At 39.0% G+C, this 139580-nt stretch overlaps 3 protein-coding genes across 5 annotated transcripts in view; all 3 read left to right on the top strand.

Moving 5' to 3' along the window:
- The first annotated feature begins 32522 nt into the window (after positions 1 to 32522).
- On the top strand, positions 32523 to 89431 carry rmp24 (ribonuclease MRP subunit p24). Its single transcript, XM_030147526.1, has 5 exons — positions 32523 to 32790; positions 44488 to 44510; positions 45978 to 46198; positions 87765 to 87958; positions 88266 to 89431. Exons 1-5 carry the CDS (start codon positions 32696 to 32698, stop codon positions 88438 to 88440), a joined length of 708 nt encoding a protein of 235 aa, XP_030003386.1. The 5' UTR covers positions 32523 to 32695; the 3' UTR covers positions 88441 to 89431.
- A 1975-nt stretch (positions 89432 to 91406) lies between these two features.
- On the top strand, positions 91407 to 112217 carry rp9 (RP9 pre-mRNA splicing factor). Its single transcript, XM_030147527.1, has 6 exons — positions 91407 to 91713; positions 91866 to 91896; positions 91998 to 92127; positions 97389 to 97480; positions 97959 to 98020; positions 111283 to 112217. Exons 1-6 carry the CDS (start codon positions 91568 to 91570, stop codon positions 111497 to 111499), a joined length of 678 nt encoding a protein of 225 aa, XP_030003387.1. The 5' UTR covers positions 91407 to 91567; the 3' UTR covers positions 111500 to 112217.
- A 22810-nt stretch (positions 112218 to 135027) lies between these two features.
- The window catches only part of elmo1 (engulfment and cell motility 1 (ced-12 homolog, C. elegans)), a 226214-nt gene continuing 221661 nt past the window's right edge, over positions 135028 to 139580 (top strand). For all 3 annotated transcript variants that reach the window (XM_030147280.1, XM_030147281.1, XM_030147277.1), the window contains exon 1: positions 135028 to 135148. The gene's annotated coding sequence lies outside the window, so the exon portion shown is untranslated. The remainder of the gene's footprint in view (positions 135149 to 139580) is intronic.

Here is a 139580-nt window from a genome sequence, read left to right as displayed (position 1 = left end):
CCCATTAAGGTTCTCATAATTTATGCATGAAAGGGTTAATGCAAGATCACTTCTAGTTTTATAGAATGAAACACTTGACATCATAAAAACTATATATGGTTTTCACATTTTAAAGATTTCATAATTAGTGATTTCTAGTGAGGTTCAGTTGAAGTTGGGGAGTTTTTGACACGTTTGAAAGACTCCAGGTTTCTTAAATCCTGCTCACAAGGAAGCTGAAAGCATTTATTTGTGCACTTGCATGAATAGACAATGTGCCATACACACAAACAGCCCTTCCCTCTGTGTGTTTGCCATTATATGCTTGGGTTATTTTCCCATAGTCCCTCAGTCCTGCTCAGGCCGGACCGCACTTGCCTAGGGTATGCAGTGCGTTAGTGCAGCCTGTTGTCAGGCAGACACCTGCACCACTTGGGAACTTGCCAATGCCTTTTATTCCTCCCTCTTCTTTCCCTCTCCTTTCCTCCTCCTTTTCTTCTCCCCAGTTGAAACCAATTGACACCTCTCTCTGTGCTAGGCTGATGTGCCCCCATCCGGAACTGAAAAGGGTCCCATTTCCGTGATAGGGATCTGGGGCTTTCACATCTACAAGGAGGGCTCTTGTACAGGTCTTGCGTTTCAACCTTTCCCCCTATTCAAAGTCTTAATTAGTTTACAAATTCAACATGCATCATTTGCTGCGTCATCACTAAAAAAGCTGCAAAATCAATGACATCAATTTCTAAAATTAGATTTTTTCTTTGGAGAAAAAAAAAAAAGCAATTCAAGCTTTAACCTAGTAGGATTATTAAAAGAAGGCTCTAGGTTAAATGAAATGAGAGTCACGTAAATCTAAACAGGTTTTGTTGAAATCTAGCGCAATTCCAGAGTTTTTATCCCTGTTAAATAGGTCTGTACAGCTTCTTGATTTGTTATTGAGAGGCTAAGCCCTTCTCTGTCTTTTATGTTTATCTTTACCTGGACTCAGCCCAGCAGCTGTAGAGCTTATGATTGAAATCTTTCTCATTTGATGGATTTGAAGAACATGAGGCCAGCGGATTTGAGGAACACCATCAGTCACTGTTTGACCCCATGCCATGTAGGAAGAAGGATTAGGTGAAGACAGTTCAGGTAAAGAGCACCATCTAGTGACAGCACAGAATATGTCTTGTCTAATTAACGCTCATCAACATATAGTAGGATCTCTGTAGAGGATTTAACAGTCTTCTCAGAAATAGATGCAGAACTGAACAAATACAAAGGAAAGGAAAAAACTTGGTGGCTGGAACCAATTTGACCCCCCCCCCCCCCCCAATCCCTTAGTCACTCCTACACAGCTTCTATTGTGAATTATATTCAGTATTAAATAATAAATGAAATACCAAAGATAAATGAAACTTCTTTTTACTTTACAATATAAGACAAAAATAGTCAAGGTCTTTCAGTTATCTGGATAAAATACTCAAATCCTGCACCAAACAGCACATAAAATGGATTCATCACTTTGCGAGAATCTGTTTTTCTTTCCCATGAATGAGTGCCAGTTTGAAGAAAATTGTTTAACCTCTAAAATTAGATTCGTAAGGCTGACATGCATGCTGAGTTTCTTAGTGAACTTATAACTGCTAGACCAACACAACAGTGATGGAAGGAGTGTGATTCAGGTTTGTTTAGACCTCCACAACTCTTCAATTACAGCTCTATTCACATCTGAACTAACTGTTGAACCAGGGATTTCATTAGGCGAGTGTCTCGTTGTACTTAATGTTCATTTGCTCTCTCGGTGCAATAAATCACAGTGAATAGAGGTCACATTGTAGGACCAGTCTGCTTTAATTTAATGGAGATGGATTCTGGCCCACACTCTCCTTTAGCTTATTAGCTCCCGTAGAGGAGACACAATGACCTTTAGCCATAAGGAGTGAATATGGTTATCAATTAGTGATTCTGATAGTGAAGGTTAGGCCTTTTTTATAACCTTGGCCATGATATGAGTGAATGGTCTGTTATTAAATGGACCTGACAGATCTCAGTCATTGTGAAGGGCAATAGCTATCAGAAATGCCACATACTGTCCATGAAACTAGTTAATATTTTAGACAAAGGTGCAGTCTCTTTTGGAAACGAGTGAATAATTCAGAAACACATTTACAAAGCCCATTTCCAGAAAAGCCGGGACTTTTTCTAATATGCAGTAAAAATCTAAATCTATGATGTTAATTCTCTTGAACCTTTATTTGATTAAATACAGTAGAACAATTCTCAGTGTTTAAACTGACCGATTTTACTGTCTTTCATAAATATAAATACATTTAAATTTTGTAATTTCTGCAATACTGAAAAATTAATTGTTAATCTGTTCTGTCAGATTCTACAATCATCAGGTTCATTGGTAACAGGAGAAGGGATCACATCTGGACATAAGTGGATCAACCACAGGCTTAGTTTTAACAAGGATGGGTCATGACTCAATACTTTGTACCAAAATATGAGAGAATTCTCAGACACCTCAAAAAGATTATTTTTCAAAGCAAGTCTTTCTTCACCCACAGTACATAATATTGTGCAAGGGTTCAGGGAGTCCAGTGGAATCCGAATTGGTAAAAGCCAAGAGTGGAAACTACTGCTGAACTTGTGTGACCTTCAAGCCCTCAGGTGACACTGCAAAATTGTGGGAAAATGCTGTCACTTCACACTTAGATTAGGAGCTAGAAATATAGGAGAAGTGATCAAATCTGTGTATGAATGCCACTGAGCTTTCTAGACCCAACTTCATCTAAAAAAGACAATGATTAGACATTTCAGCCTGTCTTCAGGAAAAAACAATGTCAGAGTGTTAGCAGAGAAAGGTGCAAAAGCTAGCATCTGTGATGGACTGGGGGTGCATCAGTGAACACAGTGTGGCCGCCCTGCATATATGTGAAAGAACCACTTACACAATACACGCCCATAAAACTGAAATAAAATATTTTTACTTCTTCTTGTGAAATGATTGACAGAGTGATTTATTCTTGATATATAAGCAGTGGTCTAATGATCCCTGGAGAAGTGGGTATACTCTCAATTTTTGCCCTTTTTTTTTTTTTTTTTTTTTTTAAAGAAGTCCAGAAAAACAGCGTTTTAGAAACAGTGACATGTCAGACTACTCTATTTAGTTTACCCAAAAATCCATCAGTAGTATTTGCTCACTGTTCAAAAATTATCATGACCTCTGGAGCAGTTTGTAGGTATTACTGGTCACACAAGAAGCTGCATGAATGTAAATGTGTTCAATGTGAGACAAACACAGGATAACATTAGCTTTTCATAACGTTAGCCTTTCATAACGTTAGCCTACTCACATATGCCGCGTTCCCACTATGTGGAACCAGCTCGACTCCACTCGGCTCAGCTCAACTCGACCCAGTATTCCTGGAGACCGTTTCCATTACAGGATACTACTGAGTTTACAGTACCTGGATGTCATAGCGATGCAGCACGTTATTTCCATGTCGTCTGCTCAGAGAGTTGCTGAAAACTCACTCGTTGCATGTTCTCTCGTCTGAATTTTTACGTCGGCCACCAAAGACTGAACCTCCTCGACTGGCCATGGAGTACTTTTGCAGGCTGTTATCATGTGGACTAATGTACCGCTGTATTTACTGTTCACTTCCGCATCTGTTTTTTGTAAAAGGGCTGGTCCCAGAGAAAACTGTCTGACCAATCAGTGGTCTGCAGTGTTATACATCACAGTTTAGTATCACTTGGAATCTCGGCGGACGTGATACCAAAAAACTAGTACCGGGTGCCAGATTCCAGGTCATTTTTCGTAATGGAAATGCAAAAAGGCTGAGCCAAGCCGATTCAAGTCGAGTCGAGCCAGTACCATGCAGTGGAAATGCAGCAATAGTTGAACTATTGGCGACAAAATCTCTTCTCCTCTAGATGTGCAGTCATATGTCCAGTAGTTTAAAACGGTGACTCATTCTAAAACCACCTTAAAACTTACCTCAGAATTATGTATTCCATGGAAGTAGGTTCTCTCGATATGTGTCACTCATTTGAAGGATGTTTTTTCTGTCTTTCTTGTTCACAATTCAAATAATTGCGTATCTTTCAACGAGATGTGCAGTGACCTGTCAATCAAATGGGGCGGCACTGGCACCTGAGGTGTCCAATCAGGTTCTGGAGGTGGCCAGGGCTAAGCAGAGCCCTGGCACTAAGTTAGCAATGTTTTCTTCAGTTAGACCCACCCTACTCTGCCTCTGATTGGCTCATCAGTTCTCATGCCTAAAGTTAACCAATCTAATCAGTGAAGGTACAGCGTACTAGCCACTTAGAGGCAGAGTAGGGCGGGTCATAGCTTCACCATCCTAGGAGAAAACATGGGGAATTTGGCTCAGATACTACTGAATGGTGCACATCAGGGGGATTTAGAAGTGGGTATACACAATGATGACTGAAAAATAAGTAGGTATACTCCGTATACTGCCGTATACCCTGGACTACACCACTGTATATAAGGCATGACTTTGCACCTAGTCGAAGGTGATTACTGATGTGTATAAAAAGAGGACATTATTCCAACTCTGTGGGTAACAGTATATCATGGCTTCAAACAAATTAACAAAATAATGATTTTTGGTTTTTATTGTACATATGAAAATTCCAAACATTTCTAGGAATGGAGTTTGTACATAAGGTTTCCCTACAAAAATAGTATCATAAAAACATCCATTTCATTAATATTCTGTTGTCTGTTAAATGCCTCTCACCTTGTAAAAAGAGCGCTCAGCTTTTACAGTGTGGTACACAGTCAGTGACAGGACAGTTGGCTCCGGTCTTTTGATTCTGTGCCAAAGACTGCTGCTGTCACTGCTGCTGTGGATGTGTGTGTGTGTGTGGTGCAGTGAGACATCTAAATCAGTCTGAGATTGGACCGCTTTGCACAGTATGTCCAGTATGTAATAATTCTGCCCATTATAGGAGATACAGCCCAGTTTTGCAGCACTGTTTGCAAATATGATGACTTTGCATTAATTTTGTGAATAGAGTTTAGCAGGGTGGTTGTTCCTGAAGCAGAAAATGGAGGGGGGGCATGCTGCTTTATCCAAAACATATAAACTTTTCTCCTTTGGGCTTGAGTTCAAATAATGGTTGTAAGGTCAGTGTGCTGAACTGCAGTCTCCCTGCATGCTAATTCATATTGGAGAGTCTTAAATGGAGGACAAGTGTCTCATTCTCTTAAGTGGTTGCAATCCAAGGCAGACTCTGTGTGTGCTGGTGTCTTTGCTGTAGTTGTGTGTTTGTTGGACGACCAAACCAAGGTTGCAGGACAAAGCAGCATCCACTTGTTTATGCAGCTGAAGTAGAACCACAGCAGAACGTATCATCAGCATTACAGAGTGAGGGAGGGGAAAGACGAGAGGGGAGATGAGCAGGAAAGGAGAGAGAGAGAGAGAGAGAGAGAGAGAGAGGGAGGGTTGTTGGGGGGGGGGGATTTGTCTATATGCCAATCAGCCCACTCAGCAGTCAGTCCTCGCCAGCTAGGGGGCCCCAGTGGGAGTGTCTAAAAGACACACACACACACACACACACACACACATAAATACACACACATCCACCTCCTCACTTTTCTCCATTCTCTCATCCAGCACCAGACTCCCCAGGCCTGTCCTACTGTCGTCCAGGCAACGCATCACATTCAGTCCTGTGAGCTTCTAAGTTGTGTGTTTCACTTCTGATTCACAATCGGAGAAAAACTGAGTGGCAAGAAAGAGAGAGGGGCAGAAAAGGGTGAGGGAAAGCGAGAGAAAAGGGAGGAGTGAGAGGAGGGTGGCATGCAAACGAAGCTGCTCAGCCAGAACAGGCACAAAGTCCTGAGTACCAGGCAGAACGCCAGGTCTGCTCCTTTGAAACAGGATCTTTATAGAAATGAGCACAACTGTCAAATTGCTATAATTGGTTGCCTCTTAGATGAGTGTGACAGCTGCTGATGCTTTGCTCCAGGAGAATTTCAAGATAAAGAATTTGTTACTTTTTTTCTGGTGGGACATCATGTGGGTACACCCGTAGGATTGGTGGACTGGAAGAGTAAGCTGTTCATCAGCTTCATTTGTAGGGAGACAGTGTAATATTTGTAATTAGAAGCAAGGCAGATAATCATCATAGGGAATTATCGCACAGCTGCCAAAGATAAAAGTGCATGTCTAGACTTTAAATAATGTCGGCATTTGCTTAGTCTTCAAAGTCACACTCCTATCAGGCAAAAAAAAGCCCTTCTCTCATCGTGTGATGGCTTTTATCTCAATTTAAAATATTTTATAAATAGATTTAGCTGTGAAATGCAATGTGATGAAGGTTGTTTTCTTCTGTTAAAACAAATGGACTGTGTTGGCAAGGTCAAACCAATCAGCAGTTAAGTACTGTGGAAGAGAGATTTTCAATCATGGAGTAAACACAGAAGCGCAATTCCCTCCATCCCAGCTGTGAGCACAAACACCGACAGTACACACAAAGAAATGCGCACATGCACAAGTATGTACAACATGGAAACAGAAGCATAACTGTATGAATCACAGCCAGGCAGTGCGAGGACCCACTGATGGGGGGGCCCCTGCTGAGCTCTGGGGCCCCTTGTCTCCCTCTGTTTGCTTCTGATAACACTGCTGGAATTGTTCCTCAGTCGGCCCTCACATTAATCAAAAGCCCTGGGACAATACAATTGTTCAGTGGCCATTCACACAGTGGTGCTTTCACAGCCGCCGGCCTCATAAAAACATCCTCACCTCAACGGCAAATAATGTATATGATCAGCAGCTGCAGCACTGAAGTCCTGTTCCCAAATGAGCGACTGGCAACTGCCGCCGCATAACTGAGGATTTTTAATATCTTCTTTTCCACTGCAGTTCCAACATCATATCAGGGTTAGATTGTAGAGGTTCCCAAAGATACCTTTTTGACTTATTACACATATCTCGTCCTAATTTACTGCCTTCGGTGTCACTCTTTTTATAAGTATTTTTGAACATTGTCCTTAGAGATGAGTTTGAATGTTTTTTCTCGATTGACAGTCATTTGGCTGGTGATAAACTAAAATGTGCTGCTAAAAGAATAGAGAATAGTGTCATGAGAGTAAATTAAAATAAAAACCTAATTTTCGCCCTCCAGATCTTTTCAAACCTGTTCACATTAAATTCACATTTCACTGATATATTACAATCGTTATCTCTTTCAATAGGAAAGCGGGTTCCGTTGAAAATACATTATCCCAGGCAGTCAGGAAACGCAGCAATTTGTCATCTTAGTCTTCGTAACCTGTCGTAAAGCTCCTTGTCCCTGTAAGGAACACCCTCATAATTGGCCTCACATCATTTTTGAATGGATCTGACAGGGAGTCAACATGCATGGTTTTCATCTCACATCTGGTGTGATTTTCCTCATCGAGGCTGCATTGTAGTCCTTTCACAACCAAACAGGCATTACTGTATGTGAAAGAGTGCTTGATTCATGTCGGGCCCTCCAGGGGACCTCTGTACCCTTTAAAGTTTAGTGTGGATTCAAAATGAATGAATAAACCATAATGACAGCATGCCGGTGGGAACTAGGAACTGAAAGTGAACACCTGTCACTGTCAGCAGTCTGCAGTCTCTGCCACCGAGCGGCTGATTCACAGAAGGTCACCTTGTGTCTGTGGGACCCGGGCACAGGCCTGGCAGATGATAACTCAGCACTGGACTATACTCCCACTGAGGATAGAGAGGGGGACACTTATCATAACTGACCCCTATCTGCTGTCAACTGGAGATTCATTTCTCATCTTTTGACACTTCTATCACCCTCTCTGTCCTCCCTCCACCCTCTGTCTTCCCCTCTCTCTACACTGTAAACCCAGACTTTGTATTTACTAAAATGCTTTAATTACAATGTACTTCAATGACTTCAGTTTTATTCCATTACTAGAAAATGTTCAGTATATTCTACTAATTTATAGACATAGTCAAAAGTATGAAAAAGTTTAAGCTGAATGGATTTAAATCACTCAGTTTTAGTCATGACCACACCTTTTTATCTGTGCATTGCATTGTGGGTATCGGGCATGCTGTTGAACATGTGTTCTTTTTCTGTGCAGTGGTTCAGCAGGGTTGTGGTGTTAGTGTTAATTTGGACTGAATGTGTGTATGTCAGTGTTTATTGGCCTTTTTGTGTTTGTTTTTGTATTTTTGTAGAGCTGCACCATGAGTGAGAGCCATAGGAAGAACTATAGGTTTCCTGTTCATGTGATGTTGATTTCAAACAATAATCATTGGACTCTTAGGTCTTTGAGGGAAGCCATACAATCAGGAGCTGTTCACTGAAAATAGATATTCAAAAGACTGGTTCCATAAATAGGCTACATGTGATGACTGTCATTACATTTAAAGGTGTTTAATTAGCAGGGCAGTAAATATTATCTTACCGTAAAAAAGAATAGTTAGTTCAAATGTGTGGGCTAAATACATGACATGAGAGATGACATTAGACAAATGCTGGAATTGGACCAAAAAATATCACAGTACATTATGTGGACTAGTCTGTAGCCTAAAAATGAAGAAGAAAATAAAACATTTTCTTATGAAATAACATTTTATTCTCCTCAAAACAAGAAGAATAAATGTGTGTAAAGATACGGAAAAAAATGCACAAAACACAACAGTGATTAATCACTGCAGTTACTTAAATACCTGAACTATAGTGCAATTCTCAAGTTGCATACCCATCTTTTCTTTCTGGAAAGTGCATCCAAATACTCCTCCTTTTTCTTTGGCTCATTACTCACAGGTGGTCACTCACTCTCAAACTTTTCTCCGGTTTCGACCAGTCTTCCAGCTCCGCCTCCTCCAGTATGCTCACCTCACGCTTCAAACTGTTGTTTTTTTGCTAACTTCTTGCCATGAGACATGCGCAGTGCACAATCACTCTGTTTTTTTCTGCTCAAACATTCTCCTCCTGCCCAATGCCTCCCCAGTGACGCTAAATTGACAGGAAATCGGACACTCCCTCCTTAAAAAAAAAACAAAAAAGAACTCGGATCCCATCGTTCATTTCAAAGAGCCGTTCAAAAGATTCGATTCGTTCGTGAACGTCACATCACCATTGAACATTGGAAATCTTAATGCTTAGCCAAATTAAAAGCACTTCCAGTACTGGTAAATTACAATGAGCTAACTTCCTGCCCAACTTTCAGCTGTGCTACAATATATTAAGTTGAATAATTATACAAAGTAATTTATATTGCAAAAGATTTTAATTTAAAACAACTTGGAATTGAGTCCAATGAACTGATGATATTAAGTCTAATGATTATACAAAGCAAATGACATTGCAACAAATTTTAAGTTAAATTAACTTGGTGTGTTGTACTTAAAATAGCAATTCCATTCAAATCAAGCATTTAAGTTTAATACACTCAAGTTTTCATTACTCATTACTTAAATTTTTTAAGGCAAAGAGTTACCTGAGATGTTTTTTTAAGTAAACTCAACTATCCGGTCTTACAGTGTGTCCTGTCTCACTCCTTCTGGCTTTCTCACATTTACTACTATATACCTCAGAAACTTTTACATTCTTTTTTCACTTCATCTGCTGTTGAAACTGACTCTCTAGAGCTGTCTTGAGTATTTGCCTCAAACTTTCTTGCTCTGTTTCATTTTGCCTTCCTCTTTCCTGTTTTTCAGTTTTTTAAAATTGCTTTTGTCTGCATCTCTCTAACATACAGGCTCTCTTCTCGTTTTGATCTCTACCAGTTCTTCTTCCTCCCTGTGTGTCTCTAGATGATAGGTTTTGCCTTTGTGTGTTTCTGTGAGTTTAACTCCTTTTTACTTCCCTGACTTGTATAAACTGTGTTACTCTCCCCATTTGCCTCATTATGTGCATTTCTTTTTTTTCCCGCTCATGTCTTTATGCATACACCGAGCCTTTTGGGTTTGAGACTCTTGGGAGAGGTACTGGTTATCCAATTCAATACATGGGACACGACAATAACGTTATCTCCTCATCCAGTTTCTTCCCATCATTTGGCTGCTTTTCTGCTGTAAATGTGACAGTCAAAAGACACGCATAGAAGTCAGTTTACTTTAGAAAATTACCACAATCTGAGAGAATTGAAGTCACTTTATTTTCTCTGCAAATACACATCGCCTGAAATGTGATTTTTTAAAAACCATCCATAAACCAAAGGAAGCAGGACAGAATTGATTTCACCCCAGGTGTCAACACAGCAATGAAATACAAGATTTCATTCAAATCAGAGGCAAAGTCCCTCCAAACTACAGGCCATCAGCCCAGTGAGGCTTAGTGTATGTTTGCATTTGCATTATCAAAGTCACACTCCAACAGCTTAACATGCTTCCAGGGGGTATCACAAAATGTCTGACTGCCTGTCCCTACGCCACAGCTCGGTGGATTTACAGGAAATCTGTGATCCGAATCTCTCCATCAACTCATTGAACCTTTCAAGGGCATCCACCAGCACAAACACCCAAACACACAAGCATCCAACCATGGACAAGCAAAGGTCCACATGCATCCACAATTATATCATATCTAATTTGTCTCTGAACAAACTGGATCATCTCACATTTGCATCTGACATTCACCTTTATTCTGTTGTACTTACTTGAGCAGGGATCCTCAAATGCTTCCACCTCAATATCAAGAAGAGAAAACATGCGAGTGCCTCACGGGGATTCTAAACTTACAAAAACATACCATGAATTACACAACATCTACATGTTTTTACTGACAGTGTTGAATAAATGCAGCTGTCTGTACCGGATCAGTACTGGAAACCTGTTTCATTGTACTATATGTGCAAAAATGGTGCTTCTAGTCACCTTTATTTCAATGTAATTTATGGGATGATTTCTATTAAAACGTATAAAAGTGTTTTTTAAGTTTACCTCAACTCAACTAACATTAGCAACCCATTTACTTGATAACAAAGTTTAGCTTGAGGCTAAATAAAAAATGAATAAATTTTTTAAATAATGCTATTTTAAAGGTTAAGATCCTTTTTTGTCAGTATACAGTACAATTTACCACACACTGAAATTCAACTTCTGCTTTTAACCCATCTCTAGAACATGCAGGAACACATCACACACTGCAAACTAGGACAGGGATTAAAGCAAAAATTTTTCATCTGACTTAAAATTTTCTTCTGGTCAAAATCATTGGCCACTATTAAAAATGATGCAATACAATACTACTATAGCGTACAAGTTTATATAGTCAAATTTGGCAATACTGTAAAACACACTGAATGGGAGAGTGTACAGGTGTAGAAGATTAGTAACATGGAGAGAAAAAATGTCATGAGTGGTATTGGTGGGGGGTCTGGGGGTCCTCCCCCAGAAAATTTTTAAAGCTTCAGGTCAGTTTTGGTGCTCTCTGGTTAATTTTGAAGGGTATGAAAACCTTTGAAGCAAGTGAAAATAATAACTAGAAGAAAACCTTACTGCAAAAAATGAGTGAAAAACTTTTTATTTAACAATTTAGGAACTCCTAAAACATAACTCCAACTCCAACGGCACATGAATTTTGGGGAAAATGTCTGTGTAAATGTAACCCTAACCAGCTAATCTTTTATTTTTTCTGCTTTTTGGCACTGAAACCAAATATTATAAATACATCTATTTTTCACACATCTCTCAATAGTTACCACTTCAGCACCTTCCTCTACAAATGTGTCCATGACGTCGTATATGCTAGCCAAAATAATCTGTACGTCGTCAAACCTGCGTCCACAACCCCCTCCCACCAATATCATGTTCTCTTTTGATTGGAAGAAATTACGTCAAATGAAACAGAAATTATATTCCGTTACAGATACTCTCTGAGGGTATTTAAAATACAGTGGCTTTGCAAATACCAAGAGTGTTACTCATTCATTCAATTTTATCTTCGTACTGTACCACACAGATAGAAATAAGATGCTAAACGGGTCAAAATAAAGCACTTTTGCAGTCGGGCGCATAACCACGTAAAGGCAGCCTTACACTGTGCGAGTTTAGAGATGATTTCTCACTCATGCGACTCTTTCTGGGATCGGGCCCGATGTGCCTCTAATCGTGTGTCGTGCGTCGTGCAGTGTACATGGGGTAAAGAGAAGCGATTAGCACCTCACGACCAGCAATCGTGTGTTCGCAAGGAAAACGGAGCTGTTTGAAATCCTGCTCGCTCCTCGTGAGTGTATCATACTGTCAAAGCAGTGCCACGAGCCCATGGGCTTCAAATTCTCACACTGTGCATGCGCGAACACAGACGCGTACAGTAGCGTACAAGCTAACAGTAGCTGGCTGTTGTCCTAGTGCAGTTTAGCTGTTACAGTTTACCTCTAGTTCCCGTTGTAGGATGACAGCCCATACTGTCCACGTCTGGCCAACCAATGCCTGCACCAAACACATCGTTGTCTTTTCTTCTTTTTTGATTCCTCACAGATAATGGCACATATTACCAAAGCAGCTCGTTGGTTTTTGTTTAGCACTACCATTTCGTGGCTCACGCCAATACACAATCGTCTATGCACTTTTACAGATTCCTTGGTATTTTAACGTTGTATTTCCTGATACAACACTCCAACGTGTGGTGCGTCCTGTGGTGTATGGTCCTACAGTGTGAGCAGTCAGGTCGCATACGAGCGTCGGTCCGTGCAGTGTGAGAACATGAATCGTGAGCCTGACTGTACGACTGATTCACACAGTTTGAGATGGAGCTTAAGGTCGCGGCGCGCACAGCCGCATGCACGGGAAGGGCACATACACACAAACACACACAAACACACACACACACACTAGTCATACACCGGCAAGAGGAGATAAGCTATTAACCCAAACATGAAGGTACAGAGATCAATTCTGTCTTCTTCCCTTTTCGCTGTGGTTCTTTCATAATGAAAGCTACTTGTTAGCACTAAACTAAAGTTAGCGTCTGGAGGCTGAACTTCGGTAAAGCTGAACTTGTCCATGTGTTTCTGAGGCACAGAATGAGCAGCGTTTCCTTCCAAAGATAAATAGTCATCAATCTCTCCTCCCGACATAAAAATAAAGAAGTCATCTTATTATCATCACTGTTAAACCTATCAGCCCCCTGTGCCTGTGCCTGTGTTAAACACCTGCAGACCCAGGACAGCAGATCCAGGACAGGATCGCGGTGCCGACTGGACTCCATGAAACACGTGGGGAAGTTACTTCAATATGACTTTTTCCCCCCTCAATTTTTCCATTTGATCGGAAATCCGTCGTGGTGACGGAGAACTTTAATCCCTGAACTAGGAGCAGCGGGCTTGCCATGGCAGGCACCCAGGGAGCAAATGGGGGGTTAAGTGCCTTGCTCAAGGGCACACCAACCAACAACTTTTTCTGCCAGTCTATGGAATCAAATTGGTGACCCTTCAGTCACAAGCTGATGCTCCAGCTGACTCTCCAGCCCTCTTGGTCATGCCCCCCCCCCAAAAAAAACCTAAACCTAAATGTTCCAGTGATTTTGAGAAAGTATTTCAGTCTCAAAAAGTAGCTAATCTTTTATCCATCAGTACTATATATCAGACTCCATAAAAGAAAGAAAAAACAGAAAAGAAAAAATATTTTATTTATAAGAAATAATTTGAATCATCTGGTTCATTCCAAGGAAACCAAAGGTAACATTAATACGGTTAAATCTACAACATATTTTCGTTCAAACATACTGGTGATTGAAGGTGGTATTTTTGCACAACAGTAAAACAAATCCCGTTTCAGGTACAGACTGGGAAGGTAACATTAGCAATTGCTGTAATGCTAGCTAGCAAACAACACATTACAGTTCCAATGCAAATGTACAAAAACAACATTTTTGTTTTGTCTCTTCCCATGGTTCCTGGGAAGATGATCTACAGGGTGTATAAAAAAAACCTATACATTTTGAAAAAGTACCCCCAGTTCTGCATTTGATAATTTTTGGAATTTTCTTTTAAGGACGTTGGTAGGTAGGGGATTGGTGGATATTTGCCCAAATTTACAGACCCAGGTTTTCATGCATGAGTGAGCAGGGGCAAATTGTGCAATCCAAGTTAAAGCTGGTTTGCGCAAAGTAGCGGTGACATTTAAATCCAGTCAAAGGTCATGGGAGGGGACAATGGGCATCCATCTTGTTTTCCACAAAATTGCCAGGTTACAGCATTAACACTTTGGCCACCATGTCAGTTTCATTTCTTTACATATGGCAGCTGTTCCTGCCTTTCAAAGTTAATTCAACTTATTTAGGCCTGAAAATGTCACTGAAGACAGGCGGGTTAGGGTTAGGGTTAACCCTAAACCCATGGTCCCCTCCCATGACCTCTGATTGGATTTAAATCCCACCGCTACTTTGGGCAAACCAGTTTTAACTTGTATTGTGCAGTTTGCCCCTCACTCATACATGAAAACCTGGGTCTGTAAATTTGGGCAAATATCCACCAATCCCCTACCTACCGACGTCCATAGAATAAAATTCCAAAAATTACCAAATGCGAAACTCGGGGTAATTTTTCAAAATGTATAGTTTTTTTTGGTACACCCTGTATACTGTTCTCACCCTGTGGCGGTTTTGTACACTAAGTCTGCAAACCTAGAAAATGTCTCTTTGTTGTACCACTAAAGCATATAGACCTCCAGTCTTTCTATATTCTGTATGTCTCTATGTCAGGCAAACATTAAATGATGTTATAAACTGACAGTACAGTCGACATGATGAGGGGAGACAAACAGCATCCCCTCTACTGCAGTGGAAACAGCGGGGAACACCTGAACACAATTCATTTTCTTCATGATAACCTCAGTGACCTCTGCTGCTGATGGGAAACAATGTGCTGAACTTTTTCGGCGAGATTTTGTTACTGACTGATGTGCTACTGTCACTCGGCCTGTCTGTAAAAAGTGGCAGCTGTCTCTGAAGTGCCGCTCCACTCAGTTTTAATAAATCATCCCCAGTCGGTCTATTCTCTTGCCTCCCTGTCTATCCCCTGCCTCCTCTCTCTGGCTTCATCCCTTTCACTTACTTATCTATGCCTGCCTTTCCCCTCCTCGCCACTCTCTCTATCTCTCCAAATCCACCCCTCCTTTACATTCCCCATTTTGCATGTCTGTCTTTATCTCTCCCAGCTGCCAATCTCGCCGTCCCTCTCCAACCATCTCTAACCACTTTAATACTTTGCTTCCTCTTCCTTCTCTTTCACTCCATCCTGGCGCTCTTTAGAAGCTCTTATCATTGCTAAGTTGCCAAAAAAAGAGACACTTCCTCTGTCATCTCCCCTGGGAGCGCTGGTACATCAGTCTGTTCCAGAAGGCTCGGGGTCTGGCATAGTGCGGGGGCATTACATTCTGCAAAGCACCAGCAGAGGTATGGTAAAATTAACATACTCACACACTGTCATTTCTTTCCTCAGCATGCATTCTTACCTTTTATACCCCATATGCTCCCTGTGTCCTCTATCTTTCCCTGTTTAATAAGCACCAAAACACCCAACACATTTTGACCTTGTGAGTGTGAATGAATCTACAGCCGTTGGAACAGGCCAAGGAATCGATGATGCTGCTGCATACGACATCCAGCCCATGAGCCTGATGCCTATTGGCAATCCTTCATCGTACTGAGCAAAGCCTGACTTTATGAGGCCACGGTGTCCACTCTTTTGTCTGTGAATACATTTAATGTGCCATAATTGATTATGAGCATCCAACTGTACCATTATTTATTCCTTTGTCCATACCTACACTTCAGCACAAATGACTGCACATAAATAACACTCGATTATGCCAGGAATAGTGTAATCAATTACTGTGAGATGCAACTCTTTGTGAGGCATTGCCCTTTTTCTCACTTTCTGCTCTCTAATTTTAGTTTGTTTTATTCAGAGCACAACAGTAGTCACTTTTCCATTGGACATCTGCTCAAAACTTTACCGATATTTACTAAATGTTGAAAAAACAGAGGTGCGTAATGTCAGTTTTTCCATTAAACGTGCAGGAGACTTTCGTGACCAATTTTTCATCAAACCTGTAAAACCTCAGTCATAGCCCAAGTATCACGAATCTGTAAGTCTTTCTGTGATTACTCACCTGAATCTCCTGCATTGCGGTGAACAATTTCGAAGTGCCATCCGCCATAAACAAACTGTGTGTTTACAAACCGACCCGGGACGTCACTCAGGCATCTTTGGAATTTTGTCACAACGTGCATTGTGGGAAACAGAGGTTTGCACAGCCACCTGACAGCAACAGCAGCAGCGGCAGCATGACCATATGGTATTATATGGATGAAACAAACATGCAGAAACGGCTGGAGGAATATGCATAGAAGGAAGGGAGTTCCTGCCGTTTCCGATCATGTCTGGTCCAGCTGCCGCTGTCAGGTGGCTGCACGAGCCTTCGCTTCCCACAATGCATGTTGTGACAAAATTCTGAAGATGCCCGAGTGACCTCCCAGCTCATTTGTAAACACATAGACTGTTTATGGTGGATGGCACTTCGAAATTGTTCACCGTAATCCAAGAGATTCAGGTGAGTGATCACAGAAAGACTTACAGATTCATGATACTGAGGATATGACGGAGGTTTGACAGATTTGATGAAAAATTGGTCACGAAAGTCTCCAGCACCTTTAAATCACAAATGCGATGATTTGTTTAGTTATTGATGATGACACAAGAAGTCCTTCCATAAACATGGCGATGAACGTAAATATGGTGTTGATTTACAGATATATTCCTTATTTATTATTTCATTATATATTACCCCTCTATCTCGTACTAAATTAAAAGATGATTGGGTTTCCTGGTGTGTCCACACATACCACGATATGTTTTCATGTTTCTTCTTCTTCTTTGCTTGTTGTAACGTACGTCAACATCCGGTTTTTAAATTCACCTGACTCTAATTTGCCATAAAAGGTCTTTCCATTGCAGTTTTGCGTGATATAACATTTGCGCTACGCTCGAAAAACTTGCCAGCGCAAAAACTTTTAATCAAAAAATGAGACTTCTGGCAAAAATGTCGTTTTTCCATTAGGTACATTTTTATGCGTAAGTTATATTTGCGCAATTTGAGGTTCAATGGAAAAGTGACTACTGACTATATTTCAGAATGGTTATCATCAGACAAACTCCAGCCTTTTAACCTTGTGGTGTGATATTTAGTGAGGGATCCTGCCATGCCATTTGCCACAAGCATGATGTATAAGAAAGTGACAAGGCACCTGTAACAAGAGGACTTTGCTGCTCTTGGCTTCCTCACACTCTTTCTCTTGCCAAATCCTGCTTCCTGTCTTCCTCTTCATCTCCCTGTTGTGAACTAAATAAATACCTTGACTTGATATTGTTGCTGTTGTAGCATTACCATACCAACTAGGCCATCGGAAGGGGGGGGTTAAACCTCAGCAGCAAGGGGATAGTTTTCTCTCTTTCTCAATCTGTAACTGCTGATTGCAGACACAAAGTGCGCTGGCATGGAAAAGTATGCAGCACAGCAAATCCTTGTTAAGACCCAGCAATCTGTCTGATCTCAGACTGATCTGTCCTGCTCACCTCTCTGGATAGAAGACTCAAATGTTTCATTTAGCTAATTAGGTGTTTAACAGGGTTTGGCTATTGTTTATGTAGGGTTTGCGATACAGATTCTTTATTTCATTATGGGCAGCAGAGCAAAGGAGGCAAAACAGAATAAACTGTAGATTGTGGCCGGCAAAGCGCCTCTAATTAATTTAGCCATCAAACCTAAAACAACTCAAATCGTTTTCGAATCAGACTATAAAAACATCTAAAGCAATGATTCCCAACCTTTTTTGGCTTGGGACCCCATTTTCACTTCACAAATTTCTACCGACCCCAGACATTCAAAATGGAGACTTTTTTTTTTTTGCTAAAATTAATTTGTTTTTGGTCATGTAATCGTTTGCTATACTATGCTGCAAATAAACATTGATTTTAGACGACATTTATTCTATATAATGTATATTATATGGACGGAGGCAGAAAAGCCAGGTGTAGATTACTGCACAAAAGTGAGAATTTTATTTTCCTTGGTCAGGATATGTACAGTCAGTCCAGCTTGGATTTACAAGGCTGACAATTAATACTGAACAAACAAGAACTCAAACTATGAATTATGAAAGAGCTGCAGAATCTGAAACCGACCACAATGAACATTTGAAAGATCAACAGTACCACAGTGCTTCAGTTTCAGCTTCAGAGTTTGTCATGTCTTTTATGTATATTCTCTCTCAACTCACCCTATATTTTTTTATTTGTACGTTTTTTGGGTTTTTTTTTTTTTCTTTATCAATTACTTGAAATTTTAGGTGACCCAATTTGAATTTCAGGCGACCCCACATGGGGTCCCGACCCCAAGGTTGAAAAACACTGATCTAAAGTAAGAGAAACAGGCACTTTAAAATTGAAAAGATACCCCACAGTGGTTCTGATTAATTCTTCAGAGGCCACAAAAAGATACATTCCAATTATAATGTGATATTTCAAAGTGATTTCCTAATGTAAGATCATGTCATGAAACTCTCCAGGAGGTATATCGCACAAGTATTTGGCGCTCCTGGGGTTATGTGCTGGTAAATAAATATCATTGAGCTTGAGACCAAGGTGGTGTAAACAGAAGCAGCCAATATCAGCCCACAGCATTCAACACACAACCTCTCTTTTGGTCCCCTCTGTAAACAGTTTTGGTAGGGGAAGATTGAAAACAGCAAGCATCCGCACCCGGATTTACATTCCAATCAAGTGACACCCCTGTCAGAAAATGGCTTCATTTTCTTCACTCTAAAGCAAACACACACTCATGCACACACTTCATTATTACGAAGGCGCACACATACGAAACGAGCACACCCCAATGTACACAAACAGATCTACTCACCCCACCATCCTCCCACCTCCCATCTCTCCTTCACATGCTAACACACAGTGGATTCTGGCCAAGTGTGAGTTGTTGCTGTGAAGGTGAATGGTCAACTCTGTTAGTGTAAGGTACTGTGCTGCTGCTGCTGCTGCTGCTGCTGCTGCTGCATTCTCTTCACTTGTTATTGAGATGCAGACAAAGACAAGCGTTTTCTCATGTCACTCTCCAACCTCTTCATCTATGCTTTACCTCAGAACCTGTGGGAAGATGAGGAGGCATTCAAAGCGGCTTAGACAGTGTACTCCTTCCCCGCACCTTCCTGCCTCGCCCAGAGCTACATCACCATTGACCTTGTCAGAAACTATTGCTTCATGATGATATTTGCTCCCTGGGAAACTCAGAAGAGCTGCTTCATTTGATGCAAGACAAGGCTCATTAAAAAACCATTTGCCGTGAGTGTGTAGTTTTAAAAGAACAATAGTCCTAGATGGTGCTAACTTTTTCTAAATGTCACAGTGCAAATGTCACCGGGGAGTAGTTCTCTTGTGGCTGAAAGTATGTACTTACAAAAAACCTGAGACGAGTATTGAATCGGTGATGGAAAGTAGAGACATATTCATCTGTCATTTTGTCCAATACAATGTTTTACAAGCTGTCAGTACTGGCAGATGCTGCAACAATGGTGGTTGACAGCTAATATTAGATTTCTCAAGTGGAATAATAGATCAATAGTTAATATTGTTTCTGTTTATTTGTTTCATGGTTTGTATGATTCACTGTGAAGTTGGATTCAGATTCATTTATTTAGGTATTTGTTACTTTAATTCAGATGTTCAGTTCAACAGTTATCAAGTATTTAATAAAGTCAAAATTAGTTACTTTCAGGCATGCATACAAAGTTTTCAGTGTCTACTTTTTGAATTATCGATAACTTTGGCTATTTAATGGACTGGCCCCTTTTTTGTGCTCCAGACTCTCACTAGTCGCTTTTCCATTGGATATCTGTGCGAAACTTTACCAATATTTACTAAATGTTGAAAAAACAGAAGTGCGTAATGTCAGTTTTTCCATTAAATCACAAATGCAATGATTTGTTTATTTATCGCAAGATGACAGTAGAAGTCATTCCATAAACATGGCGATGAACATAAATATGGTGTTGATTTACAGATATATTCATTATTATTATATATTACCCCTCTAGCTCGCACTAAGTTAAAAAATTATTGAGTTTCCTGGTGTGTCCACACATACCGTGACATGTTTCTTCTTCTTCGCTTGTTGTAACGTACGTCAACATCTGTTTTTTTAATTCACCTGACTCTAGTTGCGAAAAAAGGTCTTTCCATTGCAGTTTTGCGTGATATACCATTTGCGCTACGCTCAAAAAACTTGCCAGCGCAAAAACTTTTAATCAAAAAATGAGACTTCTGGCAAAAATGTCGTTTTTCCACTAGGTAATTTTTTATTTTTATGTGCAAGTTGTAATTGCGCAATTTGAGGATCAGTGGAAAAGCGACTACTATTGTGTCTGCTATTGAAAATCCACTATCACTTAAGATCAAGTTGAATCCCGGTTCTGATTTCAGAAAAACAAACAAAAAACACAGGTGATATTTTTCTCAAAAATACTTTATTAACTTTAAAAACTGCTCATAAATGATAAGCTCACTGTAGAGCGATGAGTGCAGTCAGTAGAACTACAGTCGGTGGCATCCAGGTTCATCCATCTGTTCCGGGAGCTTCAGAGAAAGGCAGACAGGCAGCTCCACTGGCTGCAACACAAGACACGAGCGGGTTGGAGAGGCAGGACCCATGTCCTGTGTTGCAGCCCCTGGCTCAGCCGACAGGTCACCTTCAGCTCGGGCCGCCAACAGCTGATCCACTGTGAAGAGGAAGACAGGGAGACACACAGAGGAAGGAAATGAGAGAGGGAGGGGAGGGGGGAGAGAGAGATAAAGTCAATTACAATAGATTCTGTGTGAGAGAAAGAGGGAGCAGATGTGAGAAAATGAGAGGGAGAGAGTGACAGAGTGGTGGGACCGGAGAATGAGACGGGGAGCTGAGAGGAAAATGAACGAGAAGGGCAATAGAAAGAAAGGAAATTCTAATGGAGAGCGAAGGAGAGCAGGAGTGCCAAAAGGGCGATGCTCATCCACAGACTCCGCATTCATCACCTGACCAATGAAAAAAAGCCTTTTTCACCTTGTGATACAGGGGTTGGCTGGCTACATCTCATATCCACCCTGCTCAACACCCAGAGAAAAAACGCTGCTCTGGCCCAAATTGCCTGACTAGAAGGTTAATGACTACTCGTGCCACGGGTCCACAGAAAAAGATCTGTCTGCAGTGTCCTTATATAGAGGCCTGCGGTGGAATTGGAGCATGTCATTGGAAATAAATACAATCATTATCATAGTTGTACAAGGCACATAGAACAGGAATAAGATCTGTTTGCCATAGAAATTAGAATTGTGTCATGGTAAACTGGTGTTTATGCAGTCCGCTGGTCTCGTGGGGACGCAGTTTGTCATCAAAGATGTAGAAAGCGTGCAATCAATTCTCAAAGCAACTCCATGCCTCCGTTATCCTCTCTTGTTTTCGTCTCATCTCTCTTAGGGAGTCTGCCATGTAGCGCCATTAAAAGGTCATAGCTGAGTGAACTCTAAACTGCATGTATCACAAACAAAGGTCTGAAAATGTCATGGCTTTACAGACATGTCCTTGTATCTGTAGACAGAACATCAGCAGACAATGCAACTAAAACAATCAACACCTCTTTTCCTCTGTGACATTTACCCCATGAGGTTTTCTTTAAATATATTGTGTATCCCAGTCAAGATCCATCTCCAGTCATTTCACACATGCTTACATCACGCTGCCTGTTTTACCAGACATTTTTTGATGCGGTGCGGTTGAACAATTGCATGTACCTTTCTCTTGCTTAGCTCCTTGTATGAAATTGGGTCCAACCTAGTTTTGAGACCACAGGGATATGAACTCAGAGGACAAATGAAAGGAGCTAAAGGACAAAGCAAGAAGGGAAAAAAAAGAAAGAAAGGAGAGCCACAGGCAAAATTCATTTCTTTTAACCCCTTTTTACCAAATCTGACTAAAAAAGATACTCGGGGAAAAAAAACTCAAATAAAGTTGAGATTTTAAATAGGTTTTAGGTCAGAGTGAAGCCTTTGGAAGTTTTAAAGGTAACACGATCAGGAAGAATTGCAGTGATTTCTTGTCAAAGGAGAGAGAAACAGTCTGCCTTACACTTAGGTATGATCCTTTGAAGTGTGTTGTCAGGATTGGAGGAGCTGATGTACCGCATCAAATCCAGGACATATTACCAGGCATTTGTTACTTTTGTGATGGAAGTCAAACGTGCATCTCTGCCTTCATTTAGGACATTAAACAGTGACAGTGACTAATAATGGATGGCATACTACTGAAACTGCTCAAGGCAACTCGGCTGCAGCGAAAAAGAGGCCACCCAGATTCTACTTTAATCGTTTACGTGAATTGCCTTTCATTAGTGGAGTAACAATGGGTTTTTGACAGAACTGAAATGACTTCGCCAGGCAAAATGCTGCAGACACAGTGCACAATTAACGGGACTCATAATTGAAGTATTGATGTTGAGTAATAAGACCTACTTATTTGTGATAATCAGTGACAATGATCACATTGAATGTAATGGATATGTGCTTTGCATGCCTGTACCCAATCCTTATCATTTGAAAAGATCCCTCCCTTTTGAAAGATTCTCACAATAGAACGCTCAACAATGGTGCATTGTGTCAGCTGTAACAACGGTGTGGCTCCACTGATCGCTGTGATATAGAGACGGATTTTCGATTTGGAAGCTAATCATACCTAGATGGACCTCTGGAAGAAAAATCATGTGATTTTCTGCACTCAAGAGAAAAGAGTTTAAAGGAACAAATGGAAACAGGCCTAACAGATTTACTAGTGTCCCCATCTTCCCTCATGTCCTCCTGTAGTTTATATCATGGGTGTCTTTAGGACTTCAAAATGCCCCAGTGCCCCGAATGCCCATGTCTAATGACACCCAAGGTTCATGTGGATTAACCTACCACTGTATTTACTGTCCACTTCCGCAACTGTTTTTTGTAAAATGGCGGGTCATAGAGACAACTCTCTGACCAATCAGTGGTCTGCAGTGTTTACACGTCACGTTTTATTATCTGGTCCCCAGTCTTGGAACCTCGGCGGAGGTGATACCAAAAAAGTAGTACCGAGTACCAGATTCCAGGTCCTTTTTTCATAATGGAAACGCAAAAAGGGCGAGTCGAGTCGGGCCAGTATCACGCAGTGGAAACACGACATAAGATGTTTGGCCTCACTTTTGGTGGATCTTCAGGGCCTCATCTTTATACAGTATAGCATTTATGGTGTGAATATACATGGAAATGAATGTATGCATGTGGTCTTTTTCTGTTATGGATAGTTCCCATAGATGGGCGTGTAAGGTCATCAGTTTTTATATTAAAGCAAAGCCATCTATGGGAACTATCCATAACAGTAAAAGGACCTGGAATCTGGTACTCGGTACTACTTTTTTGGTATCACCTCCGCCGAGGTTCCAAGACTGGCGACCAGATACTAAAACGTGACGTGTAAACACTGCAGACCACTGATTGATCAGAGAGTTGTCTCTATGACCCACCGTTTTACAAAAAACAGATGTGGAAGTGGACAGTAAATATAGCGGTAGGTTAATCCACATGATGACAGCCCAAAACTACAGCATGGTCAGTCGAGGGGATTCAGATGTAAAAATCCAGCATGAGCTTGATGAGACAACACGCAACGAATGAGTTTATCGGTAACTCTCGGAGCAGACAACATGGAAGTAACGCGCCGCATTGCTATGACGTCCATGTACTCTAAAATTGGTAGTACCCAGTAATGGAAACAGTCTCCAGGAATAGGACCTGGTATCCGAGTTGAGCTGAGCCGAGTTGAGCCGATTCCATATACTGGTAACGCGGCATTAGTGTCCCCCTTGTGGCTGGATGCAATATTGCTCATCAACCACACCCTTTTTGTGTTATTCTATCAGACGTTAGTCAAACTAAAAAGATAATTTTGGATGTTTTGGGTAGATTTCATGAGACTGATTTATGTTCATCTTTCTGATCACTTTGTTTTAGAGTGAGCCCTTCCAATTACACCCCATGTGACCTGATTGTACTGTGAATTCTATTATTACAGTCGATAGCAAGAGATAAGTCAGTTTTAACCCCCCTTAAAATTATGACACCATTTACATAAATAATATCAGTTTAAAAGATCATTTGCAAGTCAAGGAAGTCACAGTTTGTGGTGAAACTTTGCGAAACCATCAGACTGTGAAAATATGTACAGAGAAAGACTCTATGCACGATCTGTTTAGAGCCACTGTAGATATCTCTGCTAGATATCTAGATATATCAGCATGACCAAACATGCTGTGATTTTTACCTCTATTAAAACTTTTTTACCTCATTTTCACAGATTAAGGTAAAGTGTACTGAAGTAACACCCCTTCTGTTGCTGTTAATGTGCAAATGTAATGAGAGACACAGTTTAAACACTAGATGTTTTACTGTCTGTGCCAAAAAAAATTCAACTTTCTTTGTTTGTAAAATTATCTTTGTAATTCATAAACATGTGTGTAAATATGGCAGAAATCAGATGGGACCAAAACATTCTGTGTCTCTCAGTATTGGCTGTCATTCATATTATTCTTGGGGCACAGTGGAAGGGGCGGGATTCCAGCTCCTTATTTTTCTTTATGAAAATGTTTGATTGACTGTAATGACCAATCCCAGTCCTGGATCTTGCAGATAAGTTCCTAATGCCAGAGGGGTAGACATCGCATCCCCATGTCACTACTGTCCACATGCACCGTGACTCAAAACTGCATCACAAAAGATACCTGGCCGCTCCTAAGACCAGAACATTTTGACTTCATATTTACACAGAGGGCACCGTTGCATCAGTCTTTATATACAGTTTATGATTCAAACATGTGCGTTAAATGTGTCTCATTTGTCCTCCCTCTCTTAGGTGTTTTGTCTTTATCTTAAAAGAGGAAAAAGAGCAGAATTTTTTTGAAAGAATCTTTCATTATAACCTTAAAATAGTCTGATATTAAACCGAACATTTACAGAAACCCAAGGTGACTTGTTTTGTATCTGTCAAACGCAGCAGTGGAACGTTGCCATCATGTTTATTCCAAAATAACACGCAAAGAGGCTTATTTTGACTTCACCGTGAAAGCTGAGTACACCTCTAAAGCTTTTCAGGCCTTTTCAGGACATGTCTTTGAACTAACTCTATCATTATTATGAAAAGCACATAATGGAAGGTTTTACTGTTCCTCGCTATCGCTCTCCTTGTTATTCTCCAGGGATACACAACCTTTTACATAGATCTGAGTTGGTTCCCTCGGCTGGGTCTCTTCCCTTGGTGCCTTGTGAAAGAGCCACTGTTCTCCATCGGGCTGTGGATGCTGGGATCATCCTGATCCAAACAAACCCTGTTTGTAAAACCAAAATCTTTGTTCTCCTTAACCTGATTATGCATGGTGTACCAGCATGTCTGTGTCCTGACAGCACACACCAGCCACTGCGTATACGTCCTGTAGGGCCACATACATGTCAAATATACTCATAGAGACACAAACAAAGAAAGAATCTGAAGAATTCAGAGATCTGCAGCACAGCAAATTTTGCAACATATTACAAAAAAAAAAACTGTTCTGGTGTCCTCTGCATACTGTGTTAAATAAAGAATAAGTAAGAAGGTCAAATAACCAGATCACCTTCCCTTGAGTTTTCATGTTCTTCAATCAAGAGGAAGGCATAGGAAGCTTTTGTTGAAAATAACGCAAAAGAAAAATGAACTCCCTCTGGCTGTACAATGTGCAGTTCTTGAAACAGCCGAGTGACTCAGCCCTCTTCACAAATACGGCACAAGGAGGGAGTAATCGCGTAATACGCTTTATAAAATCATACCTATCTACACTAGATGACTATGTTACACAGTACTTTAAAGCCATTATAGACTGCTGCCAAAGAATTAAACAAGTGAGAACTGAACAGAACACTTGATAAAGTCTTCTCACATGTAATACAAAGACATCCTTCAACCTGCACACAAACCTTTTTTTTTGGACATATGATGCTGTGACCTTGGTCTTCTTCTACTATATGTTCTTTGAACTAGACTTTTCATTCACACTGTGAATGCTGCAGAGATAAATGCCAACAGTCCATAAAGAAGGTACTGAGGTCCTACAAGAACAGTCCCACATATTTGTACTCTGTGCACAAACACGCATGTTTGTATTGAAGAGCAGACAGAAAGACTGAATCATAAGCTCCTGGAGAGCACTAAATATAAACAATTCTCAAGATAAGCCAATCAACACCGAGATGATGTTTATACAGAAAATACCCAAACAACTGAGACAAGTCATCAGGATGCAGCATAAAATCTGAGTCACTGAATGACCATATCATGATTAATTATTAATTCAAGTAGATAATCAGCCTCAATTCAGAATATAAAACTGTTAATCCCACGAGTGTTATGGCCAGAGATTTGAGGAGTCGAGGGAGTTTTTCAAAAGAATGACCTTAGATAACAGCTGCAGCCAAATGCATATGCAATTCACATCAGTATGCAGGATGAAACTGATTGAAGTGGACTCTCGAGTTGTTATTGCAGCACGATTCCAAGATGTCATCACAAAGATGTACAACACACACATGAGGGACTGTAATCACACATGCATGCGCTTAAGTACGCACATACAGCAGGCTGTACAGTACAGTGGAGCTTTCTCAGCACTATTGGAGTTGGTGTTGCGTTTCAGAAGTGATAGCTGGGCTCGATGGCTGGTGCTGGGATTGGCTTTTCCCTGCAGATGCTGACAGGACACTTTGGGATCTATCTGCACCCCTCCTGCCCCCTCCCCCCGGTGAGGTCCTGCATAGGTGAAAGAAGAAGAGCCCTGTTGGCACTAGAAGTGTCTTCGCACAGCACAAGGGAGACAGGTGTGGTGGGATATTATGAGGCTCAATGAGTAGTAGTGCATTAATACTGTCAAGCATCCAGGCTGTGGGAGCCTGAGGGTTTAGCACAGCACCAAGGTTGGGATTTTAAAGTCCCATGGATAGAACTGAGCCTACAAATTTGCACACATATGCATTTTAAAGCAGAAAAAGAACTTTATTTTTCTATTTGTGTAAATATAAAGTTTCTCAGACTTCCAGGATAAATTGAAGGTTAAAGTCATTTTAATGTTACTATAGTGTAGTAACTACACTACTTTATGCATGTATGTATCAAGGTTATTATCATTAACAAAAACTAACAAAGTGACGAAAACTAGAATTGTAACAACATTTTTGTTAACTGAAATAAATAAAAACTATAATTAAAAGAAAAAAACGATAACTAACTGAAACTGTATTGTGTGCTTACAAAACTAACTAAAACGTATAAAAATTCTGGATAAAATTCCCCTCGTTGTTGTCTTTGTCAATGTTGGATTGATATAAAATCGATTCATTTCCCTTAAGCAATTTTAGCTGCTGGCACCATATTATATTTAACAGTCCATCACTTCTTGACACTTGTCGTTTAGGCGTCTTCTCGTATCCACTCTACCTGGAAACATGGAGGCTAAAGTTGGGAGAAAGCAGCAGAGTCCTGTCTGGGATTTATTTGAATTTGACGGTGAAGAAGAGAAAAGATATAAAAAAAACTAAAACTAAACTAAAACTAAGCATTTAGAAAATAACGAAAACTAACAAAAACTAGCAAACCTGCTCTAAAAACTAATTAAAACTAACTGAATTAGAGAAAAAAAGTCAAAACTAAATAAAACTAAACTATAATGAAAAATCGAAAACTTTTATAACCTTGGTATGTATAGTAGAGCTGCACGGTATTGGAAAAAAATGGCATTGCGATTTTTTTAACCCTTCGATATATATTGCGATATGAAAAATTACTAAGGAGGATATAATAGCTGTGTGGTGCCGACGTAAATGGTGAAATCAGCTGTGTTTCCTCTCATTGTGGTGAAAGGTGCAAGGCACTGTCGACACAGAACACGTGTTTCAGTATCATCCTTCTTGTAGCTGAAATAATTCCAGATAACTGACATTACTTTCTTTTGGCACCAAGTCTTCGTTTTCAGTGATCTTCTCTTGTTCGTTGCAAATTTTTTAACGTTGTTACCAGCGACTCACTCCATGTGCAGGGGCGTGGTCTGCTTCGGTAAACTGATTAAGAACTATTGTGATTGGTGGATCGCTGTGCGTAGTGTGTGTCAGGTACTCAGTTGAAATTACATGAGAACACATTGAGTTAATTTGCCTCCTACGTTGCAGGACCTGTGATGTGACTATTGTGCACACGTACATTGCAATGAAGATGCTCAAACGATATATTGTGCAGCTCTAATGTGTAGTAATTATCATATTCTTGACATAATTTTATCCTGTGTACAATGTATCATCAGCATTGCCAATTAATGCCAAATGGGCCATAATTGTGTCATTTTGTAATTTAGTATTGATAGTTATAATCAGAATGTGTCATTTTAATTCATTTTCGAGACATAATCATGATAATCTTTAAATGAATCTCTTCTCACATGACGTCTTTCCATCAATTCCTGTTTTTTATGACGATGAATGAAACTCAAAACCGTGGCTGTCCTGATCTAATATCCTCTCTACTGATCATATTGCTGCTCATATTATATGCTAGAGGGCTGGGTGATAAAGTAATGATAATGATGATTATTGTGATCTTTTTTATATTGATAATTATCACGATAAATGTCAAATCATCATTTCGTTGCAGTTTAAGGGCTGATTTTTGGTCATGAGTAAAACAAACCAACAAACCAAAGAGTTACTTATTTTAAACTCTTCTTTATAGTCAGAACATTTTAGAATTGTAGTGGTTGAAAGTTCAAAATAATTAATTTGATAAAATGCTTGCTCAATGTCAAAATATGCAGAAGTGAAATGAGAACAGCAAAATCCTGAAAGGTGTTTTATTTGACAATAAAACAACAAAAAATTATAACATTTCATGAGGGAACAACAAAAAAACTTATAATTCTAAATCATAATAATTATCGTGATATAAACTTATATCACGATAATCATAGCCGCTGATGTCATCGTATGGTATAAAGTTAATGTGGTGAGATGATATAATATTCTAGCATGGTAACTGTCATTGCGCTAGATTATCGCAATATCATTTTATATAATATTGTGATGTAATTTTTAGATTGGATGATAAATTTCCTCATCAGAGAGGTCAGTGGCTGTGATTATCACAATCTAATTTCATATCATAATAATTAGAAGGATTTTTTTTCCTTTGGGTTTTTTTTTTTTATTTCGGCATGTTTTACTTGTTACTTGTTTCACTCATTCTTTGACATTTCAGAAACATGTCATTGTATTGAATGTTCTGACCAGAAAAACAAAAGGTTAAATATATATTACCCAGTTTCTTACACTGCCATTCAGGATGAAAAAACAGGATTTAAAGTTAAAAGAAAAAATAATTCGACATTTATTCTGTAAGATATCGGATGACATGATTTATTATTACTATTATTTTTTTTTTTTTTTTATTATTTCATCATGATGTATCGTCCAGCTCTTTTGCTGGCTACCTGTGATTCAAAGGCTTGTGGTTTGCTGTGCCTTGAGGGGATATTCATTTCCAACTGTGGAGATCACTGAAGAGGTGTTCTACAAATCTTTGATCATTCCTGATCCATTTTTGCTCATTATAGTATCAGTATTCATTCGTACTAATTTAAGGAGAGAGTTTACCTTTCAGTTCTCTCTCTCTCTCTCTCTCTCTCTCTCTCTCTCTCTCTCTCTCTCTCTCTCTCTCTCTCTCTTTTTTTATTTTTATTTTTTTGTTGTTATTTCAGGAGCATGTCAATAAGACGGGCTGAGGCTGTGGTCTCACTGGGTGCACCAGATCACCTTCTCCACCTGCCTGTGTGCATCTGTCTGTCGGACTCACACACGCAACTGCAAGTCTGTGTAGTCCTGGTAGTGGAGGGGAAAATCCGTTTATCCGGGCTACACTTAACGTGAAGCTGCAACGCTTGGCTGTTTCAGTGTGTGTGTGTGTGTGTGTGCGTGCGTGCGTGCGCGCGCGCGCGCCCGCGCCTGGCTGACAGTGTCTGATAAAGTACAGATTTACTCGCGGACAGAGTGAGGAGCAATCCCTCACACTTTAGCTTACTCCATCAGTTTGTGTAGGTCTATACTGGTCCTGTGATTTAATATCTCTTCAGTGCCTGGTGGCAGCCCCTCCTCCATCCCTCCATCCCTCCATCCCTCCATCAACTCACACACGCACGCGCACACACGCACGCATTGACACGCACGTATCACCTGTACCGGGCGGGAGGGACGCAAATTTAGACTTAGAACCTACGGATCTGCAAACAGCAAAAACGCATGAATGAGGAAAAACATCACTGAAGTGCATTTTGGTAAATATCATTATAATTTAAAAAAAAAATAAAATAAAATAAAATAAAATAAAAAAAGGTACATCAAAGTATATGACATGATTCATTTCAAAGAGCCTGTGCCCAATAGGCTGTAACTTCATATTTTTCTTAACATCTGAAACAAAATGCCTCTGTTTGGCACTGTCAAAAAATGTACTTACACCTAATTATCTTTATGACTAAAATGTCAGCACTTGTCATGAATGAAGGTGAGTATAACTTACCATCAGACTGGGTGGATGTTCCGGGAAACCATGCGCGTAACGATGCTGAACACCGGAGCTGTGCAGGTCTGGAGTCGCTGGTGCTCCCACACGTGTCCAACAACACCTCTTTGTAAGTTCTTTCTCTTCATACCACGTTTCTATTCCACCGGGCGTGTGTGTTTGCTCTGTTACTGTGATATCCACCGCACCCCCAGTGGGTTTGGGCTACCCATCAGTGCGCACTCAGGAGCTGACTCTTCCTTCCTTCCGATGCCGCTGCTGCTGCTGCTTCCAAATATCCAGTTTCAGACTGGAGCACTCTCTCTCTCTCTCTCTCTCTCTCTCTCTCTCTCTCTCTCTCTCTCTCTCTCTCTCTCTCTCTCTCCAAGCAAAATCTGTTCTCTTAACCCTGATGTAATAATTTCATTGGATCCTGGAGATACCACTACCACGAGTCTTTTAAGGCGTATATAATATGATGGGTTTTTCTTCTTCTTCTTCTTCTTCTTTTTGGAATGAAGACAGGTTTATTAGTCCTCTGATGTGCGCAGGATACAGCATTAATGATGTCAATATATCCCGCTGTCGTCTAACATTGTAATCTTTTCTGTCCAATAAGATGTAAGGTATGATGACATCAAACAGTATCTGTTTAATGGACCTGAGATGCATTTACGCTCCTGTGCCAAATTATCACCAAATTATCATCATTATCATCTTCTCACTGACATCAGAGAAATGTAGCCTTGAACAAGCTTTTCTGAAGAGAATTTGAGAATAAAACGAGAGTCTCAACAATGATTAATTAAAGATCTAACGTTTTGGTTTCAGAATGGGACTTTTAGCAGCCTACTTCTACTAACTACTAATCATTATAACATACGTAATGTATAATAACAAGCTTTTTGAAAGTTTAATTCAAACTGTAAAATAAAAAGTAACCTATTTCAGACAGTACGTTTTGTTTTGTTTTTTCTTCTTGTTAACACCTGAGTAATACAGACGATACGATACATTTAAAGCTAATACTGATATATACCGTCACTCCGCAGCGGTCGCGTTGACTTTTTTTTATGGAACAATGAACAATTGAACCGTATATATGCATAGTAGTATACATCAAAGTAGGACTGAAAAATTCCCAATACTCAATATGTTTTAGATTTCAAATAAACAGACAAATGTAAGTAGATAGATAGATAGAGAGAGAGAGAGAGAGAGAGAGAGAGAGAGAGAGAGAGAGAGAGAGAGAGAGAGAGAAATAAAGTAGAAATTATACAAATTAAATACGATTATATACTTGACAGGTTTTTTTTTAATTTTGTTTGTTTTAGAGTTTATAATGTTCTTTAAATTGTCTAAATAATTGGAAAAAAAAGTGTTTTAACCTCCTAAGACCCAGCTATGGGTTTTCTGCCCACATTTGTGGACAAGAATGTCACAACTTTATACAAAAAAAAAAAAAAGAAAAAAAAGAAAACTGTCCACCACAAAGAACATTCCATAAAAATTTTAAAAATTACATCTGAAAAAACTGTTGTATCATGATGTTTCCAATATAGGCACTTATTTAATAAAAAAAAAAAAAAAAAAAAAAAAAAAAAAAAAAAAAAAAAAGCTTGTACTTTGCTGACATTTCCTGGGTCTTGGGAGGTTAAAAACAATAATGTTTGGACGCTGATGCACAAATTTAGTGCAATGGATGTGAAGCTTGGCAAAAACTGAAAGGTTGATAATATATCTTTTTTTTCCTGGTTTTACTTTATCAATTTGTGAAAGCCCGAATAAAATATGTTGAAAGTTCAATTTACATGAGGTCGCGTTGCCTCAATCATCCATGATGCACTGCGAGTGACGTCATGACTATGCGACCAAACGTGTGTTTCTTCATCATGTTGTAGCAGCTACGGTTAACTATGTCTAAAAGAATAGACTTTATCAAACCCCTGAGTAAAAGTAGCTCCTTAATTATATGTTACTGAAGTGTGACATTTTCAGTAGAAGTTGTTTTTATCTCTTTTGGTTCTTGTAGCGCCTCGAAGTTGGTTGAAATGAAGACTATCTGTGATGGAAAATCTGCAGAGTTCCTGGTCCACGCGTCCCTGCTGTATAAAGACACCTGTCCGGAGCTGGCACGATTCCTAATGTAAGAGCAAGTTTTAGTATTTGCACCGCTTTTTACTCATCTGTTTATTGCTAGTCTGTTGTTGCTGTAATTGTGGTACGTGGACGCTAGGTGGGAGACATGGACCAGTGTTCACGGTTGAAACCACATGACAACATAATGTGGACAAGCAACATTTCTTTTTTCAAAGAATTTATTTTTCATCGATAGAACATCAAAAAAAAAATAGCATATAACAAGAATATACAAAATATCAGACGTTCCAAACCATAATAATTAAAAACTAATAATAAAAAGACAAAAAAAATACAAGAATAAATAGAATTAATCATATATAGACAAATTTAATCATATATAGACAAAATATAAATACAAAATAAATAAATTAAAGAGAATAAAAAAGATGAACTAACAATAATTAAAGGTACAGTTAGAAAAGGAAAGAAACATGATGTTACAATATGAAGTGGCAGACCAATTTACTCAAGGTAATTCTAGTAAAACTGAAGCGCTGATAAACATTTTTTGTATTAAATGTAATATGTTTTAGAGACTCAAAATAGATTTTCAGTTCTATTAAAAAATAATTGAAATGGTGGGGATGCTTTGAATATCTTAACTTTATGAATATAAAATTTACCCAGAAGAAGGAAGAGGTTGATTATGTTAAAATAATTATTATGAGAAAGTCGCCAGAAATAATATTTTTTTCATCAAGCTGATACTTAACTGTAGTTTGGATAAAAAGAAAATTTTCCAAATTTTTCCAAAAAGTGATACAAAACTGACATTTATAAAATAAGTGGTGGACAAGCAACATATACCAGAACATTGTCGATGGCCTGACATATGTATTTTAAACACAGACCTATTTATTTACACATTGCTATTTCCATTCTGAATTTATGCTGTATACATTCATTTACAACCTTTACTGTTCTTAATTTACACTGTATTCTCATATATTTGCTTATATATCCAGTTGTAATTCAGGTTCAAATTAAATAAACAGTTTTAGAAACTACAGATATATACTTTTCATGCTGAGTAATCAAAAATATTGTTTTAAAGAAAAAAGAAATTGACCCTGATGTTCACTTTCACTTGGCCAGGCCCAGAAGTAGCCTCCACCATTTGTTATGGTATAAGTTTTCAAAGACAGATGAACAGCAGATTTCACTTAAACCTTAGTTTTCACTTTAATCACCCTTCTAATGGTGCTGATGTGAGCATCTCAATGAAAAAAAACTATTTCAGTTTATTAGGACAAATGTGAAATAGGAATAAAAATCGATTAGTTTTTGAGTGAATGCAGACAGCTCCTCTGCTTAAATTTTTTTATTTTTAATGTGTAAATGAACTATTTAACTGAAGTGCAGTGCTTTTGTGATGTTTACTGCATTAATCAAGTAAAAATAGAGTTTGTTGGTGACTACTACTCTTGTTATAAAAGAGACACCTGTCTTTATGGTGTTGTACACTTAACATCTACATCACCGTTGTGGGTGATGAAGCCAAAACCTTCTGTGATGGAATTTAATGGGACAGTAATTAATGTGTGGGACAGTAATTAATGGGATGTATTCACTGGGACGGTGTGTATCACTGTATTTTGCGTACTATTGTGACACATAGACGTGGCACCTGGGGGAACTCTGCTGGAACTGACGTCTCGTAGTTCAGATCCTCTCACTGCTGTTTAATCAATAATATTTCTTTATTATTACTATCACTCAAAACATCAGGATAATGTTCTTACCTCTTCAGTGAGCAGATTGAACACATTGGTCTTTAATGTCGGGGAATCATATGAAAATCTATAGCCTGTGTGTTTTTCTTAGAAATATTAGTCACATAACATACACTGTTTTTGATCAAATACTATACCCGTGAATCCCATGACCCCAGTTGCAACCACATCTCCTGAGCCTCCTGTTTGTAAGTTTCGTTATTATATTTGTGTGGAAGAATTCACAAGGATCAAATTACAAAACAAACTAGAAAAGCACTCAGAGAGCGCAGACCTGCACCAAAGCAGATCACCCCCCCGCATCACCACCACAATTTAATCATTTGTTCCTTGTGCCAGAATCCTCATTTCCTGGAGATTTCATCAAAATCCTTCCATAACTTTTAGAGTTATCTTGCTAACAGACAGACAAAAAAACAAACAAACTAGAAAAGCACTCAGAGAGCGCAGACCTCCGCCAAGGCAGATCAGCCCCCCCCCCCCCCCAATCACCACCAAAATTTTATCATTTGTTCCTTGTGCCAGTATCAACATTTCCTGAAATTTTCATCCAAATCCCTCCATAACTTTTTGAGTTATCTTGCACATGGACAGACAGACAAACAAACCAACGCCGCCAAAACATAACCTCCTTGGCGAAGGTAACAAACAAACAAGCGAACAAACAGACAAACCCCAATGAAAACATACCCTCCTTGGCAGAGGTAAAAAGTCGTTTTTGACTTGCTGACATAAATCATGGAACATACTATGTAGTGACTGATGTTTTCCTGTCTTCACACAATACACTGTATGTCGCTATATGGCACAGTCTCTCTGAGTCATGTGAATAAGTCACCATTGTGCCTCATATTTTCACTCCTTTTGTACATTTGTCCTTAATAGACTGTGTTACAATCACCTGATGTGTGTTCATTTCATCAGCGACTGAATCATTACAGCTCACATTGTGTTAAAACCATGGCACATCGGGCTGTGAATAGGATTTACTGTTGTCAGTAATGACCCTTAATGCTTCTCATTTTGAAACATGAGTATATGCAGTTTCCTGGTGTAGTGTAGCATGCCTGCTGCTCATTCTATTTCATGAATGAGCTATTTAAGCTGGACACAAGCCAAATGTAGCCAGTGGAATGCTCAAGCACAGGTAAAAAAAAAAAAAAAAAAAAAAAAAAAACATAACAAAAGTCTAAGTTTGTGTTGTATGTATAAGTCAGAGCTGGTAAATGAATTCAGTTTAACTGTGTCATTCAGTTTTCTGCTGTTGCAGAGTTGAGCAGATTTGATCACAAGACCCACAGCACCTGCATAACAATTGCAAAAATGAAGAAAACAGACTAGTGCCAGCAAACACTGTCCCCTTTAATCACAATGCAGGAGAGCCAGACAGTCTGTAAGCCTCTTCTAGTGCCTTCTATCCCTTTCATGGTTGTTAAAAGGAACCATACAGAGCACCAAATCTTTCCCTAGGTACCGACCGCCTTCATCTAATTAGCCTCCTGTAGTCAAGTCTTTTCACTCCTGTTAAAATAGCACACACTCACAATTAATGCCAGTTCCTAATTTGTATCATCATTTACACGTCGGTGGTTTGGTGTCGTTGCTTTTGCCAAAATGGGGATTTATTGACTTTTCTTCTAATGTTTTACCCCACACAGAGATTGCCTTGTTTTGTCAGAATAGAAAGTTGAAAGTGTTTTCAGGAGAAATCCTCTTAAGCCACTGTGTTTGTGTAAAATAAAATAGCTGTGTGTGTGTGTGTATGCTGGCATGTGCAGGTACAGAGTTATATGGTTATTAATGCATCTTGTAAGCGTGTGTGTGTGTGTGTGTGTGTGTGTGTCCTCATTCGTTCTCTCTGTTCCTTTATCCTTCAGCTTTTTTTCTCTTCCACCTGAGCCAGGAATTTTGTGGGCTGAACCACAAGTGGAAACAAAAACAAAGGTTTTAATCACGAAACTCTAGTCGGGGTCATTTTACGGATGTGTGTGTGAGCCCACTGCTCCTCTAATACGTTGATCTATTCCCCATATTCCCTGGCTACGATGAGCTGTGGTTATTCTGGAGAATGTTTTTGACCACGTTTATAACTCGGACCAGCTGCCAGCAGACGAGAGACGAACCAGAATAACCGGACCACTGGCTGCGAGACCCAAATGGATCGATGCCAAAGTGTCTGGCAGAGAGAGGACGCAATTATGAGGCAGAGCCAAAATTTACACTAAGCATGATGAGCTAATTGACTGCTAAATTTGATCTTCAGCCAGAATGTTAATATGAGAGGCTTTACTGAGAGGAAATTACTGTTAAACTCGAGATAACGGAGGGGAAATTAAACCATTTTTGCCATCATGCACTCAGTTATCTAATGTACGTATGTGGTCATCGTGTGCTGGATGTTTTTAGCTTTAATGAACCCCAACCCGTGCTCTTCTAGAGGCTTCAAGTGGCTTTGCTTTCTCCCGTCATGGTCCGCTGAGCCATGCGTCACTCACTGGTGTGTTTGTGTCGTGGGTACATGCCATTACTCATACTCACTACTTTGCGTGTTTGTTGGAGATTGTGTTACTGCCTCCTGCCACTGTCCTCACCTTCTGTTAGGCTGATGATGATCGAGCGCGTCTTGGTATTTGTTTATATCTGGGTTACAATCAGTTTGATGATCATCATTACTGTTGTTGTTGCTCCCGATTACAACACAAATGTATCAACATTTTTTTTTGGTAAAAACAACTTCACAGGCCAATTTCTTCCTAATGCAAGTATAATTTTGGAGTTGTTGGGAGCAGTTTTTAGAAAGCATGACTACCTTCTCTAAATATTTGTCTGTACTTGTATGTTAACTAGGGATGTAATGATTACTGGTATAACGATAAACTGCAGTAAAATTGCAGACAGTTAGTATTACCGTTTAAATCGTAATGATCATGATAACCGTGTTTGATTACCGCAGTTTTAGGGGAAAAAACCCTATGTAAAGATCTGCTTTCAGTCAAATATTTGAGTATAGTTTTAATTTATTACAATTTTGATTTTCTATACCTAATATTTGGAACCAATATTCACTTTTAAAGTCTTTGAAAAGGTTCGTTAAGTATCTTTGTGTTATTTATGCAATAAATTATATACATTTTTCAAATCGGATTTTTTTGTGTGTGTGTGTTTTGTCCTTTTGTGTTGATATAGTAGGTTAAAGTGAAACAAATAATACACAGATGATATAGATGAAGTGCTGAAAAAAAGATACCAAACATGGGTATATTAAACATTTGTTTGTATAGTATATAAAGGCAAAATCAAAAGTACTGAAAAACGGACAAAAAAGGCTCAGACCTCTAAGGGTTAATATTTGAATGTTTCTGCCAACAGAAGGTACATTGTGCCGATTATTTATTTATTTATTTATTTAATTTTTTAATTTATTTTTTTTTTGCAAAATACAACTTGGTTAAATTATTTCTGTGTGTGTATTAGTACTTTTTGAACATTTTGAGCACAATTTTAACAATACCGCGATAATAATGATAACCGTGATAATTTTGGTCACAATAACCGCGATATAAAATTTTCATATCGTTACATCCCTACTCCCGATTACAACACAAATGTATCAATATTGATTTTCGGTAAAAAGAACTTCACAGGCCAAGTTCTTCCTAATGTAAGTGTAATTTTGGAGTTGTTGGGAGCAGTTTTTAGAAAGCATGACTACCTTCTCCAAATATTTGTCTGTACTTGTATGTTAACTGTACGTCAGTTCATTGCGGCTCACGCTGCCGGAAAAGCGATGCTAATTTCCAGTAAGCACATCCACAGTATGACTTGTGTGACGAGTAACAAAAGCCACATTGAGTGTTCTTGTTTCCAAATATGTAGGATGTCTGCAGTATAAACACTGTCATGATGATGTTCTTAAATAGCCTCAAGTGCTTTGCTGTGGAGAATGTACTGAAGGATTTTTGTCATGGTATTGTCTCCACTAATATATCAGTGATAATCCGGTGGAACTCAGCCGTTCATATGGAGCAGAGAGTCTGGCTTAGAGTTTTAATTGGAGCTCAAACATCTAGCCTATATCTTCTTTTTCCTTTTCTTACATATGATTTTATACTCATTGAGTATATGACAATGAGGCCGTTGACATGCACACCAATACTCTGATCATTATCCGATTTCTGGAGTTTTCAGAGTATTTAAGTAAGCGTGTAAACAGGCTGATCTGATATGCTTTAGGGTCAAAACACAGTAACGTCCCATCAGAGAGTGAACTTTAATTGACTGCCATTCCAACATTTATTTCAATATAAAGTAGGTCCTTCTTTTGGAAAATTATTGGGTTTCCTGGTGTGTCCACACATACTGCGATATGTTTCTTCTTTTTCTTCGTTTGTTGTAACATCCGTCAACATTCATTTTTTTAATTCATCTGACTCTAGTTGCAAAAAAAGGTCTTTCCAATGCAGTTTTGTGTGATATACCATTTACTCTACGCCTGAAAAACCACCTCTTGCCAGCGCAAAAAACTTTTAATCGAAAAATGAGACTTTTGGCGAAATTCTCATTTTTCCATTAGGTAAATTTTTATGCACAAGCTCTATTTGCACAATTTGAGGGTCAGTGGAAAAGCGACTAATGTCTTCCACCTGTTGCCACAACGAGATATAACACAACTAATTTGTTTGACCATTTACGTCAGCACCACACAGCTGTTATATCCTCCATAATATTTTTTCATATCATAATATATATCGTAAAGTTAAAAAAAAATCGCAATGTCAGTTTTTTCCAATATCGTGCAACCCTAGTAAACACAACTAATATTGTAGAAAATGGAAGTGAAGTAATCAGACATGAGCAGAAGACAATAACAGGAAGTCTGGTTCTACCATCACTATGTACGTATGTACTCCGTAATCAGATGATGGACTGGAGCAGCTAAACCAGGGTTTTTCTATTATCGCATTTCTGAAGTGCATGTAAACGCATCGGATCCATTTATTACAATTATCTGATTACTCCCAGTTATCGGATATTTGTGGTCATGTAAACAGGCTCACTGACACCACCTTTTTCAGATTCTGTACTCTCACTCCCCCCTTTGACATTTGACCTCCTGCTGTGTCGTGGCCCCTGTCAACAGGAGCCATCTGACGACTCCACTTGTACGAGTGACCCCAGACTGTGAGGCACCTGATGGGCCTCTTTCTGCGTCATGTCGGGCAGATGGATTGGACCCTGCCAATCTATTCTGTGTTGGAGCAGATTTAGCACCGAGTGGTCAATTGTGTTTTTGTTGTTACTGTGATATTCTATGGGAACACTTCAGGAATGGTATGTTATGACTTTTGTCCATGATTTACGAGACATTCCTATGTATGCTCATGCCAAGCACAGTAATGTATATAAATGCACCTGCTGTTGTTTATACTCAGTCCTCCATATTTAACCCATTAAGACCCAAACATCCACCGCTGACCAAAAGCATCTACTAATGTAAACTGTTTAATACCTGTTGATTCGCTAATCCTATCAGTACATGTAAATAATTAAAACTTTTGTCCATATAGTGTATGACTTAGGCAATGATGCTATGAGGTGAATTATATATAGATCATTTGTACACAAAATAATTTATCGCATGTGATATCATCATTGCATTATTAAACAATATTGAACCCACATAGAAGACTTATAAATGCTTTATAATTACATTATCAATTAGGCTCTATAATTAGGCATACTACATACAAGCAGTGGCTGTATACTATCGGTATACTTTACTTTCATCAATTTATTCAGTAATAATTCTGCCACGATCTACCGGAGGTAAAACACACCATGGAAAATAACAATAATCACTCAATTTGAGTTAAATAAGTGAACGCCTTTATCTGAGCTCCTTCTGAACCTCCCCCATTGTTGACTCTTTGGACCTGGAAATGACTTTAATAGCACCATTATGTCTGACCTAGAAAGTGGTTAAAGCTTTGCCCACACTGGCATACACCACTGCTACCAAACTGACTATATAACTCATATTACATATAAACTTTATTAAACACTCCCTTAACTCTTGTATAAGGTGCATTTGTTGTTATAATGTAAATATAATTGTAATTTAAGAGATCACTCATGGACAGAAAGTGTCTATTCAGCTAGTGCAGAACCCAGCAGCATATATCCAATGACTGGAATTATCTGTTGTGTCTTATCAAGGCTCATTTGGCTCATTTCAGGGATGGACACAGTGTTGTTATTTGCTAATGTGTTATATCATTACTTAGACAACATTTTATAGTATTTACAGGCACTTACTCCCCACATTATTGTGAAGTTGTATCGAACATGGTTATCTCTTATCATAGTTTCCTCATTGTGCAGGTGATCTCACAGTACAACTAGTTTTCACAGGTTCCTGATTTTCACTGTATTTCCTATTGATGGCAGTGAAATGCTCCTAATGCTCCTTGCCTCATTCAGCATATCTGTTTCCAGTTTCATTATAGCATTGTAGCCAGCACTAAACATCCCCCTACCCTCTCTCATTTAGCATCTTCTACCCTTCCAGAAAGTGTCGATAGTATCTCCCACTTGTCAACAGTGTATATGTCGGACCCATATCTTTACTGTTCATCACCGCAGCTGAATGCTCTTAAAAGGAGATGCGTGACAAGTATGTTAATAAGATAAGTGCAGTGGGAGAGGACTTTGTGGTGCATCAATTGACTCATGAATGAGAGCTGTTGAGGGGGATTCTGGGAAATCAAAATACCTCAAGAATTTGGTTTCTTGATGTTTGCATCATTAGTGCTCTCCTTTTAAAAACATTTTCATCACTGCCAAGAACCGAGGCTTTAGTGTCTCCAGTGGCAGATGCAGAAAAATGGAAGGGAGGGGGGCACAGGAGAATGGTGGAGTCCAGGATCCAGGCCTGGTGGGGGTTCAAGAGGCCGAAGGGAGCTAAATTAACATTATAAATGCTTCAAATCACATAAAACAGTGTGTGTGTGTGGGGTTTGTATCATATACAAGAGCTGCACAGTATGTCATTTGAGCATCATCATCATGATGTAAATGTGCGCAATGTAGGAGCCAAATGAACTTAACATGTTCTCATCTACTTTCAAGGGTACCTGACACACACTGTGCACAACGATCTACCAATCACAATCGTTCTTAATCAGTTTGCCAAAGCAGACCACACCAGACCACACCCCTGCACATGGAGTGAGTCATTAGTAAGAGAAAATCAACAAAAATGAAGACTTGGTGCCAAAAAAAGCAACGTCAGTTATCTGGAATTATTTCAGCTACAAGAGGGATGATACTAAAACACATATTCTGCGTTGATAGTATCTTGCACCTGTCGCCACAACGAGAGAAAACACAACTAATTAGTTTGGCCATTTACGTTGGCACCACACAGCTATTATATCCTCCTGACTATTTTTTCATATCGCAATATATATCGCAGGGTTAAAAAAAAATTGCAATGGCAGTTTTTTCCAATATCGTGCAGCTCTATCATTTGCTAATGAAATGAATCCAGTTTAAATTCACTAATGTGCCCACTTTTGGAACCAAAGCAAAGAGTTGTCTTTAATAAGGTTGGCCTCAGTTATGGCATTGAATTCCATTGTATTCCAAATAATTTTAAATTAGAAACAACAGGACACAGTAGAGGTACTGAATTACCAAATATAATAACTACAATTATTATAATATGTATTTATTATCATTCGAAATATTTAATAACGCACTTGTAGTAAACATTACTTTAATTATAACAAAAATACCAGCACATTTATCAAAACTATATTATATGTGGGAGATATTTACTTTTTCAAAGGGGGGGGGGGGCAGACTGAGGGCGCCTGGTGGTTTTTCAACTATCAGTGATGTAGAGGCAAACTTAATAACTGTGTTTGGAAAAGCAGATGTTGTGAATGTTCCAGTTATGGACAAAAATGTCTCTGTCACAATAGGGTTTTCGGGAAGTGTTCAAGGCCCATGAGTCATTATCAGTCCTCTTCAGAGTCACAATTCCAGTACCTTCTGACAGGGCTTCTTTATAATCTGACACTTGAATCCTCTCACTCGTTATTAAATTGGGGACAATCAAGGGACAGTGAGTCAGAGAGTACAATGACTGATAACAGATACTGTATAGGACAAGTCTCTCCTCTGTCCGCCACGCGTTCAGCTGCATCCAAAGGCATCACACTGCATAATGTACTTCCTCACGTATGAGATGACTGAGAATGTAAGCGGAGAGCATCAACAAACAGCCGCTGCCAGACGCCACAGCCTCAGCCAGCGGGTCAACTCCAGATTAAAGCACCCCCCACCCTGCTACCCCCACCCACACTCTTCCCTAGATACACAGCCAGCCTCGTTTCTGTCTCTCCACCCCACACGTGCTGCTGGACACACAGCGAATTTCCCAATATCGATTTTAGCCCGCGGCTAATTTTAGTGGGACTTAACAGCGGCTCAGTTAAAATGTTTGAACAAAGATCTCATTGCTAGTGATCCAAAACAGGAGGCAGCGGTTTGGAGGGTTGCCCTATATTGTTTCGGACAGACCTATTAGTTTTTCCGGTTGCATGTTTTCCACAACATGTAACGGGAAGAGCTGTCGTGTACTTTAGTAATGTTTCTTTTTTTTTCCCAGCTTTGGATTTCCGTCAAGTCAGGGCTTTATTTGTCAATCAGTCAATCAATCTTTATCTATATACCACTTTTTCATACAATGAAATGTAGCACTAAGTGCTTTACATATAAAATCAGTGCACCCCACCACCACCACACACACAGACACGCACACACATACATATACACACAAACACACACACACACACACACACACACACCCCGCCACCCATGTACCTAATGTTAATACCCATAAATAAAAACAAAAAGAAATAGATAAAGAAATGAAGGAAAGAAACAGGCTGAGCACGGGGGGACCATAAAACAACAGAGGGGAGGTGCTATCACAGGGAGCCACCCACACCAGGGGGCAGCCTCCGACCCCAGCAACCCGGCACTGCCATCATAAAGCTGCATCCTGACTGGTGAGGGAGGGCCGAAATGCCACCGCATCGCGGCGGCAGGGCCCCATACCTCACCAAGGAGCAGACCATTATATTATAAGCACTGAAATTTCTAGTAATTGATAAATATAAAAACTTAGAATAAAAAAATATATGATGAGTTGAGAGAGACAATCCCTGTCCATAAAAGACATGACAAACTGTGCAGCTGAAACTGAAGCACTGTGGTTCTGGTTGTCCGTCAAATGTTCATTGTGGTCAGTTTCAGATGCTGCAGCTCTTTCATAATTCATAGTTCGAGTTCTTGTTTGTTCAGTATTAATTGTCAGCCTTGTAAATACAAGCTGGACTGACTGTACATATTCTGACCAAGGAAAATAAAATTCTCATTTTGTGCAGTAATCTACACCTGGCTTTTCTGCCTCCGTCCATATAACATACATCATATAGACTAAATGTCATCTAAAATAAACCTTTATTTGCAACATAGTATAGCAAACGATTACATGACCACAAACAAATTAATTTTAGCAAAAAAAAAAAAAAAAAAGGTCTCCATTTTGAATGTCTGGAGTCGCCAGAAATTTGTGATGTTAAAATGGGGTCATGAGCCAAAAAAGGTTGGGAACCACTGACCTAAAGACTCTGGCAATTCTCCCTCTAAAATGAACCAAATAGCTGGTCTGGATCAACATTTACTTCTATATCTCTTATTACATGGTGTTTCATTGCTTTTTTCCATCTAACATGACATGGTTTTTTGAAGATTTCTAAATTTTCTCTGTTTTTTTAAGTGCACAAATTGAAAATGTGGATAAAAGCAGCACTTGTTATTTGCCTTGAAATTATTTACTTATCTGATATACTTCTGTGTTCACAATATCTGATCTTGTCCCCTTTTTTCTGTTGCAGGCAGCGGCCAATGAAAGTGAAGGGTAAGGTTAAAACACCTCTGCATCCTTCCTTTTCATTTCAAATTTCTTTCTCTTTTGATTTTTTCCTTGTGATGCCTGATATTGAAATCCACTTAAATCCGAATGAAGTAGTAACTAGGACCTTGTCACCAGCTTGTCAAGGTTGATAAACCTCACTAAAGCTTCAACTGAGCACATTGAGTCAGCCAGCTGTCTGTAGCCGACAGCCTGGTGCGATCAAACACACACAGAGCCATGCCTGCCAAAACTACATCAATAGATGATGGTGCCATTTAATGAGGCAGTTGAAGCTTTTCTCTTCCAAATCATAGAAGTATTGGTCTCTAAAAGAAGAGCATGCATGCACCAACAACTGATGATTTGACACGGCTGCGGGAGATTTAGCCTTTTAGATGTGAAGGAGGGCAAATTGTTGTTGGTGCATTAATGCCTGGAATATTCTTCAATCAGAGCTGAAAATACCAGAACTCATTTCACTACGAGCTTTAAGTTCCATTTTACTGACTAGACAATGAGAATCCTTTGGACAGTGTTTATGTTTGTATATTGTTTGCTGACCTTTTACCAAATCTTGTAAAATTACTGGTGACCTAAACTACATTGGACTTTAAACATTTTGTCAAATTCCTGTTATTACTTTTTGTTATTACAAAATTGTTGTTGTTTTTTTTTTTTTTTAATTTATTGTTATCACCAATCTTTAACATGTTTTTTTTTAATTATGATGTGTGCTGCTGACCTTTTGGCCAGGTTGCCCTTGTAAAAGAGATCTCAATGGGACTTTTTCTGGTAAAATAAAATAAAATAAAAACTGCACAGGAGATATTTTATGTTTTTCCCCAAAGAAGTCCACAGCAGTTGAGCTGTTTGCTAGCATAATTCATAATATGATTTTTTCCATTCTTTTCTTGCAACTCTTGGCTTTTTAGCTCATAGTTATTATCCCTCTGCCTTTTGCACTCTTTTAGTCCTCCTCTTGATATCCTGCTCCACATCTCTTAGCCCTACTTTGTGTTATTACTACATTTTACTAAATAATTGTAATCATTTTTAATTAATTGTTATCACTGGTCTTTTAACCTGTTTTTCATTATGGAATGGTGTGTGCTGCTAACCTCTTGGCCATGTTGCCCTTGTAAAAGAGATCTCGATCTCAATTGGAAGTTTAAATATAAAAAAAATATATATTGAAGGCTTGTTTTGCTGTGAATATAAAAAGTCGTGAAGGAGAAATCTCAAAGGAGGAGGAATGTGCATGCAGCTGCTGAATGTATATTTGTAACATGGTTATTTTAACGGCTTCATTTCTTTGAATGAAATCACAGTGTAAAGGTATAAAAGCCTTCATTTTCCTCCCTCAGATATACTTACATCAATGTATTATTCTTTTAGAGAGAAATATGCATGAGTGGATAGCAGAACATTTGGCAATAGGTTTTAAATAATCTGTCTCTTCCTTCTCCTCAGATACACTGAAGCATAAATCCTCCTCTCTGTGTCAGAGTACCTCAGTGTGTCCGCACTGTTTTCAGTGGTTGCCACCCGCCAATCACCGGGTCAGACTGAGGCCCAAGCAGCGTCCATCGGCCCGGGTACAGAGTGTCCTTCGCAGAAAGGCCAGGGGTAAATGGCTCAGTCTGGTGCAGAAAAACCTACTGCAGCGATTCTACAAGTCCTCCTCTGTACTGGTGAGAAAACAAAACACTGCAGCCTAGCAGGTGCCTTTGTGCTGCACTGCCCTGCAGTGTTGTCCTTGCAGGAAAAACACAAGGGGTATATATGTCTGAATCTGAAACTAAACGAGCATAAGGACATGGTTTAAAGTACAGCTTAGAGATTAAGAACCATAGACAATGAATGGGTAATAAAAATGGTTTTGTGTTGTCCACATACCATATAAGATATAGACATGGTACCTAAACCAAAAATAATCCAGAAACTAGTTAGTGTTTAAAGTGATTAACAGTTATTTTCCTAATAAATTCTTTTGGTCATTTTTTGTTTGTAAAGAAAAGTTTCCCTGATTCCAGTTTCTTTCAATATGAATATTTTCTGGTTTCTTTCCACCTCTGTGCCAGCTAATTGGATGTCTTTGGGCTCCTTGGGGTTTGGTCAAACACTGATAAATGAATCAAGACAATAGTTGACAGATTAAGGCTGTACTGTGTGATAGTTTTTGGCATCATTGGGCTCAAATTCCATAATTATGTTTCAGCACATTGTAATTCAAGTGGTCTGAGAGGAAACATGAATTCTATTTCCTTCTGTGTTTTCAGACTGTTGGAAATCTACTCTTAGACTGTGTCTAATCACAGGCATTTTCAGACAGGTGGAGAAGTTAAATACATGACTGACAGCTGTAATTACTGATTCCTGATCAGATTCTCTCAGATGTAACTCTGCTGCTCTACTCTGTAGTTCCACTCTGAAGCTTGGAAAAGTGGCTTTTCTTTTCCACAGCCATAACAAACACCATCAGGTTTGTCTTTGTCTATATTTAGTCTTTTGATTTGGGCTGAGAAGAGAGAGCTACAGAGGCAAAATATGTATTGACAAATTGTTGTTTTGTTTTTACTCCTGAAGCTTTATTCAACAATGAAAATGATAAGTTATAGCTTAAAACTAGCTCAGTGTTGCAGTTCAACTTATGTAGCGTGTTTTGTTTCTAAGCTATTCTGAGACCTCTGGTTTTTCCAAATATTTGAGCACATATATGGTAACTAGCGCACTGACCCTTGAGGATCCACGGGTTCTAGATGTGGTGGTTTTTCTGCTGTTGTGTATTCATGCATGCTATTACCACATTTGCCCAGCAGTCACCACCAAAGCATTCTGGGCGTAGCAATGTGATTGTAAAGCTATTGTATTCCAAAATGACTGATATCTCCCAAAATATTGGTCCTATCAACTTGCCATTTTCGCTACTGTCTTCTTTGACCAAAAATGCATAAGTATAACAAACTGCAGCAGTCAGTTCTTTCCAGATTTTGTGTGAATCCTTGGACACACACACACACACACACAGAGGCCACTTGGCTTTTATACTATAGATAATAAGATACAGAACTATACGCATTAAATCAAAAAACACAGGGAACCCAGTATGCACCTCAAACTTCTGAAAACATTTGGAGGCATTTTTGTCAGTTTTTAATTTGCTTTAAAAAGGAGAAAGTTGCAGGACATAACTAAATGGAGAGCAGTTACATGAGCTCACCTTCGACAATAAGAAATGTATGGACAGCAATGCTAATTTTGAAGAGGGGATTAGAAATAAAAACTCACACATGTGTGACAGATTACAGCTTTATGATGGAGAGATGAAAAGAGCAGCTCTAGCTAAAGCTGTTTTCACTGTTAACACTTGATTGTTAAGTTTTATATGAAACACCAAATTGAGGAGTGATTGTCCATTACTGGCAAAAATTATTGATACTTACCCCCAACAGAGGGTAATGTGTAGCACTACACTATATTAGGGCACTGCAGTGGATGCTGTGTGTGTGTGGGGGGGGTTCTGCTAATGATCCATGAACATCCATACAAGGCTTCCACCAAACTGCAGTGAAAATGGAGGAGTGTGTGTTTCTGCTTTGCTCTGACTCTAACTCTACTACCAACAGCTGCTTAGTTGGTAAAACAGCACAAATACAACCTCATTTGTTGACTTACCCCTTAACTTATAGCCTGCAGGGCTAACTTGAAGCTAAAGAGAATTTTACTTTTGTCTCTGTGGAAACTTGATGTTAAAAAAATATACTCCTTTTAAAGCCTTGACTCGTGTGCAGTGAGTTATTGGAGTTATTAGAGTGTGTGTCGGCTCCAGTTGATGTTAACTGCACTGTAACCAAGGACGAGGGATTTTTCTCACAGAAAATCCTGGGCTGTTTTTGGATAGAAAACATCCTAAGTACCAATATTCAGAAAGAAACAGACTGGATTTATGCAATTTTGAGTTGTTTACAGCCCTGTTTGTTTGTTTGTTTGTTTGTTTGTTTGTTTGTTTGTTTGTTTGTTTGTTTGTTTGTTTGTTTGTTTGTTTGTTTGTTTACTGCAGTGGTTCCCAACCTTTTTTGGCTCATGACTCCATTTTAACATCACAAATTTCTGGCAACCCCAGACATTCAAAATGGAGACTTTTTCTGTTTTTGCTAAAATGAATTTGTTTTTGACCACATAATAGTTTGCTATTCTATGTTGCAAATAAACATTAATTTTAGATGACATTTAGTCTATATAATATATATTATTCTGGACGGAGGCAGAAAAGCCAGGTGTAGATTACTGCACAAAGGGAGAATTTTATTTTCCTTGGTCAGGATATGTACAGTCAGTCCAGCCTGTATTTACAAGGCCGACAATTAATACTGAACAAACAAGAACTCAAACTATGAATTATGAAAGAGCTGCAGCATCTGAAACCGACCACAATGAACATTTGAAAGATAAACAGAACCACAGTGCTTCAGTTTCAGCTGCACAGTTTGCCATGTCTTTTATGGGTAGGGATTGTCTCTCTCAACTCACCATATATTTTTTATTAGTAAGTTGGGGTTTTTTTTGTTTTTGTATCAATTACTAGAAATTTCAGGCGACCCCATTTGAATTCTAGATGAGCCCACGTGGGGTTCCGACCCCAGTGTTGAAAAACACTGGTTTACTGTATCACACTGAACTGTAAGAGGCCAGTGAAATTACTCTCTTGTGTCATAATTGGATTTTTTCAAATTATTTTTGCAGTGTTGAAAGCAGTGGTCAGTTTTTGTTATTCATGCTTTGTAACTTAAGAAAAATATTTTCCAATATTTATATATTTTTGTTTCACTTGAACAACTACAGGGTGGGGAAGCAAAATTTACAATGAACATTTAGTTGTTTTTTCTCAGCAGGCACTACGTCAGTTATTTTGAAACCAAACATATATTGATGTCATAATCATACCTAACACTATTATCCATACCTTTTCAGAAACTTTTGCCCATATGAGTAATCAGGAAAGCAAACATCAAAGAGTGTGTGATTTGCTGAATGTACTCGTCACACCAAAGGAGATTTCAAAAATAGTTGGAGTTTCCATAAAGACTGTTTATAATGGAAAGAAGAGAATGACTATGAGCAAAACTATTACGAGAAAGTCTGGAAGTGGAGGAAGCAACAAAACACGTACCAAAGCTTTTATTAAAGCTCTCAAATCCAAAATCCTAAAGGATCCAACCAAATCCATGAGAAAAATGGCAATTGAACTTGAGATAGACAACAAGACCGTTAGAAATGCAGTAAAATATGATTTGAAGTTAAAATCTTACACAAGAACACCAAAACACTTGTTGACAACAGCAGCAAATCCAACTTTAGCAATTTTTGGGAATCATGTTTATGGCCGCCTTCTAGCCCAGATCTAAACCCTCTGGATTATGCTATTTGGGGCATTTTAGAACATGCTACCAATAGAACATCACACAGCAATGTGGACTTTCTTAAAGATACTATTAAAGAGGAATGAGAGAAGTTGTCACCCGAATATTTGAGGAACACTTGCGCAAGTTTCAGGAAGCGTGTGAAGGCAGTTATTGAGAAAGAAGGAGGACACGTAGAATAAAAACATTTTCTATTATGTACATTTTCTTGTGGCAAATAAATTCTCATGACTTTCAATAAACTAATTGGTCATACACTGTCTTTCAATCCCTGCCTCAAAATATTGTAAATTTTGCTTCCCCACCCTGTATAAATCCAGAAAAAAATAACCTGACAACCTGCCAGCACTGTAATAGTTTTTAGACAGTAAAATTGCGATGTTGATGCAAGCACTTATTGATTTTTGAGAATAATTTTTTGAAAATCTGCTAGAAAACAATGTCAGGACCCTGCTTTGAAAATGCATTAAGGGAAGGTTCTGAATTCAAACCCTGCGTTTAAACTAACATCAGCTCTGTTGAGGAGTCAGAGTTCAACAGCAGCTACAGAAGAAGTGAGAGGAGAATTTCCCAGCAGAGTTTGAAAACTTATCCCATCATTATTTGTTATTAACTTAACAAGCCATACGATGTCTCTCAATGTATCGTTTCTGACGGTTGTTACTATTTAGATAGATGAAGTCATTTGTATTCCATCCACAGAAAGCGCCTGCTTTCATTACGGTGCTGCACTCATCATTACACCCTTTGCTGTGGTCCCATTAAGCTAAACTGTTAAGAGTACTAATGTTGCCAGACAGTGCTTTGTCAACACTCACACTGTTCACTCTGTTTGTCTTCTTAATGGATTGCACCAGCCAGGGACGGAGAAAGCTTATTTTGGCCAGTACACACTCACTCTGGTGACAAGCCCATTTGGATGAGGAAACTAGTGGCGGAGCACATGGCAATAGGGTCATTTTCCCACTGCATTAGCGCGCAGTGATAGAAGAGAACCGGTGAAGAGGCCCTCTGGTGACGTGACATCAGTTTAATGAAGAGCACATCTAGTGGAAATGCTGCCGCCTCATTAAAATCTGGTTGGGGTCATTTAGCAAGCAGGTATTCATCAGGCAGGCCGCTCTGAACTTACTCTCCACTATATATCTGTTGACTCTGAGGGCAAAGAGAAGAGCAGAGATAGAGAAGGAGGGCAGAAATAAATAAGGCTGCAAGATGTGGAGCAGAATATCAAGAGGAGGACTATAAAAGCAAGAGTGCAAAAGGGAGATGGATAATAACCGTGAGCTAAAAAGCCAAGAGTTGTAAGAGAAGAACGGAAGAAATCACATTAGGTATTTTAGTAGTAAGCAGCTCAACTTCTGTGGATATGGGGTAAGGTTGCTGTCAAAATATTGATGTGCATAAGATAGAAATGCATGCATATTAGTCTGTATTTGTGCAAAAAATAGATATTTGTAACCTCTTGAATGAGTTCAGTCCTACATAAAATGTGTGTATTTTATGGGTCCGAAAACGAATGCATAAGTTTTGACAGCAAGAATCACAAACACGAACTGTAACTTTACAGTTGCTTCTTTTCCATCACGAATACGAATTCACCAGCTTGACTCTACTGTCAAAATTGCATCACCACTTCACAGGTATTATTTATCGAGCAGAAGATACATCGATTCCACAGATAGTGCATGTGTTGAGGTTCCTTCTCCGTGGTCAGAACAATGTACAAATGGTTTGATTTGACATGATTTCGTTCTCGGACTTCATCAGCCATCTTGCACAGTGATCCTGCCCGATCTTGCCGCGGAAAGGGAACCTGAACTCATGCGCAGTCTGTGGAATCGATGTATCTTCTGCTCGATAAATGCTGCCTGTGAAGTGGTGACGTATTTATTGACAGTCACTTTGGTGAATTTGTATTTGTAATGGAGAAAGCACAATCGTAAAGTTGCATTTCGTGTTTGTAATTATTGTTGTCGAAACTTTTTAATTCGTATTCTGACAAATAAAATACACACAACACATTTTATATACGATTGAACTCATTCAAGTACAAATTTTTATTTTTTGCACAACTATATTTATTTTTGCCCAACTATAGGCTAATATGCACGCATATCTGTCTTATGCACACAAATATTTTGACAGCTTCCCATATGTGGACTTCTCTGGGGAAAAACATCAAATATCTCTTGTATAATTTTATTTTATTGCCTCCGCCAAGGAATTGCCGAGGTTATGTTTTCATCAGGGTTTGTTTGTTTGTTTGTTTGTTGGCGAGATAACTCAAAAAGTTATGGATGGATTTTCAGGAAATTTTCAGGAAATGTTGATACTGGCACAAGGAACAAATGATTAAATTTTGTTGGTAATCGGGGGGACTGATCTGCCTTGGCAGAGGTCTGCATTCTCTGAGTGCTTTTCTAGTTTTATTCATTCATTCATTCATTCATTTTCTGAACCCGCTTTATCCTCACTAGGATCACGGGGGTTGCTGGAGCCTATCCCAGCTACTTGTAGGTGAAGGCGGGGTACACCCTGGACATGTCACCAGTTCATCACAGGGCTGACATACAGAGACAAACAATCACTCTCACATTCACACCTATAGGCAATTTAGATTAATCCATTAACGTATCAGTAAAAGGCTTGGGATGGTGGGAGGAAGCTGGAGTACCCAGAGAGAACCCACACAGACACAGGGAGAACATGTAAACTCCACATAGAAAGGTCCCACCCCCATTGACTGGTGTTGGAATCGAACCCAGGACCTTCTGGCTTTGAGGCATGAGTGCTATCCACTGCACTGTATTTTTTATTTTATTTTATTTTATTTTTTATTTCATTTCATTTTAGCAGATAAAGTCCCATTGAGATCTGTTTTACAAGGGCAACCTGGCCAAAAGGTCAACAGCACACATCATAATGAAAAACATGTTAAAAGATTGGTGATAATAATGAATAAAAAAAAAAAAAAAAACAAGCAATAATTTAGTAATAACGCAACAGCATAGCAGCATGGAGGAGGTGTCTGGGGAGAGGGAAGTCTGGGCATCCCTGATTGGACTGTTACCTCCGCGACCTGGCCCCGGATAAGTGGTGGATAATGGATGGATGGATGGACAACGGCATAGCAAGAGTTTGACGAAATTTTTGAAGTGCAGTGTAGTTAAGGTCACCAGTAATTTTGTGAGTGCAAAATTTGGTAAAAGGTCATCAAACAATTTAAAAACATAAGCACTGTCCAAAGGATTGTCACTGTCTAGTCAGTAAAACGGTACGAAAAGCTCATAGTGAACTGAGTTGTGGTGTTTTCAGCTCTGATTGAAGAATATTCCAGGCAGAGGGGGCGACAAAACTGAAGGAACACTTTCCCATTTCAGTTCAAACCTTGGGAACATTCAGATAATGAATATCACGTGTCTGTAGGGCATAATGGTTATTGGAAGAGAAGATAAATATGACGGAACCAACCCGAGAAGAGCCTTATATATCTATAAAGCCAAGACTACACAACATATGCCATAATTAATTACTTCTAAAATGTGCTCCATAATGACTTTTAAAGTAATGCCTTCAGGAAGGAAATATAAAACTCCAGCAAAATAAACAGAAGAACATTTGGCTTCATTAAAATTTAAATTAAAATGATTAAACAGTGTCCTAAAGAGAGAAAGGAAGCACACTGACTGAAAAATACACAGCCGTGTCCAGAAAACTGGGGGTCGTGCTATAAAAACTAAAATATGTGATTTGTTAATTTGCTTGAGCTTTTATTTAACTGAAAAATGAACATTTATTTTGGGTCATAGTCTCATTAGTTTTTGATCTTGTGTTGATGATGGAAGAGTCAAATCACTGTGTAAAGTCTCCATCACATCCCAAAGATTCCCAACGGGGTTCAAGTCTAGACTCTGTGGCGGAGAATCCATGTGTGAAAATGGTGCCTCATGTGTGGTGTCAGAAACCAGTATTTTAAACAAAAGTACTCAATTTGTATTCAAAAGTATTTAATCTGTATTCATTTGCATGCCAGAAGTTATTCTTATTGTAATGTGAAGATTGTACTAGAGTAACTGACTTTTTTCCTGGGAGAACCACTACAAAAAAGACACGTGTGCCCATGGAAAGTTTTCACAATGTGGTGGACAGAAAGTACACGTGCGTGGGAAATTTTGGACATTCTGGGAAATAATTTACATATTCTAGGAAAAAGTTACATATTTATTAGGGATGTCCGATAATATTGGCCCACCGATATTATCGGCCCGATATTAGCATAAAAATGTAATATTGGTGAATATCGTTATCGGTTTTTTTGCCTGTCATTAAAACCAATAAAATAATGCCTTGATTTCACCGGCATTTACTGACGCGTAAAAGAAGCATTGTTTGTAGCTGAAAGAAATGTGCAGTTTTCAAAATTGTACAGTAGAGTTGCCACACTGTAATAGACTCATGGAGAGAGGGAGAGAAAATAAATGAATATGGCATTTTTTCCACAACTTAAGTTAAAGTATGTATTCTTTGCACAGACAGTGTTTACATTTTGAAAGCCTTGTTGGATTTGAGAATGCATCCAATGGGGCATCACAGTAAAATTAGGCATGATGTGTTAATTCCATGACAGGAGATATGTGATGTTACCTAGAATTTGGCAAAAGATATTACCCGGTGGGAAAAGGATGATAAAAACTTTGATTTTGCTATTGAAAACAACAATTCAATGTTTCTTCGTGGAGTTTGTGAAAGTGAAGTGTTGGAAGTGGTCAGGAAGTTTAATTAGTTTAATATCCCACATATATCGGCAGTGGTATCGGTAGATATCGGAAATTAAGCATTGGACAATATCGGCATATTGGTTTTTGGCAAAAAAGTCAATATCGGACATCCCTAATATTTATATATGATAAATTAATACTGGGAAATAGTTGCATATCGATGGCCAAAATACAAAACCTCCTATCTGAAAAAATGACTTTTTTCAGGAAACAAAAAAAACATGGATCCTGGAGGATTCTGTTGGGTGTCTGTAAATTGGCTTAGAGTCTGGTTTTGACCAACTGTATATGTAACTTTTGTTATGATTTGGCACTATATATATAAATAAAATTTGATTGATTGATTGATGGTTTAGTTTTATCATAGTATGGTCTTTGTTGTTGTTGTCAGGTGACCTTCATGCCATAAGAAAGGGCGGGATTATCTTGCAGATAGACTGAAATGTTGAGTCATCCTTAATCTCACCATTTAATGTGAAAACTCAAAATCGTAAATATTTGCAGATAGGAGGTTTTGTTTTTTGGCCATCGATATGTATATATGCTGTCCAATCTAGATAGAGACCAGTGAAATTTGACCCTATCATGGACAAAGCCAAAAAGGTGGACTCTAACGTGACTAGAAGAATGTTCTAAATATGGTAAAAAGGGAAGGTCTATAACTAAAACCCAACCTATTTTTGGGCAAATAAAAACAGTCTCCCAGAGCGAAAAAGTCAGTTGTTTCTGCAGATTTCAACTCAGTGTTTATTTTGCATATGAATAAACACTTTATGCGGCTCCAATTCTGCTCGACCTCTGACTTTGACTTGACTCTGTGTGCATTTACATGATGAAGCTCCACTACACAGATTAGGGAGTACAGAGACATAAATTCAACATGGCAAAGTAAAGGGTGGAAGAGCGTCAAAGGAACCAAAGATGTCTCCCACCTGCGGCAGTAAATTTCACACGACACATGCTCCTGAACTATGTCTGTGTCGTTGGGGTAAAACCTGGTCATTCAGAATATTCAGGTTCAGCTGACCTCATTTTATGAACAGGTAACATTGTTGAACCCAGACCTGACCAACTGAACCAACCCCAGATCATAGAACTGCCCCCACGGTCTTGTACTGTAGGCACTAGGCATGATGGGAAATCACTTCATCCGCCTCTCCTCTCACCCTGATACATCCATCACTCTGGAACAGGCCCAATCTGGACTCATCAGACCACATGACCTTTTTCCATTAAAACACAGTCCGATCTATATGCTTTCTGTTAAACTGATGGATGTTTAAGGAAAGAGAAAGAACGTGTTAAAGAACTTGTTGCAACAGATACATGTTAATCTTCGCTGTAATTATTCAATGGAAGGATCTGAACAGTTTGCTCAGTTAAGTCCTGGTGGGGACCTGTGGGCAGCGCATAAATAAATACATTTGTGTTTTGATCCCTGCAACACACTCAGAATATTTAGTCTCCAGGCTAAGAGTTGTTATATTTATTCATGTATACAACTACTTCTCATTGTCATTCTCATGATATACTGTTCTTTGATTATGCCCTACTTAACATATTGTGTAGAAATATGAGGGAATGCAGGAAAAACTAGTATAGATACATTAGTAAAATTACAAAAAAGAGCTATTAGAATAATTAGTAAAGTAAGATATTTTGAAGTAACTAATAATTTATTTATTCAACTTAATACCCTAAAATTGCTGTCTATTGTATATTAGAGATGATTTATGAAGTAAAAAATAATATTGTTCCAAATACCACTTTAGAGTTCTTTAAATTAAGAAAGAGTAACTATAATTTAAGATGTCTTTATATTTTTGAATGTACTAAAGTGAGGACAAATGTGAAGTCCAGATGTATTTCGGTTGTGGGTGTGAAATTATGGAATGGACTTGATGATGAATTTAAGTTCTCTGACAAAGTTTAAAAAATGTCTTCAGTATAAAATCATTCACGAATATTAAGTGGAGATGGTAGATGTGTTTTTGTTGTGATTGATTCTTTTGTTATAATGTGAATCCTCGATGATGTACACATTTAATTTAGTGTAAGTGGTGTGTCAGGTGAAAAGGATAGGTTAAAAAAAAAAGTTTTTGCTTCTGGCCCATTCCTTTTTTTGGTTTTTGTGTTTATTGTGGTTCAGATTCAGATTCGCAAGTTTATTTCAAACCTGCTACCACAGTTAAAGACTTAACAGACGACAACTGGACAGCCGATAAACACATGGTTTGAAAAGGGAATGGAAGAAGCATTCCAACCCCTCACACCACACAACCCATCACAAAACATTTCACTACACCAATACAGAACATTACAGATCAATACAGAACATTACAGAACAATACAGATCAATACAGAACATTACAGAACAATACAGAACATTACAGAACAATACAGAACATTATAGAACATTAAAGATCAATACAGAACATTAAAGATCAATACAGAACATTACAGAACAATACAGAACATTACAGAACAATACAGAACATTACAGAACAATACAGAACAATATAGAACATTAAAGATCAATACAGAACATTAAAGATCAATACAGAACATTACAGAACAATACAGAGCAAAACAGAACAATACAGAACAATATAGAACATTAAAGATCAATACAGAACATTAAAGATCAATACAGAACATTACAGAACAATACAGAGCAAAACAGAACATTGCAGAACATTACAGAACAATACAGAACCTTACAGAACATTACAGAACATTATAGATCAATACAGAACATTACAGAACAATACAGAACATTACAGAACAATACAGAGCAAAACAGAACAATACAGAACATTACAGAACAATACAGAACATTACAGAACAATACAGATCAATACAGAACAGTACAGAACAATACAGATCAATACAGAACAATACAGAACATTACAGAACATTACAGAACAATATAGAACAAAACAGAACATTACAGAACAATACAGATCAATACAGAACAAAACAGAACATTACAGATCAATACAGAACAAAACAGAACATTTCAGAACAATACAGAACATTACAGAACAATACAGAACACTACAGGTTAATACAGAACATTACAGAGCAATACAGAACATTACAGAACAATACAGAACAAAACAGAACAATACAGAATAATACAGAACGTTACAGAACATTACAGAACAAAACAGAACAATACAGAACATTACAGAACAGTACAGAACAATATAGAACGTTACAGAACATTAGAGAACAAAACAGAGCAATACAGAACAATACAAAACATTACAGAACAATACAAAACATTACAGAACAATACAGAACATTACAGATCAATACAGAACATTACAGAATAATACAGAACATTACAGAATAATACAGAACGTTACAGAACATTAGAGAACAAAACAGAACATTACAGAACAATACAGAACATTACAGAACAATACAAAACATTACAGCTCAATACAGAACATTACAGATCAATACAGAACATTACAGAACAAAACAGAATAATACAGAACGTTACTGAACATTAGAGAACAAAACAGAACAATACAGAACATTACAGAACAATACAGAACATTACAGAACAATACAGAACAATACAGAATAATACAGAACGTTACAGAACATTACAGAACAATACAGAACAATATAGAATGTTACAGAACATTAGAGAACAAAACAGAACAATACAGAACATTACAGAACAATACAAAACATTACAGAACAATACAGAACATTACATATCAATACAGAACATTACAGAATAATACAGAACGTTACAGAACATTAGAGAACAAAACAGAACATTACAGAACAATACAGAACATTACAGAACAATACAGAACATTACAGAACAATACAAAACATTACAGCTCAATACAGAACATTACAGATCAATACAGAACATTACAGAACAAAACAGAATAATACAGAACGTTACTGAACATTAGAGAACAAAACGGAACATTACAGAACAAAACAGAACATTATAGAACATTATAGAACAATACAGAACCTTACAATAACACATCCTCACAGGACAGGAACACAAACAGGTTGTTGTACTGTGTGCGGTGATTAGTGTGCAAACCAAAAATGAACCATTCATTCATTCATTCTCTAAAAAAACTGCACCAACACAGATTTTGTGCGTGGCTCTCCTCAGTAACTATTCAGTCATTGACCACAAACATAACTATGTGGTGTGTCACACATAGGAATGCATTTTAAACCTACCAGTGACTGTGCATCTCTCCTGTTTCTCATTTGTCAACGGTATTTTGGTCATAAAGGTGAACGTGAACGCTCATTCGTCACGTGACTTCCTCGTAAACTAACACCCCCTTGAGTATTTTTACCCTCTGTTTTCATGGTCACTTGCCTACCACGCACCGGGGGTTTAGCGGACCTCATGTTGTATGCAAAATGGCTCACACCTGTGCTCGGCAAAAGGGTGATAGCGAGATGATACCCTTAAGATGCAGAGTGGTAGAGCGGTGAGATAAGAGGAGGAATGCTCAGCGCTTCCCTGTCCCTCTCTGGCTACATGCCGATGACCCAAGTATAACAACCCTGACAGTGACAGGAACTCAGCACGAGAGCCTGACCTAGGAGATTAGCGTCCACTCATCTCCTCTTTAAACATAGAAGCTGGGGGTCACGCTTGGGGGAAGCGAGGGGGGGGCAGGGTAATAACGTCACAAGTAATGTTTTTGTATATTTTATTCATGCAAACATTTTTTTCAGCCATACTACTTGAAAATGTGCTTAACAGGGTTAGGTCTCACAGTACCTCGAAGCCATAATATGGTTTCGTTGATTTGTCTTTCATTGTTTTTATGGCTTTATTTTAACAAAGTGGCTATTGACACAGTACTGTGGCATGAAATATCGGTTTGTCTTTTTTCCACAGAGCCAATCAGCAGCCTCATTATATCATGTCTAGACTGGTAACTCACATCCCGAAAAGTACTTAGGCAATCAGATAGCAAATAGTCCAGACCAAAACACAGCAGACATTTAGGTCACTTAGTAACGTATTGGACTGCAACTGGGACAACATTCAGAATGCTGAATGCCACAGGACCACAGCACTCAATACACAACTGACAGAACTGACACTGAACAGAGAAGTCACACAGCACACTGCCATATCCAACATGTAGCTCCGCGCACCTTCTCCAGCCTCCAGAGCAAAGACCACCACAAAACAACATATAGAGCATTTACAACAATAATTCCTATTCTATACTATATACTATCACTGATTTATCATTTCTTCCATCAATTGCCACAGTACTGTGGTAGCAAAATGCACTAAAGAATGCACTGAAGTATACTCCATATTAGAGCCTGACTGATATGGGATTTTTGGGGCCAATGCCGATACCAATATTGGGGGCTAAAAAAAGCTGATATCCATTATATTGGCTGATAACTGATATATTAGCCAATATATGAAATAAGAACATTGATCTACACAGGATATAATAATCTTATATTAGATAATTGTGGACAGGTGGATTAACAGTTGCATAAATCTTTGTTTATCTCACAAATATAATTTACACAACTTTCAAATGCTGTATAATAGTCTGATATTAGACTAGTGTGTGTGACCTGTGGGGAACCACAGGTTGTAGATGTGGTAGTTTTTATGCTGGGGAGAGCAGATTTTTGAAAAAGATGAGTCTATATTTTATAGTAGTAGTGACATAAAAATTGTTTGGTACATCATTCTTTAAAATGTAAGCGACACCTACGTTTAATGAGTCCAACTACAAAGCAAACTATGTAATCACAAAAATAATTAGAGTAAAAAATATTACTTACTACAAAATTACGTTTTCACTCACAAATTTTGATGTGTCTGCCTTACGACACTACAACTTCCCATGTGGACTAAGGGCTAAACTGAGCATGTGCAGAGTGAATTAGGTGGGCCCTAAGTTGTTCCTGATTAGAGCAATTGCAAGAGTTACAACTGACCTGTGTTACAACTGTCCCCAGTCTCCCCTACACTATTAATACCCAGGTGTGTCTGCAGAATGAAACTGTAAGGTAGACAGGAAGCGCACGGACATGGGTGTGTGTGGGGAGGTGAATAGTCTATAAGACTGGGGGGGGTTCCATGATTTAGCAGTCCATCCTTGTCGGAACGGGGGGGTGTCGGTCCATGATTCCATTATTATGTGTGTGAGTGTGAGGGGGGGTGATAGTGTAATTGTCCGAGCAGAAGTGAAACCAACAGGCTTTACCGTTCCTCTAACCCTCCAGGCAGCACACACATGCACAGGAGCAGCGAGCGACAGAATATCCGCAGCAAAAAAGTTAATAAATCGGCTACATATTGGCTGATGTTGATTAATCGGTGATAAGGCAAGGCAAGGCAAGGCAAGTTTATTTGTATAGCACATTTCAGCAACAAGGCAATTCAAGGTGCTTCACACAGGACATTGAAATAAGAAACAAAAAGAAACACATTTAAAACATTATAAAAGAAACATATAAAAGGTGATTAAAAACAGCGAGTAATAAAACAACACATAAAATTTAAAAAAAATAAAATAGAATAAAATAAAAAATAAAAACACACATATTAAAGTAAGAGTTGCAGTGCAGAGTTTCAAAGAGAATATAAAGTTTAAAAAGTCAAAAGCCTTTTAGTCAAAGGCAGCAGTGAACAGGTGAGTCTTTAACCTTGACTTAAAAGAACTCAGACTCTCAGCAGACCTGATATTTTCTGGTAGTTTGTTCCAGATATATGGAGCATAGAAACTGAACGCTGATTCTCCATGTTTAGTTCTGACTTTGGGAACACAGAGCAGACCTGCACCAGATGACCTGAGTGTGCTGGATGGTTCATACTGGACTAGAAGGTCTCTGATGTATTTGGGCCTAAACCATTCAGTGCTTTATATGCTAGTAAGAGAATTTTGAAGTCTATTCTCTGAGAGACAGGGAGCCAGTGTAGAGACCTCAGAACTGGACTGATGTGGTCCACTCTCTTGGTCTTAGTGAGGACTCGAGCAGCAGCATTCTGGATAAGTTGCAGTCGTTGAACAGACTTTTTAGGCAGACCAGAGAAGATACTGTTACAGACTTTGTAATTGTTTGTATGTGGTTTTTAAAATTCAGGTCTGAATCCATGATAAGCTTCACTCGGCCCAATTAATCTGCCGGCCGATTAATCGGTCGGGCTCTACTCCATATATCACCACAGTACTTTGACAACAAGAGGTTAATGAGTTTATGGAACAGTATCCATGATTGGCTCCAGTACAAATGCTAACATTTGATTGGTCTATGGCAATAGACAAACTGATGTGTTGTGCCACAGTACTGTGGCAGTAGCCATTGCCTTATTTTAATGTGGAAGAGTTGAGTGTTGTGACTGTGTACACAGTGTTCTGCTCTTCTTACCATTAGCCATGTGTTATGCACAGGAAAAAGTAGACGATTTATCGGAGAAATAATCCAAACACGCTGTCATAAAAAATTAATTGCCACTTTCCTCCTGTGTTATTTAAAACAAGGTGTGAGTATTTGCAGACCCAGTGTCAAAGTTATTCTGGGATGTAGTCGTGAAAAAGTGTAGTGTGATGTTTGAAAGAGCCGGTTGTTATTACAGGTTAAATACTGTGTTTGGAGTAACATAAGTAGTTTATCTAGGCCAGTTCACACTCATAAAGTGGTTTAAGAATCACATGTTTTTCTCTCTCTATTATTATACACAACAATAATTCACTAAACACAATGGAAAAGGTGGGACAGTGCCTCTTGTTTGCTTTTTCAGAAATGGAGACATTTTTTTTTTTTTTTAAATACCATGGGTTCATCATGTTTCACGAAGTGTATTTTGTAAGAGGTCAAGTCTTACGAAATGTCATGTTTAGAAAAATATGTTCTGCAAAATATGATATTAGTGGAAAATTTTGGTGAAATGTATTTCATGAAATGTCGCAATTTAATGAAATGTTGGAAATGTTTCGCGAGAGGTCGAGTAAAAGATGGAAACTTTGTGAACTGTAGTGTTATGTGAAATGTCATGTTTTGTAACATATCTTTAGCAAAATTTTAGGTGTTGCAAAACATCAAACTGCATAAAATTTTGGAGAAATGTTTACATATTTAGTAAAACCTGTGAAATGTGTTGGGTGATTGGTCAAGTTTTATGAAATATATTGAGCCATGTGAAAATGTAGTGTGAAACGTTTTGTTAAATGAAATAGCATGTTTCATGCTTTGCTCATTTAATCCGTTTTCTGTTTTGACCCTCAAGGCCACTGTAGTATTGCTGTTTGCATCCAAGTTTTACGAGATGTGTCATCCACGTTTACTAAAATACAAGCATCAACACCTCAGACAGGCAGTAACATGTGATCAGTAGGCACACATTCACACTCACACATGGATGTTGTGCAGTATTTGTACTCAGGGGTGTAAATCCCCTTTCATTTAACACCATATTACTCACCTCTTAGAACGTACCATGTGCTTTCCTGATCTCTGAAGCGGCATCCTAGCGGTAATATAAATCAGGTGTGTTTGTACTTGCGGGGCAGGTTATCTCACACTGGGTCTGGGAACAAGATGAATCGTAGCCCAGTGAGAGAGACAGAGACCCTAAATGGAGAGAAGCATGTTCAGCTCCTCCATTATTCTCTTCTCCCCGGTGTTCTCCTTCAGCTTAGATTTATATTTCCCAGCAGAGTTGTTTGTTCAAGAGAGAGTTTATGGTCGGGTCTGAAATACATGTGTAGTTGATTTGTGCCGCAATCATTTACATTGAAAGCAGCAAGTGATTTTGCTTTGAGGTTGTCGAGTAGAAGACCTGTTCATGATTGGGCGTGATTGCTTGTTGCTGTTCAATGAAAGTAATACTTATTGCCACAGAAAGATGACCATGGCACAAAAGAACAAGTGGTGTGATTGAAGATAAGAGGGAGAAAAATGATGCCCTTTTTCCAGAAGGGCCATTTCTTTCTGACATGAGTCCTTCCACTCTTTGTAATTTATTTCCCCACCATTTCTTGACCTTAATGACCACCTCTCATCTCATCCTATTCTTTCATTTCGCCTGCACTCTGCAAATCCCCTCATTCCTTTTTTTCTCTTGGGTTTTTACCTCAACTCACCCATTACCTGACCCCCACCCCCGGTCCTCTTGCATTATCCTGCTCTCTTCCTTCCATTCTTGGCCATCTCTTCACCACATCGCTCTCGGTCATACTTATCTTGACTGGAGTGGACTTGTTGGGGAATGTTTCTCTTGAGGAGGTGACAGGAAACAGGAGACTGTGATGTGCTGTTTCTGGCACTTGGCTCTGAGGGCACAGGAAAAGCTTCGACACCGTTGAGGGTGGGTGGCAAATGACAGGATGACAAAAGGGGAATATGAGGAGAAGAATGGTTAAGGGGGAATCTGGGACAGCAACAACAGTTCTGGCCTTGAGTTTTTTAACACAAACAAAAGGGAGGCGCCAAGAAGTCAAAGTACTTCTGGCAAGTCTCACGTGTAGGAATTTAGCAACGTGTGTGCTTCAAGGTCCAGTTTGTTTGTTTTAAGGGGATTTAGAATAATGGAATTGCAGAAATGAAATATTATTTGCGTAGTTTTGTTTTCATTAGTGTACAATTGCCTGAAAATAGGAGCCATTGTGTTTCTGTTACCTTAAAAAGAGCCATTTCTATCTGCCGTATGTCCCCAAAAAAATTACATTGGACTTTCCGCATTGATAACTTTCAAAATAATTAAAAAATCTAAATGCTATTTCAGGGTATCAAACTATAACTGGTTACCTACATCTTGCAGAAAACCCCATTTAATTTGGTTCAGTGGTCACGGAGAAATGTGGATCTTTATAATGCATGTCATGGGTTCGTGTCTTCCAAGTTTGGCACTTGGCACTTACCAATGTTTGCAAAACTCAGAAATCTGCTTCCTTTTTTGATGTAATTCATTATTCATTTCATTAGTTGAAAATGAAAAGAAACAAGCAGTCACTTTTTCAAAAGAGATATTTTTGTGCGAGAACACAATGAACAACTTCGTATTTGTAAGGCGTAGGGATGCAAATTATTGATTAATCCATTAATCATTAGTTGGTTGACCTTATCGATTGATTAACGATTAATTGATAAGTGGCAATTTTCCTGAGAACCTGAATTTCTCTTTCGATAGGGTCTATAAGAATAAAGCTAAATATTGTTTATATACTTCATGAAAAAACATGTCATATTCCTTAATGATTGATTTATTGAACCATCGGATACAGTCCAGACCACAGGTGTCAAACATGCGGCCCGGGGGCCAAATCTGGCCCGCCAAAGGGTCCAGTCTGGCTCTTGGGATGAATTTGTGAAATGCAAAAATTACACAAAGATATTAACAATCCTTTTAGTTCAGGTTCCACATTCAGACCAATTCAATCTCACATGGGCAGAACCAGTAAAATACTATCCTAATAACATATAAATAATGACAACTTCAATTTTTTTTCTTTGTAAATGTAAATATTTTCATCTATTTACGCTAAAACAAAGTATAATTTTGCAAAAAATATGAATAACCTGAACAAATATGAACAACCTGAAATGTTTTAAGAGAAGTACGGACAATTTTATCAATATTCTGCCTGTTACTAAATGTTGTGTGTGTTTGTAGATCCACTGTGATCTGTAAGTTATAATGTACATGTGTAAATGATAAATTGAGGCAAAATATTGTTAAAATTGCACTTATTTCTTCAGTTTGTTCATGTTTTTCACATCTTTTGAAAGGATAGTTTGTAGATGTAAACCTTTTCATAATGTAAATTTACTTTTTTCCCTCTAAAACACAGAGAAAAGTTTGGAGTTGACATTACTTATATATTATGTTATTATTTCGCTGGTTCGGCCCACTTCAGATGAAATTTAGCCGAATGTGGCCCCTGAACTAAAATGAGTTTGACACCCCTGGTACAGACAATGACATTTATGGAGTAGAACTAAATAAATTTAGGCGGGGGTGCACCGCTCCCACAAACAGATGCGCCGGTCTGTGTTTCGCTCCATCATGTCCCCAAAGCGATTCTAACTCATTAACGCCATGATCCAGTTTGATGACCGGCTATCCCAGCCACAGCGTTGCAGTGCGGACAAACAGACAGCCTTCGGACAGGATGTTGAAAAGGGCAATTAACCAACAATTAATAATTTAATCGAGCAAATTCTTATCGACAATTAATTGACAGTCGATTAATTGTTTACATCCCTAGTTGGGTGTGAACACAATGGACAACATGTCTCCTTACAAAACTTGGAGGGAAGCGACCTCTGACATGCTTTACAAAGATCCCTGTTTCTCCATGACCACTGAAACAAATCAAATAGGGTTTTCTGCGAGATGTAGCTAATAAGTTATAGTTTCATGCCCTTAAATAACATTTTGATTGATTCACTATTTTTAAAGTTCTCATTGCAGAAATTCTGATTATAATTTTTTTTGGGACATATGGTACAGAGGGAACAGGATATATCGTGTTTTGCACTATTTCTACAGTAACAGAACCAACTTCTTTTTCCTGTTTTATAGCAGGTGCCATCCTGCGTTATGGTGCATTACTGTCACCCACTGTGGACCAGACTTGCATAACTTCAACTAAAAACCCAAAACAAACTCTGGACCTTGTGAGGAACTCTTGATTTTTTTCATTGGCCACCCTATGGGAGAATAAGGGGAGGGGTATTCATTTGGTTGTTCTCTCCAGCTTTACCACTAGATGCCAATTAATATCACACACTGATCCATCAAAGCTGTAGTGCGCAATTCATTTTTTTTGCATCACCAGACAAAAAGATCTCATTCTCACAGGGAAAAAAGACACCTATACTTGCTGGACTCTGTTTATAGGCTCTGGAAAACCTTCCCCATGAACAAAGGTTAACATGAACATATGCAGGAAGAGCAGATGTCATGTCGAGGTCAGCTGGCAGTAGAGCTGCTTTTATTCTGGCTTCTGTGCCAAATAAGCTTGTTCAGTTTACATCTGGATAATCCAATTTATAGCACAGGGCAGTTCTGTCACACCACACTGCCTCATTGTATGCTATGTTGTGACTTATTTGACTTTATTAAAAATTGTGCCCACTGTGTTTGCACTTGCTTATGTTGCAAATTTGATATTAATTCATTTTAAGCTCAGTAGTTTGCATAGTGTCTGACGTCCTTAGGGGATCTAGAAGTGCCCATGCACACATATTTAGACCTTTTTATAAGGGCTGCATTATTATTATTATTATTGAAAAGGTTGTATTTATTGTGGCCAATATTGTGTTTGCAGTTTGGATTTGAGTCTACTTGCTTGTTTATCAAGGGAAATGCACAGATTACTCACTTGCAAAACGTCAGATCATAGTACTTTTATTTTGCATGCTTAACATAGGACCTCTCTCTTCTCTCTGCAAGTATCACCAAACAACAGAGGTTGTGTTCATGATTTTATTATTTCTGCACTGAGATCACCCTATATCCTCCTAAATCCAGACATTTAACCTGTAGCTTTTTGGGGTTACATTTATGAGAAAAAGGAAGTATATCCTTTTTAATTCTGTTCTTGCATATGAGGTCAAAATAAATAAAAAAAAGTCATCTGGTGTCTACCAAGTTCAAAATTTTTCAAATCCAACCACAAGAGTAAAAAAAACACACAGCAGATTCTACTGTGTCCCGTTACTTGACCCAGTTTCACCCCAGCTTTAGCTTTCAGACGGATGGCTTCACATTTAACTCTAGAATTTTCTGGTATACGAAGGTGTTCATGGTCGACACAATGATGCCAACGTTCATACAGAAGGTCCTGTCACCCAAAACCAGCCTAAATCACCCTTCATACCACCACTATGTTTGACAGAGGGTATGAGGTGTTTGTGCTGGAGTACTGTGTTTGGTTTTCACTTAATGTGGCGCTGTGCATTATGGTTAAACATCTCTTCTTTGGTCTAATCGGTCCAAGGACATCATTCCACATGTCCTGTGGTTTGTTCAGACGCAACTTTGCAAACCATGCTGCCGTGTTCCATTTAGAGAGATGAGGCTTCCTTCTGTTATCCCTTCCAAGTAGGGATGTAAACAATTAATCGTCAATAAGAATTTGCTCGATTAAATTATTAATTGTCGATTAATTGCCCTTTTGGGATTTGTGGTGTCGACAGTAGGGAGCACCAATACCCAAACCAGGTTTCATTGCTGAAGTTGAATAACAGGGAAGTAACCCTGTCCACCTGTACACACCTGTCCGAAGGCTGCCGGTTTGTCCGTGCTGTGACGCTGCGGCTGGGATAGCTGGTCATCAAACCGGATCATGGCATTGATGAGTTACAATCGCTTTAGGGACATGGTGGAGCGAAACACAGACCATACACACAGACGTCTGTTTGTGGGAGCAGTACACCCCCGCCTAAATACACGCACAAATGTGGGGTCGGTATCGGATCGGAGCGTTTTCCCTGGAGGTTGGTGTTGTCCATGGTCATCTGGACTATCTGGTCAGTGACACAGAAGTTGAAAAAAACATCCCCCAGTCTCCTGATCTAGGCCACAGGTATGCCCCACGGTCACTCCGGTAGCCACTGGAAAATAGCAGGCGGGGGGGGGGGGGGGGGGCATCTCTGCTGAAATCTCGCTCCATCATGTCAGTGATGCAAAAACAGAAATGCCCATTTCTTCTGCCCCTCTTCAGATCCATTTATTTTATTGAATTTCTCTGCAGAATTTCTTTAGTTCTATTCCATAAATGTCATTGCTTGTACTGTATCCAGTGGTACAATAAATCAATCATTAAGGAATATGACATGCTTTTTTCATGAAGTATATAAACAATATTTAGCTTTTATTCCTAAAGACCTTATCAAAAGAGAAATTCAGGGTCTCAGGAAAATCACCGCTTATCAATTAGTCGTTAATCGATTAATAAGGTCAACCACCTAATGATTAATGGATTAATCGATAATTTGCATCCCTACTTCCGAGCCATACTGAGCGCAGCCATACTTGTTCATTCTTTTTCTAATTGTACTGTCATGAACTTCAATATTTAACATGATAACTGATACCTGTAGAGTCTGAGATGGAGCTCTTGGGTTTTTGCAGGTCTGACTTCTGAGTGAATTTACCGTGATGTCCATGAGATTACCAACTGACTGGAATGTTTTCCACTTGTGAATAGTCTCTCACTGCAGATTGACTTCAAAATGAAGATAGACTTCAAATTGTTTGGAAATGGCCTTAGAACCTTACCAAACTGATGGGCAGCGGCAGTAAATGCTTGTCTATGCTCTTTGCTCATGTCTTTCCTCCTTGGCACTATGTTAAACACACCTGAATTCCCCAGGATAAGCAAACTGCAGAAAACTCTGCTTTTCTACAGAGATGCTCACACTTGGCTGATGTTTTCAACAAACACATAAACATTCTTAATGCCCACAGAGAGACAATAACATAGAGACACACTATAGAGAGCATGAATGGTATAATTTTTCACTCTCTGCTTCTCCATTTTGGCTTCATTTTATTAAATAAATAATGTCATGGTGGAATGTGCTTTTTACTGTTTACTGCTGTGGTTAAATTTAAGGACCAGAGGATTTTTTTATTCCCAAAATCGAGTTTTTATATAATGGTTTTATCCTGACCACAGCCACCAGATCCGCCGCCAGATATCCTTCGTGTGAACACGATAACTAGGACAGATTTGGTTGGATTTCTTCTCCCTTGATAACCAACATAGGAGACCCCTAGTGGAAGAACCCTATCGATTTCAGCTTCTTTATGAGTATTTTAAGTCATCCAATTGGGTGAAAATCAGTTTTTTGGACATAAACCAAGCAATAACTGGCCAACTGAGATCAAATTTGGTTTATATTTATCGTCTTACAAATGTCCATTTTCTGTCTACCATCCAGAGTTCCTATGGTGTCATTTTCACTCACTAGGTGGAATTTTGTGGGGAAAAATTTTGGTTCTCTGACCATTATTCTGCCACTATCCGCTAGCAGTAGCTCAAATTGAGTTCATATCGATTGTCTAACAATTATCGTGGATAGATTTATATATAGCAGAGGATTGGGAGGATATCAGGGATATACTCTTGCTTTTGGCCCCTGATGGCGTAAACCTTGTTTTCATTATGTTTTGATGCATTAAACCATAAGATTCTTTTCTCATGACTTTAAATAAGTGTACAAGCGGATATTATGATCATGATGAAATTGTGATTTGGTTTAATGAACTTTTGCATATCACACATATTTAGGATATATATCGTTAGCCTCATAGTACAATTACCTAAGTCATACCGTATGTCCCCAAAAAATTTACAATCGGACTTTCTGCAGTGATAACTTTAAAACTAGTGGATCAATCAAACTGCAATTTAAGGGCATGAAACTGTAACTTATTACCTACATCTTACAGAAAACCCCATTCGATTTGCTTCATTGGTCTCGGAGAAATGGGGATCTTTTTAAAGCATGTCAGAAGTCTCTTCCCTCCAAGTTTTATAAAGAGATGAGTTTCCTTTCTCTAAACTCCTCCCTTACCCCGTCAAGATTGTTGTTTGTTTCAGTGTACCTTAACACAATGAATGCTCTCTGAACAAGAGTTGGTTGCTGACCAACCATACCAAATTTGCAGTTTGAGAATTGGATAGGTAAGAATCAAAGTGAAATGCTTGCCAACAGATGTTAGCTTCTTAGGGAACAAATACAAAATGGTAATTGAGAGATCAGTGTATCTTTCATCAACAAAACGTCACATGAGTACACACCATTGATATAATATTTTGCACAGAATTTGAATTCATTTGTTAGTTGCCCTGTCAGTTGTCAGCAAAATATTTTCATTCATATGGATACCAAGAGCATTCAAGTGCCAAACTTGGAAGAAGCAAACCCATGACATGCTTTACAAAGATCCACATTTCTCTGTCACCACTGAACCAAATTAAATGGGGTTTTCTCTCGGATGTAGGTAACAAGTTATAGTTTCAGACCGTGACAGAGCATTTAGATTGTTTAATTATTTTGAAAGTTATCAATGCGGAAAATCCAGTTGTGTTATATGGTATTTTTGGCCAAATTGTAATATCCATGTAACTTTACTCTGTTAACACTGCTGATTCTTTTGTCATCAGTGGCTATAACCTGAAAAAAATATGACTTAGGCAATTATGCTCTGAGGCTAATGGTATGTTTTCTGCAGTTCTTTGGTTCCCATAAAATAAAACCTAGACTAATACCTAGACAGTACCAGTATCTGATAGCACTCCCCCTCCACACTGTCAACATGGAACGTCAAACTCCGGAGCTGGTTGAGCGGTATAAAAAGAACTTGATGCCACATCATAACAACATGTCATCTCTCAATTAGCCTCTGTGCCTCACTTTATTTGATCTCCTCACCAGTATCAAAAGGGGACATCGGAATTTGACAGCGACTACTGTACGTTTAACCGTATGTTGGCACAGACGTGAGTGTTGGAAAGCTGCCCCTGTCCAGTTTTTGGATCCTCACTCCCTAACAGTTATCTGTCAGCATGTGTGCAATGCCATTCAAGGAATATCAGTTATTCAGACACATATGGGCTCCTACCTACTTATTACAGAGAGCTCCTCATGCAGATCTGTCTCTGTAGCTGTTTCTGTTCAGTCCTAAATCCCCTAAAAAACTGTGCCTGTGTGCAGGACAACCCAGGTGTGTCCTCAGGTCCAAGACTTCATGCAAATTGAAATGCAGCCCATTTTTCTTCAGACATTTATGTGCAATTTCCTTTGTAAAATATTACATACTCTTTTTACTTCAAATTTAAAGCACTGTAGAGGATAGTCCCTCATAATTTAGGTTTATGGGAAGAATTTACTTTGCTTTTGCAACTGTTGTAAAGGTCGTGAGGTGGGGATTTATTTCTGGAAACCAATCAAAGACAGCGTACCTCGGAATAAATCTAAAGTTCGTTCTCACTGTTTATTAGCAGTATATAATATATCTTTTTATTGTTGAGCTCGAAAATGCTTTTTAACCTTTTCCTTGATGAGCCGTCTTATTTTCTCCTCTAACTATGTAAATTGACTCGCTCTTCCCACTCTGTGCTGTTTAGATCTGATTCAAACCTTGTGTTGCAGCGCAGGATAAATGGTGACCTTTATCACCACCAACAGAGACAGAAACAAAGATGCACATGTGACATCTTCTCTTTTATTTTTGTTTCAATGGCTGTGTGTAGCCGGCTCTGCATTCATATCGGGTTTCTCTACGTGTTTACCAGGCAGCCTGCTTTCCAGACATTGTGACTTAAGTGGCTGGCTGCACTCTCACCATGCAAGGCCACGGTTAGACGAAAGTTTACCCGGCCTGCGTTTGCCTCATATCGATCCCCAAACTGCTCTTCTGCTTTGGGCTTTATGGTGTATTGATGTGTTCTCGAATGACTCGCACAGAGTGCACTCGCACACATGCTTTTGAGTCACACAGATATATTGAAAACTCTGTCACACAATCAACATTTACACTGGAAACTGAGGCTGGGGTGAGTTAATACTTAGTAAATGCATGGGAGATTTGCTTCATAAAACAGACTAAAGAGAGTTTTAACAAATGTGGAGGATTATTTAAATCATTTATCAGTAGTAATGTCCGTAAATGAAATGAAATTGAAAGAGCAAATGTGAACAATGAGATGATATTCAGTCGTGTGGAAATGAATAAATTCTGGCAACATCCAGGGTGTAAGATTTACAGGGATTTAGGAGGATCTAGTCACAGAAATGGAATGTAATATTCATTATAATGCAATAAATGATTTGCCGCTTTTCCTCTGAAGGTTTATAAGACCACCAGGTACCATCAGATACTATTTCACTGAGTTTCGGATCAAGCCAAAGCAATACAAAATGTGACATAAAATCATGCAGGGCACAGACTGATGGATCCTGAACCAGGTTGTTTGTGCGTCATCCTGTTGTGACATGGGACACCAATGCCAAGTTAGTGGGAAATTTCTGAAGTTTAATATGGTGTTTTATTTTGGAAATTCTAGCTTAGAATTTAAAGTTTCCTGTTTGACTCTTGTCTTACTTGTTAAGGGGTCCTGCGGGGTCTTAAAAAGTCTTAAAAGGCTTTACAAATCTGCATGTAATACGTAAAAAAAGTCTTTAAAAGGTATTAAATTTGATATGGTAGGTCTTAAGTTACGTTGCCATAAACTGCTTTAAATGTGTCTGTTAAATGTCCAAGCTGCAAAGAAAGTAATGTTAGTCTACTCAGTTCCACCTGACAATTTATACTGAAATTAAGAATCAATTCTTGCTAACTTTACAGTCCCTGGTGAGAAATGTTCTCTCAACGGTGGGAATCACCGTGTTGGAGTGAATAAATATATTTTCCTAAATTTTAGGAGTTACCAATTTTTGCCAGTATGGCCGTGAAATGGGCATTCAATTCTGCTCTAAATAGTCTTAAAAAGGTCTTAAAAAGTTTTAAATTCAACTTGTAGGAACTCTGTTGTTGCTACCATTGCGCTGAAGACATCACGATAGTTTACCCATAACCAGCTGCAGTGATGTTTTACCTGCGGTGGAAATGCACCAGGCTGTTACCAAAATGAAGCTGAGGCAAGTCAGGTCAAGTCAGGGGCGCTACTGCCAATTATGGGCCCCATGAAAGTATGTACGTGGGGGTATGTACATGGAGGTGCGGTCCATAAACAGCGTCACTTATGATACCGTGAAAACGAAACTTAACATTCTTTCAACGTTTGCTTCCCGATTTCTACACCTCTTATATACAGCGGATCTTACACAAAATTTTCACAACTTCTGTATCCACTGGGCCCCCTCCACTGCTCTATGGGCCCCCCACAAATACTGGGCCCCATGAATTTGTCATGTTTACCCCTCTTATCGGTGCCCCAGGGTCAAGTTGAGCTGGTAATGTCAGTGGAAAAGCCAAAATTGGAATCACTGTCAATTACCTCCACCAAAGATGTTATCATTGGGGTTTGTCTGTCTGTCTGTTAGCAAGATAACTCAAAAGGTTATGGATGGATTTTGATGAAATTTTCAGGAAATGTTGATACTGGCGCAAGGAACAAATGATTCCATTTTGGTGGTGATTGGGGGGGGACTGATCTGCCTTGGTGGACTGCTCCAAGTGCTTTTCTACTTCTGAATGTGTTGTTTATATCTACATTCCTGCCAAATGGACACAAATAACTAGAAATGTCCAACATTTTATATGTAGTCTATTCATGTGGATTTATGCCACCATGTAGATTAATATGTACGGTGTATGTGTTCAACTATGCACAGTATGGTGATAAAGTCTTAGGCAGCTGTGTCTTACTTTCTAATAAGAAAAGTGCAGGAAATATGTGCATAGTATTGAAACAAACGTGCATATATGGTCTGAAAAACATGACCACACATATGCATTTGTAGCTACTCTTAGTAATATAGAAGGGGGCTTCAAAAAGTCTGTGGAAAAAGGACAGTTAGAAAAAACGGTTTAACTTACGATGTTTCTTTTTCAACAAATGCACAGTGCTGTATATGTGCATATTTATCCTTTTGTTCTGACACAGATGCGGCTGCTATTTGGCCAACTGCACCGACTTTGGACATTTTGCAGTATTATATGTCATATTGTACATGAGATATTCTATCTTATTCACATTACTATTTCTATTTTAGTCGAACACATCTGCCATTATATTTTACTTTTAGTTTTAACCCCATGGCCGAGGTGCATTGTAATTGTTTTGTCGTCTGTCCATTCAACAACATAATCGCATTATCTGAAGAGCCCATTGACATACCTGCACCAAATTTATACTGTGGATGCATCTTGGCATGGAGCAGAAGCCTATTGAAAATATGTGACCTTGACCTACTTTCCAAGGTCAAATTGCTTTGTGCAGTTATAATATCTGAGTATTTTCAAATATAAATATGTATTTATGTAATAAGTTTTACACAAATCTAATCTAAATTATAGGGCAGTAACTTTCAACAGAATTTTTCACTATATTTGGCTGAGGGGGATTAAAACCAGTGGTGTAGTCCAGGGTATACGGCAGTATACAAAGTATACTTACTTATTTTTCAGTCAGCATTGCGTATGCCCACTTCTAACTTCAGTAATATCTGAGCCAAATTACCCATGTTTTCCCCTAGGATGGTGAAGCCATGACCCACCCTACTCTGCCTCTAATTGGCTAGTACTTGGTACCTTCACTGATTAGATTGGTTAACTTTAGGCATGATGACTGATGAGCCAGTCAGAGGCAGAGTAGGGCGGGTCATGGAAAATATTGCTAATTTAGCACCAGAGCCAGGACTCTGCTTAGCACCGGCCACCTCTGGAACCTGATTGGACACCTCAAGTGCCAGTTCCACCCCAGTTGATTGACAGGTCACTGCACATCTCGTTGAATGATGCTCAATTATTGGAAATGAGAACGAAAAAGGCAGAATAAACATCTTTCAAATGAGTGGCACATATCAAGAGAACCTACTTTCATGGAATACATAATTCTGAGTAAGTTTTTAGGTGGTTTCAGAATGAGTCACTGTTTTAAACTACTGGTCATATGACTGTACATTTAGAGGAGAAGAGATTTTGTCACCAATAATTCAACTATGTGAGTAGGCTAACGTTATGAAAGGCTAGTGTTATGAAAGGCTAACGTTATGAAAGGCTAATGTTATGAAGGCTAACGTTATGCAAGGCTAATGTTACGAAAGGGTAACGTTATCCTATGTTTGCGTCATGTTGAATACATTTCCATTCATGCAGCTGCTTGTGTGACCACTAATACCTATAAACTGCTCCTGATCAAGTCATGATCATTTTATAATAATGAGCAAATACTACTGATGGATTTTTGGGTAAACTAAATACAGTAGTTTTATATGTTGCTGTTTCTAGAACGGCGTTTTTCTGGAGTACAGGGACCACTACACCACTGATTAAAACTGCACATCATGTTATGTTTAGTATATATTCTAGTGTTTTTCTGCTTATCTACTTACCTACTAATGTTTTAGAGTCAATCTATATTTTTGGCCACCATAGGGCAGTATTTCTATTAAAAAAAACAAACAAAATTTTACCCAGAGCTTTAGTATATTAAAAAATTTAAATATATCCACCTGCTGATCTAAATTAAGTTTTGTGAAATATTGAGTAAATCTAACTGTTTTTGATAAATCTGTATAACTGTGAATTTGCTTTTATTGTCACGTTATTGTAGTTCTCTTTATAAAAAACAGTATGCATTAGATACATTGATTACATTTCTAAGAAGCCTTTCAATGAATGTTTTAAGACTTTAAATGTACTCCGTAATATTCGATGTCTCTTTTTACCCATTTTTTCTTTTAGGTAATCAAAGATCTTTTTTACAGTGTGTACTCTTCTACACTATTGTGAGGCTTTTATTCTATTCTAAGTCCCTACGAGCACATACTTGTGTCACTCACACTCTGGCTCTACCACCCTCTCCTCCCCTCTCCTCTCGGGTGGTATCGCACTGCCAAGGTCAAATTAATCAACTCGAGCTGACCTCTGGCAGCCGAGAGAGACAGCAACACACACACACAGGAAGGGAGGTATTTATGGAGCCTGTGCTAATAATAGAACGAAGAGTCCATCTGCAGAATTGATTTATGTGGGTCTGTGCGCGTCGCTGTTTGTGCCATGTTTTTTTGGTCCCTTTTCACTTGCGTTTCTCCCTCTTGCGATTGTCGTAACTAAAGTTTTATACACAATGTGAGCAGTTGGAGCCTATAGGCATGTGTTACACACAAATGCAGAAGTGAGTTTACACACACTAATATATATATATATATATATATATATATATATATATATATATGACAGTGAGAAGACGTGAACAGCCTGGCAGGTCTCACTCAGCCCCAGCAAACTTTCCTGGGATGAGATTCTCACACATCTACAGAGGAACCTGAGAAGTGTTGAACTCATGACCCTCCCTTCTCTTTTTTCCTCAGCACCGGGCCAAACAGAGCACAGGTTTAACTAAGGACTGCGAAACACTCCGAAATCTCTTAGCTCTGCTGCTCATGGACTCTTAAGACATGCTTTCGTGAAAAGTTTCGTGACTTTATTGATCCCTTAGGCAGAGTCATCAGGAAATTGAGATTCCAATAGCAGCACAACACCGAATGTACAGTATAAGAAATATTATAAGAAAATAATAATACAACTAGAAAACCACTCGAAGAGTGCAGACCTCCGCCAAGGCAGATAAGTCGTTGTTGTCCCCCCCCCCCCCCACGATCACCACCAAAATTAAATCATTACCTCTACCTTACCTATTGTGATCACTTTGCTTTGTGTGTTTACACGTTTGTTTGCACGTTTGTTTGTTTGTTTGTTAGCAAGATAACTCAAAAAGTTATGGATGGATTTGCATGAAATTTTCAGGAAATGTTGATACTGGCACAAGGAACAAATGATTAAATTTTGGTGGTGATCAGGGGGGGCAGATCTGTCTTGGCGGAGGTCTGTGCTCTCCGAGTGCTTTTCTTGTTTGTTCCTTGTGCCAGTATCAACATTTCATGAAATTTTCTTCCAAATCCATCCATAACTTTTTGAGTTATCTTGCACACAAACGGACAGACAGACCAACACCGGTGAAAACACAACCTCCTTGACAGAGGTAAAAACTATAAATTAACTATTTTTAAAAAACAGTAGTGAAAAAAACAGACAGTTGCACATTGGAAAGTACTACTAAAACAACAAATAACAGTATAGTAATAATAAGTAATTGTAATAATAATGAATAATAAAGAGTCTATTTTCAACCAGCTCTATATGTAAAGTGTCATGAGATAACTATTGCTATGATTTGGCACTATATAAATAAAATTTGATTGATAAATACCTATTATGTTATGTTATAATATTGTAATATGCACAATATGTATGTGTGTGTATAATCACAGAATAAAAGTTATAATAAAGTGATGATAGTAATAGTAGTTGTAACAACGATGCAAGTAGTATAAGTAATAGTAATTATTAATAATAATAATGATAATGAGCAATAAGAAATGGTCCCACTGATGGAGCGACAGATATTTGCTCTCTCACAGCCTCATGTCTTAGGTTTTATGTCTCCTCATCCTATATTTTATGGTTTAATACATGAGCAGCAGGTGCTGATGTTTTCTCCCTTCTATAATCAGAACTAAACTCACATGAAGTGTGGGTCCAAGGTTAAGTGTATCTGTTACTGTTGCAGGTAGTGTTTCATGTTAAACACAAACACAAGCTGCGTAAGTTACAGGAGAGAAGTCAGGATTAATTAGTGTAGGAATAGGTTTAGTGTAGACAATGAAAAGCTTCAACTAAAACTAGGAGCGCAAACGTGATTTTGCGGGAAAATGGGAAACAAAATCTGATAGAACTGAGGTAAAATCTGCTTTATTTTCACCCCAGTTCACACTGAGTGATGTATGTGAACAAAATAACTGCACAATATGGGGCCTTTAGTAAAAAAAAAAATACAGATTTGTAAACCATGTCTCATGTGTAACCTTCTTTCTGAAGATATATCGATTAATCTGAGTCGATAGGAACAGCCGTAGGATTCTCAAGAGGGAGACTGAATTCATGAAATGGCGTTGTATGTGACACCAGTTCTTATGGCATTTGGCGTGCTATAGGTATGCATTTTCGACCTGTGGCGTGTTATTCAATGCCGTTTCTTGTATCAATTGATGTCAAGATCTCCAGTTCACCTAACCCTAACACGTGGAAAGCTTATAATGTGTATAGATAGCACGTCAATTAAAAGTGGCATATATATTTATGTGGGTCATGATATCACATTGCAAGAGGAATTACTGAGTTTGAGGTAAAAACAACACTTCAAAATATAAGAATTACACCTACACTCATTTGGATTTTGATTATTTTGACATTCAGTTCCAGATTAATTGATTCATTGCTTTGATGTTGATGGAGATTTATTTATAGATTGACTTATTTAGGTATTTATTACTTAGTTCAATTCAACAGTTATGTAGTTTCTTATAAAGTCATAAAACTTCTTTCTAACTTTACCAAATTGAAACCAGTCTTTTAAAACCCAGTGTTAGTCGAATGCTTTCATCCGACTTTTTCTGCTGTCATCAATCATGGGTTTCTTTATTTGTAATATAATGTAATATGTAATGAGAAACTAAATGAAAAATATGTAGAGCTTTTTAAATGTACATGGAAATTAAAAGTGAAGAACTCAGAGCAAGTAGAAACTAATAAACTGCAGTTACTGTGGGTAGGACTGTACGTAGAAGATTTGGGGCAAAAATAGACACTTAATGTATCATTTTTATAATCCGTAAATCCCCAGCTCCTCTGAAACATATGATGAATCTGGATTTTCTGTGCAGCAGAGATTCACCTTCGAGTTCTTGTCGTTCATCTGCAAACAACAGTTGTCCTTAATATTCAGCTGCCGTGTATATAGGTGCTTGTTTATCCTCTGCTTCCCCTAAAGCTGCGACCATATGCTTTATTGGCCTGTGTGCAGCTCTGTCTGCTGCTGGGATCAGCCGCCCAGGATGAGGAGGAAATCAAATCTCTTGGTGTCACCAGCTCACGTGTGTCTGTCTAAGTGCATAGACTACATGACTAAGGATTAGTGTAAATTAAACGGCTACACGTGATAGGTGGGATTTCATTTCGGGTTATAGTCAGCGCTTAGTAACTGCAGCCTCATAGTTCAATCTTTATAACTTTTCATTTTTGCCGGTGCATGCACACAGACGGTCTGATCATCACTGGGTAAAAGTTTCTTTTCATAGAACCTGTTGTATCGGTACCTCAGTGCAGGCCAGCTGTTGATAGTGGGGCCACCAGTGGTAACCAGAGGACAAGAGGATAAACGGCATGAGCTCATTCAAGCTGTAAACATCCCTCTGCAGCCAGCTGTCCGTCTGTGTGTGATCCACTCCACTATAAAACACACTCACGTTTTGCTAAAGTGTTTTTCTTCCTCTTAACTCTCAGTGCAAAGTCTTCCCACTTCAAACACATAAAATCTAGGTTGTTCCCTAAATATCTACAGCCCTTATCACCTCTAGTGTGTGTTACTGTTAAGGCTACTGCTCGGTTTATAGAACGGAAACAAATAGTTTTTGTTTGAGGATTTGGCACCATGACCCTAGTCGCTTTTCCATTGACCCTCAAGTTGCGCAAATATAACTTTCACATAAAAATTTACCTAATGGAAAAACGACAATTTCACCAAAAGTCTCATTTTAGTCTTGTAGTCTGCAATGGTATTTATTGATTATTTATTGTTGATTATTTAAATGCATTTATTTGTAGTTGCTTTCAATGATCCTGTATTTGTGCACTGATTTATATATGTTGTCACATTGCACTTTGGATGTGGGTTGATATCTGTGGCAAGCTGCAAATGAATTTCCCATATGGGATAAACAAAGTTTTCTGAATCTGATTTTTTGATTAAAAGTTTTTGCACTGGCAAGAGGTGGTTTTTCGGGCGTAGTCCAAATGGTATATCACACAAAACTGCAATGGAAAGACCTTTTTTCGCAACTAGTCAGGTGAAATAAAAAAACGGATGTTGCCATACGTTACAACAAACAAAGAAGAAGAAGAAACATGTCGCAGTATGTGTGGACATACCAGGAAACCCAATCATTTTTTAATTTAGTACAAGATAGAGGGGTAATATATAACGATAATGAATATATCTGTAAATCAACACCATATTTCCATTCGTTACCATGTTTATGGAATGACTTCTTGTGTCATCTCACGATAATAAATAAGCAAATCATCACATTTGTGATTTAGTGGAAAAACCGACATCACACACTTCTGTTTTTTTGACATGTAATAAATATTGGTAAAGTTTTGTGCATATGTCCAATGGAAAAGCGACTATTATATATTTGTTGAAATGAAACTTTAATGATCTGCAGGTGGAAATAGGGTATGTATGGTAGGTAATAACAAAATAAATAATGGTCAAGCAAATACTCATCATAACACAGTAGGTTTGAGGTGAATGGCTGAAAAGAAGACTGAGTTGAAATTTGGAAAGATGCATTCATGTGCATTTATTTCACTTTAAATTGAGTTTAAGGGCTCAGTGGGTACAATTTAGAGGGATTTCAAAGGATCCAATTGCAAAAAGTGAATACAATATTAGGAGATGCACAATAACTATCAGCATTAATAATTATTGGTCCAGTATTGAAAAAAATGACGTCATTCAGATATTTCTGATATTTAAAGTTTTCACCGATGAATAGAGCCCATTATAATACATTAAAATTGCTTAGATTTTGTACATTTCACCAGTACACAGTGCACATTGTTGCCTTGCCAACCGCCATAAAAACCAGGAAGAAGAGGAGGTCTGGATCATTCCATTGTAAGTAAAAGGGTTTCCAGTTCCTTAGTCTCTGCTACAGTTCATATGGTGTCACTTTCATTCACTCAGTGGAGCTTTGTGGGGAAAAATTGTCTGATCGTTATTCTGCCACTATCAGGTCGATGTAGCTCAAATTGAGTTCATATCGATTGTCTAACAATTATCGTGGATAGATTTATATATAGCAGAGGATTGGGGGGAGTTTGGGGATATATTCTTGCTGTCGGCCATATACAGTGTATGCCTTGTTTCATCAAGAAAGTTATCTTGGAGAGCTGTCAGACTTGATTGTCCATGTTGTATTTTTGTCATCAGATTATGCACTTGTGGACAAGTTGTGTTCTACAACCTCTTTAAGTAGCAAATATTGACAAGTGTTGCATTGTAGAAGAGATGATGCACTCTGGAGCTGATTGGAAGGTAGTTAGTTGTGGTGTTAATGTATGTTTGTTTTAAGGATGAATGATTTCTACTTAAAGGCCCTGTATGGAGAATTCATTTAAAGTGGATTGCAGTGACACCTTTGGCTGGAATCAGTGGTGTTTTTTAGGGACAAAGACTTCTTCCCATGAGCAGTAGCACTTACTGTAGAAAGGGCGTAACTTCCGGCCAAGACGTGCATTTGAAGCTAATGACTGAAGAGCAGATCCTCTTTACGACTCTGCATTTCTTTTTCCAGACAGTAACTTGCAGGTGCAAAGTGACATTTTAAACAAGACAACAAGCAAACTTCATAGAGTCCGTTTGTACCATAGTTTAGTAACTGGGGTGAAAACAAAAGTGAAACCTAACTGTTGACTCCTGGTTCTATGTCTCTTTTACTCTGGAGCTCCAGAGTGTTACTCACAAACCAGTGTTCTAAAGCATGTCCCAATAATATATATTTGCTCTAGCTTTTCCACAGCGTATTCAATTATTTTCATAAATGACTTCAGTCATTCAACATCTTCATCATTCTGCATTAGCAGTTCAACACTAGCTACTTCAGCCGTTTGCATTCACAGTGTTCTACTGTTAGAATTGTCTTGTTCCTGAAGGACAGTTTAGTATCCAGGCCCCAGCATGAACATTCAACTCCATACAGAACCATTTCAGTCTCACCTTCCAAAGCCCTTAGTTTGGACTGAAACAATGCTCCAAATCAAACATATTAGCCCCATCACAGAGCTAGCCATGTGGCTAAAACAGAAGTGTTTACTAAATGTTTGACTGAGCTACCAACAGACACTATAGTCCAATCCAATGTTCCAGTGCATATGTAGAAAGACCAGAAGCATTTTATACCTGTGGAGAAGGAAGAGGGACAACTCCAGATCTGTTTTCACTCCTTTAACTCCCTTATTTCTATCCATCAGTTCAATGCAGAGGTTTACCAGTGTTTTAGTCTGGGCTCTATCCCTCTACCGTTTAGTTTTCTTTTTCTTTCTGCCAGTCTAGCTCCAGTTCCAGGTTCCACCATTACAACTAAATAAATCCAAGAAATCCCTTTCTTTAGGAAAAAGGACAGATCTTACTCCTCACTTGTTCAGCTTGTCTCACTACTAAACTCTGCCGGTCGGTGTGGTGTTGTCATAGTGGCATAAGTCTGCCGTAAAGCAGTCCAGTCATGTCTGACCCAGCCAGGAACGCTGGAAATAGCATTTGGAAATACCCTGTTTTGGTGCTGATAATCTCATTTTAAATTGTGGACTACAGTCAGGCAGGTATATAAAAATGATACTTTTTCAAGATCATGCAGAAAGTCTGTACAGGACCTTTAAGTGAAAATGCAATTTTAACTGGTACCACTATGACATCATAGCATTTTAATATTCCTGCAAGATACATTTTAACAGGTTTATATACTGGTCATAACGTTGTGTGTGTTAAAAATGGTCTGTTCCTGCTGCATCTGTGCAGTTGGAACAAACTGTTTTATGAGTTACATTCTGATGATAATCATTTTATAGATTATAATGGTCAGGAGGGCTTTGCTAAGTTTAAGTATGTATGAGGTGTCACATTCAGGAGAGACAAAGAGTTGAACAGTTGAGTGCTGTCTTTTAATTTAACGACTCACCAGCAACTATTGCTATTTTTGGCTCAGTAAGAAATGGATGTGATACCTCAGAGACCACACAACATGACACTGAGTCTGCATCCACATACTGTACAGTAGATGAGGCAAACATTTGGGCTGTGTAGGTAAAAGAAATGACAAAATGAAAAGGACGTAACATGAAGAAAATGATGTAAAAGACAAGGTCAAACAGATGAAAATGACAAAGTAGTGTGAAAAACAATGTAAAAGATGAAGCAAGATGAAAATGACACAAAATGTGACAAGATGAGAATAATGTAAAAAGAAAAAGACGTAAGATAAATATTTAAAATTCTGAAAGACTCAACAAGAGGAAAACAGCATAAAATATTTAAGGCAAAGCTAAGTAAGATGAACACAGTATTCGAGATGTAGCAAGATCTAAAAGATGAAACAAAATGAAAATGACAATAAACCAAACAAGATGAAATCGATGTAAATAATGAAAGTTACTTTTAAAAGATGCAATAAGACAAAAACATTGGAAAAGACCTTACAAGATATAGCAAGAAAAAAAAATACACCTTTAGTTTCTGATTCTGCAGTTCATTGCTTGATTATTTTGTTAATTTTGATTTTGCATTAGTGTATCTTACTCTTATAGAACAGATAACACTGTGAAAGATGGTTATTTTTGATTTGAAACTTTTTTTCTTTCTTTATGGTCAGAACATGAGTGAATACTAACAAACAATGGTGTATCTTTTCTTTTTAGAGTGGCAGTAAAATCTCAGCTGAGTTTCTTTAACCTAGGCTCTGTTCATCAAGGAAGTGCTGTAGCCAACAGTGTTGGGAAGTTACTTTGCAAGTGGAGCTTGTAAAACTACAGGTAGTTCAGCACGGCAGTAGTTCTAACAAACTATATTTCTACCCCTGGAGAAATGTAGTTTGTAAAACTACAGCTAGAAGAAGTAGTTTTAGCAACTACTTTTTATTTTCAGCCTTAAATTGAGAATGTACATGCGGTGTATATGAAACAAAATATGGCCATGGTTGGGGTGACATGTTGTGATCACGGGTGGCACTGGCGGCAGGGTTGTCCATGGTGGTGGCAACCACATGATGTTAGTAATGATCGCACATCTGCGAAGTATTCCAGTGCTGCCAGAGCAAACCAATCAGAGGCAGCGTTGGCCATCATGACATGACATGATCATATCTTCAGAGCAATTCAGGATGAAAGAAAAAGGGACTGTCTGTGTTCAATGGAGAAATACAATTTATATTACAAAAAATGCATCTAAAAAACCTTAATTTTATGTTGTTGCCCAAAATTGTAGTTTGCAAATTTAGTAGTTAAACCACAAAAAATTACCTAAAAAGTCCTTGAACTACTTGACATGACACAAAATATAAATGTAGTTCAACTACCAGCAAGTTACAGCAAAATGTACACTCACAGTCAATGAAAACTTTGAGACCATATTTTTCGACATAATTTTTATTTTGAAACCCTAAACTGAAATTTTTTCATATGAATCATTTGTTTAGGGTATTGGCATACAGAAACAAAAATCTAAAGTTTCAAGAATACTTTCAAAACAAAAAACTTAACAAAAGAAAATGGCAGCTGCCAAACACAAAGTCACAAACAGTCAATACCGGGTATGGCCTCCGTTTGCTTTGATGCAGGCGGCGATCCGTTGGCGCATGCTTCAGACTAGGTGTGGTGTTGTGGCGTTCAACCAGGTTTGTGATTGTGGGTTGGGAACAGCCCGTACATAGGCCTGGCTATATCACTGGAGCTCAAACCGGCCTCCACCATACCCAGTGCCAACCCGGAGACGTTGTTCAGGTGATAGACGTGGCATGATGCCGTTCACTGGACTAACAATGGTGGCCTTTTTTGGGCCTTCATATAGGCCTTCAAAACCAATCCTCAAATTGTGCAGAGACCCACTGAGTATTTCTCAATATGTATTTGGTCCACTTTTGCAAAGAGACCAACCCATGTGCAATGAACTGTGACAACATGACAACTCATCATTATCTCAATTACCTGAGCACTAAGTCATCAATAAATCCATAATGAATAATTACAACCCCCCTACAAGTAGAAATATGCAGACATTTCTACCTCAAAGTTTCTATTGACTGTCAGTATAGTTTAACTATGTAGTTCAACTTCATAGTAGTAGTTTAAGTCTCACCAACACTGGTAGCCAAGTCTTTCAAGTCATTCCCAGTTGTTCAAAATTTGTCTTTTTTTAGTCGGTACTGCTTTAGGAGTTTGTGAAAAAGTGAAGAGAAAAACCAAACATATTGAACCCATTTGCTTTTAATGACCTTATTGTTTAGCTTAGTCATAAAGAATAAATAAATACCAACAAATGATTGCAATGGTTTCCCATAAAGGTTTGTTCATTATTTAGCAAAATGTTCTGGACTGAGCTGCACAATAATTCATCATCATTATTTGTTTCTATTGATTTGAGCCCATTTTCAAATCAATATTTATAATTACTGCAATTTTACTGCATTGAAAAAAGTCAATAGTTGATGTTACTAGATCCGAGCTCCAACTCTTAGTTGTACCTCTGTGTGTTGCAGTCTGCTCGGGCTAAGTTCAGGCTTTTTTCTCCTGTGTACATACTTAGTTATCAGACAGTGATGTGTGTGGATGAGTGGAGTGTGTGTCATCACAGACTGAGCGGCAGCAGAGTCCTGGCGGTCCTCCAGTGTTTGGCCCTTGTGACGGTGCATTGGTCAGTTCTCTTTGGAGCCACGCCCCTAAACATAGATGGGTGGGTCAGCTGGTCTGTATAAAGCCGGACTCAGGCACAAGTAGTAAACACTTGACACACGAAGTCACTTAGGAACACACAGGAACTCTGTCCTCCCCGGTTGATCGAAACCCTACGCTTCCAACACTCGCACACAGACGGACACCTGTCACAATCTGAAATGGCTACCTTCGTGTCGGTGAGTTTTCCGTCTCTTCAGCATTCAGAACTGTCAACACTTGGGCTCAGACTTGCTGACCTCTGCGCTTGTGGGCTGTTCGGGCCAGTTTGGCCAGGTGCAAATTTGGATGTTTATAGTCTTATTTTATTTTACCAATACTTCATCTGTTTAGTTTCACTGTTGCACCTTTATTGTCTATTTATTGTCTCCTCAACCCTCTGCTGTTTTGTTGTTATATTGTTATATTCTATGTTTATAGTTATAATGTTTAGATTTATATTCTATTCTATTTTTACTTCTGTGTTCGTTTTGCACTGTGGGTGCTTAGACTTTTGTAATTTAAGTTTTCTGTAGGTGATGTACATGTGGCAAAACTGACTTTTGACTTGGAGTTTTGGGATTTAATCCATCAGAGATTAAACGGAGTCAATAAGTCTAAATGCTTCACTATTTCTCACTTTTTCCTTCACAAAGAGAGTATTGCATAGACTTGAACTCATATTTGTGTCCAAAAGAAGTAAAAAAGAATGGTAAAACTTTAAATACTGTTGAAAACCAGCAGTGTGTTTGTGGATAAACCTCATGTTGTTTGTGAAACTGAATTGTGCTTCACTGAGTTCATATTGATTGTTAACTTTTCCTAAGTGCCTTTGTGTAACTCATGACAGACATTTTGCCTGTCCTCATAGTGTCGTTCACTGCACATTCTCCTTCTTTATTGAAACACCAGAGAGTGGTAGATGGGGGTTTAGGATGCCAAATGTTGTCTTAAATCTCGTTAACCAGCAACCGCACCTCGTAATACTCACAAGATCCTGCACGCTCTACCTTATTTAAGACCTCGTAATTTTTTGTTTGCGTGCGATATAAAATCCAGGTCACACGGAGGGCTGGTGATGTGTCAAAACTGTTGTTAAATAAGAGTTCAACTGAAAAAGTTTGCAAATGAGTATCTAGGGGCTAAAAGGGGGAAAACTGCACTGCAACAGGCCTAGGCTGACTCTCACTTCCATCCTTCTTTAACTCTGAGTTATTTTCATGTTTGTACAGCCAAATGTAAGATAATCCAAAATGGGGGGGGGGGGGGGTTTCAGTCTCAGATGGTAAGTGAACTACCTCCTGGACCACAGCATCGGTGCATCTGGGCATTAGTGTTCGTCTTTGTGCTGACCTGGGTCACTCAGGACATGGAGGCAACACTTAGTACATCCCTACTTTGCCTGCCATGACACGACCACAGCTAGTCCCGATCTGTCTTTCCCCTCAAGTCATCTTGACGCTGAAATCAATGTCCAGATGAGGTCAGGGCAAAACTTGAGACAAAAACAGAACGGCGCCTGTTGAAACACTGGGTTTGACAGAAAACAATAGCCAGGATGACAAAAGCCCCCTGGAGCAGCTTTAGATGGAAGATATATTTGTATTATATGAGAGTATTTTCAAGGACCTTCTCGAAAACCTGCCAGATTTATTTCGTAAAGAATTCTTTGGGGGATTCTTTTGTATGCCTTCACCTCAAAACCTCATTTTATCTCTGAGTGGAATATAGATGCGGGCCATGCAATATTAATGAATCTGTTCCTTTCCTCTTCTTATCCCAGATGGCCACCTGCCACACTTGCAATAAGACATCCAGACACAAAGGAATGAACAGGGAGTTTATAGGTACCCTCGCTAAGACCCACAACACACCAGGGAGCGTTGGGAAGCACAAGACGCCACAGTCGGCGAACAGATCCAACATGACTACCCCCAAGACTCCTGGCAAAGACAAGACACCTCTTCACACGTCTAGGTAAGTTACATTAGGTGCTGGTGTTAATATCTCCAGAGCTACTTTTAATAAACAAAATATAACCCTCTTGTACTAAACTTGTGACAGTCATCCAAGGGGGTCATGTGTCATTTGAATGATTAAGTTTCTATTTATTCAGCATTAACTGAAATGCAACAAGCTGCGCGGCCTGTACGTGTTGGTATTTGTGCCCGCCAGATCAGATACTTGTTGACGGAACACTTTTAACATTTCCTGCCAACCAACAAAGTATTAAGTTACCATGTCTTACCTCATCCTTCCCCTCCTTCTTTTTCCTCCCTATCAGATCTTCCACCTCCTCCGCTTCCTCCAACACCCCGGCGTCGGACTCGTCATCCTCTTCCTCCAAGCCTCCCAAGGCAAAAAACTGGGTCGTCCAGCGTCTGAGCAAGATCCTCATGCGAGAGGACAACCAGGGGAAAAAGAAGGGGGGGTTGAAAGACTTTCTGTCCTCACTTTGATTATTCCAAATGCATCTGGCTTTTATTCCTGTGTTTCAAAACAAAGGGTGGAAGAGACCCTCACTGTAACCTGATTACACCAAAGGCTAAAGGTGGGAACTTAAGAGAGTAACTTTAGTTTCCAAGCCAGTGTAGGAAGGGTGACAGTCTGCCAGCTAACACATCTTTCACTGGGCTCTTTGGAACGCTGCTCCTGGAAAACTGAGCAACCTGGAGAAACAGGGCTGATTATTTCAACTATTAATCAGGGTTTATTACACCTTCCGCTGAGCTATTTGAAGCAGAACACTTCTTACAATATCAGCTCTTGCCTCTTGTGATCCTCTAAACTGGGGATGTTACTTAAAGTGAAATGTCTGAGGAATAATGTATATTTATCAAATGGCTGAACTGCAGCACCAAGCCGTATGTTGCTAAGTGGTGGCGCTTTTTGGCATGAAAAAGCTGGTTTACATGCCATCATCCTTTTCCAAAGTGATCATTTTAGATTTTTTTTAGTAAATACAAATGATAGTATTTGGTATTCATGCTACGTAATGTTCAAAGTTTTGTATTTGAAGTTTATTTTTCATGTTTCTGATGCTGCTGGCTAAACATGACAGTGATGTTTATTGTGTTTTTATTTGTTTTGCCACAGTGACATTTTTGTACATGTACATGAATGATTATGAAAGTTGGCAATGAATATCTTTGTGGTTATCATCTAAAATGGGACTCATCATTTGCTGTTTACATTAAACAGGGATATCTGCCTTGGACATGTACAGAAAATACTAAATGATGAAAGTCAGCACTTCGTTATTATTTAGGCTGTTTTTTTTCATCTTTTTTGTTAAAAACAGAAATTTGAAAATCTATCTCTTGCATTTTGTACTGCCTGATGTTGTACAATTACCTGTTCAACGTACAGTATGTATTTATATCCTGAAATACCTCACATTTTTATTGTAACTACACCTTAATTCTCTAAAATAAAACATTTTTGATCTGCTAAGCTGTGCTCTTTATTCAGTCTGTTACAACAGCTTCAGTTATTCATGTTTCATAAATACAGGAAATACAGAATGTTTGGTAAAGACTGTGACGAGCATACTCCCCTGGTTTAATAAGATTTTAGCTGAAAATAAATATTGATATGTGCAGTGTGTGATTTGAGTTTTTGGAGACTGAAATCCACAGACAAATTTAACAATCTGCACTGTTACCCACCAAGTTGGACTAATTGTATTTTTAGACTCGTTCCTCTTTTTATTCCTATTTATACACATCAGTAATCACCTTTGGCCAGGTGCAGTTGTTACACACTGAGTCCCAGTTACACTTTTTCTATCAAGGATAAATCGCAGTGTCATAATGATTTCCTGAGAAGACGTAAAAATATATGTTTTATTACAACTATATGGACAGCAGTGGATTTGAAGCATTACGTGACGTGATGGTCAGTTACAGGAGCACATTCAGTGGAAGACTGATAACACCCAAATGCACCACTGAAACACACAGGACGTCATTCTGCTTGTGTCCATCAGACTGTTCAACTCCACCTTATAACCACATAATTATAATTACACACAACTATATTTTTGCATACTCATTTCTATATTTCTTTATTGATAATATATTGTCTAGTACATTTTGTACAAATTGTTCTAATTTTGTGTCTTAATAGAGTGTTTTACAATATATATGTGTGTGTGTGTGTGTGTATACTGTATATTTATATATATTCACTTTCCTCTGAAATCAGCATATCTTCATGTATGTGTCTGTTGAATTCTACACAAACACACCTTATTCTCCTGAATAAGCACGTGATCCATGTCTTATTTAAGAAGAAGTCTAAAAACCTGTACTGTGGCCATCACTGTCTTCATACAATAGGCAAAAACAGTGCTATTAGTACCACAGAAGTAACTGGAATCCAAAAATAACTATTGAAAACTACTGGGCTTCTGCTCTGACAGTGTTCCCAAACTCTGAGGACTGGTTTTTCTATCAGGACAATGCTCCTGGCCTCAGCTAGGTCCATAAAGGTGTGGATGATGGACCACCAGATGAAGACCCTGTCATGTCCAGCCCAATCTCCAGACCTGAACCCACTTTGAAGACTTCTGGAGGAAGATGGATGGTCACAAGACATGGAACATCACTGACCTTCTTGAATTTCTCTGCCAGGAGCTGCATAAAGTCAGGATTATTCCTCCAAATACTGATGTCTGAACTTTTCCCATGTTACAACATTAGTATTGTGTTGTTTAAAAATGAATATGAACTGGTTTTCTTTGCATTATTTGAGGTCTGAAAATACTGCATCTTTTTGTTATTTTGACCATGTGTTGTGTTCTGCAAATACATGCTCTAAATGACAATATTTTTATTTGGAATTTGGGAAGAATGTTGTCGGTAGTTTAGAGAATAAAACAAAACTGTTCATTTTACTCAAAAAACACATACCTATAAACAGTAAAATCAGAGAAAGTGATCATTTTGCCTTGATCTCTCATTTTTTCCAAAGCTGTGTGTGTGTGTGTGTGTGTGTGTGTGTGTGTGTGTGTGTGTGTGTGTGTGTGTGTGTGTGTGCGTGTGTGTGTGTGCGTGTGTGTGTGTGTGTGTGTGCGTGTGTGTGTGTGTGTGTATAATAAAATAACTCAGTTATAGATAGATAGATAGATAGATAGATAGATAGATAGATAGATAGATAGATAGATAGATAGATAGATAGATAGATAGATAGATAGATAGATGTTTTATGTATTTAGAGCTTTATATACGTATTTTTTTTCTTTTTCTGTTGTATTGATAAATTCTTCCCTGCTACTTTGTATTATACTTGAATGGAGTGACTGTAACACCCAATAACTTCCCCCTGGGGTTAATAAAGTATCTGTGATTGGTTGTGATCTGGTGTAATACCGCCTATGGCCTGTAGGTGTCGCTCGACTTTCACTTTACCGATCCGCCTGCACAGGAAGTACAGCTGCACCACTAGGTGTTTGCTAGCTAGTAGCGGTTTAGCATGGTTATGGCTGTGTTTGTCATCGAGAAAGCTTAAATAAATCACTGTGAATGCAGCCTTTTAGCCCGCGGATGGTTTTTCGATCGTGTAGCTTGTCCGTAAATCGGAACAATGTCGGACAGAAAGCGGACTAGAGAAAAGGAGGAGCGGAGAGAACACAAGAAACACAAGGCGTCCAAACACGACCTGGAAAAACTCAAGACACAGTCGAAAAAACTTAACCAAGAAGTCCAAAAACTAAAACATGTGGAGACCTTGTGAGTAAAATGAGCCTTTGTGTAATGATGCAAACTTATGCATAAATTATATGCATGTAATTTCTGTAAAAAAAAAAAAACAAAAACAAACTTAGTTCCAGGATGGTGCATTCACTTGTAATATTAAAGAAGTTATCCTTTTATTCACGCAGCTATGAAAAACCTCCTCCAGGACTTATAAAGGTAATGGCATAAATAAGACATAGTTAGTGATTAACATAAACTGTAAATAAATGTTCAGATTGTTTATAATAAGTCATGTTCAACAGTAGTGATGGTTACAGGAGCATGAGGAGAAACCAGAGGACTGTATTCCTGCAGAACCAGGAAATGAAGAAGCCAGGAACTTCCTGGCCCATGCTCCCACCAGGGGTCTGTGGATGCCTCTGGGGAAAGAGGTGAAGGTGATGCAGTGTGAGTACATGTCAACTGAATGAGCCATACCAGCCCTGGTTTTGTCATGTGCAGCTTAGACACAGAAGTCAACAGAGGAATGTCACTTAATACTTTTACACAAGTTCTGCTGTGCATATTTGTGGTACTTCCACTTTATCTACTTTATATCATCCCCAAACCAGAGGAGTGAGGGCTGGATTTGGCTGAAGGATGAATTGTTCCTTTTATAGGTTGATTAAATTATCCTTGAACTCTTACGACCCCCCTTGGATTTCCACTAAACTGCAGTGAGACAAAGATGAGAACAGGCTGTTTTTTCCGAGTTCATGAAAAGTTGCCTTTTTACAGACGCATGGTTCCCACAGGACAGTAATACTACTAACACAAAATGATCTTACAGATAATGATGCACTGCTGTAAGTTAAACTACCAACAACTTTTAAAACATTTCAAATTAGCTCAACTGAACAGCAATATCACATGTAAGAAAGAATAAAACACTGATAAGGACCATTTTACTGCCAAATGACTGCTTTGACATTTGATACTTAAAAGTAAATAAATGCATTTTACTGAGAATACTTAAAGCAGCGTATGATGTATGTCACCAATTTTTCATCAAATCTGTAAAACCTGAGTGATAACCTTAGTATCACAAATCTGTTCATCTTTCTGTGACTACGTACCTGAAACACTTCCCTCACGGTGAACAGCTTCGAAGTGTACTCCCATCACAAGCAGTCCATTTGTTTACATACCAAACCGAAACCAAATTGTCACTCAGACCTTTTCGGAGTTCCATGCAGCCGCAGTATGGCCGTGGCTGCAACAAACATGGAAATGGCTTCATTGCTTCTTGCTGCTGTGGCTTCGTGGAATTCCAAAAAGGCCTGAGTGACGGTTTGGTATGGAAAGCCCTGTGAGGCAACCTTGTAGTGATATAGGGCTCTACAAATAAAATTGAATTGAATTGAATTAAACTGCTTGTGATGGAGTACACTTCGAAGTTCTTCACCGCGAGGGAAGTGATTCAGGTGCATAATCATGGAAGACTAAAAGATTTGTTATACTTAGGCTATCACTTGGGTTTTACAGATTTGATGAAAAATTGGGGACAAACGTCATATGCTGCTTTAAAGTTTTGAAGGCAGAACATAGATGTGTAATTGTGTATGCATAATCTGGTCAAAAAAGTCATTATTACTGTGTACAATATTGCGATTTCAGTCTACTTGGTTATATCAGGAGAAAGGATTGCTGGTCATCTTGAAATGTGTCTTGTTTCCAATGCAAACATACTGTACAACCTTAACTTAAACTAGGATTTAAAAAAAACAAAAGCGTTTTAAAAGTATGGAATTTCAGACTTTGTACATCTCTCCTCTCATTGTCACTCCATCCAAAATATACTCTCTGAACCTTCTGCAGCCTTTTGAGATTCTGTATTTGCAGCTGCTACCAATGCAATTCAATTCACTGAGCAGCTGTGCTTGGAATGTGGTGTTTTCAAAGTGTAGTATTAGTACTTATACTTAAGAACAGTGTCTGATTATTTATGGTACTGTGCCAAAGTCTTAGACCAGCTCTAGGTTTGTTGTTTTTTTCAAGGTTGAAATGAGCATAGATAGTTATTTGTCATTCTCTTTTCTTCACATACAACAAAAAAATCAGAAAATATGTGCACAGCCTTAAAAGACACACAAAAAAGGAACTTAATGGGTTTTGAAACGGGGTGCTTGTGCAGGTCTTGAAAGTCTTAAAAACTATGGAATTTTTTTTTGATGCACTGTATGAAAAAAAGTTTCTCTCGTAGTTGAATTTTAGAGTATGCACAAAAGCACATCATTTTGTTAGATAAGAAATACATGAGGAAAGCATATAAAAAACTAGATATGACTTCACTAACCGATCAATACTAGAATGATTCTTGTGAAACTAGTTTTTGTGATATCCATGCACTTTAGTGATTTTCATAGTTTTTGAAAATGTTTCTGTCAGTAAAACATAATTTACTGCAAATTATGCATTCATTCATTCATGCATTTATTAAAATGAACTTTTGTACTGCACACAACAGGTACAATCTCAACCAAAAAAGTAGGCACACAAGTATGAAAGCACTTAAAGTCAAGGTCTGGGGAAAAATTGCAGTTTAGAAGAAGTCTGGAATTTGTATTTGGATAAAGCGCAAGCACCCTGTGAAATGAAAATCTTTATTTATTGTAACCCCTGACCCCATTACAAGAAGGAGCACAAACAGTTAGAAAAGTCTGGCGTGTTGAATGAAACCAGGTATTAACATCAGAAAATTAATGCAAAAAAATCTGATATTATCTGAACAAACTTTTGAAGACATGTTAAGTATAAAGGGAGGTCACAGTAAATAATACCACTTTGGTATTTGGAGTTTTAAAAAAAATCTGCATCAACATGCAAGATTTTAAAAAATATTCCAAGGCACACTGTAGGATTTGTGTAAATATAAAATGCCTTTATTCCTCCATGGCAGTCATTTAAAATACAGCCAGCACGTTGTGACCTCTGGTCTTCATCAGAGCTTTTTTCACCAGTGAGTTGCACACCTTCACACAATCACTTTAATGAACTGAAGGAGGAAGGTGTGAGGGGGAAGGGAAAAAATATGCATAAATAATAATAATAAAATGTAAATAAAGAAAAATTATATATATATATATATATATATATATATATATATATATATATATATATGTGTGTGTATGTATGCATGTGTGTATATATATATATATATATATATATATATATTAAAAATAATAAAAATATTTAATAAAAATCCCACACTTCTAAGGTTAGGCCCCACTATTAGTACTAGGGATGCACCAATACCGATATGAGTATCGGGCATCGGCTCTGATACTCAGTTTGTGTACTCATATTCGTACTTGTAAAAGATATCCGATACAAATGCACCGATACCACTTACGGCTGTGTGACATTCACAGTTCAGTGCAGCAGGTACGAGGAGAAGGAATAATGTGTGGGAAGTGTGAAGAGTGTGGAGATTTAACCAAATAAATGACGTTGATAAAAGTAACACTGACTGACAGTAACGTTACAGACACAGACAGATACAGACGCAGCGTTCTGTCCGTCCTCTGCGTACATTCCATCCGTTTTCCAGGTGCTGGCGGATGTGTACCCAGACAGAGAATACCACCAGGAACCGTGGAGGTAGAGGATCTGTTCAGAGAGCTACTGTGTGAGTTAGAGAAAAACTACTGACAGATTTATGACCCCTACCCAGGGCTGGGCCGGGGTTACAGAGCGGTGTGGACCGCCACCAGCGGAAGTGAAAGCCAAACTTATCGCTCATTTCTCTTTTCTCTACCTGCTGAAGCCTCGACTTTAAACCTTACCAATGAAAACTCTGCAATATTAGTATCACATTAGTGTTGCCTCTGTCGTCTCCATGTTGTTACTGATTTTCTTCTTCTCAAAAAACTTTACTCTTCTACGTGGTATTTGTCCAGTATGGTTAATTCAGAGCGGCGCCCCCTGGTGGATTAATTGAGAAACGCTCATTCCAACACATTAAATGTCAGTAGCAGCACTTTGTTCCAGTCAGACTAATGACAGCGACAATAAAGCACATTTACAAAAAGAACTAAGAACTGGAATGGGATTATTAAGTACTCGTATTTGTACTCGGTATTGGCAAGTACTCAAATGTAAGTTCTCGTACTTGGTCTGGAAAAAAGTGGTATCGGTGCATCCCTAATTAGTACCACATGCTCAAATATAGTGCACTTTAAAATCTTGTTTAATTCATGTTTTCATGCTAACTCATTATCAGTTCCACATAACCAAATACCCCTCATGAAATAACACTTTACAAAGAAGGAGAGAGGTCCACATCTCCATTGAGGCTTGGATGTTTTGTTGCTTGCAATTCTATAATCCAGAAAGTCTCCCATTAGAGTAGTCTTTTCACATGGTCACCTCTTCTGATGTTCTTTTCTACAACTTCGAGAATGGCCACTTTCAGTGTGTTGGGTTTTCCATGTCCCACCTCCATATAGTGTGATGGCATAGCATAATCAACATTATACAACTTTGGTTTATAGAAGCTTTTTTCTCCTGAAACCTTTGTTTTCACTGCTGTACATACACACATATATCCAGATTGGATCTTAATACATAGACTAAGAAATGCCTTTGTGTGGTCGGTAGAACTTTACTAAACCAACAAACCTAACTTTGACCTAGGACAGTAATGTGGATCTTTTGTCTTTATTCATTACTACCTTCTCAACATTATGTCAGTTTCATCTTGTAATCCCCTTTCACAGAACTATATAAAATATTCATAGTTTTAACTACATTGTAACAACCACAACGCAGTGGCTTGACAGGGTGTCACTTGCGTGTGATATTCCTTTAAGAATGTCAGTTGTAGTTGGCATGAAACTGCCCTAAATGTGTGTTGAACTTTGCAAATATTGAAATAATGGATGGATGGCTAATGGGAAACTCAGCAGCACTTATAGTTTTGGAACTGTAGGTGGGAGTAAACCACTGCTGCGAGGATCTGTCTTGAACTCCGGAGAGGTGATGAATGTAACCAAAACAACTTCAAAATTTACACCATGTCCATTATTTTCTCTGAGAAACATGAATGACCACTTTCTGTCCTTTTTGGTCAGATAAAGAGTGTCATTATAGTCAGTGTCCATTCATTCCTTCATCCCACTCATTTTCATGCAGTGTAAACAGCCAAGGCTTTGAGGAGTCTACACACACACGCACACACACACACACACACAGGGCCTCTCCACAAGTTGGCATTTGTGCTGCAGAATCTGAGCATGGCTGGTTCTGTTTAATCCGTTGAGAAAATGTTTGAATATGTCACCCTCTTTCAGGGAATTAAGAGACTTCACAGTGAACGATACAGGCATGAAAGAACTGAGTAAATTATTTTGCACATAATTACCTTTTTGGGGATAAACAGAATTTGTGTGGTCTCACTTGTAGAATGTCAAGTGTGTATTTGTGGAGAAAAGTGTGAAGCATTAAAGCTATGGGAATTATTATGAGACCTTTTACTTGGTTTCCATTGAAGCGAAAGTTTGAATCTGAAATAAAGTGTGTTTTTAATGAGGTATGAATTTTTCAGCACAGAATCACATGAAGAGCTTCTTTTGAGTCTCTGCTATTTTATCGGCCAAACAAAAGGAGATGCTTTTTTTCTCAACTTTAAATAAATGGATTTTTGTGTGAACGTGTTCCTTTCGCCCTAGGCTGGAGATGCAAGCGTTACGGCCACAGAACAGGAGACAGAGAGTGTCCTTTTTTCATCAAAGGGAACCAGAAACTGGAGCAGTTCCGAGTGGTGAGTTTATTAACTGCTCAGAAAAAAAAATAAAAATCCCTCCTGTAGTTATTTAGAGACGAAATTAATGATGTGCAGTCAGAGGATGGAGAACGGAGCTGCATGGTGGCCAGGTCACAGAGGCTGAAGTTTGTGTCTGTGTTTAATAAACACAAAAAAATACAATAAAATCTGTGACACATTGAGTTTAAGTGAGAGACTTTTGGACGGCACAGTCTTTCACATTCATGCATCCTGTTTGAATATGTTTGTAATGGAACAGTCCCCACAGCAGGAGCACATCCACACACAGCCTCTGCAATGATTACCATAAATGCAAGAGTATCATATTTTCCTATCTGTATTGTCACTGGGTATTTAAAACGCTGACATAACACTAAAAGAAGTTCAATGTGTTGAGGTGGAATCATTTCTTCAGTGTAATGTGAATGTTACAGCGGGTGTTTTTAATATTAACAGATTGTTTTGTTTTCTTTAGGCTCATGAAGACCCGATGTACGACCTCATTCGGGAAAACAAAAGGAACGAAAAGGAAACCAGGTTCTCTGTTTTTTTGTTGTTGTTTTTTTTCTCAAGGCAAACAAGCTGTTTCACCGTTTCCATCTTTATTTTTAATTTACCAAAATAACTGTGTGACATTTAGAGATAAATAAGGTCAGACAGAAGACGGCGGTGCACTCGGCTGAACTCGGCGCCGGTTTTGGGTCGCATATACTTTAGAACCTACAGTTTCCCCTCCGCCAAGTGGGACTGTCTCTGATGACCTGGAAATTCTGCGGCGGTGGCTGGTTCCCTTTGCCGCCTCCGGGCAAATAGTGTTTGACACCAGGATGTTTGAGTTTGAGGTTTGTTCAGTGGGAAGGCGAGCTGAAGGTGTGTGGGCACACGCAGGGCGGCGCGCACATACTCTGTGTGTTTTTGCATGCATTACTAAAAAGGTTATTCAAAGGCCAGTGGGGCTTTTAAGTCTCAGTTGTGTGTTGGAGCCATATTAGTTTAGGCATCATCCTTGAAAGGGAGTCCAACTGGATCCAGTCGCATATATACAGTTGTCTCGGGATTTTGTGTTTTAACTGAAATGCGCAGGAACTAAATCAAAAGCCAAAGGAATTACTGTCCAACTTTTCCTGCTGCTTTATTCATGTTGAAATTCTAAGTTTATAAGGTGACACTGTCTGGAGTTTACATCATAGACATGTACGAGGGGGCTGTGAAACGGTTGTGGAAAAAGAACATAGCTTTGACATGGTTTAAATCACATCCTGTATTACACAGATGGACTTAAAGGCTGGTGTTTTTGTTACTAATATTACTAAATTAATATATATATATTAGAAAAAAAATACATAAAACCTATTTTTTTCACTATTTTTTCATAATTTAGGGTAGATTTCATGTCTTTGATGTCCAGCAGCTGTCAAATGAACACAGATTATTTATTTCAATGGCTATATGAATGAATACTCTTAATAGTTTCTGGTGAAAATGTCAAATTATAGACATATATTTAAAGGTGGGGTAGGAGATTCTGGAAACATGGTTCAAGCAAGCTACATTTTGAAAATACGCAATTCAGAAGTCCAAACCTCTTTCTTCAGACCCCTCTCCAAAACCAGACCTCCAGATTACCAGGACACGCAGTGCTTGTTCCTGAGGGTTCACGAGCGCTGCGCAGCATCAATCCCCCTCCCCCACGCTCTTACAATTCACTTACGATTCATCCTTCCCCTCTGCGGATCCGTGCGTACCTCTGAATTCAGGCCTGTTCATCAGTATATAAGAATATTAGATTACAAGTCGGACTTTTCACTTGTTGTTTTGATACGTGTTCTAAGTAATCTCAGCCTAGTATTAACAGCTGATTGCAGCAAGACTGATGTCATGCTAGCAGCCCACTATAGTTTGCTTTGAATGCTATCATCTGTGCATTTCACTATTATGTTTGTTGCCAGAACAGCCCCAGTTCATACCTATATGTCTAACGTTACATTCCCTAGTGATTTATGTTAGTGACAAAACAGTTTCCCAGTGAACTTTCCATCCTAATATAACTAATATGGCCAAGCTCTGGCTGTGGCTTCGTTTCCTGTACAAGTGCTCCAAGCCTCTGAGAATGCACGATTCATGCACGAAAAGGGGTACACACAGAGGGGGGAGGGACAAATGGCAGTTGAGTTTGATAGACATATCACCATTCAATCATTTTAATGGGCCTGTTAAAATGATTGGATGGTGTTTTCTTAGTCCTGTCCGTTCCACAGGTGACTGAAATGTTTTATTTTTGTGTTAGAGCATTTAATTAATTGGTTGTAATCGGGATGTGAAGGGAATTTTCAGCAATATAGTAAAAAATGCTCCAGGAAAACATCTCCTACCCCACCGCTAAGCTTATTATAATATAGAAATGTATTAGAACATTTGTATTAACATACAGTACAAATTCATATAAGGGGTTAATATTCTATGGGGTGGGTCAGGTTTCCATACTAGAAAATTGATCCGCCAGTCACTATTTTATATGGAAAAGTGACTCGGGGGTCAGATTTCCATGGGGTCAGAATTCTATATGACACCAGCCGTAAGTGATGTGCTGTTGTTGATTCCAGGTGATGAGTGCGAGTAAACAAGCAGCAGTCAGTGAGCAAGATTGAGTTGAAAGCACATGTTGGCGTTTGTTGTTTGTGCAGCCATAAGCTTTGCACTCCGCCATTATCCTAGGGACGTGACCCAGCACTGGCCCGTAATGTGTCATCTTAGACTGGTGTCTGCTGACCAGTCCATCACAGCCCTGGTAATCGAACAAACCAACACATCTCTATCACTACTGGTGCTGGAACAGCCTGTGAAGGAGGAAACATGTCACTGATAATGTCTGACTGACGGAGCAGTGACTTTACTCGCACATACTTGACAACGGGCTATAATGCAAGTTATCGGGCGGAACCGCTAGTATTATATGTGATCTTTTGAAATAACTAGTAATGAACATTCACTACAGGCACCCTTTAAATAAACACACATTTCATACACAAGAATGAGTCATTGAGCTTCACATAAACAAAAGGAACCTCCTGAAGAAAATAACAGTGCTTATACAATAAAAGATCAACATATTAAGAACACTAGAAAAACACTTGGAGAGCGCAGACCTCCACTAAGGCAGATCAGCGCCCCCCATCACCACCAAAATGTAATCATTTCTTCCTTGTGCCAGTATCAACATTCCCTGAAAATTTCATCCAAATCTGTCCATAACTTTTTGCGTTATCTTGCTAACAGACAGATAAATGAAAAATCCCCCCCCCACCCAATCACCACCAAAATTTTATGACTTGTTCCTTGTGCCAGTATCAACATTTCCTGAAAATTTAATGAAAATCTGTCCATAACTTTTTTTAGTTATCTTGCTAACAGACAAACCCCAGTGAAAACATAACCTTTGCCGTTACACTTGGCAGAGGTAACTAGAAAAGCACTCAGAGAGCACAGACCTCCACCAAGGCAGATCAGCCCCCCCCCCCCCCCATCAACACCAAAATTTAATCATTTCTTCCTTGTGCCAGTATCAACATTTCCTGAAAATGTCATCCAAATCCGGCCATAACTTTTTGAGTTACCTTGCTAACAGACAGACAGACAAACCCTCCTGAAAACATTACCTCCTCCATTACACTTGGCGGAGGTAATAATTACAAGCACAGAACCTCATAATGAAAGAGAATAAAATAATTTCAAAGATAAAATGCACTTCAAGGTCAAGGTAGTTCACAAGGCTGTCCCAACACCACTCACTAGATCTTAGACCTGTTACCAGTTCAACTCACAACTGCTGTTTTAAGTTTTACTCATCACATTGAACACTTTATCACTGTTGGTTCGTTATCAGACAGACCCATACAATCCTCTGACTGACGCTTCCCTGCTTTTCTAAAGCTCCAGATAAAAAAACCACAGCCGACAAAGCTTTCTCTGTGATGGCCCCTAGACTTTAGATTATCCTGCCTCTGAGCCAGCTTTCATTTTCATTCAAGTGTCACTTAAAGCGGGTGCTCTTCCTTCAAAAATGCACTTGTTTCTTAATCAGTTTTTAGAATTTTCCATTGTTGGGTGTTTATATGAAGCTCCTGTGTGTGTGAATGCATGTAATGTGTGTTTGTATTTTTTAATGGTTTGATGTTATTCTAGCTCTCCAGAATTACAAAGCAATCCATCATACAGTGCAATAACAATGACTTCAGACTTTGCAATAAGAGTAATGTGGAAGTATGAATAAATGAATGGGAATGAAAGAATGAATGAATGGTTTAGTTTTGGTTTGTACTGCAATCACCACACACAGTACAACGACCACAATAAACATAAAAACAAAAAAAAAAGGAATTGGCAAGAAGTAGAAGCTTATTTTTTGCCTACCCTTTTCACCTGACACACCTCTTACATGAATTTAAATGTGTACATCATTGAGCATTGTCATTATAACAAAAGAATCAATAACAAACAAAAACACATCTAGTCCATTCCATAATTTCACACCCACAACCGAAATACACCTGGACTTCACATTTGTCCTCACTTTCATATATTCAAAAATATGAAGACCTCTAAAATTATAGTTACTCTCTCTTCAAGAACTCTTGAATGATGTTTGGAACAATATTATTTTTTACTTTATAAATCATCTGTAATATCTTAATATATACAATATCTGGCAATTTTACGTAGAGCCACTGAAGGAACATGGAAAAGAAAATATTTTTAACCTGGATTTCAAAACGTCTAAGCTCTGCTGTCAGTTTATTCCAGTTGTTTGCAACATAAATGCTGCTTCTCAGTGTTGAGTCTAGACTCTGGGTTACACTGTCTGACCTGAGTGAACAGATCTAAGACTTCTGCTCATCAGTTTAAAGTGGAGGCCAGTGTACAGGTGTTCAGTCTGGACTAATGTGTTCTGTTCTTTGTCCTGGTTTAAACTCCTGCAGCCTTCTGAATGAGCTGCAGCTGCACTAGGTGTGTCTCCATTCACATTTTCAATTTGCACTTAAAATAACCTTAAAATGTAATATAACATTGAAATATTAGATAAATGTTTTAAATCAGGGGTCACCAACCTTTTCTCTTCTGTGGGCTACTTTTACCTAATGAAGTTGCCGGAGGGCTACTCTAATTTAGCAACATTTATTTACATAGCTATTTTTCATACACACACATATTTTGTATCATACGTTTGTAACATTGTGCTCTTCATTTATTTTATTTATTTATATATCTTTGTTTTAACATTTACAATACTTAAAAAGTGTTAATATGAAACTATTATTTTACTTTAAGAAAATCAAAAGTAGAAAAAAACAAATACAAGCATTTGCTGCTGTATTCCTAAATATTTTAATACTATGTCAAAAATTATGAAATGGAACAATCCTGCATATTTTTATAGAATTACTAAGAACAAATAATACACACCTGTATCTGCATTTTTAATACTTTGAAACTGTGAGAAGGAATGTTGTCACTCACACAGTAAAACTTCACCAGCATGTGCTGCTGTTTTTCTGAAGGATTTGACCTTTTCTAAATTCACATATGCTGTCAAAACATATTAATTAAAACCAGAACTTTGTGCACATAAATCCACCATCCCCGTCACTTCTACAGTCATTACACTGGAGTCAAACGCAGAGGCACCTGTTCAGGTCTGACTCCAGCTGTCTGAGCGCATGCGCAGATAGTGCACATATGTTTGCGCTTGTCCAGGATGTGACCCACTTTACTGATGCCTCTGTTGAAGCGCTGGCCTTGGTCAGTTTAGTGAACATGGACTGTTGAATTTGGACTTTAGTTTTCAGCTCTTATACCTTCTCTTCATGGAGGCTGATTCCCACTGGAGAATCTCCAGAAAAGTTGCTGTGAACTTTGGTGAAATTCCGCTCCACGTTGCATCTTTTACTGACTTCCAAAACGCGCCACAGATCACACACACACACACACACTTGTCTTTCATATTAGTCAAACAGAAGTCTGTGCCTCATCGTTGGTGAAAATAACTCCCTGACTATATTTGGCCCACATCGTTGCGGGGCTAAACCCACTACCTGCCTGGCATCTGGCTCATCCTGGGCCCCGCCCCTCTCCAATGACAGGCAGCAAACCAGCGCTAAAGTTTGATTGACAGCTAGTTGACCGTTTCATCTCGGGAGGGGGACACTTGTAATTGTGATTGGGTGGAAATTTAGACCTGTTCTACCAAACGACGAATCAACTTTGTGTTCTCATGTTAGTGACCCTTGGCGAACCAAGATTGCGAGCAACGTGTTGGAGAACGCTGGACTAGTTCTATTTTTAGAACAGGCCTGCGGGCAACTCGTGTGGTCCCTGCGGGCGACCTGGTGCCCGCGGGCACCATGTTGGTGACCTGTGTTTTAAATGGAGAGGAGAAAAGTCAGTCTACCACGTATGTTTATGAAGGGCTGCAAAAACAAATGTTAGACAAAAGCTTTGACACAATAGACCAGTGCTTTGGTTTGAGGTGTAAAAGCTAAAACCAGCTTCACAGTTTTACTATAAATAAACTACCTCTTACATTTGTCAGCTCCTCAATCAACAGCTCGGGTAGAATATTACTGTAAAAAATGCTCATCAGAGTAATTTTTAAACCGTGGTGGTGATGATGATGAAGAGCCAGTTCTTAATATTCATACAGTAATGGATGGAAATGCATATTTTTGTATTTATTTTATTTAACCTTTATTTAACCAGGTTGGTTCCATTGAGATAGGGGATGTCTGTTTCAAGGGAGACCTGGCCAAGTATCAATCAATCAATTGTATTACAAATTATTACATACACTTAAAATCGACAATTCATTTACAAGATACATTTTGTAATAGGACACCCCAGAAGCAGTCCTCAGCTTATAAATGGGGGCCCTTAGACACAATTCACATTATAATCTTTAATAAATTAAGATGTTCTAAATAACTACAAACATATTTTAAAATATTGCCTATCTATCTAACGATGATTCATTTCATTTCCTTTTCCTGATTCCTATTGTAGTCAGCATATTCCAATATTCTCAGACAAATTCAATAATCAGACATGGGGCTTTATCCACACAAATAAAGAGTCTACATGATTTACATATCAGCCATGCGGGGTTTCAGCCCAGGCACATCTCCAAAGCAGCTCTGTTTGTCTACGCTTCGCAAGTAATAATATTAATAATAACAAGAGCATTTGCAAACGGGTCCAAACACAGTAATGTCCTGTTAGAGAGCGAACTTTAATTGATTGCCATTCCAACATTTATTTCAATATAAAGTAGCTCCCTGTTTTGGATAATCCCTTATGGTCCAACTAAAGCAAAAATGAATTTATAAGTAAAAATGTGGGCCATTTAGCAACACTATTCTGTCAAATTGTCTCTAAAATGTCCCTTCAGAGAGATGTCGAATACCGTGTTTTGACCCAAACACAGAAAAAAACATATACAGTCAGTCGGAAACATTTACAGACCAACAGAGTTTTAATGCTCTCTTTAAAATCAGTCAAAACAATCAGTGTTTGTAGGTGGAGCTCAGACTGAAGCTTGTTCCAGGAATCAGGAGCTGAAAACATACAAGATTTTTCCTAATTCAGTCTTGATCTTTAGAACAAACAGTTGAACAGTTTCATTGGGTGGAGATTGTAACTGCCATGATTCCTGGTTAACAGTGAACATAAATAAGAAGGAAGTCTCCCCAAAATTGCTTTGTAAACTAAAAAATACCAGTGACTGAGCCAATGCGTTTTTCCTTTAAAGAGTTTTCCTGAAATTCTCCTCAGTCTGAATCTTTTAACAGTTGCTGGATATTCCAAAAAAAAAAAAAAGAAAAAAAGCTAACCATCGTTTTTCATGACTCTCTCTTTTGTGAGCTAATATAAGGGCATTTCTCCTCTGACAGAAGTTTAATGTGGCACCTTCTCCCCTGCTGTGATGTAGTGTTTGTGTAATCCTCCTTCTGGAAGCCGTCTGACCTAGTTGGAGAGCAGCTGCCATCACCTGTAGTGTCTTTTACTGTGCCATTCACCAGATGTTCAGCCTACTTTTCTCGTTTTCTTTTTTTTTTTCCTTTTTTTTTTTTTTTTTGGCTAATGACTCGTCTCCTTTTCTGTTCCAGTTGTGACAGGGCTGGAGTCACACTCACACAGGCCACAAAATCAGTGCCTGTTTAATAATAACTCCTATCTGATTTTACTGTTTGGAAAACCTGCTGAATTCCCAACCTGGAGGATTTTAAAATCTAATTTATGAGGCCTGCAAAAGTCAAGAAATTAAGTAAAGTTATTGAAACTTTTGGAATTAATTCATCCATAAAACAAGAGAGTGAACCTGACAGATGTAGACATGGATGTTGAAGATACATTTAACACTGTGGGTATTCCTTAAAGGTTTATGAAGGAAAAAGTCAGTGTTTTTGACATTTATATTTTTGGTTTGATGTTATTACAAAATTTTTAAGCTTTTAAGAAATTCATTACTAATCTACCTAATATGTAGGGCTGTGTATTGGCAAGAATCTGGCAATATGATACAAATCACAATACTAGGATCGCAATACGATATATCACGATCCTGCTAAAAAGGCAATTTTTTGTTTCTTTTTTTTTTAACTCTTTCAATGCCATGGGCCGATTAAATCGGCTTTACGAATACAACCTTTAAAGTGCCACGGGCCGATCAAATCGGCTTTGGAGAACACGCCATATTTGTGTACAAACAAACCATCCACCCCCATTTCTTTCTCACATTTCGATGACGTTCTTTCAAATCTTCTTGCAAATTACGATCAATAATGAATCGGCTGCGTCCAGTGCGTTTTGAATCTAAGTAGCAATCGGTCGGATGTTACCGAGCGGTTTTTGACCAAGGAAGAGCTCGCATTTCGTTTTCTGCTTGGGAAATTTTATGAATGAATTTATGAATGAAATCATATGCAAATTAGATGGCCATTTTGTAGTAATATCGTTAACACAGCGATCTGTCAAAACAGTCCCATCTGCTAGAAAATGAGTTCTGATGATGATTCAGACTTCGATTATAAAAACGACATGAAATACTGAAAAACGGCCAAATTCTGTGGCACTTTTAAGGCTTATTAGCTCCTTAACTGTCTGGCACCGAAAGAGTTAATGAGTATTTCCTTGAAGAATTGAATTACACCAGAAATCTGCACAAATACTAAACACATTTTTATTTGTTCAGAACAGGATCTAATGCTATATCACAAAATTTTCCTCTGTGAAAACTTAAATTATGTTTTACAGACATTACAGTTTAAGATCCTGTTCAAATGTTCATACTCTTAGTTGATAACTAACATCATAACATTATTTTTGTGCAATCCCAACAAAGGAACGAACATTATTTAATAAAAGAGTGTTAAATGATAATAAATAAAATCTAAACAAAAAAAGAAAAACAAAAATGAACCTCCACAATATCTGCATTTAAATAAATACATAATAAAAATATGCAGTACTTTTTCATATCGATACAGTATTGTGAAATGAAATATTGTGATATATTGCAGAATTGATATTTTCTTACACCCCTAGTAATGTGTGATTACAAATCGGAGAAATCAACACACATTCCACTTTGATTACAAATGAGCCCCACTTTTTAAAGTATTTCCAGAAAGAAATATTCTGCCTTTTACAGTATATGTCTATTTCTTCGCTCAAGTGCTGCATTTTAGTCTTATGATGATCAGGGAAATTCTCGACAAGTGTTGAAAACGTGATGGTCGAATCTAAGTTGACGTGAATATATGTGCAACAATGCTGTGCATGCAGTTTGCACAGCTTTACAAAGCCATGTTATTACAGTAATTATCTGAATTACATCACATGCATCAGTTACACACCTTGTTAAGCGGGAAGTATTTTTTCATTTGAGTTGATAATACACACTTATATGGCATATTAGTGGTGAGTTCAGTGGTCCCTGACTAGATGTGTCAGATGTTCAGTTGTTAAGTATGATGATAAGTTTGATAATATCATTTTCTGACCCTAAAGTAGAACCACAAATGACTGTCTTTTGTGCATTTTTTTCTTTTATGTTGTTTCTGTCTTCAATCAGAAACAAAAATGAATCAAACAAGCCCTAAAATGAAAATAAGAGACTAAACATATGTACTGTAGTTCTCCTAATAGAGCCCAAGGTCTTTTAGCTGAAGAAGATATCTAGCCTGTATTTGAAGAAGGCTTGTATTAGAGTCCGGCTTTTATTTATGATTTTGTCTCTGTAACCTGAAGTAGTCCTATTTAGTACAAAACCTGTTTGCAGAGTTGAAAGTATAGATATTTCTATCAGGATAACATCTATCGCTCAGCCCCAAACTTAAATATTGTGAATGGTTGTGGAAAGTATATTATCAGTCCTTAAAAGCTCTAGATAAATCCTGATATCGAGTGTAAAACTGCGTGGGAACCCTGCTGTGTTGAGATGTTGTTTCAGAAAAACTGGAGCTGTGGATTTCAATGACCTCACTATACACCAGGAGCCTCTTTGTGGACTCTGAAAATCCTCCACATACCTGCAGATTTAACAGGTACTTGGACACTATTAGCAATCCCTAGAAATACTGTAACATAAGTAGACACTTGGCTAACTCTGCAGTCAGGGAATGTCAGCGCTAGGACAAACAGAGGGACTTTGTCAAGGCCTCGTCAGATCCTTGCCAACACGGCTGTCCAAGTCCACATCAGTTGTACGAGGTGTCCACAAAGTCTCTTTACAATTTAACACATTTATTATTACAGCCCTGAAATGGAGTTTTGGGGATATAATGGTTTTACCGAGAACGCCACCACCACCGGATATCCTTTGTGTGAACGTGATAACTAGGACAGATTTGGTTGGATTTCTTCTCCCTTGATAATAGGAATGTCCACAATTAATCGAATTTGCTCGATTAAATTATTAGTTGTTGGTTAATTGCCCTTTCCCACGTCCTGTCCGAAGGCTGCCAGTTTGTCTGCACTGCGACGCTGCAGCTGGGATAGCTGGTCATTGAACCGGATCATGGTGTTGAAGAGTTAGAATGCCTTTATGGACATGGTGGAGCGAAACTAAGACCGGCCTGTCTGTTTGTTGGAGCGGTACACTTGCGCCTAAATACACGTACAAATGTGGGATAGGTATTGGATCGGAGCATTTTCCCTGAAGGTTGGTCTAGTCCACGGTCATCTGGACTATCTGGTCAGTGAGACAGAAGTTGAAAACATCCTCCAGGCTCCTGATCTAGGCCACAGGTATGTCCCACATTATGTACTGCGGTCACCCCGGTGGGAGGCAGGCGAAAGAAGTGGGGGAGGGCAGCATCCCCACTGAAATCTCACTCCATCATGTCAGTGATACAGAGTCAGAAATGCCCATTTCTTCTAAACTGCCCCTCTTCAGATCCATTTATTTTATGTCATTTCTCTGCAGAATTTCTTTAGTTCTACTCCATAAATGTCATTGTCTGTACTGTATCCAATAATACAATAAATCAATCATTAAGGAATATGACATGCTTTTTTCATGAAGTATATACACAATCTTTAGCTTTTATTCTTAGAGACCCTATCGAAAGAGAAATTTAGGTTCTGAGGAAAACTGTGGCTTATCAATTAACCATTAATCAATTGATAAGGTCAACCAACTATTGATTAATGAATTAATCTATAATTTCCATCCCTCCTTGATAACCAACTTAGAGGACCCCTAGTGGAACTACCCTGCTGATTACAGCTTCTCTGAGTTTTATAGGTCGTCCAAATGAGGGCACTTCAGTTGAAAATCAGTTTTTTGGACATCAACCAAGCAATAATAGGCTGTTTGAGATAAAAGTTGGTTCATATTGATCGTCTTACAAATGTCCATTTTCTTGCTATCCAGAGTTCATATGGTGTCATTTTCATTCACTATTTGGAGTTTTGTGGGGAAAAATTGGTTCTTTGGCCATTATTCTGCCACTATCAGGTCCATGTAGCTTAAAATGAGTTCATATCGATTGTCTAACAATTATCTTTCTTCATGCCACTACCTTGAGTTTACACGATGTCATATTTTGACACCAGGTGGTGTGTTTTTCCAAATGGTTATGAGAGCTTCTGTTGAAAAATCTGTTTTTTGGACATTATTAAGGTAATCGTAGGCCAATCAAGCTCAAACTTGGTTCATATTGGTTGTTGAATGAATATCTAATATCTTTTCTGACATTATTCAGGCTGGGTTTCTGTTATGTGCACGTGATGACTATCCCCCTTTAGCATCAGCATAGGTGACCCCATGAATATTATCATTTGTTCAGATGGGGGCAGATATAGCGGGGGGGGGGGGGGGGTTTCGGGGATATGCCCTTGCTGTTGGCCCCCGAAAGCATAAGCCTTGTTACAAAAGCAAATAAATAGACAAATCTGTGGAAATAATTGCAAAATGAAAACTACATATTGAAGTTCTTTGCCTCCTTTAATTCACCTCTATATGGACACCATTAGGTACATAAAGCACATCCAGACGGTCCTGGATTTGTTTCCATGTTGTTTGTATCATAGACTCGTCAGTGGTTTCAATGACATCAGTGATCTTTTATTTCAGGTCGTTGATGTTCCGTACCTTTGTTGAATACACCATATCTTTAACATAACCTCATAGACAGAAATCCAGAACAGTGATATCTGGTGAACGAGGTGTCCAGGGAATTGGACCATCCCTTCCAATCCACCGGTCTGGAAATGTTCGATTTAGGAACCCACCAACATGCAGTCCCTAATGTGGTGGTGCACCATCTACCTGGAAAAGGATGGTTGGTTTGAAGGTCATCCAGTTGTGGTGACACATATTCAGTCCAAAGGTCAAAGTAAACATCTGCAGTAACTGAAGACAGATGAACCAGTGATTTGATTGCCAGAGTGATCTCATGAAATCGTGTTGTATATGACCCCAGTTTATTGCATTTGGCGTGCTATATGTACACATTTTCATCCTTTCGCATGTAATTTAACGCCATTTGATGGCATGTCAATGCGCTAGCTGCTAATTGCTAACCCTAACTGCTAATCGCTAACCCTAAACTTAACCCTAATTCCAACTGCTAATCATGCTAACCGCTAACGGCGTGTTATTTTACTTGGCGTAAATATACACGCTGAAAGCTTATAATGCCTACAGATAACACGCCAATTAAAAGTGACATGTTATCTGTATGCAACTTGTGGTAACACGTTGCGATTGCACATGATCCCACAATGTGATCAAAAACTTTGACAACCACTGAGTACATAGAACAAATCTGATAAACATATCTTATCAATTGCTTTTGTAATAATTTTTACCCCTCGGCCAGAAATGGCTGAAGTGGTATTGTAATCGTTTTGTCGTCTGTCTGTCCATTCAACGACATAATGTCATCTGAGGAATGCATTGACATATCTGCACCAAATTTATACTGTGGATGCATCTTGGCATGGAGCAGAAACCTATTGAAAATAGATGACCATGACCTACTTTTTTCAGGTCAGATGGCCTTGTGCACTTATAGTATCTGAGTAATTTCAAATATTAATATGTATGTAATAAGTTTTACACAAAGACAATCTAATAAGTAATAGGGCAGTAACTTTCAACAGAATCTTTCACTATATTTTGCTGAGGGGGATTAAAAGGGCACAGCACGTTATGTTTTAATCTGTAAAGAGACTTTGTGGACACCCTGTATTTCCCATCCTGTAATGACTCTAATCCCACCTCCTTTGTTCTTGCCCCCCAGGATTCAGCAGCTTCAGCAGCTCCTCCAGGACACCACCACCTCCTCCTCTGATTCAGACAGCTCCTCCTCATCATCATCATCCTCATCATCCTCTCACCATCACCGCAGCAAGAAGAGAAAGAAGAGGAAGGACAAGAAGAAGAAGGACAAAAAGAAAAGGAAAAAGAAGCGGAAGCACAAATCCAGCAAAACAAGTGACTGTTCAGACTCAGACTGAAGCTGCGGAACACGTATTTGATGAGTACTACGTTCTGTAAACGTAGGAAGAGACTGTGAATAAAGTAGCAGCAGAATTTAGAGCTATACTCTAGAGTCCTCCTTAAGCTTGATGGTTGAAACTCTAAAACCGCATGACCCCCCCAGCCCCCTCCAGCTGTTTTATTTGCTCCGGGATGATGACTTTCATCTCCATCTCCCCTGTTAGATGGGCCAGTGCAGGCGTATAAGGAGTAGCTGCTTAACTTAGTGTATTTGTACATGTGCCTCAGCGCATATGTGTGTGTCAGAATGAATTAACCGCACGAAGTAATGAGTCTAAACTGACCCTCTGGTGTAAAAGATAACGTCCTTTTACCGGGGCCTATTAAGATCGCATGTCAGCAAATACAGTATGTCATTAAGAGATTGTATTTTCCACCACATTTTCTACTCCCTGCCATTTCTCTGGTATTAAATACTTTGATTGTAGAGTGCACTGAATGCAGACAGATGGGGTGGGGGTCCAAATTAACAGTTGGAGTACAGCTAGAATTTGTTTTCCACACAACTCTGAATGTTTGAATGCTTGTGACTGTACATAAATATTTGGAATGATTTGAGGTTGGAATATGCTTATTTTGCTTCGGGTAAAAGCCACAGAGATGTGGGGAAAGAATGTATGTGAATGTGCTTCCTTATACTGGGAATAAAGATGGCTGTTTTTCTTCAATCTTGAATGCAACTTGATTTTGTAAAAAGATGGTACTTATTTTATAATATAGAAGATGAAGAGGATAACTTTTAGATGTTTTGTAAAGCGATTACACATGAAAACCAACATCAAGTGTCCTAGTAAGGTTGGGTAAAACCTCCGGTGCTGCTTGACTGACTCCACTCGAAGGATGATGTTCTATTCTGCTGAAAAATACTCCCTCATTTTGGGATGTGACATGGTCATGGAGAGTATTGTCTGAACATATGGCTCCAAAAACTTCCAGAATGGAGGTTTTCACTTGAGTTGGCAAGTTTATTTATACAGTACAGAGCAAAAGTCAAAGTAGTCATGTTACTGAGGTTGTAATAAAAATTATGTGCAGTTCTCAGTCTCCTACAGGGTGTATCAAAAAAACTATACATTTTGAAAAATAACCCCCAGTTCTGCATCTGATAATTTTTGGAATTTTCTTTTATGGACGGCGGTAGGTAGGGGATTGGTGGATATTTGTCCAAATTTACAGACCCAGGTTTTCATGCATGAGCGAGCAGGGGACAATTGTCCAATCCAAGTTAAAACTGGTTTGCACGAAATAGCGGTGGGATTTAAATCCAGTCAAAGGTCATGGGAGGGGGCAATAGGCATTCATCTTGTTTTCCACAAAATTGCCAGTTTACTGTATTAACACTTTAACCCTAACCCTAACTTGGCCTGTCCTCAGTGACATTTTCAGGCCTAAACAAGTTGAATTAACTTTGAAAGGCAGGAACAGCTGCCATGGGTAAAGAAATGAAATTGACATGGTGGCCAAAGTGTTAATGCTGTAACCTGGCAATTTTGTGGAAAACAAGATGGATGCCCATTGTCCCCTCCCATGACCTTTGACTGGATTTAAATCCCACTGCTACTTTGCACAAACCAGTTTTAACTTGGATTGCACAACTGTCCCCTGCTCACTCATGCATGAAAACCTGGGTCTGTAAATTTGGACAAATATCCACCAATCCCCTACCTACTGACGTCCATAAAAGAAAATTCCAAAGCAAAGATTATCAGATAGATAGATAGATAGATAGATAGATAGATAGATAGATAGATAGATAGATAGATAGATAGATAGATAGATAGATAGATAGATAGATAGATAGATAGATAGATAGATAGATAGATAGATAGATAGATAGATAGATAGATAGATAGATAGATAGATAGATAGATAGATACTTTGTTAATCCCAAGGGAAATTGAAGTATTCAGCAGCTTTGCATACAGCACAAAAAGACAAAAAACAGACAGACCAAAACAGGTGGGTTAGTAACCAGGCTGACATTACGGTTAGTATATATACTCTTAAAAAAATACTTGCTGAAGAACATCCTCTAAAAAAGCTTCCTGTACAATACTGTAAATAGACTTCTGATTGTGTTTACACATTTCAGGACACAGTGATATAAAGTGAAACAGTGATTTATGGTGGTCTGAAAAGTAGGTGTAGTCCAACTACAGAAGGTGCTTGGATATTTTACAGTCTCATTGGATCAGTCAATGTGATCATGACTGAGACAGAGACCCCCCCCCCCGACCACTCAGTGATGAGATGTACAATCTGATGGCCAGGGGGATAAAATAGTTCCTGAGCCTGTTTGTGGAGTGATGACTGGGTCAGAGCATCTCCACAACTGCAGGTGTTGTTGGGTGTTCCTGGTCTGCAGTGGTTGGTACAGACCAAAAATGGACAAAGGAAGGACATCCCAGTCCCCGCTGGAGCTGAGAGGGATCCAACCCTCAAAACACCTGCTTGGAGGATGAAACCAATCAGCTTTCAGGACCCGCCCACATGCCCACAATTAGCCCAGCTCACCCATCTCACACACACACACACACACGCATTTCATGTCTGGACAAACTAGTGACGTGTGTGTGTGTGTGTGTGTGTGTGTGTGTGTGTGTGTGTGTGTGTGTGTGTGCGTGTGTGTGTGTGTGTGTGTGTGTGTGTGTGGGCTCGGAACTGGACAGCCTAACATCTGTGGCAGAGCGACGGGCGCTGAGCAGACTCCTGTCAATCATGGACAATCCACAGCATCCACTGCACAGCACCATCTCCAGGCAGAGGAGCAGCTGCAGTGAGCGGCTGCTGTCACTGTCCTGTTCCACTGACAGACTGAGGAGGTCTGTCCTCCCCCACGCCGTCCAGCTGTTTAAGTCTACATGAGGGGGGAGAAGTTTAAGTAGCAGCAGTATTTAATACAAACATTCCTCAGGTTCCTGTTCCTGGACTGTAGGACACACACACACACACACACACACACTGTTGACACTGCACTTGTACCTTTTGCACAGACTTTACAGCAGGGGTTTCTAACCTTTTTGATTCGTGACCCCATTTTAACATCACAAATTTCTGACAACCCTAGACATTCAAAATGGAGATTTTTTTTTTTTTTTTCTTTGCTAAAATTAATTTGTTTTTGATCATGTAATAGTTTGCTCTACTATGTTGCAAATAAACTTTAATTTTAGATGACATTTAGTCTATATAATGTGTATTATTATGGACAGAGGCAGAAAAGCCAGGTGTAGATTACTGCGCAAAGTGAGAATTTTATTTTCCTTGGTCAGGATATGTACAGTCAGTCCAGCTTGGATTTCCAAGGCTGACAATTAATACTGAACAAACAAGAACTCAAACTATGAATTATGAAAGAGCTGCAGCATCTGAAACTGACCACAATGAACATTTGAAAGATAAACAAAACCACAGTGCTTCAGTTTCAGCTTCAGGGTTTGTCATGTCTTTTATGGGTTGTGATTGTCTCTCTCAACTCATCATATTTTTTTTTTTAGTAAGTTTTTTTTTTTTTTTTTTTTTAATCAATTACTACAAATTTCAGGCGATTTGTTTATTGTGTTTTTACTAGTGTTGTGTTCTATCTATCTATCTATCTATCTATCTATCTATCTATCTATCTATCTATCTATCTATCTATCTATCTATCTATCTATCTATCTATCTATCTATCTATCTATCTATCACACCACCACAGCACGATATCAGACAGAGAAAGAGACACACACCAAGTCACAACTCATTGCCTAGAAAATACTTTTATGTCCCTGGGGTTGAAAGAGGGAATATATCAATAAAGAAAAAAAAAATCACAATTAGATCAAAGTGGTAAGTTTTGAGTGTGATTTTCCATTTCCCCTTTCATTTTGCAAAGAATGTTTGACAACGTTCCACGAATTTTACACCAACATTCATCATCGTATGTCATCATATGTTTTCATATGTCATACTTCCAGTAGAAGCCACCTGGTTATGATTTTTTGTGAATGTTTTTAATATTGTGCATATATTTCCTGTATTTTCTCGTTGTATCTTAGTGAACAGACTGTGATATAAATATGTATACCCTATACAACCCTGCAAAAACAACAAAGCTAAAGGTATTCGGGGATCTTTGCACAATGCTGTGTATTGTATCACATAACAAGGATATCTGGAGTAAAATAAAAACAGTGCCTGGTCGGTAAAAGATAGAAATATTGAAAAGCGAATTAAAATTATTGTCCTAGGAGGAATGTGTGCACAAGTTGCTTTGTGTTAATCTTCTCAACAAATCTAGTGTTAAATTTAACCCAGGGAATGTGTTAATACAACAAATCTTCCACATTCAAATGGTTTTAATACATCTGTTCAATGTATGTAGAATTAAAACAATGTTATTATTTTTCATTGACATTATTAAAGAAAGCACAGTAATGTATTGCAGTTATCAGGTGTAAATTCTACAGCTCAGTCACAGACACTGGAGATAGGTAAGGTCATAGCATATGTATCAAATAATTTACATGCACATCAAACTACTCAGTGACTTGTGTTTATGTACAGGTGTTAAGTTCTTATGCACCTGTGGGTTGAGTTTTCAGACACATGCACTGTGTTTGAATTTAACACAATGAATCTGTCAGGAGGTAAAACAGGTAATACAAGACATATAATATTAACACATTATTTGCAGGCATTGGTGACATAAATTGTATTTAAAAAAAAAAAAAAAGTGTTAGCATTTGACACAAAATGACTTCATGGCATTCACTTTCTGTAATGATTTAATTCTGTCACACACAGAGGCAGTTGTTTGGACTGTGGAAAGAAGCCAGAGTATCTGGAGTAAACCCACGCCAGCATGGGGACAACATGAAAAGTCCACACAGAAAGAACCCACACGGATCTAGGGTCAGACCCAGGACTTTCTTGCTGTGAGGTGACAGCACTGACCACTGGCTTTTACTTCAAAACTATAAATAAAACTTCAAATTAACATTTATATTCATGAAACTGAAATAATGAAACGACACAGTTTTCAGCTGTAAGTAATATAGGACTATTTGTACAACAGTATTAAAAGTATTATTTTATTTAAAAAGACCTAGCAGACACTGCAAATACTCATCTAAAAGAAAAAGTACAAATTCACACTGTGAAAATGCTCTGTTTTGAGTAAAAGTACAAATACACACTGTGAAATTGGTCCGTTATGAGTAAAAGTACAAATGTACACTGTGAAAATGCTGTGTTGCAAGTTAATGTACAAATACACGCTGTGAAAATGCTCTGTTTTGAGTAAAAGTACAAATACACACTGTGAAAATGCTCTGTTTTGAGTAAAAGTACAAATGCACGCTGTGAAAATGCTCTGTTTTGAGTAAAAGTACAAATACACACTGTGAAAATGCTCTGTTCTGACTAAAAGTACAAGTACACACTGTGAAAACGCTTTGTTTTGAGTCAAAGTACAAATACACACTGTGAAAATGCTCTGTTTTGAGTCAAAGTACAAATACACACTGTGAAATTGGTCCGTTATGAGTAAAAGTACAAATGTACACTGTGAAAATGCTCTGTTGCAAGTAAATGTACAAATACACACTGTGAAAATGCTATGTTTTGCGTAAAAATACAAATACACACTGTGAAAATGCTATGTTTTGCGTAAAAGTACAAATACACACTGTGAAAATGCTCTGTTTTGAGTAAAAGTACAAATACACACTGTGAAATTGGTCCGTTATGAGCAAAAGTGCAAATAACACATTGTGAAAAGGCTAGTTTGTAAATGTACACATTTTCATGTAATTGTATGTTTTTACACTGAAAATGACAAACATTTGGAGTTGTCATTATTTATAGATTGTTGTGATAGTATTTTACTGGTCTGACCCACTTCAGACCAACATAAGGCTTTCTGTGTCCCCTGATTTCAAAAACACAGGATGAGATGTAAACAGTCCTTTAAGTGCGAGCACAGACTTTGAGAACGCCCCCAACGCTGTTGACACAGTGGAGTTCCCCTTGGAGGGTGATTCGGGTTACACATCTTCAGTAGAACACCTCAGATCTCATTGGGTGTTTCGGCCATTACAACTACACACCCTCGACTGAGGAAGGCCCTACGGGGGTGATCAAGTCCCCACAGTGTGTCTCCCGAATCACCCTCTCAACTGGGGGCCCAGCAGGAGTCTTGCCTCTTTATCCACAGCCACCGGCTGCTTCTCTCAGCTGCCTCCGATACTTCCTTGACTGCTTGGCGTAGACTCTGGCCTTTGAGTCCCAGGTTTTTTAGTAGCCTGATGGTAGATGCTGCCACAAACCCTCTGCACCCCACTTCCACTGGGCGGATGTCAGTTTTCCAGCCATGATGTTGTGCTTCAGCAGCTAGCTCTGCGTAGCGAAGCCATTTCCGCTCATGAGCTTCATCCACTGAGTCCTCCCAGAGTACGGTGAGTTCAATGAAGAGGACTTTCCTCAGAGAAGGGGACCAGAGTACCATGTCAGGTCTGAGGGTAGTGGTTGCTATCTCTAGAGGGAAAGCTAGTTGCCGGCCAACATCCACTAGCATCTTCCAGTCGCAGGCTGCTTGAAGTTGATCATGCTCTGTAGGTGTGGGGCTGCTCCTGGCTGCTTCTGCCCCCTCACAGACAAACATGACCTGCGGGATGCCAGGTGCTGCTGGTGGTAATGAGTTGGTGGCAGTTCGTTTCTTTTCTAGGATGGCGGCGAGGCTTTTAAGGACTTGGTTATGATGCCGGGTGTAACGTCCCTGGGTGAGGCTGACCTTACACCCTGTCAATATGTGTTTGAGGGAAGCTGGTCTGGAGCAGAGGGCACATCCTGAATCTTCGCCGTACCACTGATGAAGATTACTAGGTGCTGGAAGGACGTCGTATGTAGCTCTGATGATAAAGCTGAGTCACTTCGCTTCCATGCTCCACAAGTCCCTCCAGCTGATCCTCCTCCTCTCCAGGTTCTCCCATTGTGTCCACCGTCCCTGTTTAGCGAGGGAAACTGCCTTGGCCCACCTTGCTGCTTCCTCCTGGCGGTGTGTTTCGTCCACCACCAATCTCTGCTGGTCTGGTGCCTTAGTTGTGTTCCAGGGTGGCTGCCTAGGTGTTAGGCCGAGGCCTCCTCTTCCTTGCTGGACATGCCCCACTATGTCCGCATGTTTGAGGGCAGCTACTGCCTCCTCCACTGCACTGGCTGTTCTCCACTTACGACCTGTCACCAGATTTGGTGCATTGTTACACACTTTTGGGTCTCGCGATTCATTCAGTGTCATCTGGAGTCTTGCCTTGGCACACTTAAACTCCTCTGTGAGACTGGTTAGGGGCAGCCTGAGGGCACAATCTCCGTAGAGGCCTATGGTGTTGAGGCATCGTGGGACTCCAAACCATTTTTTATGTAGCCTGTGATTTTTCGTTCCAGAGTCTCTACCGTTGAGCTTGGGACCTTAAGGACTGTAAAGGGCCACAGTACCCGGGGGAGGAGGCCAAACTGAAGGTACCACACCTTCACTCTTCCAGGCAGCTGAGTGTTATCAGTGCCCCTTAGCCTGTCACTCATGTCCTTCTGCAGTTGTTATACCTGGTCTTTGTCTTTCAGGCTTGCATCACACCACCTTCCGAAGCTTTTAACAGGCTGCTCAGATACTGTTGGGATGGGGTCATCTCCGGTGAAGAATCTTAGGTCAGAGAGCACTCCCTTGATAATGGAAATGCTGCGTGACTTTGATGGTTTTATCTTCATTTGATATTCTCTTCCAGTTTTCTGAGTAGTTTCCTGGTACATGCAGCAGTGGTGGTGAGAGTGGTAATGTCATCCATATACACTCTGAGAGGAAGGAGGCGCACGTCCGAGTTGAGCCGCTGCCCACCCACCACCCATTTTGAAGCTCGGGTGATGACCTCCATCGCCATTGTAAAGGCCAGGGGTGAGATAAAACATCCCGCCATAATACCAACTTCCAGGGATTGCCACGAGGTGGTAAACTCAGGGGTGGTAAAGCAGAACTGCAGGTCTTGGAAATGAACTAAAATGATTGATTATTAACCCTTTAACCGCTGACACATTATTCCACGTAAACGTGCTGCTGTCAGTTTACGTCTGTTTCAGGTTCATAAAAGCTGCTGTGATTATGTGCTTGTGTTCCTTTTCTTCACTGGTTTTATTTGACTGTGTGTGTGATGATTGACCATGTGGAGGAGGAAACACACCAGGAGGCTGGAATAATCTTCACCGCAGTATGATTTATTTACAGTGTTTGCCCAGGTGACATCGCCGATTGAGCTGTGTTAGTGAAAAAAAAACTAAAAAAAATTAAAAAACAGAAAAAAACTCAACTAACTGATGAAAAACAGCGTGACAAAACATAAGGAAAATCAGTCTTAAACCACAGAAAATAAAGCTCAGCCCATGGCTAAGGGCAGCCAGCTTCAGTGACCTGCTTCACCCAAGCAGAGCCACACTTCTCCTCGAGGAGCTTCTACTCCAGGCTTTTTATACCCGTTGCCCCTCCCACATGAACAAACCAATCCCCAATGTTCAGTTTACCTTTCAATTAACATTTACCAGAATATTACTGATATCTTGACCTATACCTCATTTCACTACTTTTATTTAATACTTCCCCATAAAGTCTCTAACAGTTTAAACCTGGTTTAGAGCATTTTTAAGGTTAACTACTGGCCAACTCACAAAACTCCCCTCTGATGGCTGCCACCCTTGGTAAGTTCCTGCTGCCCTCTACTATAAAAGGTTTGGGAACCTCCCTCTTCCTGTTTGTCTGTCAGGCCTGGGATCTGGTGATGGGATGGAGAGAGCATGGAGTGAGCATCAAACAGTTGGGTAACAAAAGGAACAAAAGAACCAGACTTAAGCTATGCAAAATGTGTTTTGATCTGTGGGCCCATTATGTAGCTATTTCTAAGGATGCAAAAATAATAAATATGAAATGAAAATATGATTGATAGAAACAAACAAAACTAGACCAGCTAAGCTAGCAGGCCCAAACCCATGCTCCCCCTGTCACTCCAACCCAGAACCAGGCCCAAAGCCTGAGAACAAAGGACACAGGTTCAACCCACTCACAGGGCATGGGCTGCCACCATGACAGTGTGTTTTAGGTCAAAACAGGTGGAAAAACGAAAAAGACAAAGAGAGGAACTGAAGTTTGACAGGTTTGGACTAAATAAGACACAGTGTACATCAGTAAGAGATTTAGGATGTTGAACATGAACTGGAACACACTGAACAACGACAAGGATTTGAATGTGGGTCCTGTAGTTTTTGTTTTGGACTCTTTTTTTCAAATACAGTCCAGCTGTTTTTTGGCACCTGGTTGAACTCAAAAAAAGTAGTTAAAACAGAGTAAAAAAAAAAAAAAAAAGAATAAAATAAAATCATGATAACACTGCAAACAACAGTAAAAAAAAAAAAAAAAAAAAAAAAAGGAAACATGGTGTAAAAAAACACCAAACTGTCTATTTTTATAGTGAGTCGGTTGCACTCACTGCTCTGTGTTTTATTCCCCATTACATAGGCGGGGGGGGGGGGCACTGAGCATGCTCAGATGTCTATGGAAAGAACATGGTCTATTCTATCAGCATGGTTTAACTTTCTTCTTATTGAGCAAATAGTTGAATTTTTAGGAATATTTAAAATAAATCATACATTCAGTACGAGCACCACAAATACATCAGGGGTTAAAGAGTTAAACACTGAAAGTAATGTGGGTCATTTTTGAATTTCACAAATTCACTCCATATTTCTGACCATATATCTTTGTCATTTTTTGTCCTTTTTCAAACCAGAAAAAAAACTGAGAAAATGCCTGTGTAAAGATATGCTTTGATGTTTGATTTCTGTTTTTATCTGCTGTATGTAAAGTGTCTTTGAGTTCTATGAAAAGCGCGATACAAATAAAATGTATTATTATTTTTATTATTATTATTATTATTATTATTAATTATTATCATTAATTATTATTATTATATCAAATATTTGAGTACAGTTTTAATTTATTACAATTTTGATTTTATATACCTAATATTTGGAACCAATAGTCAGTTTTAAAGTCTTTGAAAAATTAGTCAAGCATCTTTGTGTTATTTATGCAATAAATTGAATGAATTTTTCAAATCGGATTTTATATTTTTTGTGTGTTTTTTGTCCTTTTGTGTTGATACAGTAGGTTAAAGTTAAAAAATATTGGGCAGATAAGATAGATATAAAAGTGCAGAAAAAAAAGACACCAAACATGGGTATAGTAAAGATTTCTTTATATAGTATATAAAGGCAAAATCAAAAGTAGTCAAAAACGGCCAAAACAGGCTCAGAGCCCTAAGGGTTAAAAGCAGAACATTTTTCTTCTGATCTCATGTTGCCAGAGTTCAGTTCAGAGGATACTTCTTAATGCTTCTCAAAAACATTCTTCACCTTCTGTGTAATCTCCACAAAGCCTGAGTGATCCTTCTCCCTCTGTGCTCAACGGCCATCAGCAACTCATCAAACCATGTTCTCGTCCAGCAGAACCATGTGTTACATAACATGAAACCAGCGAGTCCTTCACACAAGACTCACCCTCTTTGCACCACATCTAAGAACCTCTGATGTGTCATTTTCCTCCATGTGCAGCAGATTTGGAATATAAATCCCAGTAGAAACCAAGCAGAAACATTCCCTCTTCCTAATGATCCTGATAAAGACACAATCACAGAAGGCCTTTGGGGAACAAGCCAACGAGATTTCCATTTAGATCTGTGTATCGGGCTTTATGAGTCGCTAAAACGCTGTAGGGGGAGTTTGTATGAGAAATTACAAGTCCATCACAGAGAGACAGATTATACACCGATGAGAGTGTTTTACAGCCCCATTCATTTATCAGAATCAGAATACTTTATTAATCCCGGGGGGAAGTTATCGGGTGTTACAGTCGTTCTATTCAAGTGTAATAAAAAAGTAACAGGAAAGAAATTATCGATATAACAAAAAGAAAAATATATACATATATAAAGCTTTAAATATACAAACATATACACAGCTCTGAATAGTCACTTTTCCATTGGACATCTGCGCAGAACTTTACCGATATTTACTAAATGTCGACAAAATAGAAGTGCATAATGTCGGTTTTTCCATTAAATCACAAATGCGATGGTTTGTCTATTTATTATTGTGAGATGACACAAGAAGTCATTCCATAAACATGGCGACAAACGTAAATATGGTGTTGATTTACAGATATGTTCATTATTATTATATATTACCCCTCTATCTCGTACTAAATTAAAAAATGATCAGGTTTCCTGGTGTGTCCACACATACCGCGACATGTTTCTTCTTCTTCTTCGCTTGTTGTAACGTATGTCAACATCCGATTTTTTAATTCACCTGACTGTAGTTGCGAAAAAAGGTCTTTCCATTGTAGTTTTGCGTGACATATCATTTGCACTACGCCCAAAAAAACACCTCTTGCCAGCACAAAAACTTTTAATCGAAAAATGAGACTTGCAGAAATTGTCGTTTTTCCATTTGGTAAATTTTTATGCGCAAGTTATATTTGCACAATTTGAGGGTTAATGGAAAAGCAACTACTATATATATATATATATATATATATATATATATATATATATATATATATATATATATATATATATATATATATATATATATATATATATACCTATATACATATTAAAACACTCAAGTAAAGACTCAAAATAGATCAATCCCCCCCACTTCTTCTCTCATGTGCTTTCCATGGCAACACTATCCATTCCTACTGTGGTGTTTTTGACCAAGACCAAAGATAAATTGTCTTCATTGAAACAGTCTGTTCTGCGTTGACTTTTTTCTCTCTTTTCTCTCTCTCTTTCTGAGAAGCACAATGAATCTCCTAGATGAGATTCAGTCACTGAAGCAGCTCAGAGGGAGGCTGTGCCACGTAGAGAGAATCTGGTCAGCGGAGAGTCTTTATTGAAGCACTCAGTCTTCTTGGACAAGAACAGGTGAGATTAAGTGGGAAAAACACCCAGACCTGAACCCTTTTAGAAGCTGAGTTTATTTGCAGAAAGTGAGATGATTATATCTTGTTGCCACATTTTACGTCATTATAGCAGTAACAATGACTCCCTCATTCAGCTCTGAACGCATCTTAATTCCAGATGTGCTCATGTTCAGTGGCTGCGAAACAGGAAGTGCTCAAGTAGAAGCAGGTAAAGCTGAGGACTGAAGTGCACACACAACAGAAACCAGTCTGAGGTTTGTCGTGTTCAATATGAAACGAGACACGCTGACTGTGTTGAAGTCAACGCAGAGGTAAAGCACGTCCCTGTTGCATTACCCCAAATGCATCATGCGGTACGTTTAGACCATATGTTCCAGTAGAAAACCACTCCACCGCCTCTTTGCTGTCTCAGATAACAGGATTACATCTTCTGTGAGCTTTCTGAGTTCGTCCTGACCCCTCTGCAGCTTAAGTCTGAGATGGAAATGTCACCAAATTTCAATGACAGAAAAAGAGTATAGCTGAGTATAATACAATGTAAAAAAAAAAAAAAGAAAGAAAAAGAAGAAAGTGTCATGACCTGGCTCAGAGGATAGACAAAATGTGGAGACCACACGAGTTCACAGTATAAATAAATATATTTAAATCAATATTAACATATGAGAAGAATTAACTTGTACCTTACAGTCAGTTTATCAGTGATGTTTGCATGGTGTGTGGATGTGGGAACCTTTGAATAAACAAAAATCAAGAAACCCAAAACCAACCAAACAAGCCAGAGAGAGAGACTAAATGATGGCTGGCACCCATACATATAATAAGAATGGATTAGATTTCTATAGCGCTTTTTTGGACACACCCTATTGACCCGTTATTCATTCACTCTCACACTCCCCCTCCGGTGGTGGTAAACTACACCTGTAGCTGGGGCGTGGCTACCTACGGCCCCTCTACCACCATATATCGACGACTTGCAGCTGACGTCACTGGTCATGTGATTGTTGTTTACACTGCCATATTGGTAGGCACGCTATCTGGATCCAGAAAGTCAGAACTGTTGCTTTATATCGTGTTTTTATTTCGACTCGTGTTTGCGTGTTTTGTTATTTGTGAGTATATCTGCTTGTGATAAAGGCACCATAGATGAGTTTCAATGTTTACTAACAACAGTGATGTCCGCACAACTCTGAGGCAAAAACAGGAGTACCAGCTCCAGCCGGCTCACATCAGCCGCGTACACCTCCAGGCTCTGCCCCGGAACTCGTGAATGAGCCGATATGTTAGCTCTAAAACGGTCCATTAACTGTCCCTGTCCAAAAGCCCATCCCATCTTCTCTTCATTTGACTTGACCGCATGGGGAAGGCTGTCCCATAGTAGAAAAGCAGACTTGCACAGACGGGTGGGGAGTATTGTCACCAGCTCCCCGCTGAACTCAACAGTAGTGATGGGACTTTTGGCTCTTTGAAGGGAGCCGCTGAATCAGGAGCCGTTCACTGAAAAGAGCTGTTCAAAAGACTGGCTCTTTTATGTTTTTTGCATTATTTTGAAACACCAATGTTTTAATGACTAAATAGGCTACATGTGATGATTGACATTACATTTTAAAGGTGTTTAATTGGCACGGCAGTAAATATTATCTTACTGTAAAAAAGAATAGTTACCGTAAATTCCGGACTATAGACCGCACCTGAATATAAGCCACAGACTCTAATTTTAGAAAGAAAATCAATTTTGTACTCGTATAAGCCGCGCCGGTTTATAAGCCGCGGGTGTCCACCAGTGGCGATTTCTCACAGACTGCAAGAGAACTCGGCTTCCCCTATCATTACGAAAATTAAATGGTTAAATATGTTTGGTTGTGTTGACATTTCATTGACTACACATGTGTTAAAACACGTTCATCTCACAGACGAGTTCGTTCAGAATCAGCTTTATCACAAATCATCAGACTCCATGTTGTTCACTTCTCATACATTCCCGTTGCGCTGTTTCCTCATATGATCTATGATCACTGCATTTCCCCGTTGAAGCCTGGCTTCTATGGGAGTGTATGGGACCGACTGGAACCTTTTTTTTCATTGCATCAAAACTGGACGGTAATTGGATAAAGGTTTTCTTTGAGTTCAAATGAAATTATTCCCTGTATGTAAATGGGTCTGATATGTGTGAGCTTGCTGTCATATCTATAGGTTGATTCGTTGTTAATATGATGATTAAAAAACAAAAGACAAAAAACGAGGCAATAAAAGGATAGTAATAAAAGCACATTTTCTCTTTCTTTTTTTTTTTGTCGGTGGACTTATCAGGGTTTCCTTTGGATTCGTACCGATATGGGATTGACTTGCTTTTGCACCGGCTGTGGATTCACGAACTTAAAATGACTTGAAAGACACTTGAAAGTGAACAATTTTTTTTTTTTGTTAGAGTAGGACTTTTAATTTATTTTTAAAATATAAAGATTAAAAACAAGTAATTACGTCTGTTGTAATATCATTTTCATTTAACATTACGCACGACGTGCAGTAGGGACGAGATGCCATGGTACTTGGCACCGTGCTGTGGTACCTGGTACCGAGCCGTGGTACCGAGCTGAGCTGTGGTACCGAGCCATGGTCCCATGGCGCCATGGCACCTGGCACCGAGCTGTGGCACCGCAGTACCACAGCTCGGTGCCAGGTGCCATGACACGACCAAGGTGCCGTGGCACCTCGGGGCCAACGCTAGGTGCCGTGGCACTGCAGTACTACAGCTCAGTGCCAGGTGCCGTGGCACCGCGGTACCAGGGCTCGGTGCCGGGTGCCGTGGCACTGCAGTGCCACAGGTTGGTGTCAGGTGCTGTGGCACTGCGGTGCCATGGCACCCGGCACCGAGCCGTGGTGCCGGTGGCACCACTGGCACCTCAAGCTGAGGTGCCACAGCACCGAGCCGTGGTACCGGTAAAATCGTTGTATAAGCCGCGTCGGAGTATAAGCCGCAGTGTTTAAAGCGTGGGAAAAAAGTAGCGGCTTATAGTCCGGAATTTATGGTAGTTCAAATGTGTGGGCTAAAGACATGTCGTGAGAGGTGACATTAGGCAAATGCTGGAATTTGACAAAAAACATCACGGTACATTATGTGGACTAGTCTGTAGCCTAAAAATGAAGAAGAAAATAAAACATTTTCTGATGAAATAACATTTTATTCTCCTCAAAACAAGAACAATAAATGTGTGTAAAGATACGGAAAAAATTGCACAAAACACAACAGTGATTAATCACTGCAATTACTTAAATACCTGAACTGTAGTGCAATTCTCAAGTTGCATGCCCATCTTTTCTTTCTGAAAAGTGCATCCAAATACTACACCTTTTTCTTTGGCTCATTACTCACAGGTGGTCACTCACTCACTCTCAAACTTTTCTATGTTCACCTCACGCTTCAAACTGTTGGGTTTTTTTGCTAACTTCTCGCCATGAGACAATATGATACGATACAATACAATATGATATGATTTGATAAACATCATTGTCCCCTTGGGGAAATTAGGCACAGTGTATGCTGCAAATAACTGTATGCAAATTAAAACACAGTATAATAGATACAGAACATAAACAATGTCCATAGATGGAGAACAAGTATATGGACAAATTTCACACAGGCTACATATTGTACTTCTGTTAGGCCATTATTGCACTGATAAACCATAAAAAAACACAATCATAAAACCATAAAACCTACAATTAAAAGCAATAATTAAAACAATAAACAATGTGAATGCAATGTATCATCTACTAGAAACAGTAAACCGATCATAAGTTTTGCTGTTTAAGATTCTAATACAGGCTGGTGGAAAAGAGTTTTTAAAGCGGTTGAGCCAACATTTGGGTATTTCTACTTGAGGGCAAAAGTTATTTTCTTACATAGTCAAATTAATAATTTTGCTGAGTGTAGGCGGTTATTTAAATGAGCAAAACTTTGTGTATGCTGGTTTGTTTTTTTGTTTTGGTTTGGGTTGTTTTGCAGGCATTAAAACATTCACCCAGAGAGACAGAAAGAGGGAGACTGAGTGATTTCTGCTGGGTGTGTTTCACCAGATTATTTTCCTGAGACGGGGGCTCCTGCATTAATCCTCCTCCTGCTGCTCCTGCTGAGCAGAGATGAGGATGAGCTGCAGGACTGTATGAGCTTCAAATGCACAACTCTCACCCTAACACACACACACATGCACACACACACATGCACACGCACACACACATGCACACGCGTGCTCACACACACACACACACACGCTTGGTTTAATATCAGAAACAGGCTGCAATCAAAGGTCCCATGTGTCCCAGACCTGCTGTGCTAAACTGTATTGTGTACATACTGTATTTCCTGTAATAATGAAATCCGGTGAAAGTCTGACTTTTATGTTGTGCAGGCAAAACTAATGCTTAGCTAGAAAGTAACATGAGAAGGTCAAAATCTGTGCTTCCAAACAGTTATGTGTGTGTTCTGATGCCAAGCTGCGTTCAATAACCATGAATTATTAAAATCATTGTTCCTGTTTGCCATTCCCTTCTGCCAGAGAGGAGACAGCCACACTTTTGTTTCACCCATCATGCAGAGCAAAGATGTACAGTAGCTCCCTCCATTTTTATTTTATTTGTTTGGAACCTCATTTCAAGGTTAGTTGAACCCGAATTTTTCCAATGTTTATACTTTTTCTTCAATTGCATGTGTTTTCTTGTTAATATATACACCACAAATGCTGCAGCATAGCCTAAACAGCACTTAAGCTGATCAAGAGTCATCAATGTAATCCCTAATTAACATTTAGATTGGAGGACATTAAAATAGGCTGTTAATTCACTTAAAAACTTTACTTTTTGTACTAATACAGATAGTGTAAACATGACAAAGCATTTATAAACATTAACCATACTCTGTGAACTGCCATAATACTGCATATTTTAACCATCAGTCTAAAAAATAAATAGGGGACATTGGGTAAGGTTGTAACACCACCAGTTAGTTCCCTGATTAGAGTAGAGATACAGTAGGAGTCACATGACCAATCTACTGATCTCACATAGGGGATGTTTAGGCTGTGGACAGTAGCATATACATGTATATACATACAGGGTGTTTCAAAGAAAGACTGAAAAAAAAAAAAAAGACACATTTGATCATTTTTGGAATTTTCTTTTATGGACGTCGGTAGGTAGGGGATTGGTGGATATTTGTCCACATTTACAGACCCTGGTTTTCATGCATGAGTGAGCAGGGGACAACTGTGCAATCCAAGTTAAAACTGGTTTTCGCAAAGTTCGTAACTTGTCCTGTCCTCAGTGGCATTTTCAGGCCTAAACAAGTTGAATTAACTTTGAAAGGCAGGAACAGTTGCCATGGGTAAAGAAATGAAATTGGCATGGTGGCCAAAGTGTTAATGCTGTAACCTGGCAATTTTGTGGAAAACAAGATGGGTGCCCATTGTCCCCTCCCATGACCTTTGATTGGATTTAAATTTTGCACAAACCAGTTTTAACTTGGATTCCACAATTTGCCCCTGCTCACTCATGCATGAAAATCTGGGTCTGTAAATTTGGACAAATATCCACCAATCTCCTAAGTACCGATGGCCATAAAAGAAAATTCCAAAAATTATCAAATGCAGAACTGGGGGTAATTTTTCAAAATGTATTGTTTTTGTTTTTTTTTACACCCTGTATATAGACTAGTGCGTTGGCCCATGGGGATCCACTGGTTCTAGATGTGGAACTTTTTCTGCTGTTGTGTATTCATGCATGCTGTACCGCATTTGTCCAGCAGTCACTGTCAAAGCATTCTGGCCTTAGCAACGTGATTGTAAGCTATTGTATTCCAAAATTACTAATATCTCCCAAAATATTGGTCCTATCAACATACCATTTTGCTACTGTCTTCCTTGACCAAAAAAACATAAGTATGACAAACTGCAGCAGTCAGCTCTTTCCAGATTTTGTGTGATTCCTGAGACACACACATGCACGCATGCACACAGAGGCCACTTGGCTTTTATAATATAGATACATTTTAATTTGACATAAGATGGTGAATAATGTACACAAAACTATGTTTTCTTCAGTGCTTATACGACAGCAGTTAAAAATCATATGACTCCGATGAAATTGTTTCTCGGGCAAAATCTGATGCCTGTTTTACCTGCTTATCTCAAACCATAATACTGATACAGCTACTTAAATAAAAGCTGACACAGGCAACTAAAAAGTGGTTCAGGACTGAATAATTTGTCTACAAACAGAGACACAGGTAAATAGATACACAGTAATCTAAATGATAGATCACAATATCTGTGATGTGATTTTTTTATGGGGTTTTTTGCTCTGTTTTGCCTCTATTTTTTTTTCTTCCTAAATTATCTTATTATGCTTTACTACTTGCCCAGGGACTGAGGTAAGTTGTAAAACAAGGGACAAGGACCGTAGTTCCAAAGTGAAGCTGATGTTGAAATAAAGTGTAATAGTGCCAACGACCATGAGATGGTAACTCCAAAAAGCCCTGGCTCCCATAGACTAAAGCAGTCCTTTTTTTCTCAGGAGTCATTCTGCTCTCATTTGTTTTATGTGGACCCTTGACAGCTTCACTGTATTTGGTAGTTAATATATTATACTAACAAGACCATTAGATGACTCATGATGGTTTGATGAAGTTTGCAATTTTACCACGTCAGGAAACTAGAGTATTATCCAAATACAGACACTTCAGGCTCCAAAGAGTCAGTGCTGAGGTAGTCAAAACACAAAGTCCAGGCTTCAAAATCTAAAGTAAAAGTAAAAACAACAAGAGACAGGCTATGATTGACTGATTAAAAAAATCAGCTGATGGATGAACTGTCGGGGACAGTACCTCTGGATTGGCAGACCGGGGTGGTGGTTCCCCTTTTTAAGAAAGGGGACCGGAGGATGTGCTCCAACTATAGGGGGATCACACTCCTCAGCCTCCCGGGGAAAGTCTATTCCAGGGTACTGGAGAGGAGGATCCGACCGATAGTCGAACCTCGGATCCAGGAGGAACAATGCGGTTTTCGTCCTGGTCGTGGAACGCTGGACCAGCTCTATACTCTCCATCGGGTGCTCGAGGGTTCATGGGAGTTTGCCCAACCAGTCCACATGTGTTTTGTGGATCTGGAGAAGGCGTTCGACCGTGTCCCTCGTGGTATCCTGTGGGGGGTGCTTCGGGAGTATGGGGTCCGGGGCCCTTTGCTAAGGGCAGTCCGGTCCTTGTATGACCGAAGCAGGAGCCTGGTTCGCATTGCCGGCAGTAAGTCAGACCTGTTCCAGGTGCATGTTGGACTCCGGCAGGGCTGCCCTTTGTCACCGGTTCTGTTCATAATTTTTATGGACAGAATTTCTAGGCGCAGCCAAGGGCTGGAGGGGGTCCGGTTTGGGGACCACAGGATTTCATCTCTGCTTTTTGCAGATGATGTTGTCCTGTTGGCCTCATCGAACCTGGACCTTCAGCGTGCACTGGGGCGGTTTGCAGCCGAGTGTGAAGCGAGCGTGATGAGGATCAGCACCTCCAAATCCGAGGCCATGGTTCTCAACCGGAAAAAGGTGGTCTGCCCTCTCCGGGTCGGTGGGGAGTCTTTGCCCCAAGTGGAGGAGTTTAAGTATCTCGGGGTCTTGTTCACGAGTGAGGGAAGGATGGAGCGTGAGATTGACAGACGGATCGGTGCAGCGTCTGCAGTGATGCAGTCACTGTACCGGTCGGTTGTGGTAAAGAAGGAGCTGAGCCGAGAGGCGAAGCTCTCGATTTACCGGTCAGTCTACGTTCCTACCCTCACCTATGGTCATGAGCTTTGGGTCATGACCGAAAGGACAAGATCCCGGATACAAGCGGTTGAAATGAGTTTCCTCCGTCGGGTGGCTGGGCGCACCCTTAGGGATAGGGTGAGGAGCTCAGTCACCAGGGAGGAGCTTGGAGTAGAGCCGCTGCTCCTCCGCGTCGAGAGGGGCCAGCTGAGGTGGCTCGGGCATCTGTTTCGGATGCCTCCTGGACGCCTCCCTGGGGAGGTGTTCCGGGCATGTCCCACCGGGAGGAGACCTCGGGGAAGACCCAGAACACGTTGGAGAGACTATGTCTCTCGGCTGGCCTGGGAACGCCTCGGGGTCCCCCCGGAAGAGCTGGAAGAAGTGTCTGGGGAGAGGGAAGTCTGGGCATCCCTGCTTAGACTGTTACCCCCGCGACCCGGCCCCGGATAAGTGGAAGATAATGGATGGATGGATGAACTGTGATGTCACCTACGTGTCACTTTGAAGCCAGTAGTTTGGGATTTGGCTGTTAATATGTTGGTATTTTAGAGCCAAAAGTAACCATTTTTGGACAAAAGGGGCAAAACTAATGCTAAACACTAACTTACAGACTTGGTAAAACTATCAATTTAATCAAACATTATTTAGCAAAGTCATTTTACAGTCTTGTTAGTGGAAACTGTAACCATTACTACAGTCAAGCTGTTGTTTGAAAAAAGAAAAAAAATAACTTAAATTAAAAAATCACTTGTGCAGGAAAGGAGGAAAGGTCAACATAGCAGGCGTCAAAGTTTCTACTTGACCTGAGATCTGATTAACAGAGCAGTAATTTAAAGAAATCATTATTAGTGGTTCCAGAAAAAAGAATGAGACCAGAGTGACTCCTGGGGAAAAAAACAAAAATATTAATGTAATATATTAAGGGAGAGGGTTGACATAATCCTATGGCAGCCAACCCCAGTGTTCATCTGTGGTATTGCAACTTTAAAATATGTATGTGTAAGGTAGTGTACATGTTAAGCCAATAGATGGCACTATAACACCACGGTTTGATCTTGAATTCCCATTTCGGCAGCGCTTTTTTGGACTTTCTGTTGCCCCGTAGGGTTGATACCAGTAGCATAGCGCGCCATGTTTTCTTTAATGTGCGCTGTATCACCCTGCAGATGGTCATTGGGCATAATAAACGGTCCCGCCACGATTTTGAACCCCTCTCTGCCTCGTTCCTTACGGACTGCACCCCCGCTAGCATCCCTTAAGAAACACACACAACGTAGAGCCATGCAGCTGCGGCGGTGTACGAAACCCAGACCGTGGGGCAGGGAGAGGGATAGGGCTACATATGTATTTGTTTCATTTTGGAGATGATGATCTTGCCCTTGGGTTTTAACAAAGGAACACCAGATATATTAAGGTAAAGGTTAACTTCCTTTATTATCCCCTTAAAGCTGTGTATGCCTTTTGTCACCAATTTTTCATCAAATCTGTAAAACCGGAGTCATAGCCTTAGTATCATGAATCTGTTTGTCTTTCCATGATTCCTGAATCTCCTCCCTCACGGAGAACAATTTTACAGTGTACTCCACCATGAACACTCCATGTGTTTACAAACAGGTAACTCGGGTGTCTTCAGAAATTTGTCACGACGTACACTGTGGGAAGCAGAGCTCCACGCAGCTGCAGTAGCAAGAGGCAATGAAGCCGTTTCTGTGTTTGCTGCCGCTGTGGCCGTAATGCGGCTGCATGGAGCTCCACCTCCCAAAATACACGTCATGACAAATTTCTGAATATGTCAGAGTGACCTACCAGCTCTGTCTGTAAACACATGGAGTGTTTATGGTGGAGTACACTTCAAAATTGTTCATCATGAGGGAGGAGATTCAGGAATCATGGAAAGACTAACGGATTCATGATACTTAGGCTATGACTCAGGTTTTACAGATTTGATTAAAAACTGGTGATGAAAGGCATACGAAGCTTTAAGGGGATAGTAAAGGAAGTTAACCTTAACCTTAATATATCTGGCGTTCCTTTGTAAAAACCCAAGGGCAAGGTCCTCAGCTCCAAAATGAAGCAAATACATACATATCTCAAAGTTGCAGTCCCACCAATGAACACTGGGGTTGGCTCCCATAGGATTATGTCAACCCTCTCCTTTAATATTGTTACATCCCTGTCGGTTCTGTTCTCTTTTTTTTCTTTCTCTCTCTCTCAGCCACACCTCCTCATCTCTCTCTGCCACACCTTCTAATCAGCCTATCTCCACCCACCTGTGTTCCTCAGCTGCAGCCCATTAGCTTGGGCGTATATATTCACCCCTCTGCTCTTTTTTATTTATATTTTTAATTTATAATATTTATATTATATTTATAAAGGTTAATTATCCTGTCTGTGCCCCTGACCACAGCGCTGATGAAGATCTGAAGGTGGTCCCTGGGTGCCTTCTATGGCAGCTCACTGCTCCTATGTGCTGATGCTAATTGCTAATGCTAATGTACAGTGTGTGTATTAGGATGGCTAAAATGCACAGACTGAATTTGATAATAAAACAAGTTACCATTTAACCTTTTTAACCACGCCCACTCCAAATTTCTGACCAATCACACTGTTGTTGTTGGACACAACAGGAGACAATCCAAAGAGAGAGAACAAATTTCTCTATTGTACATAATATCCTTAAAGGTACCTGTAGTAAATTTTATACACAGATTGTTTGTAGATCGTCATTTGACATTTTATATATACTTTTATACAGTTATTATTTCTATATAGGTTTTTTTTTTTTTAAAGTATTACTTTAAAATAACTTAGATTTTCTCTTAAATTATACTGAAACCTTGACATCTCTACCTGATTGTGAGGACTGCCCATTTTTTTTGCCCATTTGTTTGCTTTTGTTTTATTCTAGCTACTTATAATTTTTTTTTGTTAATTAGACATTGTTGTATCTATTATGTACTGATTGCTTGTCAATATTGGATTTACATTAAGGATTGTCTTGTTTTGGGTAGGGTGGGATTGTGGGAGGGACAAAAAGAAAAATGAAAGAATGGAAGTCCTTTTTGTCACATTGCACTATCATACCTGTTAATAAAAAATATATATACATATATGTGTATAAAAATAAATAAATAAATAAATAAATAAATAAATAAATACTATTTCATTTGTTGTGGTTATTTTAGCTGGTTCTGGAATAAAGGACAAGTTGTCATTTTCAGACATTTTGTAAAAATTTTTTTCCATCTATTCACATTATCGTTTAATCAAATCAAATTGAAGAAAATAATAAATAATTCATTATTAATCAATAGGTTAATCGATTACAGAAATAATTGATAGCTACAGCTCTAAAAATAAACAAAATAGTGTTAAAACCACACCCACTCTCCCCTATTAAACAATGCAGTCAAAACACTTCCTAAAGTCTACCATGTGACTTTTTTTTTTTTTTTTTTAATTTCATTTTTAATCCTTATTATTCTGATTGCATCTTATAGTATCTGCATTTGCACCAACAGTGGATGACAGACTGAGTGCATCTTGGCTCCCCACGCGTGTATCCTCTGGTGTGGCATCTCCAAGCCAGCCAGCAGACGGCAGAAGAAAAGAGGAAGTGGAAACATCAGCACTATCTCCACGGCAGAGAGAGAGAGAGAGAGAGAGAGAGAGAGAGAGAGAGAGAGAGAGAGAGAGAGAGAGAGAGAGAGAGAGTGACACACGCGTCCCTCCTGCACATACACATACACACACATATACACAAACACACACACACAAACTCCGGACATCAGCTCTCGTAGTGGCAGAAGTGTCCTCGCCTCTCCAGGTTGGTTAAAGCATGTTTTATTTCTCTTTTATTTTCTTGCAGTGAATGTTGTCGTGGAAGCTGCACTCTTCCCTCGCGTGGAAGTGGAAATGTTGTGGATTCCGCGGTGTTTGGAGCCGCTGGTTTCTGTTTAACACCGCAGGGCAGGACAAAAAAAAAAAAAAAAAAAAGAAAAAAAGAAAGAAAAAACCAAAAAGCAGCCCGTGTTTGTGTTGCCTTTAGTGTGTGTTGTGTTAGTGTCAGTGTGGACTTTACTGAAGTGGCCTTAAACGGCTGTGGGCGCTGCTCTTTTATTTCCAATGCGTGTCTGCTACAAGCATCGCAGCCCACTCCGCGTCCACATACACGCACATACACACAGATAGTGGACACATTGAACTGCGGTGGGAATAAACTACCGCTGAATCCATTCTTTTCAGTCCTGCTTTGTGAGACAAGTGATGCGGATTGAAGTTGTGTTTTTGCTGCAGCTGCACGAGCCGATGCTGTTCCCGGTTTGTTTCTTCGGCGCATGTTGTTCGCGTGGTGCGTTCACAGACGCTGGTGTTTCTCCTCCAGAGCTAATTAAAGAGCTGCTCTTAACGGGGTTTAGGTTCTGACTGCAGCCCGGATCGGTGGCCTGTGATTAGTAAAGGGTAAAGAGAAGGGAAAGCAAGCCAGAAAATGGTTTTAAACTCTGCTACATGACAGAAAAAAAAGACAGATCTGCAACAGTCCCAACCATCCTCAGACCTCTGAAGGGCTCCTTTACCTTTAGGCAGAACTAGTGACCAACTGTCTTTATTGGAGGTTCCCTAAAGTTTTCATCAGATTATTGTATTCTTAGGTTTCATCTTCCTCTTTTATTTTGAATGCACAATATGTATTATATATTCTCTTTAGAGTCAAAAAAAAAAAAAAATCTGCATAAGCATGCTAGATTTCAAAAAATATTCCAAGGCACACTGTAGGGTCATTCCATATGAAATCAACAGATTTTAAGAAAATTTCCCACCTGACCCTCTCAGATTTCAATAGATTTATCTAATGAATATGATGATTAGTTCTTGTGTAATGAGTGGCCAAAAGTAGCATTTTAGAAGTTTGCGATGGATAAAATCTCAAATTTGTCATTCTCTGCAACATGCAATTATAAATTTGAAGTAAATATTTTCACATTTCTTAGGACTATAGATTCCTGTGAAATGATTCTGAAAATTTCAGACCTCTAGCTCTTGTTGTTCAGAAGTTATAGAAGCCTGAAAATAGCCAAAAGTCTTAATTTTGGTCGCAATTTTAGGGTACCCCCTACTGACTTCACATGGTCATAACTTTGGAGCTATTTACAATTAAGCTTTGAAATTTTGGATTTTTCCATCATATATAATGTACTAGAAATATGTAAAAATTTTGAAAAATCTGAGAGGGTCAGGTGGGGACCACTTGATGAAATTACATGGAATGACCCTGTAGGATTTTTGTAAAAATAAAATGCCTTATTAGTTCATGGCAATCTTTTAGAATACAGCCAATGCGTTGCGACCTCTGGTCTTCATCATGTATTAGATTGTCCATGTGTCTCATTGAATCTGGATCATGGCTGTTTTATCATGTATAACTACAAGCAGGCAGGTAAATATTTACCTAGAAAGTGCATGAAAAACAAAACAATAGGACAAGAGTCTGTACTGTAAACAGCTGCATCTTTTCAAAACCAATCTGTGTGACTCACCTCTGTACATAAATATTACAATGACAAAACAGGAAGCCTTCTGTGGTGCATTAGAAGTAGAGGTGTGAGGATCCACTATAGCTTCATGATTCATATTGATTATGACGTCCACATCATGATGCAGCGGGAAATTTCTGCTGCACGTTTGTGTATGTGCATTCATATACACTGGTATATCATCCAGTATCAGCCTTGTTGACTCACTTCAGCTATCTTCAAAGGAGATTTCACTGATGGCATCGGCTGATGTTTATCCATTGTGTGTATAAAAGGCTGTTTAAAAAAATTTCTAGGTCTAAAGATTGATTTTGAAGACACTCAAAGAATGCGGTGAAAGCCTGGGAGACTTGAAAACACTTCAGTTGTTTTGTTTCATAATGAAGGTTTTTCTGTTTCTATGGTAGAAAAGAAAAATAAATGACAAAAATAAATATTGGCCAAAAATGTAATAATTTGCACACCCTTGGGTGCCTGTTTTAAAGTACCAGAAGCTCTTCAAACACAAATTGTAACAACTTATTGGCATTGCACATCACAAATAAGGCTGAACAACATTTAAAGCAGTGCTTGCCAACCTTCACTCAGCCAAAAATTCCATAACAGGTATTCAGCATTTTTAGATTAGTGGTCTAACAGGACTTCTGTCCCTGCTCTTGACTTAGTTTACGGACTGTACAAAGTCAGCCAAATGACAAAGTGCTTTATCTGATTGCTGGTATTAGGATGGGTAAATACATGATTGATGGTTAATTACTCATTGCTGCTTAGAGTCTGTCGGATGCTACTGTGGTTTATTGTTCTACTCCCTACTTTGTCAAATTAGCAGCATGGCAGCTCCCATAATTGTGATATTGTGGATTTACTTTTCTGTAGTGACATGAAACAGCATCAGGTCAGGTATCTAAAGGAGAGAGCTGCAGAAAGAATGGATATATCTTTACAGTCTGGTACTTTTTTTTTTGGAAGCATCTTTGATCATGACCAGTTCAGCCAAAACTGTTTTTCATTCTCAACTATTAAGAAACATTGTCAGTGGTTTGCAGGAAAAATCAAATCTATTATCCACCTCCAGCTACTGCATTATAGCACAGACACCTCCTTAGTCATCATTTTCCAAACTCCTGCTTTTATTTGACCCTCTACCGTCAGTCCTGGGGGGCTAGATGTCTATTGACCCCACATTGGCAACTTCTGCTCCATGTTTCCTCCACTACCGTCAGTTCATCATAGACTGGCTCAGATCTTGGAGTCGTGGTGTGGTAAGCCCATGCAGCTCTTGTCTAGTCTCATCGCTGTCCCTGTGAAGCCCCCCAGGCAGCCTCTGATAGAGTGAGAGCCCATTTACATGCCCTGTTAGCCAGCAAAGACATCACTGTTGTGATGGAACAGCACGCATGCCAGTGTTACAATGTCAACTTGACAGTAAGCACTGGCAAACACAGCTTCGATGCAAAATTCAGAGACACACACACACACGCACACAAGAGGTGGTGTTCTGTTGCAAGTGGGTTCTTGTGAGCATCATAAAGGATGTGAAGTAGTGTGTGTATTTCTTTTGCATTGTGAGGCTTTATGTTAACTGTGTGAACTCCATCTGAGTACAGTGTGACAAGTACGAAGGCTATAGATGTGGATGTTACTGCAGAATTGGATGGTTTTTCAAGCCAGTCTGGTCTGGCACTGCATCAGCAGCCAAGGAACGCAATTCCAAACCAAACCACTAACTTAATGTACTGTCCTATTTAACTGGTATGTGATGTTCAGTGAGTATGCATGTGTGTGTCTGAGTTCAGCTTTGACCAGTAGTTGTCCAGTTCAGAAGTGAAGTGTGCCAAAAGCCTTGTATTTCAGTTTTACAGCCACCCAAGGGACGTATATGCCAGAAGGAATGCACACACATGCGAAATCAAGTTTTATTAGCCTCAGCAAACCTCTATTTCTTGTTACCTTGCTTGCCCAAATAAATATATGTTCTTTCTTATCCCTACAGGGTTTTTTTAAAAAAAAATCAGCGATAGAAATGTTGCAATATGAGAGCAAATAAAAAGTAGAAAAAAGTAAAATACAGCAGCCTTGACTTGCAATAGAAATCATAAGGCATTAAAAAAAAAAGTGATGGAATTAAATGTGAGCTCTTTGGTCTTTTTTGTTTTAAATACTGCAACATAATCCAGAAAATCAGATTAGTGGAAGGAAGCAGTGCTCAGAGTGAGTGTGTGTTACTTTTTTAGAGCCTGCTCTCACTTATTCAGTTGCATCACATATGAGATCCTGGTGGTGTGTATCAGTTTGACACTGCCTACTGTTTCTGGCATCCTCTCACCTCCTGAAGTGTAACCTCGCCAATTCCCGATCTGCGTTACCCTCCGTGACAGTGCTGCCTCCTTCCCCTTACAGCTTGTTATCAGTCTCTCATTAGCTTACTCTCTTTTACGCACTTTCTCACACTTGCTTTCACGGTGTGCCTCCTATTTTAGTTTTTCCTCTACACCCCTCTCCTCTGCTCTCACTCCCTTTGGGAAATGGAGGTATGTAAATCGTTTTCTCCTTGATGTATACCCATTCTCCTATCTGTTCATCTTAATGAACTCATTTCCTCCTCCTGTTTCCTAAATGTCCAGAAATGCTGCATCAAAGAAACATTATAAAGTTTGGCAGCGGACTGCAGCGAAGGTTAGCTAGCTATCGCCAGCCTGACAGGTCATGATGCAATACAATACA

Source organism: Sphaeramia orbicularis, chromosome 11 (assembly GCF_902148855.1).
Source record: "Sphaeramia orbicularis chromosome 11, fSphaOr1.1, whole genome shotgun sequence".
Lineage (NCBI taxonomy): Eukaryota > Metazoa > Chordata > Actinopteri > Kurtiformes > Apogonidae > Sphaeramia > Sphaeramia orbicularis.
Note: the sequence above shows the minus strand (reverse complement) of the source record. Positions and strands in the feature narration are given on the sequence as shown.

Coding starts and splice junctions, on each gene's coding strand:
- rmp24 (XM_030147526.1), top strand. CDS start 32,696: ATGAAGACTATCTGTGATGGAAAATCTGCAGAGTTCCTGGTCCACGCG. Junction 46,199..87,764: donor ACAAGTCCTCCTCTGTACTG/GTGAGAAAACAA, acceptor TTCTTATCCCAG/ATGGCCACCTGCCACACTTG. Junction 87,959..88,265: donor ACACCTCTTCACACGTCTAG/GTAAGTTACATT, acceptor CCTCCCTATCAG/ATCTTCCACCTCCTCCGCTT.
- rp9 (XM_030147527.1), top strand. CDS start 91,568: ATGTCGGACAGAAAGCGGACTAGAGAAAAGGAGGAGCGGAGAGAACAC. Junction 91,897..91,997: donor CTCCTCCAGGACTTATAAAG/GTAATGGCATAA, acceptor TGATGGTTACAG/GAGCATGAGGAGAAACCAGA. Junction 92,128..97,388: donor AGAGGTGAAGGTGATGCAGT/GTGAGTACATGT, acceptor CTTTCGCCCTAG/GCTGGAGATGCAAGCGTTAC.